The sequence below is a fragment of the Microtus oregoni genome, unplaced genomic scaffold (assembly GCF_018167655.1).
Source record: "Microtus oregoni isolate MIOR12 unplaced genomic scaffold, Mior012 000019F_ref0000042, whole genome shotgun sequence".
Classification (NCBI taxonomy): Eukaryota; Metazoa; Chordata; class Mammalia; order Rodentia; family Cricetidae; genus Microtus; species Microtus oregoni.
This window is the reverse complement of record NW_024543078.1, coordinates 34,600,599-34,738,078: the sequence shown is the minus strand read 5'-3', so window position 1 is coordinate 34,738,078 and position 137,480 is coordinate 34,600,599. Positions and strand designations below refer to the sequence as shown.

The following is a 137,480-nucleotide window of genomic DNA, read 5'->3' as shown; positions in this document are numbered from 1 at the left end:
ACAGGGTGGCTGGAGCCAGTCCACCCACACCCTACCTCTCAGCCTCGTTAAGGAAGATGGCAGTGGGTGCTTTGAAGGGCCAGAGGGGAAGCAGGTATGTGTGCGCTGAGGAACTGTGCACGCCAGTGAGGCTTCCAATGGGGATCCCCAGGAGTTTACATCTATGGAGGGCTGGCTATGCATGTCACACGGTCTGAGGCTCCATCATGGAACCTGGGTGGGAAGGGGAGTCTGGGAAGGGAAGGAAGCCAGGTTTCTGTGGAAAGAGGATAGAGCTTAGCCACAGGGAAGGGGTTTGGGAATGGGGATGGGAGGGGAGGGGAGGGACGCCTGTGCAGTACTAACAAGGGTTGGTTCAGGTTCTCGGGGCTGCTCTGACATGTCCCCCAAGTAAAACAATACTGAGTGTTTCATTCAGAATTCTTTTACTGCCTTGGGCCCTCCTTAGGCTTCCTTGAACCCAAACAGCAAGAATCAGAATGGAGGAGGCCATTACATTTTGTGACAGACAGGCTCAGGGCACGGGCTCTCTGTGAGTTCCGCCCTGAGGTTCAGACACCCCCTGGTCCTTTGCTTGGGTTTGGCGGGGACTGACCCCAACATGCTCTGCACTCTCTGGCATCTCCAAGTCCTGCTAAAATTAGCTGCCATTGGCAAGTAGGTCAGGGTACAGAGGGTGCCTGGCCAGGCTCTGCCACAACCGGCCAGGATGGTCACCCCTGACACGATCGATCTCTTCCCAAAATAGAGCAAAGCTGTCCTCATCAGACCTCATGTGACAAGTCTCTCACCACCCAACCCCTGGTTCTGTGTCCCTTTTCCTGTGGGGAGAGAGCTCATGCCTGAATTTGGGGTGCCAGGCCCAGGAGCAGCTGCCTGGGGATCTTGCTCCCATCTTCTGGGGCAAGCCAGATGAGGAGGAGGCAAATCCTCAAGCTCTGACCTCTGGGAGGTGGGAGATGGGGTGTTGACCAAGGCAAAGTCAGAAACAAACCAACCCACTTTCTGCCTTGGCTAGACTGTACATGAGCAACAAGCATCCTCCCAGAACCTGTTTCCAGGAATGAGCTCTCCATCCACTGGTACTTTTGAAGGAAGAATGGTACCTAACTGGCTAAGTACACAGCACCCACCCTCCTGTGAACCCATCTTGTCCCTGAGCACTGTGGTGAAGCAAGGGTAGTGTAACACAATGTTCTTCCTACACTCGAGAGTTGTGCCTGGATAGCCTGTCCAGAGACAAGGGATCCCGACAGAAGGCTCCTTGGGGACAAGATCTCATGATGCATGCACACCACACAAGAAGCTGCCCAAACACCATGTCTGCTTAGGATTTGGAGAAAACAGTGGAGCTTTGCAGCCATGACTTAGGACATTTCTCCATCTTTTTCTGCTAGAGTGAGGGAAGCGAGCAGACCAAATGGATCGTTTTCTGTTGGTAATATACCTCCTCGTCCTCCTCCTCCTCTTCCTCCCCTCTCTCTGTCTCTCTCTGTCTCTCTCTGTCTCTCTGTCTCTCTGTCTCTCTCTCTCTCTCTGTCTCTCTCTGTGTGTGTGTGTGTGTGTGTGGCATCTGTGTGCAGGTGCATGTACCTAGGCACTACCGTGCAGAAGAGGCCAGAGAAGGCTATTGGGTGTCTTTCTCTATCACTTAGCGTCTTAGTTTTTTTTTGACACAGGGTCTCACAGTGAACACGAGGCTCATGCTTTCAGCTAAGCTGGCTGGTTAGTCGGCTCCTGGGATCCGCCTGTCTCTGCCCTTAAATGCTGGAGTTTCAGTAACGTGTACTCACACCCAGTTTTTACGTGGGTCCTGGGAATTCAAACTCCGGTTCTCTCACTTGCATAGCAGTGCTCGTACCCAGTGAACCCCCCCTTCCCCATTGCTATGCCCTCTTCCCTTCCTTCTCCTCCTTTTTCAGATGCTTGTGAGCCACCATGTGGTTACTGGGAATTGAATTCAGATCTCTGGGAGAGCATCCAGTGCTCCCAACCCTGAGCCATATCTCCAGGGCCCCCCTCCACATTCCTTCTTATTCAAGAAGCTGATTCATATGCAGGCCTGGATTTTCTTTTTCAGTTACCTCGAAGCAATGGCGTGACAAGTGTAGTAAATGATATTCAAGCTTATTCGTCCTAATATCAAAAATGGAGCAAGGCGGTGGTGGCAGAAGCAGGAAGATCTCTGTGAGTTTGAGGCCAGCCTGGTCTATAAGAGTTAGTTCCAGGACAGGCTCCAAAGATACAGAGAAACCCTATCTTGAATCCCCCCCTCCAAAATGGGTCACAACACTGTGTGGTACTTCCATGTAGTGATAACAAAGGTAACACTGAAACCTAACAAGATGGTTCAGTGGGTAAAGTATCTGCCACGGAAGCCTGAGGACATGAGTTTGATTCTGGAACCCATGTGAAGATGAAGGAGTGGGAGCTAGGGAGATGGCTTAGCAGTTAAGAGCACTGGGTGCTCTTCCAAAAGACCCAGGTTCAACTCCTAGCACCCACACGGTAACTCACAACCTCTGAAACTCCAGTTCCCTCTTCTGTCCTCTCTGGGCACCAGGCACACACATGGTACATAGACACACATGCAGGCCAAACATCCAGAAATATAATGACAGAAGAATAGATGGCGAGAACCAACTCCAGGGAGCTGTTATCTGACTTCCACTAGTGTGTGAAGGCACGTGTGACACCCACCCACCCTCATACACAATGCAATAATAAGTTAAAATGTTGAAAATAAAAATATTTTTGAAAAAGTAAGGCTGATCTAGATTATTTTTAAAAATCAATGCGTATGGCTGTTTTGCCTGCATGCGTGTTGTTGGTGTGCTATGTGTGTACAGGGCTAGAGGAGACCAGAGGAGGTCACGGGATCCCGAGACTGGACTTAGGATGGTCGGGAGCCCCTGGGAATGGGACCCAGAAGAGCAGCCAGTGAGTGCTCTGAACTGCTAAGCCTTCTCTCCAGCTCTTAGGTTGATCTTTCCCTGTTAGCATATGTGGTCGTTAACTATGAAATCGTTCCCGCAGGATCGTGTGTTTGAACACTGGGTCCCAGTTGGGGGTGCTATTTTGGAAGGTTCTAGAATCTCTAGGAGAGTAGCTCTGAATGTGTAGGTCATGACCCCTTTGTGGGGGTTGAATGACCCTTTCACAGGGGTCGACTATCAGATATCCTGCGTATCAGATATTTACAGTATGACTCATAACAGTAGCAAAATGACAGTTATGAAGTAGCAATAAGATAATTTTATGGTTGGTGTCAGCACAACCTGAGGACCTGCATTAAAGGGCTGCAGCGTTAGGAAGGCTGAGCACCACTGTTCTAGGAGATGGCGCCTCCCTCGCGGAAGTGAATCCCTTCCATATTATAGCCAGACCCCTCCTGATGCTTTCTCTCCACTTCCTGACTGTGAACTCAGTGTGAGACCAGCTGCCTCACAGTCTACAGGTATTCCTTCTCCGCCACGATGGACCTGTCCCCTAAAACTACCGGCCAAAATAAGGCTTCCCTTATTAGCTGTCCTGAAACTCACTCTGCAGACCAGGCTGTACTCAGACTTACAGACATCCGCCTGCCATTGTCTCCCGAGGGCTGAGACTAAAGGAGCATGCCACCACTGTCCATCACTCAACTTGCTTCTTAGCAGATATTATCACAGCAAAAAGTAACTAATACAGCATGCAAAGACGTCAGTGACATTCTGTCGAAAGGGGTTGGTGGCCACCCTCCTGTAGCTCACTACTGGACACTGCCTCTGGTACACTTTAGGTATATCCCTGTGCTGAGTAGGTCTAGCCTGGGTAACTGCCTCTGGTATACACTTTAGGTATATCCTCGTGCTGTGTAGGTCTAGCCTGGGTAACTGCCTCTGGTATACACTTTAGGTATATCCCCGTGCTGTGTAGGTCTAGCCTGGGTAACTGCCTCTGGTACACTTTAGGTATATCCCTGTGCTGAGTAGGTCTAGCCTGGGTAACTGCCTCTGGTATACACTTTAGGTATATCCCCGTGCTGTGTAGGTCTAGCCTGGGTAACTGCCTCTGGTATACACTTTAGGTATATCCCCGTGCTGTGTAGGTCTAGCCTGGGTAACTGCCTCTGGTACACTTTAGGTATATCCCTGTGCTGAGTAGGTCTAGCCTGGGTAACTGCCTCTGGTATACACTTTAGGTATATCCCCGTGCTGTGTAGGTCTAGCCTGGGTAACTGCCTCTGGTATACACTTTAGGTATATCCCCGTGCTGTGTAGGTCTAGCCTGGGTAACTGCCTCTGGTACACTTTAGGTATATCCCCGTGCTGTGTAGGTCTAGCCTGGGTAACTGCCTCTGGTATACACTTTAGGTATATCCCCGTGCTGTGTAGGTCTAGCCTGGGTAACTGCCTCTGGTACACTTTAGGTATATCCCCGTGCTGTGTAGGTCTAGCCTGGGTAACTGCCTCTGGTATACACTTTAGGTATATCCCCGTGCTGTGTAGGTCTAGCCTGGGTAACTGCCTCTGGTATACACTTTAGGTATATCCCCGTGCTGTGTAGGTCTAGCCTGGGTAACTGCCTCTGGTACACTTTAGGTATATCCCCCCCGTGCTGTGTAGGTCTAGCCTGGGTAACTGCCTCTGATATACATTTTAGGTATATCCCTCCCATGCTGTGTAGGTCTAGCCTGAGTAACTGACAGAATCTTGCAGAAATGATGGCAGCTAGGCCATAAGACACGGTGGCTCTTGTGTCTTTTTCTCTTTTAGTCTGTTCCCTCTGAGGGAGGTCCAGAGCCATCGGTGAGACCATGATACAGGAAGCTGAGTGTCCTCATGACATTGGGAGAAATAAGTAAAGAAACCACTAATTTGCCATATTGGAAGCAGATCTACCAGCCATGGTCAAGCTCCCTGCTGCTGTCCAGACACCCCTTGACCAAATCTCAGGAGAGAACAGAAGGCAGACTGCCTGCTGGACCAGAGACCAAGGCCAGCTTGTCTTGAAAGGGTTTGTTTGTTTTAAACACAGCAGCAGGTTTCTAAAACAGGACAGACGGTTGTTTCTTTTTGATATTATTTGTTAATGACATTTTCCCCATGGATATGTGTAGATAATATTGATAATTTTTACAAGGGAGGAAATACAACAAATGGGCCACCATAAGGGTGTCAATATGAATAATTTTAGTTTTATTTCGTGTGCCCTGGCATTTTGCCTGCATGTGTGTCTATGTGAGGGTGTCGGATCCTCTGGAACTGGAGGTACAATCACTAGCTGCTATGTGTGTGCTGGGAATTGAACCCAGGTTCCCTGGAAGAGCCATCTCTCCAGTCTGAGTAGTTTTATTTTCATATATCTAGTTTTTCTCCACATTTTTGTGATGAATGGAACATTATTTTTACTTTTAAAAAGACTTATTCATTCTTATTTTATGCATGTGGAAGTTCTGCCTATGTGCATGTCCGTGTATCACATATATCCCCAGTGCCCACAGCAGCCAGAAGAGGTTAACGCATCTCCCTGGACCTAGAGTTATTAATGGCTATAAGCCATCATGGGAATAGAATCTGGGTCTTCTACAAGTACCCTTAACTGATGAGCCATCTATTATTATAATATGTTGAGACAGGGTCCCACTGTGTAGCTCTGACTGGCCTGCAACTTCCTGCATAGACCAAGCTGGCCTCAGACTCACAGAGATCCACCTGCCTCCACCTCCCAAGTGCCAGGCTTAAAGGCAGGAGCCACCACTTATGGCTGGCATATTATTTTTAAATTGGGTTTTAAAATAGAACAGAACGAAGGGGCCACACTTACTGATTTTTTTTTTTTTGTACAAAAGCTCCAAGGCCCAGATCCACAGTTATATTGGCCAAATTTCCAGTCCCCTTATGCCAGAGGGAAATAAAGAGGATGCTAGGGGGCCCACAATGCCAGCCCATCCCCCAGTTGGCCTATTCTCTGACTGCCCTCAGCACTAGCCAGGCTCCAGGTACAGGCACCCTGATGCAATCGGGTATGGAGGCCAGTGAGTGTCGCAAGTGTTTGCTTACCACAGAGTAAACTAGAAGTTGGCTGGGCCTTTGTGCGAAGGGGCAGGCCATGGGCCTGGTGAGTGGGAGGTGTCAGACAGTGAGCGGGTAGCGGTTTGTGACTAGGATGCTGGGAACTGAGAGCCAGAGGGAGGTAAAGTGAGAGCCAGCAGAGCGCACCCTGTAAACGCCACAGCTAATCTGAGAGCGGTGACTGCATCTTGTAGGATACTACGGCGGAGTTTTGACACAAATGACAGCTCTGTGCTTTGTGGAGACTGAGGCCCGTGAGAGTTAAGGGATGCAAGGATGCTCCAGCTAGAAACCACTCAATGAGTTCATACCCAGGCCATTCTGATTCCAAGATTGTTAAGATTTAACCTCCTCTTGCTCTCCTTCTTCCTTCAAGACAGGGTCTGGCCATAGCCCATGATGGCCTCGAACTCATGCTTCTCCTGCCTCCACCTCCCACCCAGGTGCTGGGATGACCGTTGCTCAAGACTTCATTCTTCCTGACTAGATGTGGAGGGAGCATTCTAGGACCAAGCACACATGGCTGAGGAAATAACCTCAGAGCTGCTTCCATGGGAAATAAATGTGGAGACTTCGGCTTTAGCTGGCAGGTGAGGGGGTGTTGTAGCCAGTCTGCTTGGCTCCGACAGCCGGAGGGGCTGGAGTTCTGGGGCCCCTGTCACGAGCAATGCTCAGCCCTACAGGGCATGGGGTGGGGACAGGACAGAGCGTGGGGCATGTGATGGGGACAGGACGGAGGGAGGTGCACGCGGTGAGGATGGGGCAGCGCGTGCAGTGAGCTTGTGGTGGGATGGCGTGCAGTGCTGGGGCAGAATGCGGGTGAGGAACGGAGTCCTTTCTGATTCGATACCGAGTTCATCTTTGCTGCTGCTCACTGCTGTTGCCTTCCCTCCCTCACTGATTTCAGAGCCCATCCTTCTCGGGCTTCTGACTGAGGCTCTCCCGGAGCCATCGTTGCCCTCAGCAACAGTCCAGGACCTCTGAGGCATCTAGACTCATGACTCGTGGCTACCACAGTCTTAGCCATTGTTGGACTGCCCGGACCATATGGTGTAAGCCACTCTAATAAATCCCCTTTTATCCCTATTAATTCTATCAGTTATGCTCCGCTAGAGAACTCGAACTGATACAGTCCGCAAGGAAATAGGAATCATAGTGAAGAAAAGGATCCAAAAGAAATATCTAGGGAGCTCAGACATGGAAGTCAGAGGTTAAGTCAACTGTCTTAGACATGCATAGTGGATGGAGAATTGGGGGAAGTCAGGAGAGACCTATAGGAACCGATAAAGATGATAATAAAAGCACTGAAATTATTAAAAAGGAACCCAATAGAAATTTTGGAGTTTAAAAGCAGAATAACTGATGTGGAATATCACTGAAGGGCTCAACGGCAGGTTTTAGGTTATTTATTTTTATTTATGTGTAGGGGTGTTTTAATAGAAAGTATGTCTGTACACAACAGGCATGCCTGGTCCCTTACAGGCCAGAAAGAGGGCGCTCAATCCTCTGGGACTGGATCTACAAACAACCTTGTAAGACACTGTGTGTGTGTGCTGGAAATTGAACCTGGGTCCTCTGGAATAGCAGTCAGTAGTCTTAACCATTGGGCCATCCCTAGACCTCAGTCAGATATCTTAATGGACATAGGATGGAATCAGGGAAGTCGAAAATAAGGCAATGGGAAGTATTCGATCTGCAGAACAGAGTAAGAAAAGCGAGAGGAAGGGAACAAAACCTGAGGGACCGATGAGACCTACCCAACATTATTGTAAAGACCGCGGCTATGGAGAGAGAGGGGTGGCGAGGGGTGGGAGAGTAGCTGAAGAAATAACGGTGACACCGTTTTCCAAGTCTGCTGCAAAATAAAAACACACATACAAACTCCGAGCAGAAGCAACTGTGAGTGATCGAAACTGAGGCAGATTATAGGCATGGTGTCAGCAGGCAGAGACTCTTGAAACCTGCAAGGAGAGTGAACACGGTACACACGGAAGCTGCAGGGAGACTGGGAAGCTGCCTCACATTGGAAGCCACACAGGCCACAAGGCAGCAGCGGCATCCTTAAAACCCAGGAAGAAAAAGCTGTAACTGAGAGCTCCGTGCCTTCAAAACTCGTCTCCAGCAGAAACAGAAAGGAGATGCTGAGATATTTCAGATGAACAGAACCAGGCAGACTTCATCCCCAGTACGCCTGCCCCACAAGAAATGCTCCAGAGAGGTATTCTAGGGAGATAGTTGAGAAACTGTGTGGCTGAGAGGGGACCCAGGGTGGGACAGGACAGAGTTGTGGTTCCTGTAAGCATCCCAACCCATGGCACCTGGGAATATGTCACTTTATGTGACACAGACGGAGACACAGCTGACATTGTACTCAGCAGTGAAAGACTTAACTTTCTTCTCCACTAAGTCAGGAACATGACACTCCTCTTCAACACAGTGCTGACATGTCTAGCCAGAACGATTGTGGAAGGAAAAACAAAAGATACCCAAACTGCAAAGGGCTAAAGTGTTTGAATCTCAAAGTTCGTATTCAAAAACCCCAATTACCAGTGGGACGATCTTAGGGTGAGGTCTATAAGAGGTAGTTAGGGCACAAGGACAGAGGTATCGGCACTGTAATTAATGCCTTTACGTGAGGTTCCAGAGAGCTTCTTGCCCCGTCCACCATGTGATGGTATTGAAAATGACACTTGAGAATGGGCCCTGACCCAGCACAGCTTCATCTCGGACTCCTAGACTCCAGAACTGTGAAAAAGTTTACAAGTGGCTTAATTTATAAAATTTTCTTTAGCAGCCAAATGAACTACAAATCGTCTCCAATTCAGATGACATCATTGTATCTGTAGAAGGGCACAGATAATCCACAAAAATGTTTGCGTCAATTCATAAAAAAGTCATTTGCATTTTTATCCACCTGCAACAAGGCATTAAAAAAAAAAAAGAAAGTGACTCCATTTACAATAGTGCCAAGGAAGGAGCTCCTGGGGAATAAAATCAAGGGATGAAAGACTCATTGACCACTGAAAGACGAGAGAGACACCTTAGCAAACCGAGGCACCAGAGTTTGTGCACTGGAGTCACCGGTGCTGGGAAAACGCTACCCCAGTGACCTGCAGTCTCGACAGGCCCTAACAATATCCAATTATGTTTTTGCGGAAGGAAAAAACTTATTTTAAAATCAACACAGAGTCTCAAGGAACCCTGAATATTCAAAACGATCTTGAAAAAAAAACAATTAGAGGATCCATAGTTCCAGTTTCAAAGTTACTGCAAAATGACCTAGTAACCAAAAGGGCATTATGATCGATGTTGCTTTAATGGCGCACACACAACCCAGTGAGACAGAATAGCATGTCCAGGAACAATCCCCCTTGCATGCCTTGACTTTTGACAAAGGAACCAAGACAATTCAATGGAAGAAAAACGATCCCTTCGGATGGGTAAATTTGGTGTCCGTGTACATAAGAATAAACTGAAATCTTCCCAACACCATAGCAAAAGTGAACTTGAAGGGCCTCAAAGGGCGAGAGGAAGCACACGGTGGTGTCGCGTCTGTGTGAGAATAGCACAGTGGAATCCATCACTTCATATGCCAATCAAAAGTTAGTTAAAGAAGAAATGTAACGAAATGGTGAAGTCAGAACACTCTTAGAAGATACAGGGTGAACCTCAGTGGACTTAACAGTGGCCTCTTTTTAACTTTTTGTAGTGTTGAAGATCAAGTCTAGGCCTTTACGCCAGTGAGCTATGTACCCAGTCCTGGAATAACTTCTTAGGTGTGACACCAAGGACACTGGCACAAGAGGTCACAGATAATCAGATATCAACTTTTAAGCGCTTGTGGTGGCCTGTTCAGTAGCTAAAGCCTCAGGAGCCTTAGACAGGAAGATCATTTGAACTTAGGGGTTCAAGGCTAATCTGGGCAACATAGCAAGAGGCCTATCTCAGAAAACAACCACAAACTTAGCGGGTACACAGACAGGCACTATTCAGAGGGCACTGGATGAAAGAAAATATTGCAAATCTTGTAACAAGTAAGGAAGGGCTTAATTCATATATATCAATAAAGAAAATTCTTACAACTCAACAATAACAAAAAAGTAAATAACGCCATGTATTGGGCAAAGGATTAGAGCAGACCTTTTTCTCAAGAAGATTTAAGAATGGACAAAGAGCACATGAACAGACGCTAGTCACTGGGGAAATGCTAAGCATAACTCTGAGACACCCACCACTAAGACAGGTATGTTAAAAAAAAAAAAGACAGATTTTCTGGGCGGGGGACAGAAAATAATAGGTGTTGTTGCCATGGTGACGTATTGGCAGAGGAGAGAGTTTGGGTCTTTCATACATTGCTGGTAGGGATGTAAATAATTCATTCAGTTGCTGTGCAAAACAACTTGTGCACAAGTTAAACATGGACAATACCATCTGACCCATCGATTGCACCCTTAAGTACACACTCTTAAAGAACGGGAACGGGGACTCAAACAAATTCTTGCATGCAAATGGTCAGTCTTTAGGAGTGATATTCACAGTACCCAAAAGGTCCTGAGTTCAATTCTCAGCAACCACATGGTGGTTTACAAGTATCCATAATGAGGTTTGGTGCCCTCTTCTGGACTGCAGGCATACACGCAGAAAGACTATTATATACATAATTAATATATATATATATAATATTTATAAATATAAAAAAAGAAAGAAGAGACTGCCATTGCATAATATGATCAAAGATAGCAGAAAAGACACAAACAACTCAAGAAAGGGGTTTAGTTATAGATGCAGGGAGTTTGTAAGGCTCATGAGAGTTATACATGACATATATGAAGGCATTTCAAAAATGAGAAGAGATGGAAGATTTTCAAATAATGTAGATTATTTAAAACTTCCCTCAGGCCGGGCGGTGGTGGCGCACGCCTTTAATCCCAGCACTCGGGAGGCAGAGGCAGGTGGATCTCTGTGAGTTCGAGACCAGCCTGGTTTACAAGAGCTAGTTCCAGGACAGGCTCCAAAACCACAGGGAAACCCTGTCTCGAAAAACCAAAAAAAAAAAAAACCTTCCCTCAGGAAGACAAGAAGAGAGGAGCCAATAGTTGAAACACGGAGTCATGTGGAGCCTTTCCAAATGCCAAGCCCAGATGCTAAAAACAGAAACAAAAACAAAAAAATAATATATTAGGGTTAGGGATGTAACTCAGTGGTAGAGCACTTACCTAGCTACCCGAGGGCCTGGGGTTTGATCTCCAGCACAACAAAAATATGCTTATAGAAGTCTTGCCAGTGACTCGGACAAAAATGACCTGTTGAATGAGTGATGACATTCAAGAGGTTTTGGTGAACGAGTGTGAAGGTGTAGAGGTGGGATGCCTCGTGTCTGGCTGTGACAGCAGGGTGGGTGGGGCTTGGGGAACAACGATGCTCTGACTCTTTACTTCTGTCTCTAGGACCTACCCAGAATCAAAGATCTACCTGGAGGGGCAAACAAGCTGGGGCATCATATAGCAGGCATCGGGGTGATGGGTGAGAGAGGCTGGGGTGTATATACAGGCCATGGGAGCAAAGACTGTGGACACGGTTCATAGGAATAGATGTGGGCGTATGCCCCCAGGATCTCTTCAGGGCCACTCACCCCATCAAGCACATACATGTCCAGGACTAGGACATATAAAGAGCCTTGCCTATTCAGTAAGATACAGCACCCCTATTTTACAAGAAAATATCTCCAAAGATTGTTCAGTATAGACACAAAACCATATATGGCATCATCCATCCAAAAGATGAAATGGAAGAGCACCCGGTGCCACTGCATAGTCCCAGGATGGCTCCCACTTAAAACATGGATGCAAGCAGGAACTGGGGAGGATGTGCAGCAACTGGGGCCATCTGACCCTACCCTGGGAAAGGCAAATGCTGCCTCCAGTGTGGAACACAGTTTGGCAGTTTCTTCCAAGGTTTAAATGCCTACTTACACAACGTCATTCTCCCCTCTCGCTGCTCGCCAAATGAGCACTCAGGTCCACACAAAGACTTGTACTAGAATGTTCACAGGAGCTTCACACATGACAGCTTGGGTTGGGAACAACCTAGATGCTGACACTGCTGAGCAGTGGGAAGGGGCAAAGAGCAGCGTGCTGCTGACACAGCACAGCTCATTCCCAGGGAAAGAGCCAGCTACAGCAGATTGCACTCAAGGCTTCTGCTCAAGATATTCTGGAAAGGGAAAATAAAGAAGGAAAAAACAGAACTTAGGTTCCCAAGGACTGGAGTGGGCGAGATGATAGACAGCAAGGAGGCAGGGCCAAGGGGCCTCTTGGAGTGCTGGAAGGAGTCTTTTGTTGTTGTTGTTTTGTTTTTTGAGACAGAATTTTTCTGTGTATCCCTGACTCTCCTGGAACTCACTCTGTAGACCAAACTGGCCTCCATCTTGTTGGGGGATTATCATTTTAAGGTGTGTTACTTTTTTATGTTGAGGAACATTTGTTTTATTGTTGTAAAGATGTGTTGCATTCCTTTATGCTGCATTTGTTTAACTCTGTGAAGCTGTGTTTTTTTGCCTGTCTAAAACACCCGATGGTCTAATAAAGAGCTGAACAGCCAATAGCAAGGCAGGTGCAAGGATAGTTGGGGTTGTCAGGCAGAGAGCATAAATAGGAGAAATGAGGAAGGAGCAACCAGAGAACACGGAGAGGAGAACACCAGGGGTCAGCCACCCACTCACCCAGTCAGCCACGGAGTAAGATATACAGATGTAAGAAAAAGAAAAAAGCTTGGAGGGAAAAGCAGTCAGGATAACTTAAGAAAAGCTGGCAAGAACCAAGCCAAGCTAAGGCCAGATATTAACAAGTAAGAATAAGTTTCTCTGTGTGTGATTTATTTGGGAGCTAGGTGGTGGGCCCCTCAAAAATCCCTAAGAGTTAAACACCAACAACATCAACTCAGAGATCTACCTGCCTCTGCCTTCTGAGTGCTGGGATTAAAAGCATGTGCCACCCTTGCCCAGCTCGATAGGCAACTTGATGGTTACATTTGACCAAATTCTTAAACTTCACCTGAAATGATGGATTTTATGTTTTCTTTGTAAGTTTTTGAGTTTTGGTCTCACTGTGGAGCTGAGGCTGGCCTTGAATTCTTGACCCTCTGGTCTCCGCTTCCCGAGCATTGGGATTACAAGTAGGTGTCACCACACCCGGCTTGCAGAGGTGGATTCCACTGTAGTGATACTACACATTCAGAAGGAAGAGCAGAGGATGATGCTGGAGACAGATACACAGTCTCCTGGAAAACTTTTTGGGTATCTAGGACTATGGAGGTTGTCATTCCTGCTCTGATGGTGGGATGCAGGCAAGGAATGGATGTGTCTGAGCTGGTATAGGGACTCTTTCTAGCTTCCTTCCAGGAGTAATTCACAGCTCCAAAACTGCTGTGTCAATCCTATTCAAATAGGGATCTGACGGCAGAACATTTGACAGAACTGCATAGGGATTAGAAGATAAATCTTGCCATTCTCACAAGAGTCTCTATTTTAATGGGGCCAAGGTGATATGCATCCTAAAAGGTCTCTCTGGTCAAGAGAGCCAGAGCTTTCTGGAACTCAGGCTACCTCTACTAAATGGGAGAGCAAATTCCCCTGAAAACAGCTTCTGGGAGGAGCTCCTCCTCTCCTTCATTTTAGGTCCTAGCCCAAGTATTGGTTAGTGATTATCACTATTAGAGCCCACATCTTGCTGTTTGCTTAGGTTTATAGTCTTTGCGTTCTGTGCAGCAGAGGCAAGAGAGCAGGAGACTGAGCCTCCTGCAGGTCCAAAGGCCCAGGCCTGGCCCATCATGCTCAGTCGGCAATGGCCCTGCGACCTGGAAGTGCTGCCTGCAACTGATCTCTGGTCTCATTTGTCTGGCGTCCTGTGACTTTGAACCACTGTGGCCCCTGGGCTAGCTTCTTGCCTGTGGTACTTCCAACAGTGGAGTAGATCCTTTTGTTGTTGTTGTTTCTTATAAAGCTAGTGTCCCTGCCTGCCTGGCCATAGGGCCTTCATTCTGCCCAGGGTCAGGCAGGAACATGCCCGGCATTGGGCACAGAACTGTCTCCTCGCTGTCCTCATCTGCTGGGCTGCTTTCTAGACCATGAGGCATCCTGGAGGTGTGATGATAGAAGCCTTTCCCTGTAGGGACTGGATGAAGTCCTGCGTGGATGTTTGTCGTTGACATGGTGCAGTCAAGGAGCCCAGCGCTTTGGCCCCACTGCAGTAGTAAAGTCTTCCCTGGGAGAGGCTCAGAGGAAAGGCAAACTCTGCCTCTGGCCCATGCGTGGACACTGACAGTCTGTGCAGAGAATACCCACTGTGGCTTCCCCCTGGGTGTGTGGGATCTGAAGACTGCTCCTACTCGGGTTAGCTACACCCGCCTCCTCGTTCATCTGTATGCAATAACTCCTCTTCCCGGCTTAGCTCCAAATGACACACACACTTAGCTCCTGGTGTGCTGAGGCTTCTCCATCCAAGAGCCCAGTACATCCAGTCCCAGCTTTTCTGTATGTTCACATGCTTGTCTTTTCTTCCGTCTCTCCACTCAGGCCAGTTTCCATGCAAGGACGAGGCGCCATCCATTTTTGCTTCTGGAAGATTGCTTGGTCTGTTTGTGCCCAAGGCCCTTGTGATACATCTGGCAGTGTTCAGAAAAGCTAACCTGAGCCTTTTTGAGACTGAGAACCCCTGGCTTCCAGGCTGCCGGCCAGGTGGCATTTATCATATTACCTTAGATGTACTCAGTTGAATCTGGTGTCTGGACCAGCCCAACATCCCTAATGGACAGGGTGCCACTAACAAGTCGCCCTAGGCTTCAGGCAGTCTAAAGAATTGGAAACAAGGTGAAGTGGGCATAAAAAGTGACCCTGGATGGATCAGGAGAGAGGAGGTCAGGAACTCAAGCAAGTCAGGGAGTGAGATTTCCCTGCAAGGTGAAGGAACCCCAGTGTTATGTAGGAAGAGAGCTAGCAACTGTCTTTCCAGGGGAAAGTCCTAAGTGGCCTTTGCTGTGTTCTCCATTGTAAATACTCCAGTATGCAAGGGAGCCGAGCAGAAACAACACTAGCTCTCAGTTACTTTTCTGTCTGTAAGGCAGAATACCTCGACAAAAGCAGTGTAATGGAGAAAGGGCTTATTTTGGCTTGCGGCTCCAGAAAGATACAGTTCTTCAAGGCGAGAAAGATATAGCAGCAGACATGGATATCATGGAGACGGAAGCAGAAGGCTGGATGGTCACATCGTATCCACACTCAGGAACCAGAGAGTGAAGAAGAAATAGGACAAGGTTGTATCTGCTCAAGGCTCACTCCCAGTGACCCACTTCCTTCACGGAGGCTCCACTTCCTAAACCTTCCATAATCTCTCCAAACAGCGCCACCAGCTGGGGATCAAGTATTTAAACATACGAGCCTATGGAAGACATTTCACACTAAACCACAACAAGCTCCCCCTGAACCCCGAGATCTGCTCATAGAACCCCTTCTCCTAATCTAAGGCTTGCTTTCTCTACCAAGTTGCCTCCAAGCCGAGAATTTTGCTAGACCATCTGATCCTTCAGACTCAAGGAAGAAGCTACTTTGCCCACTTCCAAGAGGCTGAAGTCCTCCGGGATGACTTAATGGAGAAGAGGGTTGGGCCGTGCCTGAATGAGTTGAGGAAGCTATCTGTTCTACCTGCTAACTTTCTCCACATAATCCAAGCCAAGTTGCCCCTCTTAAACTTCCTGGGTGCATGAACTCAGGAGTTTTTGCAGTTTTGCATGGTGCGTGTGCGCGTGTGCGTCTGCATGCGTGTGCGCATGCGCACGCGCCATGGCATTCCTGAAGCAGTCAGATAACAACGTGCAGAGGCCATCTCTCTCCTTCCACCGTGTGGGTCCATCAGGCTTGTCAGCAGGTACCTTTCTCTGCTGAGCATCTTACTGGCCTTGCCACCTTCTTGTTTGAGACACGGCTTCTCGCCGAATCTAGAGCTTGCTGCTTTGGCTAACCTTAGCTGGCCAGCAAGTGCCAGGTAGCTCCTGTCTCTGATTTCCCAGCTCTTGGGATTCCCGGCGTGTGACTCCACGTTCCGCTTTGTTTGAATGCAGGGAACACAGACTCAGGTCCTCGTGCTTTGCTGGAAAGAACTATACTGAGACATCTCTCTTGCCCCCTTTGCAGCCAGTCTGAAAACATGTTGGGGAACTAATTCACAGATGGCAGGATTACTCCACAGGAACCCCTGTACTCCAGGGTTAAAAGTCAGAGGAAGTGTGATACCCACCCAGGAACTGTCATTAAAATGGTCTCCAGGTAAAGCAAGCCACTAAATATTTACACACGATATGAAGCAATTTCAGAATCCCCTACCCAGTTACTGAATGATCAGCTCTGTACTAGGCATATTTACATGTATGAATAACCATCCTGTTCAGTGCAAATATTCCCACCCATACTTTGGCACCTGGTGGGCCATGGTTCCTCCCTGAGGCTCCGAGACAGCAAACTCACAACCAGACTCACTTGAGATTTGCACTCCAGATGGAATCAACTCCCCCAGAAAGTCCGGAGGAGTTACTCTTTTCTTAAATTTCGCAAAGAAAATACAGTGTCTGTGGCCTATTTGGGACAAATAATGAGACACTTATTGTTTATCTGAAGTTCAAACCTGAGTATCCTAATTTTTTATTCACCGAATCTGGAAGCCCTAGCCTCTTTCCAGGGTCCCAGGCACCAGGGAGCATAGGAGCGCAAAGGCTGGGCCCGTCTCAGAGTGGCTTCTAAATCCCGACCCCAGCCTCTGCTTTTATGACCCAAGAAGTCCCTACCAGAGCAGCCCTACAGTCTGTCTCTGAGGACCCTTTGCCTTTCAACAGGAGGCCCCTCGCTGGCCATGGACGGAGCCCTGAAAATCTTTGGCTCCCAGAAGCAGTCAAATACCAAGAGTGTTTATGAGGAGCAGCTGCACAGGTGATGGAGAATTGACTTCTGTCTCCATAGATTCTACATCAGTAGGTTTCTCTTCTGTATCCAGGAGCTGACCGACCCCCCTACCCCATATCCTGAAGGTACTTCCTACTTCAGAACCCTCCCAGGACAAACAACCAAGGGACAGGCAGTATTTATTCTCTCCTGAGCCTTCCGTGCAGGCTGCTCAGAAGGCAACACTGGACTGAAGGCTGAGGACGTGGATCCCATTCGCACCACACTAAAGACCTGTCCATGCCCGGAGCCCCCTCTTCTCACCCCCCCTGCCCCGGGGCTCACTGGGCCATGCAGGAGACTTCAGTATGAAATGCAAAGGCTGTGACCTTGGAAAAATCTGAGCACAACCCACCTCTCTCCTTTATCCTCCTCAATACTGCCCAGAAAGGCAATGGTCACATGTGGTTGCTTTATATTTAAATGTAAGAATTTAATTAAAACTCTGTATAAAATATACTTTTCTTATCCATGATGGGGGTGCAGTCCAAGACTCTCAGTGGATACTTGAAGACTTAGGAGACAAAGAAATATATATATATATATATATATATATATATATATATAGCATTTGGCATGGTAAGAGGCTAGCAGCAATAACTGATAATCAGACTAATTGTAACGATATTGCATGATAAATGTTCTTTCAAAACACACTGCTTTCCTGTATTCCCCTTCTGTGAGGGGAGGTAATGGGGCAGCCGCATAAGGCGATGGACTGAGGAAGCCACACTGCGTCACGAAGCAGTTAGGCTACAGCAGAAATGTTACTGGAACACAGTCTGGGATATTGTCAATCAATCTGATAATGGAGAAAGCTTCCAAATGAAGATTGGGCAGGCAGCAAATATAGCCTTGCTATACATCACTCTAAATACACAGTAAAGAGTGGGTACACTCACAGAGGATGATTTACAGGGAAGCGTGTGAGATGTCTCATCATGCTACACTGAACAACATAAAATTTTAAACTTATGTTGGGGGATTGGAGGGATGACTCGGCACTTAAGAGTACACACTGCTCTTGCAAAGGAATGGAGTTCAGGTCCCAGCACCCATGTTGTAACTCCAGCTCCAGGGGATTCGACACCTTTTCTAGACTCTAAGGGCATTTGGACACACATGTGCACATTCTCACATACAAACATGCATATGTACATAATTAAAAGAAAAAAGTAAATCTTTGAAACTTCTTGTTGGCTTAGTTTTGGAATTTCCTACATAGTATTTTGGACAGCTGTAGGCCACAAGTACATGAAATTATAGTGAAACTGCCGAAGGGTGTGTGGCACCTGCCGAGGAGGTGGGGCATCTGCCGAGGGGGAGTGGCGCCTGCCGAGTGGGTGTGGCATCTGCCGAGGAGGTGGGGCATCTGCTGAGGGAGAGTGGCGCCTGCCGAGTGGGTGTGGCATCTGCCGAGGGGTGTGGCATTTGTTGAGGGGCGTGGCATCTGGCGAGGGGTGTGGCGCCTGCTGAGTAGGTGTGGCATCTGCTGAGGGGTGTGGCATCTGCCGAGGTGGGTGTGGCATGGATTTGACTGCATCTGCTGTCAAACCCAGAGCTGTTAATGTGCAAGGCCGGTGGGATGTGAGGGAGAGTCAAGGAAGAGCTCGTGGGTGAGGGGATATTCATGTGGGAGACAGGACAGTAAAAGAGGCAGAGTCATGGTTCCTACAGATGTCCCAACCCTTGGGACCTGAGAGTATGTCACCTTATGTGGTAAGAAGGACTTGGGAGATGTGATTGAGTTAGTGACTGAGATGACCTTGGGTTACCTGTTTGGATAACACTGGTTATCATAAGGGGGCCAGGGAGGAGAGGCTCTGTGATGATGGAAGCCGAGTGAGAGAGATGCAGCTGCCACCCTTGAATGTGGAAAAAAGGATCGTGAGCCCAGGAATTCGGCTGACCTGTAGAAGCTTGAAGGGAAAAGGAAATGGGTTCCTCTATAGTGCCCAGAAGGAGCCAGGTCTGCCGACACCTTTGTTTTAACCCCAGGAGATTCATTTTAGATCGAGAACTTTAACAGAGCAAGTGTGTGCTGCTGTTTTAAATTCTTATTGGTGGCAACAGGAGACTCCCATTAGGACCTGTGGATCCATTTAGCTAAGCACCCCCATTTCCAGGATGTCTACCCAGCTTGTCACTGAGCTCAGCCCTGCAGCTGACCGTCCTGACAGGCAGAGCTCCGTCCTCTTAGCAGCTGGCAGAGGCAAACATCATTGTTCTAATGAATTAGCTATCAGTCATAGGCCCAAAGAGGCCAAGTGGCGGCCTCCAGACTCAACCTGGCCTGTCTGTCCACTGAGGTCCAGACATCACCTCCCTCAGGGACAAACTCATACTGGGCAGTGAGAGAGAAGCACAGATCTGGCCGTGGATTGCAGAAGATTCCACCTGGCAGGACTCAGATGTATCAAGTCAGTAGCAGAGGCTACAGGGAATTAGAGGTTTGGATACATGCTATGTAGGTAAGAGCAGGAATTAGGGAGCTGATGAGTCTAATGCCTTCTGAATCCAGTAGCTTCTAATGCTACCTTAGCTACTCAGAGCAGCGAATGTGCCTTGCTTGGCCAAGTCAGGGACCCCTATGCACACAGTAGACATAGACAGACACATCCAAGTGTGTGCTTTAAAGACTCTTGGCGGGGGGGGGGGGGAGGCGGCAAAAGAGCTCTGGGAAGTCAGGGCATACACAGTAACTTACGAGGAGAGTTGATGCCCATCTCCCTTCTAGTGGGCAAGGTCCAGACCTCAAATGAACATGAGGCCATTGCCTGCCCGAATCAGGTAAACACGTATACAGACACCCCATAGCTTTTTTCTCATTATGGAAAAATCACCAGCTCTCTAACCCATATATTCACCACCTTCTGTTTCCAGCCACCTTGTGCTCCCCAAGGGTGGTGGAGTGGTTCTCTACTTTGGCACTTCTTAACTAAACCAGAGAGCCAGTGGAAGGCATCTGTGAGATTTTACTGAGGTCCTGGCCCGTCGCTTTCTGCACCATGTGGGCCTCTCACTCAAGCTGGCCCGATGGATGTTTTCTAACATCATCAGCCCTGGCAGAGACAGGCTAGGGGGTGTTTATGCTGACCTTGCCATTTCACACAAAGAGGAGAGAAGCCAGGCAAAACCAAGCCCCGAACGCCTGAAGCCTGCTCACTTGAGAATGGGAACCCTGCCATCTCCAGAATGGGAGACTGAATCCTGCTCACTTGAGAATGGGAACCCTGCCGTCTTCTCCACTCAGGTTTCACGGCAAGCATGTGCTGTCCCTGTCTCTTTCCTTGCTCACTGCTCAGCCCATGGCCAGAGCTGACAACACCTGGAACTCTCTGTCGTTGGGGAAAGGACCGCCCTATGCTCTTCACCACGGAGCAGCTGCCCTCAGGCCCCCTGTGAAGTGCTGTGAGGAGAAGGAGGCCTTTGACTTGTGGTGGTTCAGTACCACTTCAAAATTAGGCAGTAGGTTCGTCCCACTAACACTTCAGGCAGCCAAACGCCCCAATTGGATCTCTGATTCCCCTTCCCCCCACCTCAGAGTCTCCAGCAGATCGCTTCCCAGATCTCGGTGCAGCTCCTCTCCTGGCTCACAAGCCTAGGAAGAAGAAAACTTTCCACCCCACAAGCACCCCCAGCCGCATCTTTCTTAAAGATTCTGTAAAGAAAAGCACATTCTGAGATGCAGACCCTTCTTGGTGGCGCCAACTCTCTGAGTGTCGGGCACACGCAAAGGGATGCTCTTAAAAGGAGGTAGGTACCTTTTCCTTCTTGGTGGCCTCCATCCTGGTTTTGTCATCCAGCATCTGAGCCGCTGCCAGCCCGGGCGAGCTGGGACCCCTCAGTGTTCCCCACCAAATCTTCAAAGCAGAACTAGCCTAGGTTTCTCCCACACAGCCACAACCAGCGCCAGGCCTCAGAGACTACAGTCCACCGCAGCTGGCTGAGGTCACGGTTTCCTCCTTTTCATGTTCTCTTCTGGCCCTCTCCCCGCCCAGGCATCCTCAGGCCCAGTGTGCTCCAGGAGGAGCCATGTGCTCCCAGGGAAATGTCCTCAGTGCTGGTTGACTTTCTTCCAGTTGTGCTTAGCTGCGCCGGCTTGGTGGCCTGAGACAGACTCAGCAGAAAAGGTGTCTCCCTCCTGTGGCCTGGGGGTGGCTTTCGAGTAATGAGGCAACAGGTAACTGTCCCTCCTGGCCCAGCTTTCTTCTCTGGGCTCAGTCACAGTCAGTGCCTCTGTTCCTACCAGGTGTGGAGTAGATTTCTCCTGCAAGGGCCTCTGTGCTCCTGAGAGGCCTGCGGTTTCTATGGTGACCATTCTGTCATTAGAGCTACCATGCAGAAAACTAGGACTGATGGCCAAAGGCTTCTACTCCTGTCACCATGGTGACCACTCTGTCACTCTGTCACCACAGTGACTGCAGGCCTGGTAGACATTACCACCTGCTTAGTCCCCAGGTCAGCACCTCAGTGCCTATCACACTTACTGAGGAGCAGAGGCCTCTTATCTGAGAACTAGAAGAACAGAGAGGGCTTGGCTTCTCTTGGCTGCCAGCCTGGCTGTGTGTAATGGGGACTGCTAGCAACTTCTTGCTGCTTTCCCTTCCTCCTGTTCTAAAACCTGAATTGGATGGTGGGCCTGAGCCACACACGCCCAGCTGAGCCCACACTACTAAAGCAGAGGCCCATGCGACTGTGTGTGTTCATAGCTCAGGAAGCCCCAGCCCAGAGCAGCTCCACCGTCACCAGCCCAGCCCAGCCCAGCCCAGCCCAGTTCATACTAAACTTGGCCTCCGCAGCTGGAAGACCTAGGCGGTAGAATTGGAGAGTTCAGTCCGTGGCAGTGGTCTGGAGCAAAATGCAGTTTCTGACCCAGAACTCTGAGGTCCGTGGGCATTTCACACTTACAGCTTTTCTTAGTTGGGCCCGGCCTTTTTCAAGCAGTCGGTTGTAGCCAGTGGCTGTTTTATTGAATGGGGTGGCTACCAACCCCTGACCTGAGCCACCACTGTTCTGGAACGCTACAGTGGGGTGAGCAGGAATGGTGGGTAGATCTTTCTAGATACTGTATTTTGAAATCAACTTCCACCGACAGTTTCAGGTTTTCAGTTTCCAGGAAAGCTAGGATAGAAATCTTGGCATTTTGCCCAAGTAAATATGTTTGAGTGTTTGTCGATGATGGTTTGTAGAAGCAAACCTCTGGTTCAAAGGGTGTGTGCATCTTAGATCTTCGGCAGCTAGGACCACATGATCTTTTCAATTGGATTTACCCATCTATTAATACTTCTGCCAACATTAGCAGTTTGGCTACAGTGTCATCAATCACTGAGAAGATAAATCTTCATGGTTTTCCTGTCTTCTCATTGTATTTGAACTGTGAAGTGATGCTCTCTTCTTTCGTGTCTATTGATTATGTTTCTTCTTTTTTATTTTTAATTGTGTGTGTGTGTGTGTGTGTGTGTGTGTGTGACTATGTGCAGTGAGAATAGGTGCCTATGAAGGCCAGTGGTATCAGCTACCCTAGAGCTGGGATTCCAGGCAGTCGTGAGATGCCTGATAGGTGCTGGGAACTGAACTCAGGGCCCCACGGAAGAGTGGTCAGTGCTCTTAACCACTGAGCCATTTCTCCAGCCCCGGTATTTGTTCTTCTTCTTTTTCTTTTTTTGGTTTTTTTGTTTGTTTGTTTGTTTGTTTTGTTTTTCGAGACAGGGTTTCTCTGTAGCTTTGGAGCCTGTCCTGGAACTAGCTCTTGTAGACCAGGCTGGCCTCGAACTCCCAGAGATCTGCCTGCCTCTGCCTCCCGAGTGCTGGGATTAAAGACGTGCGCCACCACAGCCCGGCATATGTATGAAGTGTACAAAGTGATGAGTTTCACAATGTCAGGTTCATTCGAGTGCATCTTTTTCACACCCACAAATCATCCTCTCCTCCCCAACTTGCTAGGCCTCTGGACTTCTTCTTTAAAGGATTACTTTTCAATATGTTCAATAACTATGTTTTTATTGACCTGTTTTCTGCCCATCAACTGTGAGAACAATTTTTATATTACACCTAAAATATCTAATAATCTTTTGTTTGCCAAGTGTGTTGTATTTCACAGTTTGCTGCTAAATTTACAACTTAACTAATAGTGTCTTGTATCATACAGTAGTATCCATTTTCATGAATCCCATCCTCTTTCAGGGATTAGTGTTTTGCTAAAGAAAGCCTTTTACATTCCCAAGTTGAAAAACTAAAAATGTTCTTATACCTTTCAATCTAATATTTTATTTGGTTTATGATTTTTTTAAATTAAAAGATAATTGCATAATTTTGCCTTTCTCTCCTCTCTCTCCAACCCCTTTCAGACCTCTGTGCCCCCCCCTTGCTCCTTCTCTAATCCATGGCCTTTTTTTTCTGTTATCGTTATATATGTATATATATGCATAAATATATAACTACAGTCTGTTCAGTTTGGTTAATGTTACTTTGCGTATATGATTTCAGGGCTGACCACTTGGTATTGGATAACCAATTGGGGGCTCATAAAAGGAGACTACTATTTTTCCTGCTCTCAGCATTCCTTGGCTGCTGGCAGTTCTTTATTTCCGGGTCGGGTCCTATGAGATTCCCTCTTCCACGTACGCATATCTATTGGTGTATACTTGCTCAGGTCTTGTTTAGGTAGCCGTAGTGTTGAGGTATCATGGGTAAATCTTCCTCATCATTTCTAAGAGACACAATCTTACAGCAATCCCGCCTCAAACATTTTCCAAACCACCTATTTAACAAGCAATTAGCCTTTCTGTGACTATGTTAGGAGCATCCAGAATTCTGATGGCATCCCTTGTGTTCTGGCTGCTCTTCTAACACGTCTTGCTACTCTCACAATCCCTAGGGTGGCTTTTTGTGTGCAGTGTGAGGCAGGAGCCCTTTGGAGGACCAGTGTTGGTGTGGTGAGGTCTGGTCTGGTGCAGTAGGTGCTTCTTGATAGCTAAGATTGGGCCAGACAGGCCATGAGGATCAGCGGCATCCACAGCCCACGGCAGAGTTTCCTTGTAGGAACTCTTCCTCTGTGACTGTTGCTATGGGTGCCACTAGGCTTGGGTTGGTGTGCCTAGCTCCAAGGGCAATACCTCATTTTCTCACCTTTCCTCTGTATACTCATATCCTCAGGTGGGATCCATGCCCACTGAGGCTAAGGGAAGTCCATGCAGGCTGTGGAGCAGGAGTAACCCCTGCAGGCTCTCCTGCCTGCTCCTCCATTTTCTCTGAAGCTTCCCTTCCACTTCCTCTGCAGGGCTGGCCCACAGCCATCAAGTATCAGGGACAGGATAAGCAAGCTGCCTGAATGACTATGTATTCCCATCTCAAATGCCGGGTGTTTGTCCAGCACAGTTAGTTCCCAGCCGTGGAAGGCTGTCTCTCGGACAAACACAGCTTCGGGAAAGCCCCTGCAGGGAAGGCGGTCTGCAAATCTCTGGCTCACTAACCCAGAAAGCTCTGACACGGTTCACCTGGCCTGTCTTCCTTGGCTGCGATCCCTTCTTCCCCAAGCACTGCATTATCCCCACCCTTCCTTTGTACTGACATAGCCAGTGGCAGAAATAAAATTTTGTGGCAATCCAAGTCTATCTTTGCTGCTGCCTAGAGAACCCAGGGGAAACTGGGACATCCCCATGTCGAGGTATGGGAGTGATGTTCCTAAGGTCAGGGTCTGCTGAGAATTTGTATAGCTTATTAAATCTATGCAAAGAGGGTACAGATTTGGGCAGGGAGGCAGCAAGTTGGGGAGACTTGCTTAGCATGAATGAGGATCTGGGTTCTATCCCTAGCCAGGATACACACACATAAATATACATACGCATATAAATTCATGCACCAACAATTTGATAACTGGTCTCATGGAAGTCTGACCACACAAGTAATCCCTTTCAATGTCTCCTTGGTTTCTTAGGGACTCTGCTGTGTAGCTGGGGTAAGCACCTCTTGTGAATTGGGCAAAGCTTCAGAGGCAGGTGGGTGATTGCCTTTTTCACTGGACAAATGCAAAGGACCTGGGTCTTTGGTCATAGAAACTGTTATTCTAAATATGTTTGCAAAGAGGCCTTTTAAAAATTATGATCTGGGAAGATGGCTCAGTAGTTAAGAGCACTAACTGCTCTTGCCAAGGTCCTGAGTCTGGTTCCCAGCACCTATATGGTAGCTAACAGACATCTGCAATTCTAACTCCAGGGAATCTAATGATGGGATGCCCTCTTCCAGCCTCCGTGGGCACCATACGTATACGTGGCACCTGCACATCTGTGCAAGAATAACATGCCAGGCAGTGGTAGCACAGCTGGGTGGTGGTGGTGCACACTTTTAATCCCAGCTCTTGGGAGGCAGAGGTGTGCAGATCTCAGAGAGTCTACAAAGTGAGTTCAAGGACAACCAGGACTGTTGTACAGAGAAACCCTGTCTCAAAACCAAACAAAGCAAAAAAGAATGACACTCATACATGTAAAAAAAATCTTAAAATTGTATTATAAATATATATATATATTTAATAATATTATTATGTGCTAGTATGCCTACATACATGTGAGTATTCAGGGGTTGGCATGTATGTTACTGTGTGCATATGAAGGTAAGACAGCAACTTGGTTCTCTCCTACCATGGGGGTCCCGGGCATCAAACTTAGGTCAGCAGGCTTGGCAGCAGATGCCTTCTCCACTGAGCTCTCTCTCAGGACTCATGGGGAGACTGGACACCAGAGCCAAACCATCTCACAGCCGTGAGGCTGAGCTTGTCACCTCAGCGAGTCATGCTTGCAAGCTTTTCTCGTCCCACATTCCTGGCTTCCTGAAGGACAAGGACAGCGCAGGACTTTCTGGACACTCTTCAACTGGATCCCTTAAATCTTCTTTAGCACGTTTGCTTTGTCTTTGGCATCATCGTGAATAACCTTGGCTGTGAAATCAACTTCATCTGGAGTCAACTAAAACACAAGCTACTGGGTGCTCCCGTGACAGATTTTCTAGAGCGGATTAAATGAAGCAGGAAGACCCACCCTAAAATCTGTGCAGCACCCCCTGGCGGTAATCCAGATAGAAGGACCTGGAAGAAGGAAATTCCAGGCTGTTGGCTACAGCCCTGTTGCTGTTGTAGTCCTTCGCCTATATCAGAACCAAATTCTTAGGGATTCAAATGTAGGCCGAAGACCAATCTCTCCAGGTTGTACAGGCTGGTTTTATGTGTCATCCTGACACAAGCTAGAGCCATTAGAGAGGAAGGAGCCTCAGCTGAGGAAATGCCTCCATGAGATCCAGACACAAGGCATTTTCTCAGTTAGTGATCAATGGGAGAGGGCCCCAGGCAATGGTGGGTGGTGCTATCCCTTGGCTGGTTGTCCTGGGAAGGTAGGCTGAGGGCTGGAGAGATGGCTCAGAGGTTAAGAGCACTGGCTGCTCTTCCAGAGGTCCAGAGTTCAATTCCCAGGAACCACATGGTGGTTTACAACCATCTATAATGAGATCTGATGTCCTCTTCGGGCCTGCAGGCCGTCATGCAGACAGAACACTGTATACACAGTAAATACACAAATTAAAAAAGGTGGGAGCTGAGCAAGTCAATGAAAAACAGCACCCTTGCATGGCCTCCGCATCAGCTCCTGCCTCTAGACTCCTGCTCTGTTTGAGTTCCTGTCCCTGACTTCCTTCAGTGGTAAACAGCAACTTGCTTTTCAGCCATGGTGTTTCAGTTAGAATTTTCGAAACCCTAACTAAGACACCAGGAATCCTCCAGACTTTCAGCACCAGACTGAGTCCACTGGGACAGCTAGTCTCAAGGACTGAGTAACTACCACATTCTTGGCCTCTCCAGTGTGAGACAGCCATTGTGAGCCTACTTATAGAGCATCCTGAAGTCAAGCTAATAAATCCTGTTTAATATATGCATATTTATTCTGTCAGTTCTGTTCCTTTAGAGAACCCTAATACAGGCTTATATATGTATATGTTCATAATCACATATATACAAACATATACATGTATCTAGATATACATATATGTGATATCCCAACATGTAGGAATACATAAGTATACATGCATATGAACTCTTCACAAGCAAGTTGTATACAAGATATTCATTTATTTCTACTCATAAAACCAGAGAATTTTCTTTTATGACCAAGCAGTGACCGAAAGCTAGAAATAAAAATACAGTGCTATTATCTAATCTATAGACCTTGCTCAGACCTTAGACTGCCTTTAAATCTCTGCTTCCAACAGCCGGTAGGGCACCTTCAGCCTGTCCTGAGCTCGTTTTCTTTCTTCCTTTCTTTCTTTCTTATTGAACATAGATAACGATGCAAATCATCATCATCGTTGTTAAACATCCGCAATGAGTAGGGCTTGGAATCTTATACTTTATCGTTTTTAGCAACATGTCTACAAAAAGGATATTTTCCAAGCTAACAGGGTGAGGGGAGAATCCTCACTTTTGTGGTGTGGAAGTCCTGGGGCTGAATTCAAGTTGGGTAACATCTGGGGAAACGGAGTGGAAGACAAATATCCTTTGCAATAGATTAACAAGCTTGGCTTGGGAGATTTGCATATGATCAGATGAGCCTTCCTGGGACCAAGGGAGGCTGAATACCAAGAGGAGCGTGAACAGGTGCCAAGAATGGAGGTGGGCTGTAAGGGAGTTTGTTGAGCGTTCTAGGGTTCACGGTTGAACCCCAGCTCTGCCTCTTACTATTTTCCTAAATCTCTTTCTGCAAGGTAGTTTGTGCCCACTCACTGTCCTTCTGGTCATTTTGTTTAATTTTAGGTGAAGCGATTTTCTACAGAAATGGTTCTCACCTGCCGCCTGTAGAGTCACTGTATCAGTGCAGGCGAATGGGACCGGATGACAGCATCTGGCCGCTGGGCTTGTCGAACAAGCGTGCCCATATCAGGGGTTACTGGGCCTGGCCACAGCCAGTGACGTTTCTGATGTTTATTACTGCGATGGAAGGGATTGAGGACATTTCTTTTAGTCCTCTGTTTTGGGGATACGCCTGGTGCCTGCTACATGGAAAGCGTACCGAGAAGTCGATCGTGGGGACAGGTATGGGTTGCACGGCACAGCACTGTCTAGGACCGCCAGCCGGGGTCCACGCGACAGCCCGGAAGAGAACACACACCAAAGCACTGCCACGCAGGCAGAGCCCGCCGCTCCTGGCACCGACCTCGGCAGACGAGACGCGTCCCGCCTCTTAGATGTGCGCACGCGTGTACTCTAACTTCCGTCCTCCGTTGAGCATTAAGTGCAACCCTCGACCGGAACCGGAAGTGGACCCCCAAGTCAGGAGGAAGAAGCCGGCGCGGCCCCGTCAGCAGCCGGCCGCGGCTGTTCTGAAGGACGGTGGCCGCGCTCCTGTAAGCGGGTCTGGGGTCCAGCCGGCGGCCGAAGGCGCGGCGCCATGAAGCTGTACAGCCTCAGCGTCCTTTACAAAGGCGACCCCAAAGCGGTGCTGCTCAAAGCCGCATACGACGTGTCTTCCTTCAGTTTCTTCCAGAGGTCCAGGTGAGTGGGCCGGGCCCTGGGGGCTGGGCCGGGAGGGCGGGGAGTCGGGTCTCTCTCAGGGGAGCCCCGCCACGGCCTCGGGCAGCGCGCTGTGCCAGAGGAGCCGTCCCCAGCGTCCCTGCCATCCCACAGTACCGCCCTGTGGTAGAAAGATTGGGAGAATACTCGAAAATCGTGAGGATTACCAGGTTCGCCACCGAATGTCGTGAAGTAGGGTATAGAGACCCAGAAATAAGCATTTTGACTCCCACCTTGCACCCAGTGATTTAATCAGTTTTTGGTATCTTCACAACCTCCTTGGTATTTTGTCAAAGCCAGTGGTTCTTAACCTTCCTAACGCTGTGATCCCTTAATACTGTTCCTCACGTTGTGATGACCCCCCAAACCATAAATTTTTTTCCTTGCTACTTTATATCTGTAATTTTCCTACTGTTGTGAATAGTAATGCAAATATTTTTGGAAATAGAAGGTTGCCACAGGGGTTGTGACCCACATGTTGATAACCGCTGCCCAAAGCCCTTTCCTGCAATCCGTATGAGCTGTATGGAGATATTCTTTTTATGACTGAAGTCACCAGTTCCTCAAGGATTGGGAGTAGGGTGCAGCCATAAGTCAAACTCATATTCTCTTTCTTAGTATTTAGGCCCTGGCCATCAAAAAGGGTCCACAATTTTGATTTGGAAGGAAGCATTGAATTTGTAGGACTTAATGGCTTTTAAAAGGTTCTGGGGTGCTTTAATTGGAAGTGCCACAGACGCCCAGTCCCTTTGTGGGGGCGGGCGTAGTGACTCAGACATAAAAGGAGAAGGCCCCAACAGGATAGGACCTGTGGTCATTTTATGTCAGAGTCTGGGGGAATCTGCCCTTTTGGGCTCTGTCTCTGATCTTGACTCCATATACGTGGAGTCGTGGGTATAGTGGTTGTCTTTTTGTATCCCACTGATTTTACTTACTATGTTGCTGAAGATACCAAAATTTTCTTCCTTTTGAAGTCTATACACTATTGAGTTTTATGTGAATAAAGTTAGCAAGGGGTTGGGAATTATAGCCCATTCAGGACAGTGCTTGCTACATGAGGGCCTGAGTCTGGTCCCAAATAGTCAGGTTAAAAAAATAGCTGGGTGTTGTGGCACACACTTGTGCTTCCAAAGCTGTGGAGGTAGAGACCAGATGATGGGGGTCAGGGCATAGTGACTGGCCCTCTGGCCCAGCCTACTCTGTGAGCGCCAAGCCAGCCTCATCTAAGGTGGATAGCTCCCGAGGATGGTGCCAGTGTGCACACGCGCCTGCCCGTAGGTGTGCACCCATGTGAACACACAGAGACCCAGCTCACAGTCTTCTGGGGTGTCTATTCCCAGGCATGGAATCGTTGTGTCAGCTCTTGGCTCCTTCTAGCTCCTTCCTGCTTCTCTACTTTATGTTCCCTGGCCTCTGTTCTGTGCTTGACGTTGTTTTTCTCTGAGGGAACCTTTTGGTGCCGACTTGGCTCTAGATCTTTCAGCTTTTCCCTATTTATATGCAAGATTCCCGGAGCTTTCAGTGTACCACTGCTGTCTTCCTTGGCATCCTTACGTTAGCTATCTCAGATGACCGGCAGTGACACGGAGAGATACGTGTTCCCATTCATCTTTCATGTTAGCATGGATAGTCTCACAGTTAATGCGCTTCTTCCTAATTACATGACTATACTCCTGCTCTAGATATTGTCTTTTTAGTTTTATTGCAAAGGCTTTCTTGGGAATTTAAGAAAAAAATTAAAGAATTTTTTTTTTGTGATTATTCTGACCATGCCATTCCCTCAGGATAATAATAGTATACTGTGTGCCAGGTAAGGTACCTGGGCTTTTTCTATATGAACTCATTTTAACTATCACCCCGGACTTTCACTACCTAGTCAGCACAGTGACTTTCATGACACGTAGACTTGAAAGCTCAGAGTTAGATCTTCAGATATTGCAGTTTAGAATCCTTACTGCAAGGTATGATGGTGCACACCTTTAATCCCAGCACTCAAGAGGCAGAGGCAGGTGGGTCTCTCAGCTTGGTCTGGGTAAGAGTTCCAGGACAGCCAGGGCTACAAAGACCCTGTCTCAAAAAAAGCCAACAAACAGCCCTGTTCTGACTGCCCTTTATCATGCATCTCCAGTTGAAGGCTTTCGTCTGTTCTGGCTGGACCATCTGCTGAAGCTCTTCCGTTCTGACCAGGTCTACACCTCTGCTTTGGGCCCATGACAAACCTCTGCTGCAGCTTTAGGAGCCACTTTTTACCCTAAGCTGTTCCTTTCCATTCCTCTCACAGTGCTCAGGACATAGAGACCTGACCAGGTGCTCTCTCTCAGGGTGTAGGTCTGTGACATTCCCAGCCAGGGTCTACTCTGTGGCCACAGCCCTTACTGTGCGCTTCTTCTGCCTGACAGATTTTGCCACTTGTGTTTTTCTAGAGCAGTGTGTATTTATGCTGCTTCTTGGGAACCAGTACAAACGCTGCTTTCTGTTTTGCCACTAGATCCCAAGCATGTTGGTTTTCTAAAAATCTCAGTCACATTTTTATTTCCTGTGTGTGTATGTGTGTGGGTGTGGACTTGTGGGAGTCATTTCTCTCCTTTCACCATGTGAGTCCCAGGGATCAAACTCAGGTTGGCAGGCTTGACAGTAGGTGCTTATATCCAAAGAGCCAAATCACTGGACCCCAAATCATGTCTCAATTGCAATGTTAAATTGACTGAAGTCTAAAGAAAATGTCTCAGCTATCTGGAAGCGGTAGGTACACAGATATGACTTGAATAATGGTATATGCATTTGTGTTCATTTATAATGTGCTTATTATTGTTTCTAAGGTTAAGAGGGAATGAAATAAGAGGCAATGAATGTCTCCTTAACTTAGAACCTCAGAGGTCTTGTTCCACTGTGACTTGGAAGAAGGTTATAAATATGTGTTGTATTTCCTAGTGTTCAGGAATTCATGACCTTTACCAGTCAGCTGATTGTGGAACGCTCAACAAAAGGCAGCAGAGCCTCTGTCAAGGAACAAGGTAAGAGGACTCAACCACCTTCTGAGTGCTGGCCTGGCTGTCACACTGTAGACAGCGCACGGTGCTTCCTGTACCATATCATTGCTCCCACGACCAAATCTTTTGCTATCCCTTCTCTTGTTGCTTCTCCTGTTTATACAGAATTCTGAACCCAATGCTCACTATATGAAACTTGCTGTGAGCTGTACTTGCACAGCTTGCCTTCAGTAAAGATTAGACTCTCCCCCACCTGAGCTTGATGGGCTGAGCAGTGACAGGGAGATTCTCTTAGGCCATCAGCAGCCTTCCTATTCTACTTTTGGTTTTTATTTTTTGTTTGTTTGTTTGTTTTGGGGGGGTTTTGAGACATTGTTTCTCTGTGAAACAGTCTTGGTTGTCCTGGAACTCATTCTGTAAGTGAGGCTGGCCTTGAACTCAGAGATCTACCTGCCTCTGCCTCCGCCACCCGAGTGCTGGGATTTTAAAGGCATGCACCACCACCGCCTGGGTTTTTTTTTTTTTTTTTTTTTTTTGCCATTCTACTTTTCCTCCCAGAGTTGCAGGTGCTTCAAAAGAGGATTTCTAGCTGGCACTTGTGAGGTAATACTGTGTTCTGTGCTCCTTAAGTTGGTTTTATTTTGTTTGAGCAGAATCTTTCCTTTTTTTCATAACTCAGGTTTTGGATATCAGTTTGGGGCATTTATTTAGACTCACACACGTCACAAACAAATTGGAAGTTACATGAATTTCATCAGGTATAAACAAAGACGACTGTACTGGCTGGTTTTTTGTGTCAATTTGACACAAGTTATAGAGTCATCAGAGGAAGGAGCCTCAGCTGAGGAAATGCCTCCTTGCGATCCAGCTGTAAGGCATTTTCTCAGTTAGTGATCAGCGGAGGAGGGCCCAGCCCTGAACTGGTGGTCCTAGGTTCTGTAAGAAAGTGTGCTGAGCAAACCAAGGGAAGCAAGCTGGTGAGCATCTCCTCTATGACCTCTGCATCAACTCCTGCCTCCAGGTTCTTGCCCTGCTTGATTTTCTTCCTGTCCTAACTTCCTCCAGTGATGGACTATGATCTAGAAGTATAAGTCAAATAAACCCTTTCCTCCCCACTTGCTTTGGTCATGGTGTTCATTGCAGCAGTAGGAACCCTAACTAAGACAATAGCCTCACATAGACGGTAGCCTGAGGATCGAGTTCCTTAATTGATGACAGAGTCACAGACGTAGGTGCTGTCAGCAATACTGACCATGTATTCTCCATGAAGAATATCTGTGCTGTGTTGATTACAGAAGTGAGAAGGACTTGTGATTGTATCTCTGTGCTCTCTCCTTCATGCTGTCTGCCCTTCCTGGTTTGATCACTTAAGGACTGTTTCTCACACTGACAAGCTTCTCAGTTTCTATGGAAACTGACTCCATGTTTGGTTCATTCTTATTTGGGAGTGTATACAAAATAAGATGATAATTCTCCATCTCACCTCCTCTCTGTTCTTGTTGATCTCTGCCCCACTCTGATTCTTGAGACTTGAAATCCTTTCCTCATTTGTTTTTCCTCTCTGTTTAATATGGGAATCTTCTGCATCAGATCCTTAGGACAAGAGTGTTGTTATTTGTACACTCCTGTCCTTGGTCCTCTTACTCTGGGGATGTGGGTAGCCATTTCATCTCTGAAACAGTCCTGTGGATTATGATTATTTTGCAGAGGCTTTCTGTAAACAGCTTTAGTGTAATATCACTAGAGACCTCAGCCAGGAGTGGCTCATTTTTTTCTGACAGTTCCTCTTGGCCACCCATCACCGGCTGGAGTAGATCAAGCCATGTTGTATTACAGGAGGTTGAAGCCCTAGGAGGCAATTCTCTGCTTCTCGGCCACTCTGAAGAAATTATTTTAAGAAAATAGAATCAGGCCGGGTGGTGGTGGTGCACGCCTTTAATCCCAGCACTCGGGAGGCAGAGGCAGGCGGATCTCTGGGAGTTCGAGACCAGCCTGGTCTACAAGAGCTAGTGCCAGGACAGGCTCCAAAGCTACAGAGAAACCCTGTCTCGAAAAACTAAAAAAAAAAAAAAAAAAAAAAAAAAAAAGAAAGAAAATAGAATCAGCTTGTCTTGCCTGGTATACCCTCAACTTAGGAACAGCATAGAGCCTCAGAAAGCCATAAGTTGCCAAGATTTAGCCAGGCCTGGCCTGAGCTAAAGGCAGTGATCTGGAATTTCTCTGAGGGATATTGCCTCTGGTGTGTTTTCCATCCCTGGCAGCTCATTTCGATCTCATTACACACATAGTCCTTGGGAACTAAGGTATCAGTCAGTGCCTGGGTACGGCCCACAGAACTGTGGTACAGAGCTTTCATTGGTCTCACTCAGAGCAGGTGAGTTCTAGAGGAGTGTCAGAGTGGCTGTGTTTGACCTAGAAAGCAGGAGCCAGCATTATGACGCATTGGCAGATTCAGAGTGTCTGAAGCCCTCATGTCAGCAGCCACAGGTGAGATCTCTTGTCTCCTCAGAGTATCTTTGCCATGTCTACGTCCGGAGTGACAGTCTTGCAGGTGTGGTCATTGCTGACAGTGAATACCCTTCGAGAGTGGCCTTTACCTTGCTGGAGAAGGTGAGTGTGTTGTGGACTGAGCTAGGATGGCAAGTATGAAACATGGTAGACCCAGTACCTGAAGCACAAGGGGTGATTTGTCCAGAGGCCACATTTTCAGCCATCATTTTCCCCAAACCAGGAGACATTTGAAATCCTTGCCTATATATATTTCCTCTTTGGTGCTAACTCTGCCCTCGTGCCACTGGTTTGCTTTACCCCTCCTCCAAATAGGGCACAACTGTCGCCCTGTCCCCTTTGCTCTTGCTGAAGGCTCCTGTAGTCACTGTAGCTCTCTCCCCTGGTGTACATCAGTGACTTCATGGAGTTTATTGTTTCTTTTTTTTTTTTTTTGAGACAGGTCTTACATGTAGTCCTGTTGGCCTGGAACTCATAATGTAGCTCAGGTTGGCCTCAAACTCAGAGTTGTGCCTGTCTCTGTCTCCTGAGTACTGAGGTTAAAGGCATGCCAGCACCACACCCATTCCCACCCACTCTATTTAGTTTTGTACCTAAGAACTTGTAATTATAAACTCTGAGGCAGAAGCTGCCTTGTCCTAGTCCTCTGTTGCATTAAAACACTTATAGGCACGTGGAATCTGGTGGTTGCTTCCATCCAAAGAACCTAGACCACCTTCTGGAAGAACTACTTGGAAAACTAGAGGGCCAGTTTAAAACTAGTGTAAAATGAGAATTCTTTTATCATTCTCCAGGTGCAGTTCAGGCTGGACACTTTACTCTGTTTCTAGACTGCTTAAAATGTGTTTCAGTCATAAACATTGGAGAAGAGGGACTTGAACCTAGACTGCTCTCTTGCCATTAGATGTCCTGGTACCCCGGGGAGCCTAGGAGCCTCATTTGGGATGAGTGTTCTTGGTGAAGCTGTGTCACCGAGGGTGCTGGTGAGCGTGGGTGGGAAATATATTGAGTTTCCTTTGTTTTGCAGGTACTAGATGAATTCTCCAAGCAGGTCGATAGGATAGACTGGCCAGTAGGGTCACCTGATACAATCCAGTACACAGCCCTGGATGGTCACCTTAGCAGATACCAGGTGAGTTTAGAGAAATGTCCTCTAGAGACAGCCTCGACATGCTGTGGCCTGGGCAAGCTCAGTAACCAGGTAGTTCAAGGCTGGTGCACGGTGAACCATCTGTCTGGACAACATGGACTTAGAGTTAGCTCTAGACAGGCTTTTGAGTTCTCTGTTCTGTGCCTTTTTATTGTGACAGTTGGCTCAGCTTCCTTAGTTCAGGTTTGTTTACAGGTAAGGACTCCATTTTTAGTCTTGCTTTTGTTTTGGTTCCTAGAACCCCCGAGAAGCTGATCCCATGAGTAAAGTACAAGCTGAACTGGACGAAACCAAAATCATTCTGGTAAGCAGGGAGGCGGAGAGCACATGTGGGAACCAAAGGATAGAAGGCAGTGCCACAAACAGAGTCCTTCTTAATTCAGCGATAGTCAGCATGCTTCAGGAAATGGTGACTGCCACTCCACCAGCTTCATCAGACTCTCGTGTGCCCCATCTTAGTTCACAGCACCCTCTACTTGGAGGGGACCAGGCTGGGAATCAATGTGATCCTAGTATATACTGCTGGGTGAGCATTCTGCCAGTGAGCTACATTCCCAGCCTTCAGCGAATGCTTCATGCTACATGATTTGCTTAGCTGTGTACAGGAATAAAGGACACTTTGCCTAAGTCCTCAACTGATCCCATTTCACACAAGGGTACAGCTGCCTGGCAGTAGCTGTCTTGGGGAAGGAAATGAGCTACTCTTCGTTATGAGTCAGGTAACAGAAGCACTGCTTTTGTGAGGGCCTCCATCTCTGTCCTCCTATTTCCCCAAGGCGGAGATTGTGGTGCTGACAGAGAAAAGCCTATCTCAGGGTCCAGAGTTGCCTGTCGTGGTGCTACCAGCAGGCATGTAACCTATTGAGTATATGATTTGTATGTGTAATTTTGAATTTTGAAGGAGCCATATTTTTAAATGACAAAATGAAAGTAGTTGAAATTTAATGTTATTTAACCCAGATATCCAAAATCTTTCCTCCATATCTGTAGAATAAAACGCTCACTTTTTATAACTTTTTTATTTTATATGTAAGGGTGTTTTACCTTACATATGCCTGCATGTTACGCCTGGGCACTATATTTGTACAGTGCTCTCGGATGCCAGAAGAAGGCTTAGGATCTCCTGAAACTGGAGTTAGGGGTGGTGGTGAGCTGCCATGTGGGTGCTGGGAATTGAACCCAGGTCCTTGGAAGAGCAGCCATTGCTCTTAGACAGTGAGCCGTCTCGCCAATCCTACTAATGAATGTTTTGCATACTTAGCCTTAGTCTCTGAAATGTGTTATGTTTTTACTTGAAGCACATGCTAGGACTTGTCTCATCTCAAGCTCTCTGGCTCCTGAGTCAGATAGCACAGCTTTTCCACCATATAAGTTTCCATGGCTGCTCAGAAGTAGCCGTAAACTGTATGACTCTGAACCACTCAAGTACTCTCTCCCAGGAGACTGGAAGTTTGAGTCAGGCTGGTGCCTTCTTGGGGCCATGTGAATAATGTCTGCTCTAGGCCTTTCTCTGGCTTCTGATAGCTGCTGGCAGTGCTTGCTGTCCTTAGTTTCTCCTGTGTCATCACACAGTCTTCTGTCTGCGTTTCTGTTTTTATGAAGATGCTAGTTATGGAATTCGGGCCACCCTAATCCAGCATCACCACATCTTAAACTGACAACACTCGCCAAGACCTTATTTCCAAATGAGGTCACATTCAGAGGTTCTGGGTGGATGTGAATTTTGGGTAGCCACTACCCATCCTAGTAGAGTCATGTAGTGCTCATGTATGTCTTCCTCTGCACATGCATGCTTACAGCCCCCAAGTACAAATACAAGCTTTCCTAGGGCAGTTCTTAACTGAATCTGTGCTGGGGAGAATTATGGGAAGGCCCGAGGCCCTGTCCTATCGGCTTGACTGTGTCCAAGTGCTTGTTGGTGTCTGTTGGGGCCCAGCGGAGGTAGTTCTAGCCATTCAGCCTTCGTCAGGGCCTGTCGTCAGCAGCCAGTTAACTTCTCTCTTTTGTCTAGCATAACACCATGGAGTCTTTGTTAGAGCGAGGCGAGAAGCTTGATGACCTGGTATCCAAATCAGAAGTACTGGGAACACAGTCGAAAGCCTTCTATAAAACTGTGAGTAGCGCTGCCTGGCCCCCCAGGGTATCCCCTCCCATAGAGCCATTGCAGCTTGTTCTCTGGCACTCTTTATTTAACCAAGGTTGGATTGGGGTACCAGTCGTTGGCGTTGGAGTGTGGGAGTCTAAAGTACTTAAGCCTCAGTGATTGGCAGCTTACACTCAGGCATTCTGCTTGACTGAGGTTATACCTGGCTGGGTTCAGAGCCAGCACCCATTTCCCATTCTGATTCCTCTGTTGGCAGAGCAGTTAGGCGTTAGTCCTTAAGATGCCAGCGCTCACCTTTCTACATCTGTTAGTTCTCTACCACACTTCCCTCCTAGTGGCAGGGCTCTTCTGTTGACTGAGTTTCTCTCCAGGCATTACTTAAATTCCTAACTGTGAACATCGTGTTTTGTTTAATGCGTATGGATGTTTTGCCTACATGTATGTATGTATACCACATAAATGCCTGGTGCCCTTAGAGACCAGAAGAGGACATAGAATTCCTTGAACCTGATGGTAGAGGTGGTTGTGAGCTGCCATGTGGGTGATGGGAATTGAATCCTGACCCTCTGGAGAGCAGCCAGTGCTCTTAACTGCTGAGCTCTCTCCTCAGCCCAACATTGTACTCTTGGCCCATTGTGGTGTTTACGCTGAGTTGCATATTGGAGGAAGATGACCAGTGAGGTTAGGAGGTGGCCTTTGATGAGTGGGTGAGAACAGGTACAATAGCACCGAGATGCTCAGCCAGTCCAATTTCTATTACTGCCTCTTTTGCTTATACATGGTGTGACATCAGGAACTTTATGAATTTATTGAGAGCGTTAGTGGGGTGTGAAATAAATGTAAGGAGCCCAGACTAGCAATGGAAGCAGTGTCACTGTGGGCAGCTTCTTTCGAAGCCCTGAGGGCCATCCTTGTAGTTGGTTTTGCTTTCTCTTGTCTGCTCACTTCAGTGGAGTTCTGTCCACTGAAGGCCTTCACTCTCCAGCCCTTCTCAGCACCCTGGAGACCTCCGGCCCTCCTTGGCACCCTTCATCCTATTTTTTTTTCTTTTTCTTTCAAGGCCCGGAAACAAAACTCATGCTGTGCAATCATGTGATGTGGCCCACAGAGGCAGGCGCTGGATCGTCGTGTCACATCAGGACTGCAACTCCTGCAGATGAAGCGATACCCTGAAGATCTGGAGCCAGGCAGACTGGCTGTTTTTATTTTGATGTTCTCAAGAGGAATGGAGGGATGACTTAAGGGTGGGAACATTGACGTTCACATGTGTGGCTATGACTTCGGGAAAGAATTTGAGGTCCTCAAAGATGTAATGTTGGGAAAATGAAACCATAAACTCTAAGTGGCTCTTATAGGTGCTGAAGGGCTTATTCTCAGCTAACCCTGAAAGGCTCTGTGGGAGGGAATCTTTTTCCTGATCCTTGATGCGACTTAGGATTTAATTTGTGCATTAACGATATTAACTCTCCAGTGAATGGGGTGGGGGGAGGGGGTCTCGGGTGATAGGGCTGGGTGGGCAGAGTTTGAACACTCCGGAATTCTAGTCTCTTGCACTGTGGGGGCTGGGAGAAGCTCACCATGAGTGAGGACTGTCAAAGTGGTCACTGGATCCCCTCTGTTTGACTTAACTGTCTGCTAGAATTGGCATCTGCCAGGAACAGGGCCCATCCTAAGTACCTTCGTCCAGTGCCACAAACTTGTGGGAGGTACTTAGAATGGGCTAGAAGGGCAAGATGTGTGAGTTGTGGTTTTATCAGCCAGCAGACTGTTCAGACTGGGGATGCTCTGGTGTCAGGAGGGTCAGCTGGGAGTGTCCATCTTCAAGGGAAGACGCAGACACAGGTGCCCTCAGCTGTCCAGTGTGGAGGCACACGCGCCGTGACTTGCGGTTGGACTTTGACATTAAGATTGAAGTAGTGGGTGCTGTCATCTCTCAAAGCTGGTTTTGTTTGTCTCTGTCTACAAGACTGTTTTGGCAACTGCTTGGGGCCTACATGTTTGAGCAAGTCATTTCTGTGGGTACCAGGGACAGGTGCCAGCAGCCCGAAGGGTCCCAGCACCCAACTGTGTTCTGTCCAGCTCTGGCTTACAGCCCCTTCCCAATCAGAGACAGCCGCAGGGTAGAAGATGTTGACAGATTGGTGTGAGCTAGCACCCACTGCCAGCACAGTCTGTGTGGTGAGCCCAGGATGTGCTGGGTCCCACATGGCCTCTTCCTGTTCTGCTGTGCACAGAGTATGTCGTGAGAGCCTGTCTCCCCAGAAGCAACTGCTGGGATGCTAGCCTCCATGAGTTCTGAGCCAGAGTTGTCTTACTCTGATGATCCCTGCCCTGAGCCTGTTGAGCTACCCTCAAGAGTGTCCATATGGGGAGGGGGTGTCTACTATGGCTTTCAAAATCCTTACTTATAGTATATCTGCCTATTGCTCTGGGTACTGCTAGCCAAAGGGCTCAGGCTCCCCCCTGGAGTGGCCTGCCTGTGTCATTTTCCTGCTGTCACAGACCTCCCGTCCCAGGGCCCTGGACAGCACAGGTGGAGTAAATGGCCTGGGTGCGCCTGTTTTCTTGCTCTGGAGGGTGCTGGGGAAGGGTGGTGGAGGCAGACGTTTATTGGAAAGAGGCAACTTTCACCCTTATGGCTGTCCTACCGGGTATCACTCGCCCTTCAATGGAGAATTGCCATGTGTTTCCTGTCCCTCCCCCCATTATATTCTAATGTTAAATCACTTGGCAAAAGTGTATTTTAATAATGCCTAATTTCTCTGTTCTGTTTGAAGGTTTCTGTCTAGATAAAATTGTCTTTTGAAATTCCAGTATTGTCCTGTGTTTACTTTTAGCTTCAGGGAAATCTGTCTCCAACCCAGCCACTGAAGGGTAGGGAGATACCGGGTACTTTGTTCCCGCAGGTACTAGAATCCTGTCCCAGATAAATTTCCAGGCTTTCCTGGTAGGAATCCTATTTCCTTGTTTACTGTAACCAGGTGAGGGAGCTCTGGAGTAGCCTTGCCATCTCAGAACCCAGTTCTCTGCACACTGAAGAATTCGCCTGGGAGAGCTGCCTCTTAGCAATAGAGCTCTAGGAAGGTGGCTTTCCTTTGCCTGAGTTTCTGAGTTGTTAGCTGCCTCTATACCACCTAGCTTTCCAGGGTTTGTGGGGACTCCTGAGCCGAGGGACACAACTAACTTGTGAGGGTCAGGATGGGAATATTCAAATCTGGAGTGTGGTTTTGAGTTTTGGAATGGCCCCAGTGGCTAGCAGTTTGTGGCCTGAGGCATCTGCAGCCTCAGCAAGTCAGCTAGGCCTTGCTTTTAGCCTGTATCTGGTGTCCTGGTTGTCAGAGACTCCTGCCTGACTTGGGCAAGCAGCCCTGGATCCATTGTGCTACCTCTTCCCGATCTGTGGACCCAGTGGAGTTCAGAGTGCCCTGACCCTTCTTGGGTGACAGATGCCTAAGGAGCTCTGCTCAAAGTAAAAACAATGAATGAAACGTACTTCAAGGGAATCCCTTGGCCTGTAGTACTCGGTCCCATATGGGACGGTTAACCCTGGATACTGTACTGCCCTGCTGTCCAACATCCACAGAAAGGCTTCAGGAATAATGCATGGGGGAGGCTCACGCTCTGCAGCTTGTTGCCTTCCTGAGGGAGGCTGGCCTGGAAACGCTCCTCCGATTACAGCTGATAGGTTGTCTGGAACCCTAGATAGAGGGCCCATTGCTGCTGCACCTGTGGACACTGGCCTAGATTCTTTGTATTCGTTCCTGAGACCCACTGCCTGCCTGCCCGTATACCTGAAAGCCCCTCCTAGGTATAGCCCACAGAGAACAGTAGACATCAGTAGCCTCCTTTACAGAGTGGAGTGTTTAGAAACAGATGCTTAAGAGAGAAGAGGCAGGCAGTTGGGAGTGGTGGCCAGTTCTGAACCCCCTGGGCCTCCCTACTCCTAGTGGACCGGGGGTATAGGGGCTCATCTTGGCAGACTTCTGAGCAAAGCTAGAAGACAGGACAGGACCAGCACAGATTACAGAGAAAGATTTGCCCTATGCTCAGGGTGGAGGTGCAGGGGAGAGCCTGGGGAGGGAGTTTGTCTGCTTTGTAGCCATAAAAAGTTGGCCTACAGACCCCACCACCCGGCCATGGTCTTGATTGGCTTTTTTTCTGACTCCTGGATGCCTCTGCTCATGGTTAAGATCTCTGACTTGGACTCCAGGTTAAGCCTCTGCAAAGCCTCAATAACCACCCATGATGGCTACCATGTTACTACACTGCTGTATGCATAGCACATGGGGGCAGAGTTGGGGGGTACTTAACACATGACTTCATGTCTAGAACAGTCAGCATGTCAAACTGGAAGATCATGAGAGGAGCAAGGACACTTGGATCTTGGACCTGGGGTGCTTCCCTTTCTGCAGGCCACCCTTCTGGTGACTGGGATGAGAGGCAAGAACAAGGCTTTGGACCCCATGTCCTTCCACTCTGACCACATCTAGCCTAGGGAGGCAGGGTCTGTACCAAGCAGGGAATTGGCTGGGTCCCAGCATAAACCACTCAGCTGTACTAGAAGCAAGTTGTCCTTTTTTTTTTTATTTGCAGTTTCCCGAGACAGAACAAAATAATAAGTTTTGTACACCTACAAGGCTCAGAAAGAAATGACAATGGAACTCAGCAAAAAGAGAAGAGGGAGGGGCTGCCAGTACTGCAGGCAGCGACACGCTGCAGCACTGGCCAGCGGCCGACGCCACCACCCGCGAACACCTAGCCAGCGGAGCAGGAGTGACCTGCTCTTTAAAGGGTCATGCAAAAGAATTGTCCCCCAGAAAAAAAAATCCCCAAATTATCCCAGACAGGCAGCTTTGTGGAGATAACAAGGAGGGTGGGGAGAGGGAAGGAGACCCCAGGATGCCAGGGTGGCTGGTCACAGGGCCTCACACTGTTCGTGGCAAGCCCTGCCACTCCATGGCCTTGGGCCACTCAAGTGGAGCCTGGCAGATGTTTACCCTGTGTCCATGGGTAGGAGACAGCTGTCCTGGGCACAGTGTGGATGAAAGGTGGTATCCACTGAGTGTCTGTAGGTGGACAGTCCCCTTGGAGTTTAGGATCCTGTGTCCCGTTCCCACTTCATGCCCCTCCCCTGGCTTGATTTGTAGAAGATAAAGAAAATCCTGGTTGAAAATGATGTGAATTTAAAGTGGGCAGCACTGGGTGGAGGCCCTTGGACTTCTGCAATCAAAGCTCCCGACCACCCCCACCCAAACCTGCTTCACACCGCTCTCCCTAGCCTGACTTTGCAATGTTGCCAGCCTCTTCGTGACTCCCTCTCTCACCAAGGGCCAGGGTCACCCACAATAAGCAGTCGGTACCTAGGAGCACCACCAGGCCCAGAAGGTGGCACACCGTCCTAATGGACCCTCCCTCCACCCACTGCTGTCCAGGCCCTACCTCCAGCCTGCCTTCTCTCTGGGCTGCTTCTGGCCCACCGGGAAGGCCTCGCACGACAGTCCTAACCAGTTTTGTCCTTCCATGTGCCCCTGGCTGGCTCATGTTCTGACTTCCGCTCCAGGCCCAGGTTAGGAGGGCATTCCTACTTCACCAAACACCTGTGTGGCCCTGCATTGCCCGGAGCCTAAAACCCATCATCTGGCCCTTCTTTACCACACTCTGCATCATTCGACCAAGACTCGAGCACCCAGACCCCAAGCTCAGTGAGCAAAACATCCCAGATACAGTAAGGCCTACTCCCAGCATTCGTCCAGTATTTCAGGTTCTCAGTCCTTGGAGGGTCTGTCCAGGCCAGGGGTGGGTCACTGTTGCTCTGCTGCTGGTGGCAGGGAAGGGACAAGTGCCCCAAACAGGAAGGAGGCCATCCTCTGGCCAGTCCTCTCTTCAGAGCTAGGTGCCTTCTCAACCAACCCTTGCCAGGCACTCCATGGGGCAAACTCCTTGGCTTAGAAGAGCACCCACCCAGCCCTGCACAGGATGAGGGACGGTAGGGAAAGCAGGGACAGCAGCGACTCTCAGGCACAACTAGCAGGAAAGGAGGCAGCCCCCAGCCCTTCCCAAGACACCTGACACCAGGACAGCCAGGTTAGCATGTGGGGCCCATGCATGGGAGGAAGGATGCAGACGCCCAAGGTGGGGTGAGTGCGGTACCTACAGACTAACACGGTCAGCACGGGCACATTCACGCCCTGAGGGTCCCCAAAGCCAGGAGCGCAACAGACACATGTGGAGCTTGGGTGGGGGTGGCCCCACAAATGCCAGATTTTTACAGCTTTTTCCTTTCTTTCGTTTTTTTTTTTCCATTTCATCCGATGCCAATTTTTTTTCTTTTTTTCTTTTTTTTTCTTTTTTTTTTTTCCTTTTTTTTGCGTGTGGTTGTCGTTGTCATCATCTTATTTTTAAAAACAAATCACATCTGGTCTTGTTTTTCTGCAGACACAGGCACCAGGGGAGGGGACGAGGCAGACACAAACATGCGACAGGCAGGCCGTGCGCCCGAGGGCGACTGGGCTCCAAACACCAACTCTGTCCGGTGAAACCAGGCGCAGCTCTGAAACGGGGGGGCGGGGTGGGGGCGGTGGGTCACCTTCCTCAGGACATCACCCACACCCTGAGGACCCAAGCCTTTGCTATTTGGAAAAGGTCCTGGCAAGAACCATCATGTCTTTTCAGGACGGGGCCTGCCAGGAGAAGCAGTTGCTACTCCACCCTTTAGAGGCAGCCCCTGCCATGGGCGCTAATAGTTCTGACTATCCCTGGCTCCATCTCTGGTTTGACCAGCTCACCTGCCAAGGTCCCCCACACACTATCTGTCCACACCCCGGGCACTCACCTCACTGCAGTGGGGCCACTGGAGCGCCCGAGCAGTGGAAATGTACGTTCTGCCACTTGCCATCACGGCGGTGCCACACACGGGTCTCCTCAGACTGGCTGGTACGGGGCCGGCCCTGGCCATCGATGTACTGTGTGAGGCGGATGTAGGCGATGCAGGCTGCATCCTCACCAATGACGTGCACATGCGGGTTCAAGATGGTGGTGTGGATCGGCTTGCTGTTCTTGGCCAGCACTGCGGACAAGTGGGTGTTCTGCACTGACGGCACCAGACACAAACACCTCCCACCCCTCCACCTTGAATCCCCTTCATGGGGGCTGCCACAGCCCTCTCCTTTGACTGAGGGTGTCTCCCCATCATGCCCACCCTGACTTCCTCACTCACGGTTCTCAAAGTAGAATCTGTGGAAATCCATCCCTTCGACTAGGTTGCCCAGAGCTTCAGGCTCAAATGAGGTCAGGCCTGGGTCACAGATTTTCCTGGGGGGCAAACCCAAGTGAGGAGGGGCCCCATCCTCCATCCTCACCCTCCACAACCCCCCACCCCAACCCCCCCGGAGACTCACGCATAGGCCTCAAAGTCGCCATTGTTGACCGCCTCAATGAGCTGTTCTGTGGTCTTGATGATTTCCTGCTTCCGGGCTGCAGGGAGAGAACAGGGATGACCCCCAGCTCTAGCAGAGCCCAGGTAAACGGCCTTGGGGAATCGAGAGCTGCAAGCAGCATCCACATAGCTGCCCCCACCCTGGCTCAGGTCTGTCCTCTTCAGAAAGGACTTTCAGTCTCTGGCACCTGTACCCAGTGTCTCTATTACCCTGCGCCCTGTGCCGCCAGCACTTTCCTCATTTCCACATGCAATGGTTTCTTATCAAATACAGTGTTTTTTGAGAGGCAAATACTCTATCCAGATTAGAAAATGTCTTCAAAAATGCAGAAAGGAGGAAAAAGCCTGCCCACAATCCACGCCATTGTCACCTCCCAGTATCTGCTAGCCATAACGCCGGACTCCCATTCTGTCTCTCCCCCGGCTTGTTCTGCCTCATCTTCTAACAGTGCCGTGCCCACTTAATAACTCCTTCCCCCAGTAGTTCTTGGGTGGAGAAGAGCCACCATCAGGAGGCATGGTCACAGGCTTCAGGGTTCCTTGGATATGATTAGGGGTGGGAGTGGGAGTGGCTTCTGGGCAAAGGCTGAAGGACAGGATGGCTGGGTACTCTTCAGAACCCTCTCTCACCGCTCTCTTCAGTTTCCCAGCCTCTCATCTGCTTGTAGCCCTGGGCCTTGTGCTGTGCTAGCAAAACCCACCCTTCGTGTCTGCAGCCCTCAGCCCCGTTGCTTCTCCTGAGCACTAGCTCTTGGCTTTGAGGTGATGAACCTTTTATTTTAACCAAGAAGAAAGTAAGACATGAAAGCATCGAGAATAATCCTGCAGCAGGCCTTTCAGTACCAGTGGGTGTCTGGGTGCCCACCCCATCAGGTGTCCTGAAGGAGGACTGAATCCACAACAAAGAGGTGGCCTGCTTCATGGGAATGCCATCCATGTATGTGCCAGCAGAGGACACTAGCCTCTCCTTGTGAACATTGGGATTACTCCGATGTCCTAGACGTTGGCAGCAGAGGTTGTATTGCATGCATACACATTTGTTCAAGAGATGCATGCTAAGTGTCCTTGTGTTGTGTCTATGCATGCTGTGTGAGCGTGTGTGGGTGTATGCTTTGCACCCATGGGATTACCCCAATTTGGAAAAACATCCTGTCCTAACCCAGCTCCCCTTCTGCTATCTTCAGTTTCTGCCCTGTTCTTGAGTCTAAATCATATGGCCATCTGAACTCAGGGTAAGATCATCACCGTCACCCAGCACCTCAAACAGGGATCCTAGAATGCTGAGTCTAGGCGGTGGACTGTGACTTCCAGAGCCCCGTTTCTTCCTGTTCCCATTTCTAACCACACGCCTATGAACCCCACTCTAGGAGAGAACCAAGGCTTCATCCTGAGCATGGAACAGCCCTTCTTGTTCTTACCTTTTGGATCCCAGGGCAGCACCTGATACTCCAGTCCCCAGAGCAGTACCTGCTCTTCCCTGGGCTCATCACTCTGGCACCCACCCCCTCCCATTTGCTCCTTCTGGAGATGTCTCAGGCTTGTGGCCAGCTGTTTCCCCAAACCAGGCTTCCACTCTGCACTTCACATGTCCCAAGTATCCCCTGAGGCTCATTAATCCCTTTCTAATAGGCTCAACTGGCCCATTCCTCTAGAGGAGTCCCTCAGCACACGGCAGAAGTGGCTAGAACTAAATGCCGTTACTGCTTGGTTTCCAGCATTCAAGATTCTGCCTTCCACTGAGGTACGTGGACTAATTTTCCACTTAATAATGAATTAGGGTGTGGGCGCCAATGTTAAATCAACTAATAGGAGATCCATGACACAGCACCAGTCAGAATTCTTGTGAGAGCCACTGGGCCCATCTGACCCTCAGGGAAGCGGAGGCTGCCTATGAACAAGACCTGGACACCTCCTGACCTGCAGAATAACTGCTGCCCAGACACCAGTGGAAATCAGACGTGAGGGAGGGGCCAAGAAGCTCTCAGACGGGGATAACCCAGGTGAAGAAGTCTAGGGAAGAAGCCAAAGAGGCGGGCAGGGTTTGACAGGGGCCCAGAGCGGGAGACTCACTCTGTCCACAGCACTCCTATGCGAAGTCAAGCAGCCCTTAGGCTGAGAGCATCCAGGTGGGACCAGTGAAAGTTTGTGTCCCTCCCCTGGCCCCAAACCCTGCACAGCTGGCAGGCAGAGCAGCTGACTAGGGATCAGCCAGGATCAGCCTGAATCCTGTGTAATCCCTGATTAGGAAGTGAGGCCTGGGGTACGGAGAGCATGGGGTGGGGAGGGGCTTGAGCCTGAAGAGGGTTGATGGGAACCTGTAACCTAGTTGGTGGGTTGTAACCCTCCCAGGAGAGAGGGGGCCCAGTACCATCTGACGTCACCCACGTGTCCCTGTATTTTATTAAATGTCTTTTCCTTCTGCCCAGCCCCTTGCAGAATGACCAGATGCCACCATCCAGTCATTCTCACAGCCCCCTCCTGAAGGACCCCTTTCCCTAGCCAAGCTCAGCATAGACCTTACAAGGGCAGATCAGTGTCTTAGCCTCTAAAGTGACGAGGTCACTTGGTGCTCCCCACAGACCTGGCCTTAGAGTGACCACCTGGCCATTGCAGAGACCCCCAATGCAGATCATGTTTCAGGCTGACCCCCAACAAAAACAGTGTGGCCCTGGAGATCAGACGAGAGAGAGCACCCAAGTGTTGGCCAGAAGCTGTCTTGCACCCACCAGTGGAGAGCATCCCCTCCATGCTTTGTGAGTACTGACTGTTATCCACCCCTGGCCCCGCCCCTCAACCCACCCCCAGAAATAACTAGGCTGAGCACCTCACAACTCACCTCTGATCCCCTCAGCTGACCATGGAGCGCCCTGGGGGTTCACACCCTCCAGAGGCTGCCCCCTTACCCCGCTAAACCTGCAAACTGTGGATGCCCACCCTTGCGGGCCGCTGTGACCGCCTCTCTGCTCTGGCAACCTGCAACATCCCCCAACTCCGGCCTAACAGGTAGAGGTGATGGGGTAGGATACCCCAAGCCCACCGCTCATAGCTACTCACCAAGCCACTGCCCTGCCATGCCGAGGCCCTGGCCCAGCAGCTTGTTCTCTGAGAACATCTCAGCACCACCCCCAGCCCCGTGTCTCCCTGGAGGCGGGGGCAGCGGTGGCTGCAGCCTTGGATGTTATCCATCCCTGAAAGTGATACTGGCGGGCAGTCGACAGACAAGCAGAAAGAGCCACCTGCCTGTGCTTCTCTCCCTAACTCATCCTTAGCCCTGGCTGCACCCCCAACCTCCCTGCCCAACGTCCAGCCTGGCATGTGCCAGAATCCCCAGGAGTTTCTTTCCCTGCCATCTTGTCCGGGAAGGTCTACTCTCACCCGGGCAGCCCTTTCTCAAGGGTTCCTCATGCACTGGTGGAAACCTGCTCACCACCGGCTCCTATCCAAATGCAGTGGCTGCATGGTAGCAACGAGTCCAGGTCAGTAAAGCATGTGGGAAGCCTTCCCACATGCAAGAGCTCACACATAAACGCACACACTTTATGTCCGCTATCTGCATGAACTGAAACCCACCGCTTTCGTCACATACTTTGACATGAATCTTGTGACCTGACAGATGCTGTACCCGCCCTTATATCCACAAGTTGGGTTATTCCCAGAGTCAGGCTAGTCGGCCATGCACCATAATGGGGGCTTGCTCCTCCATGGAGCTGCCAGGGCCACTTGAAGTGCTACTTACATGGGGTGGGCAAGGGGCCAGGGAGAGTCGGAGATGGGCAGGGTGGGGGGCCCACTGGTGGGAGGCCCTCAGCTTCTGGGGTCCCTGAGCCCCGCCTCACTGAGTTCAGGATGTCAGAGATCCTGGGGGCTGGGGCAGAACAGACACATGTGAATACAGGTGGGGGGATCATGCAGGAAGGAGACAAAGAGCGAAGCCAGGTAGTAAGGGAGGCCGGAGGGAGCCGCGAGGGCACCAGGAGTCACAGGGACACAGGGGATGGGAGACATAAACATTTTGGAAGGGGACATCGGGAATGCAGATGCTTTTGTCCATTTTAGTGTGCTAAGCCAGAAGCTGCCATGGGCAGAGGATACCCTCCAAGGAGAGGCAACCTGGCCCCCAAGAAGCCAGAGGCTGTGGCTGCAAGTGACGGACCTTGGAGAAGTCTTGGCAGGTGGGTAGAGGAGTGGGTGGAGGGGAGGAGGGGTGTTCAGAAGAAGGACCTGTTTTGGCCCATGTGGGCAGCCTAGGCCAGTGGAAAGCCAGGCTTCTATTCTGAATGTCTCCTTACCTACAAGCCCCTGGTTAAGGTTCCCATTCTGACACCTTCCTTGACCTCCCCTGCCTCGGTTAGTGAATGATGTTCAGGGACAGGGCACATCAGGAATCAGGGGCTGCTCTGGAGACAGGCTCCGGGGCACTGTGACCAGGGCAGGGTAGGGCGTGAGTGGCTAGAAAACTCTTGGCAGAGATGATCTGGGGACATGCCCCCCCAGGCTAATAGTTACGCAGGGGTGGGTCTGAGATGAAGTGAGGTGAGCAGCGAGCAGGGAGTAGAGGAAGGAGATGAGCCAGAGGTGGGCCCAGGGGAAGCCAGGTAGCTGCCCAGCTGTGTTAATGCGTGTGCCTTGGATAAGGCCAGCCAGACTGGACACCCATCGGGCATCCTGGTCTGGGGGAGCTTGGCCGTGCATGGCAGGTGCAGGAAGCTGAGCACTGGCCATTCTCAGCGAGCCCTTGGTAGCAGAGGCAGCAAGCCCGGGGCTACTACTTACACGGGGTGGGCAGGGGGCCTAGGAGACCCGGAGACAAGCAGGGTGGGGGCCCCACTGATAGGGGTCCCTCGGCTTCTGGGGTTCCACAGCCCCTTCTCACCGAGTTCAGGATGTCAGAGATCCTGGGGGCTGGGGTGGAACAGACACACGTGAACAGAAGGCAGACAGACATATGAGGAGACCCGGGGAGACGACAGAATTGGCAGGACGCAGGCAAGAAGGGGTCCTGTTCTTGCCACAGGGGGATTTGGGACCTGGCTTCCTGTTTGATGCCAGTCTCAGAAGCAAGAAGCCTCCAGAGGTGGTGTAGAGGGAGGTTTGGGTGGGCTCTGGAGGCCTAGAAGTCAAGGCCAAACCCTTCAGGGACCACCTAGTGGCCGTGAGTAGGAAAGGAGGCAATGACAGCACCCCCAGAGACCAATAAAGGCCTTTGGCTGAACAGAGGCAACCATGGAGAGCCCCAGTCTGAGGGCTGTGTGAGGGTACAGTTAGAGCCAGGAATCTAGGCCTGTCCAGTCCTTGGCTCTTAAATGTCCCTTCAGAGAGTTGCCAGGCCCTTCCAAGTCATCCCCACAGCAGCGGGGCCCAGGCTACTTACACGGGGCTGGAAGGGGGCTAATGGGAACTGGAGATGGGCAGGACAGGGGGCCCTCGGCTTCTGGGGCTCCTGAGCCCCTCCTCACCAAGCTCAGGACATCAGGGACCCTGGGGGCTGAGGCAGAACAGAAGCAAGCAGTGGATGGTAGACACTCAAGACAGAAGGTGGCAGAAAGAGCCAAGAGGCACAGGACAGCTGAAAAGGTTACAGTGTAGAACCCCAGGCCACTGCCGGGGACCTAGAGGACAGAGGTGAGGAGGTCACTCTTGGGGGCACCCATAGGTGTTAGAAGGGCTCATTTTGTGGGGCCGTGCAGGCCCTGTAAAGATTAGGCTAGGGTTTTAGAGTGGTCCTCACTGAGCATGGTGACCTTGGGAACCATCCTGGCTCTGTCTCAGCTCTTGTACATGACTGAGGAAGGAGTGTGGAGGACACTCAGGGACAGCATCCTAGCTGGGGAGGAGCAAAGGGGTCAATTCTATCTGGCCATTCTAAGGGCAGGTTAGGGCTCCATGGACAGCCTGAAGTTGTCAGACCTCGTTCTTGGGGAGTGGGGGACAAAGAAAGTGGGAGAGGCTAGGAGGACACTCACTGATAGCAGGCGACCTAGGGACATCATCACTGGCAGGGCTCAGGGTGTGGTACAAAAGCCCACCTCAAGAGGGAGCTCCTGAGTCATCAAAGGAACCAACACTTCTGCTACCTGGCCACTCACTAGCCAGATGGACAGAAGCTTAGGAAATTTAAGTTGTATCTTGATCAAATATCACACACATACTTCATACCCAGTGAGAAGCGAGTTCCTGGCTCCCAGGACGGAGAACTGTGACTTCCTCACGTGTGCACTATGCCTGAGATACCCCCACCACGATGTCCCAAACATGCTTTGACTCACACCAGGCAGACCCTGACAGCAGGGCCCTGAACCTCTGTACCATGGCCTGCGCAGCAGGACCAGAGATGCTGCAAGACCCACCCACCGCCAACACCACGGCCCAGATGACCAGGCGAGGTCTCTGTGCAGGTACCTTTGGCATCTTCATCCTCTATGGTTGTGTTGGTGCTGTCGGAAGACTCCTGAGGAAACAGAGAGACAGGGGTCAAGATGTGGTCAAGGACAGGCAGGACACTTCCATTTGTGGAGTGAGCCTGGGTTCCAGCTTGGACCTATGCCTGGCTACTCCTGAGGATTTCAGGAGACAGACCCTCCCAGTGACTGGGGAGAAAGGTCTAACCGTGTATGTTCTCAGGAGGGCTTCCACCCTGGGGCTCATTCTGTCCCCTGCAGGCCACCATATTTCCAACAGCAAGGGCTTCAACCTCACCTTCCCCAAGAGACAATGAGACACGCGGCCGACTCTGAGAGTAGACCTTTTGAAACCCCAAGATGGAAAAACATGGGACTTAGCTGACTTTAAGTGATGGAAGGCCCCAAAACCTAGGCAGTGGGCAGTCGTGGTTAGCAGCTTTTAAGAGAGGGTCACCTTCCCCGAGAAGAGATGAGGTCCCTAATGTCCAGCCTAGGCCTGGAACTTTAGCAGGGCCCAGCTTCTACCACATTCAAGTGGTGGCTGACTTCTGAGCACCTCTCTACCAACATGTCCCCAGAAAACCAAAGAAACCTCTCATAGCTCTTTGGTACAGATACTGACTGAATATGGCTCTGAGGAAAAACTGGGGGCCTTCAAATATAAGGTTAGGCCTTACCCTGGCCCAAAGGTTGACTCAGAGAGGAGTATGACCTCACCTGACAAGAGGGCCCAAAGGGTACCCATCACTCAGGTGGGAGGAAAACAGACATTTGGCATTTTGAACATATAGCTGCCCTGGGTCCCTGGCATGGAGAAAGGCCAGGTGCAGATTCTGGCCTAAGGAAGTGGGGGTACCCCCCGTGCCACCTTGTCGGACAGTTGGGGAGCCCAAGCCCACATCTGACCTGACAGCCCAGCGCAGGTTCTAAGACCTGCCTGTCTCCCTCACCTCACAGAGAGCCAGCCCCTCCCGGCCCCATGTGATGATGCCAATGGGATGGGAGCAGATGGCAGAGCAGAGAGGAGCAGGAAGCGCTGGGGCCACACTGGGGGGGTGAAGGTGGAGAACAGTCAAGGAGCAGAGACCAGGCTCCTGGGAAGCAGACCGAACCCAAGGCCTGCAGCAGGCGGCACTCCTGAAGCTGTGTGAGCTCCCTTCAGTGGAGTCATTGTGTCCCTGCCATGGCCCCAGGCAGGCAGGCTTGTGGCTATCAGATGGCTACACATCTATCTGCTCTCTACCATAGGCACAAATGCTTCTCCCAAGTCACCGTCCACACCCTCCTCCTGGGCCCATACCTCCTGCCCAAGGAAAGGGCGAGGAGAGAGGTGGCGGCAGTACCTTAATCCCGTCCACTGGGTTATGGATAACGGTGGTTTGAGGCTCCTATAGAGGGCGGCAGACAGAGGAAGGAAAGAAAGAGAGGGAGAGTGAGAAAGAAGGAAGCAGAGGATGGGGAGCCGGGGAGCCAGAGGAGTGGGCAGCGACCAGGGTCTGCCCAGAGAGAGTGGAGAGCAGAGGGACAGGGATGGAGGAGGCAGGCAGTCAGCAAGATGGCCCAGTAGGGATGGAGGCAGCGGGTGGTCAGCAATGGCCCTGGGTGGAGGTAGAGTAGGCTCAACATGGCGGGATCAGCAGATCTGCCAGGCCAGAGGCCAGGGAAGATGGAGCTCACGGGGCCTGAGAGAAACTGTAGGTGTGTGTGGGCTCTGGAAGTTCTCCCCACCTCCTGCCCCGGCATGGGAGTGGGCGCAGGATTAGAGATGCTGTGGGGGGGTTGGGGTGGCACATGGGATGGACGGGGTCCAAGGTGGGGCTGGCTGTGAGGCCGGTGTGAGCCACCCCAGGCACCAGGTGAGCGGACGCCTGGCATTCTCCTGCCGTAGCCCCACTGCTCTGAGCGATTCCCAAACTACAGCCAGGATGGATCTCTTCTATGCTCCCCTAGTTTGACAAAGCCAGATCCTATAGGGAACACCTGCCTGGGGCCTGTGGGGGATACTCAGAGTACTACTTCACACTCCAGACCCATGAGCCACAGCTCAGGAGGTTGGTGCCTGAGACCACAGCTCCACATCCCCAGGAACACGATGTTCACCTGAGCAAGTGACCTCCAGGGCAAGAGGGACAGAGGACAGAGTTGGCCCACTGCCTTCTTAAGGAACAAGAAAGAATAGTAGGGGTAGGTATCATGGACACCCTTTAACCCTCCTCAGCAGGGGTTCCCGAGCTTCCTCCCCTGTAATCCACAGACCAATACGGTATGTGGCTTTGATGAAATAGTCCCAGATGGACGAGCCCACTGTTTCTTCAACCACACGCCTCCCCACCACACCAACATGGCCCTGCTTCTCTTCATTAGACTCCAGGGTATGATCCCTGAAGATTCCAGTCTGAGCCCCTCTAAGCTAGACTAGCCAGCTATACAAACTGAGGGCCTTGAAGAGACAGTGGGGCCCCTGGCCAACCCCCCTCCCCCCCGTGGCATCCTGATGGCCTTTTGCTAGAGCTTCTTGAGGCAGAGTGGTCCAGAAGTCACTCCAGCTGGGAAGCCAGATCTCTCCCCAGCACCGGCTACCTCAAGGTCCCAGGGAAGGGCTCACCAAGCAGTCTTGCACCTGCCTGATTTGGGGCACCCTGACTGTGGCTTCCCCTCTTGGGATTCAAACCCCTATTTATGCCGTTCTGTTCTGTCCCCACGTGGGACTGATTTGGTCAGAGATAGGCAGTCTCACCAGACCCTGCCTGGCAAGGCCTGTCAGTGAGCTGAGGCAGGGGCAGGGGCTCAGTACCAGGGCGGCAGGAGGGAGGGATCCTTTGGGACTGGTGATGGCCGAGCTGTTTTTGGTGCTGTTTGTCTGTGGCTGTGGAGAGAAGGGAGAAGAGTCACTAGGGAAGAAAGGGGACTCTCCCTGCCAGCATCAGTGGAGGAAGGCATGGTCAAGCCTCTCAAACTAGAACCTTGGGGTTAGTGGCAGAGCCGCAGGCTCTGGCATCCTCCCCTGTACCCCACAAAGGGCTTACTTGGTGCCTCACCTTGACTCCATCTGCTTTCTTGTTGAGTAAACTCTTGGCTGCTGCATTGGGAAGGAAGGAGGGATAGTGAGTTCTTAGGGCCTAGGGTCACTGTAGGCCCCTCCCCTCCCCCTGCCCTTCCCCTTTCTTCAGGAGTGAAGCTCAGGACCTGAGGTCCAGTAGCCTGAGGCCAGAAGCAGATGTAGCCTTGACATCTGACCTGGCCCTAGCAGCAGCAGACCTCCAGGGGTGCTGAGCCAGGCTGACTCGGGAGCCTCATCCACGACCACCCCGCCCCCAGCATCTTCAATGATTCTCAAGCTCCTTGCAAGGCACTCAAGAGCCTCTTTGCCCTTGCCTAGGACTCCTGAAAGGCTGGCAGGATTATCTGCCCCCGCCCCCAGCCCCCACTTCCCAGGACGGCGCCAGGTTAGGATTGGTAGGTATTAGGATGCAAAGGGAAAATCATGCTTAACCTGGCCCTGCCCTCTGCAGCCCTGCGTTCCCACTAGAATGGTGGTGGGCCGAAGCTGGCTGTCACACCAAAGAGCTAGTCCCAGCCCCCGCCCCTCCATCTTCTGATGGACAACAAACTTCTGCACCAGGGCTGCACCACTTGGCCTCCCTGTCCCTCCCCTTGAATGGCCCCAGCAACCCTCGCCATGAGACCATTGGTGGCCGTGATTGTAGCCAGCACCGGCCCCTTTGCCCACAAGCCCTGGCAGACACCTGGGCTAAGTAGGTGGAACCCTTGGTTCCAACACTGCCCTCAGAGATCAGGATGCCCTCCTTTTGCCCCCACCCTTCGCTCCCAGCACTTAGGTCCTCTAGAGCAGAGTTTAGCGTCTTAATTACAGATTTAAAACAACACAAAACGGAGACCGAGAGAGGAAGTCAGCTTACCTTACAGAAAAGGAAAGATGAGGAGAGGAGGGAGTGAGGAAGGAAGAGAGGAAGAGAGAGAAAACAAGATTTGTGTTGGTTCAGAAAGGCCCCACACGGGGCAGCAAAGCCAGCCTGTCCTGGCCCAGTGTTCCCCAAGAAGAGTCAAGTAGCCATGTGGCCAACACAGCGGGCTAGAGGCAGCCATGGCTGGCACAACATGGGGGGAGGTACACAGCCCCTTGTCCCCAGGGCCCTTACCCATAACATCCCATACAGCTAGACACTGGCTGACCATACCCAAGCTTGGGCTCTCCTGCCCTCTAGGGGAACCTGTGCTGCCTACAGCAGACTTGGTGGGGACATGGAAGCAGCACATTTAGACCTAGGGCCGTAAATTAAACGCAGTCTTCCGTCACAGCAGCAATGGCACTGATGTGATCAGAAACACAAACTTCTTGGCCACACCTTCTTGAGTGAGAACTCTGAAGGGTGTTGTATTCGCCTGTGGCTCTGCGGGTCATTCTTCCCAGAGACCAGAACCAGGCACCACTGCTGCCTGCTGACCACTGTCCTCACCAGTCAGGTGACACAACTTGATTGGGCCCAGGCTCTGTATGCTGGGACACGGGGACATGGCTACCTGAAGCCGCTGCTGTGGTGCACACTGGTTTCTGGCAGCCTTCCCCTCTCAGAGTTTTAGGTACTTGTCTCAAAAAGTTCTGTTACGAGCAGTCTCTCTGAAATGACCCTGCCCTTCACACGTCGTCTTCAGGCCTGGGGTACCCTAGGCCCTCAATCCCAAGGTATCCCCAAGGGGGCTTCCTAGGGCTAGAAAGGCTGACTTCCCATATCTCTGCAGAGTAGACCCTGAAGCGCCTCTGGTGCTGTGGCTAGACTCTCCCTAGAGTTAGAGACAGGCTGCTGTTTGTTTGCCTGTGGGTGCTGTTCCTTCTCTTCTCCATCTTCCCACACGGCTCATCCCTAGAGACACTGGCACTGCCCCGGCAACATGGGCTTTCTTGGCCTGAGCGCTGGCTCTACAGCTAAGGCTGCAGGCAGACATCTGCTCTCTGCGGGAGACAGACTCGCCCCTGGAGCCCGAGGGAGTAAGACAGTCCTGTCTTGAGGATGCCTGTGACGGCTTTCTGGGCAGCAAGGGAAGAGGAGCATTCCTAAGACGTGGCCATTTCAACAGGCAGTTTGCAGAAAGCAGGCTTGCCCCTCCCCACCCTCCCCGGCAGACCATATAGCCAACCCAGCATTTCCCCTAGTGGATTCTGAGCTGGAACCCGCGAAGGTCAATATTGGCCTGAGAGTCAGTCGTGGTGCCGTGGTACCCCCAGACATCCTTGGAGGGTTCTTGCAGGAAAAGGCCCCCTGGGAAGGTTAGGCCCTGAGAGACCCCAGCACTGCCCTTGATCTTAGAAGGGTTCCATTGAAGTCTTCAAGTCTATCAAAACGACAGTTTTGAGCTGTGCTACTGGAGATTAAGTTATTTGTGGAAAGCAAACAGCGCTGGTTTGCAGGTGGATGCGCTATGCCACAAACTTGGACGGGGGAGGGGGGAAGGGCGGCGGGGGGAGCCATGTTGCTGGCTCGGGCCTAGAGAGCCCAGACGGACATCAGGGTCATCTTGGCATCCTCCCACTCCTTGCACCAGGAGCCCATGTGTGCTCCAGACATGGCATGGGTGCATGGCCCAGCCTCACTGACTACATTAGCCCTCTGCTTCCTGGAGGCTGTCTCTCTCCAGCACTCACATCTGTCCTGGACTAAGTATGGCACCACAGCCAGGAACCTGTGCCCACCACTCACGCCGCAGTTTGAGTAGGTGCAGCCGGAGCCAAAAGTGCACTGAACTACCACGGGATTCCAGACGCCTAGAGCTGCGGCTCTTCTGGCCTGCGCTTCCAACTCAGGAGGGCAGTTTTCAATCCCAGGCCTCAGGTCAAGCAATTACACCCAACCCACAGCCAGCCTGACAGTCACAAGGCACAGATCCGCTCAGTGGGGGAGGGGTGGTGGAAGCCAGACTGCAACACGCTCTACAGCGAGGGTCTTCCTGCTGTCCAAGGGTCTCTGCCACACTGGAACGTCTGACAGAGACACGGAGGAGGGAGACCCCCAGTATGTATCCTTAGTGTGTGGTGGGGCCAACCTAACGGAGTCGATGGGACCTTCATCTCTGTCTCACCCACTGTCTAGTCACTATGGACAGCCATGCTGAGCTGTTTGCATGCACTGACCTCCCTCCAGGACAGAGTGACCCTCAGCACCTGGGGCAGAGCCACAACATGCAGGCAGCCTCATGCAAGGTTGCCCTTGCTCACTTGCAGGCAGGCGAGCATTGCAGCAGGAATCTTGGGCAGAGCATGGCTCAGAGGTGACCTGTCTCACACCACTGTCCCCTGGCAACAGGCCTCCCTGGCAGCCACTAGCGTCAGCTTTTATATTATATATATATAATGAACTTAGCCCCTCCTGGGCTTCAGAAAGGCTATATAAAATGGACTCAGGACCATCCATGCTGGTCCAGGGTGGGCAGAATGGACCCCTCCTAGGATGACCTGAGCATCCCCCAGGAGAAGGACCTGGGAATTGTGAGGTGGATCCAGGTAGGCCCGTGGAAAGGGCTGGACCTCAGGCTGTGAAACCTGCGCCCTGCCCTCTGCTCACACTTGAGGCTGTTGGGGAAACTGAGGCTTGGCTGAGCCTGTGTGCTGCTCTAATGTACTAGCACTTGGTGTGGATGCTGGCTGTGGAGCCCAGGATGAGGCCTCGGGGTTACTTAGTTCTCAGAGGGTCCCACACCATCCAAAGGAACAGGTTGTCAGAGGCCACCTAGTCTCTCAGGGAGTTTGGAATGGAGTAAGAAGGGACTTCAGAAGGGAACCTCCAGCCCCAGACACTGACTGACACTATCCCCACATTCTGGGGAACTCAGGAGCACAGACCACCAGATCCATCTGTCCTAGGGGAAGAACAGACATTGGGCCCTACAGGTCCTTGGGACTTCCTTACCTCCCTAACCCTGATCTAAGGGCTTCCCTTCCAGGACTGAGACCCTCCAGCAGCAGGTAAGTGTCATTCTGAATTGGGTCTCCAGACTCCCAGAGGCCAGGACCTGAGGGTCTCAGCCAAATGCATCTTGGGTTTGATGTGGTCTCTCTTTTTCTAGACATACAGGAGTGCGGGGCAGCCATATTGCCCAGGGTGGGGCCTCTGCTGGGATGTGACTGTGGCAGGAGCAGAGCTCCCGGGGGCTGCCAGCCTCTGGGGAGGCTCTGGGGGCCTGGCCAGTGGCTGCGTGCAGCAGGGGGGCTGCATGCCAACAGGAGGGATGGGCAGGAGCAGGTGGACACTGGGCAAGACACATCTACCTTGTTCCACCAGCCCCATGGTGGTGCCGGAGGCCGCGGTGGACATTGTGGCCGGAGCGGTGGTCTGTCTGCCCACTGTTAGCACCAGGTTAGAGACGAGGGGGAAAAGGGGGCGGACACAGACGGGGTGGGGCGAGGTGAGGAAAGAGAAGAGACAAAGGAAGCAGAAGAAGATTAGAGTTAAAGTTTAGGTGGGGGGTGGCTCCAGAATCCCTTTCTCAGCAGAGTGAAACAAGATTGGGCCGATAGACACGGAAAAGCGTTTGCCTCCTTTCTCCTTAGAACACCCCAGTGGGGCTTCTTGTGCCCGGTGGGGCATGCGGGGCACACAGTAGACAGGACAGTCCCATTAGTGTTGGTGTGACCATGTGCCCATTCCTGGCAGGACAGCATCACAGCAAAGTAACAGGAGGCAGGGTACCAGATGCAGACGGACAAGGAGAGACGATTATGAACGTTCGCACACTCAGTGTCAGACGACGGAGAAGCCACAGACACAGCTGTCCGGGCACTAGGGCCAACACTGTCTCCCCAGGTGGGCCCCATGGGTCTCTAACAGACCCTTGAGACTTCATTTTCCCATCACCCACCCTGAACAACCAGGGCAGGCGGCCTACCCAGAACTGACGAAGTTTCCCCGTGCACAGACCTCAATCTCACCCACCCGCCTTCAGCTATCTCCCACACACAACATGATGCTTCGAGTGCCAAGGACACGAAGGCCACAGGGCTGCCCAACAGACGCTTGGACGGATGCGGGTGGCAGGCCAGGTGTTGGCAGCACAGACACTGGGGTGTCAGGTGAGGGACACAGACCCAACAACACGGAGGAGGCGGGACTGGGGCACAGCAGACCTCAGGAGCTACCCAGTGAGGGAAGCCAAAAGGCCTTCTTGGAAGTGGGTCTTAGAGGTGAGGACAGAAGTTGGGTCCCACCAGCCTGGAGGAATGGGACTGGAGGCTGGTGAGGAAGGAGGGAGCTTTCTGTAGAATGAGGGCAGCATGGAAACACGTCCTTGCTGGAGAAGAATGTCTCACCTGAGAAATTCCGTGTGGCCAACATAGTGGTGAGGATGGCTCCCTAAGGAGAAACAGCCAGAGTCAGGGTCACCCTGTTAGTGTCTGTATCCTGTTGGCTTCTAGTCACAGACACACACACACACACACACACACACACACACAACCAGCTCAGACTTCTAGAGAAGAGTTCTAGAACCTAGCAGCTACACTGAGGTGAGTCACATGTCCACAGTTAAAGCTCACACTATCCACAAATCACAGTGTCAGACTCCTGAGAAGTAGGCACAGCCAGGAATGCCGGCCACCATGACCGCTCCTCTGGTTCAGGGCAGTCAGAGGTATCCTTGGGACCTTGGGGAAACTCCAACAATGGTTCATAGTCCTAGCTCTGGCCTTGACTATCAGCCCTGGACAGCAACTCTCAGGGTCAGCCCTGCTACCTGCCTCCCCAGCCTGCCGGGCCCAGCAGGATGCTTCTTCAGCTCTGCCTTTTACAACACCCACTCTGGGCCAGTACTGTCCTCAGGATGCCAAAGTGGCCAGCCCTGCACCCAGGCAAAACTCTGACCCTCTGAGCTGCCACGGCGTCTGGAACCCTCTGATCTGGACTTGGAAGCAGGCATAGATTTGGGGGATTCTCCTTCCTCCTCGTCTCCAGGTCCCACTGACACTTCCACTTCAGGATGGGGCCCACTGGGACATGCGGACACAGGGATGGGGGGGTGAGCCATGCCTACCTTGAGCTTCCTCCTGGCATTGAACTTCTTCAGGCATTCCACAGTCTCCTGTCTGTGCATCATAGAGGCCACCGTGGAGCGTTGCTGTTGGGAGAAGGGAAGTCGTGGGGCAGTGAGGAGCAGGCTTAGGAGACATGGTCAGGGTAGGGGCATTTTAGGGCCCCACACACTGAGTACTGCTAGCCGCCATGACAACAAGAGACTACTTGTTCCCATCTGCTGTCCCCAATTATTTTCAAGTTCAAGTCTTGCCCGTCACAGACCAGGAGGGTGGCCAGACATGAGGAACAAAACCCCAGAGCCATCTTGGGGGCCCTGGATGTACCCACGAGGAACTAGACCCTAGAGATGGCCAAGGATGACTTACGCAGACCCATGGATGCTTCAGGGCCTCGTGGGCCGTGATGCGTTTGGCAGGGTTGATGGTCAACATCTGGTTGATGAGGTTTTTGGCTTCAGGAGTGACGGTGTCCCACTCAGGGGATGGGAACTACAGGAGGAAGTATACATAGGCAAGGCTGAAGCCCCTCCCCAAGCAGAGGCCACAAAGAGGAAGGGAGACCCGGGGTGTGGCAGTCCCCACCCTCCACATGGGTGCACTCACGTCATAGGCCCCAGCCTTGATCTGCTGGTATAGCTTGTGCTGGTCCTCATCCCAGAAAGGGGGGTAGCCCACCAACAGGATGTACAGGATCACCCCTGTGGATGGGGAGGTGAGCAGCATAGCCCTGGAGGGCACCAGGGTCAGTCCTCAGGGTCCCTTTGCCTGCCCCATGCCATGGGGAGCATGGCACTAACAGCCTGTAGTTCCTGCTCCGTCTCCACCCTACTTCACTAGGGAGCCTGGCTAGTCCCCTCTGTTGTATGCCCACCAGAAAGACAAGGTCCCACCTAAGGAGCCTGTGGTCTGACAGCCCCTGGTCCCTGTATCCTGGTGTCCACTGGCTCTGGACACAGACCTATAACGAGCAGACAAACATAATGGCCTGGGGCAGGCACACTGGTAATTCTAGTCAGGGTGTGAGAGCCCTGCCAAGGCAGCCCAAATGCAGGTGTGACACACACGACTGGTTCATGGCAGGGTAAGCCGGCCACCTGCACACTCTGGGACAGAGGGAGTAAGCCCTGAGATACACGCCACACGGTCATCATGCACCCCGACCACCTCTGACACACAGGTCTTACCACATGCCCAGATGTCCACAGGCTTGCCGTACGCCTCCTTCCGAAGGACCTCAGGGGACAGGTAGCCCGGCGTTCCCGCAAATCCTATCAGAGGGGAAGGGACCATGAAGGGTCATGAGGGGCTGCCAGGACCCCCTGCCCACCCCCTGACACTCACCAAACCACGCCTGCTGGTCTCCCTGCACCTCGATGGCCAGGCCGAAGTCTGCCAGTTTCACTGCGGCCCCTTTGCATTTGCTGGCCAGAAGCAGGTTCTCAGGCTACAGGGAGACAGCCATCAGGGCACAGTGTTCACACCGCAAGCAGTTGTGAGGGGCAGGGGACAAAACAGAGGTAGCGGCAGTTGGCTGGACAGAGAGGCACAGCCTGCCTCCCAACATGGGTATCCTTGGGCACGACTGAGTCCTAGACCTATATGCTATACCCGATTCCTCTCTGGGGACAAGGACAGCCATCTTAGTCATTCAAAGGGAAGTTGGCTCTCAGCTTGCACTTGGGTATCCTGCTTCCTAAAATGGGAACAAAACCTGTAGGTCACCCTCTTGAACAACCACACCAGGTCCCACCTCTGGGCTACAGGGCTACCCCACTGACAAAGGGCTGGTCCTGCCCCTCGCGTTTCAGACATGGTGGAGAGTTCAGGGGTTCACAGCACATGGAAGAACACCCAGGGTCTACAACACCTGGGTCAGCCCAGGGCATCTATCTGCGGGGCACAGCCTGTTCGCAAAGTCCCACCCAGCTCCAGCCAGCATTACCACACAGGACAACATGGGACAGAAAGGGAGCATGGGCCAGTTGGTTGGCTGCATCCACAGGTGGGAAAAGCTTCCTTAAGGAGAACCATCCTTGCTTCAGCTGGAGGGCATTTGTTTTGTCCTAAAGAAGCTACCAGAGAGACTGTTGTCTCTGTGTTGTTGAGTCTGAGAGACTCCTCTGCGATGGCTTTCCCTGGCCTTTCTGGCCAGCCTCTGCTCACAGTAGCATCTGGCTTGTCCCTCCTGTGCCTGCAGCTGCATTAGCCCCCAAGGAGCAGGTCTCTGGCTGTCAGTTCTCAGAGCTCAGCAGGACGTTCCTGGCTCCTGACCACCAGGGGACTCCTTAGCCCTCAGGTTCCCTTGGCAAACTCATAGGAACAGAGGCATGCCAATCTTGGGATCATACTGCAGCCAGACCACACACTGCCACATGGCCTGCTTTTGTTATCTGTCTCAGAGACTTTACATGGCATAATGGTGGCTCTTGGAATCAAAGTGTGTCCACTCTGTACAGAAGGATGTGGGCTTCCTGAGTTGAGTGCTCTGGGCCTATGGGCAGACGGGAGCTCTAGCAGTGGATGCAAAGTTGGCAAACCCAAGGCTACAGTCCCCCTAGAACTCCCTCCCCACTGGTGATAAGCAGGAGTCATGCTCCGCTTTGCACATTTTGATTTTGCCATTGTGAGCATGGAGGAGCCCCAAGCTTCACTCTGGGATCCCACCCCTTCCTGCAGGAAATTATGATGGGGAAGATGGGGGCCTGAGAAGGTACAAGGCCAGGACATTCAGGACCTTGGAGGGAGGCAGCGGTTGAGTCCTAGAGGCTAGGCTGCACTCTGGCTCCTGCACAGCCACCATGGAGACAAAGCAGCTAACCACGCTCTCTCCCACCTTGAGGGACCGCGTAACATCAACCTACTGTGCCATTTGTGGGTCTGCCTCATCAAGACGGTGGGATTTCTCTCTGGGAAAGGAGGGACAGTATATCCTCTCCACAGGAAGATCTTGTCGGTCCAGGACTGGAGACATGAGGGGACACATAGGTCCTCGTCTATGCTTCAGCCTCAGCATTTACTCTCTGGGAAAGGAGTGCCTGCACCTCATGAAATGGGGGACGTGGGCCACCATCTCAGGGGCCTTGTGTCAGTTAAGACAGAGAGGACTCTCAAGGAAGCAAGGACACAGGAAGAGATGCCCGGAACATCGGGAACATCCCAGGTCTACTGTGTGGCATCCTCCCCAGAACAGCTGCAAATGTTGGCCCCTGCCTGCAGCCTAAGGAGTGACCACACCAGTCCACACCAATGCTGAGGGGAAGGCTGGCCTTGAAGACATTCTGGTCAGGACTGGCATCTACACTGTCCCCAAATAGGTGGACTCAGCAAGAGGCTGAACCAGGCCTTGGGAAAAAGAGAGATTCTAGGGAAGAAGTGGGGAGGGAGAAAGAGGGATGTTTCTGAGAGTCTGCAGTCAATTATTTTCTTTTCATAAGGCAGGGACTCATGCAGACCTGGCTGGCCTCAAACTTGCTATGTAGCATAGGCTAGCCTTGAACTCCTGAGCCTCTTGCCTCAATCTTCTGGGCACTGGAATTAAAGGGATGAGCCATGACACCCAGCTACAAATTTTCTTTTGAACAGAGCCTGGAGCCCATAGTCTAGCCATGGACAGTAAGGAACTGGAGAGAAGATCTGAGAGGAGCTGGCTAAGCCGGACTCAGCTACTCTCATCACCTCTCCTGGGTCACCTGTGTCCCCACCCTCAAGAGCTGCATCTTGGTGGAAGAGTAGAAAGTGAGAGTCTGAGTATATGTCTGTTAACAGGATGGTTCGAGAAGGCTGGGTCCTCCAGCAATAGAGGCACTGTGGTGTAAGTGTGCAGCTACTTCTCACATATATGCACACGCTTGCATGCACACACCCAGTTACTGATATACACATGCACCTGTGCCTCGATGCACACACATATGCACGTGGCCCTGTACGGAGACAGACATGCATGTACTCACACTCCTTCATGCCAGCACACAGTATGCACACACATCTTCCCCACCCCACCTCCCTCTTATCCACACCTCCTTTCACACAGTTTGTAGGTGTGGGGGACAGAACCTATCACAGAGCAGGGTGGAGACTCACCTTGAGGTCTCTGTGGACGACCCCCATTTGGTGACAATGGAGAACAGCCTCCAGGATCTGCTGGATGCAGTGACTATGACAAACAGCAGGCAAGTTAGTCGAATGGTCTGGGGGTGGCCAGGAAGGGGGCAGCATGGGGAAAGGCAGGCTGTGGAACACTGGGGTTCAATCCCCAGCCTGGGGGAGCAAGGAGGATGTAGGGAATTGTGGGGAAAGGACGCTAGCCACAAGGGAGTCCTTGCTCAGCCCCAAGGGCAGCCATTCTAGTCCCTGCTCTGCCTCTTCTTCTGGGCCCAAGTCTGCTTAAGTTCGAACCAGATCCACAGAGATAACTCTGAAGGGAAAGTTTCTGGTGTCCAGCTTACCCCTTTAAGGCTGAGATAGGCAAGGCTGACCCTAAGCTGTGGGCAGGGATGCCAGCAGTAAGTGAGCACTGTGGGCTAGAGAGTGCGGAAACTCAGGCGAGGAAGGGTGGAGCTGGCAGGAGCATGGGTGCCATAGTACGGAGATGAGCTTGTCTGCTTCGGGGTAGTGACGATGCATTACTGTGTGCTTCTTCTAACAGATATGGCACCTGGGCATCCGCCAGCCAGCCCGGCTCAGTTCACGCTTCCAGGAGCCATTGTGCAGGATGTGCCTCTCTAGCCAGGGGGCAGCTTGAGTACAGGTGTCCCCGCTATTCCAGCTCTCTCCTAGTTAGTGACATCTTTCAATGTCAGCCTCAGACCCTTCCTGTCTGTTCACACATCGGACTCTGGGCCACCAGTGCATGTACACTCTGTAGCCTGTGCTCAACAGCCCCCAGTCCCCGTAGTCCCTGGAGCTAGGCACAGGTCCCATGGGCTTCTACCCTAGAGACAGCGGAGTGACCAAAGGTTGGCTTCCCTGGGGTATGGAGCGCACCCTTCTCAAACAGCACACCTCCCCACGAGTCTGGCCATATGTAAATGAGGCCAACACTGTGCGGGGAAATTCATTTAAGTTTTCTACGCTGTGCTCACTCCTGACATCCTAATGGGTAGGAACCTGAGGTTTCTGAGTTCAGAAAGAACCATGTCCACTGTGTGGGAGGCAGTCTCTGCAATGTTGTGGGCCAGAGCTAGCACCTTCCTCAGTGAGCTTCCTCTAGCTTGGTCTCTTGAGACATCGTTTAAGTCCAGTCAAGGCTCTAGGCCAGGCCCTGTGGCGTACTGTCCATGATGGTACAACCACTATGTGTGTGGTAGTGCATACTGTCCGACCCTCCTGTCCCCCAAGGCACCCTTCCTGATGGTTCTGAGTCCCCAGGGAAAGCACCAGAGACCTCTTGAGGTGCCCAGAGACACTAGCCCTGCTGCTGGGCTTGTGATCTTCCCTTTCTGGCATAGTCCAGATCTCACACAGGTGGAGGCCCCTGCCAGACTTCACAGTCACTCTGAGAGGGTCACTAGCACCCAGAAACAAGCTGGCCAGCAAGCCAAGGCTCTCTAGGAGAATGTGGTACCAGGATGCATGAGGAAAGTGGCAGGCTACCCATGAACGGCCACACAGGGCACTCTCTTTAGGGACCTTTCCTCAAGTGGCTCTGGCCCAATTGCTACATCCATCACCAAGCAAAGGCAATACTTTCCCTAACATTTTAACCCACTTAGAAGTCACTCTGTGGCCAGAATTCTGGACACTGGCCAGGTTCTGGCCATGGTTCTCAGTCTGGGACCTAGTCAGCAGCACAGAAGCTGGGCCTACAGGTGCATCCCACTGCGTCTGACCTCTGAGGCCTGCAAGAATCAGTCTCAGAATTGGGAACTTTGTTTTCCTTGTTTTGCAAAAAGACTTGGTCACCTCTAAGGTTCCCCTACAAGCTCCAGAATAAAAGCCCTGCGGTACTCGGAAAGGAACCTCCAGCTTCCTTGGATAGAAAGTGTTTCAGAAAAGCCACTCTTGTCTGTTTCCTGTTGGACATCAGGAACCTGCCTCCCCTACATCTGGCCAGAGATGTCGGTCCATCTCCCTGGGGCTCCTTCCCTCAACCTGGGCACAAGTTCTACCCTAGCTGGTGCTGGAATCCACCCTGGGGTGACTCACTGGCTGCAGAGTCACAATCACAGGGCCGGCCTAAGCAGACTCCCTGTTAGGCACCAGAGTCTGAGGCAGAAGCATAAAGGTCAGGCCTAGACCTGAGTTCCAGCTGTGTGTTCTCCCTCGGTGCAGGGAGCAGCCCAGTGAGAAAGAAAAGCCTGGGTTGCAGAGGAACCGCCCTGTAGACACTGGGGCCGTCATATAAGTGGGGTGTAGACTCTCCATGGGGATTCCTTGAGTGCTTGCCTCTCTTCTCGGGACTCAGGTTACCCACCCTTCCTCACAGCCTGTCTACTGAGCGTGTCCCTTCCTTTGGATTCCCACATCCCAGAGAGACAGAGCTCAGTGAAGAGCTGCGTGGTGAGACAGAGTCCATGTCTTCTGGGCCAGGGCTAGGTCCAGGAAACCTTAAATACTGAGACACTCTCCACATAGGGTTTCCCTGGGAAGCAGTAAGAATTCCTATCCTCTGAGGAGGCATGGAGGTGCCTGGCAAGGGCACAGAGCACAACCATCTCCCAGGCCACAGGTGCCTATGACCTGAACAGCCTAAGAACTTGGGAACTCTCAGCCACTCCCAGGCTTGAGCCCTTCTGGACCCAACAGATCTTGGACAGGGTTGTCCCCCATTCCTCCATCCCTCTTTAGCAAGAAGGCTGGGGGTCCGGAAATGAGAGGTGTGGGGTGGGAGTTCTGCTACAGGCCAGGTGCCTTAAAGACACCAGAGGGCGCTGTGGACCAATCAGAGATAGGCTGAGGCTGGGCCTCTGACCTCAATGGTAGAAGCTGGTCCCAGGTTAGAGGACAAGGCTTACAGGGACCCCCCTCCCCCCATGGATGGAGGTGGGCAAGGGCTGGAGAGAAGGAGTACTAGACACCTCAGCAGGTTCTTGGAAGGGCAGGACATCCCAGCTTACTGACACTTCTTACCAGCATTTTAGGTCAGAGAAAAGGGGCTCCCCTGCACCTTCTGTTTCTCTTATAAGCAAAATTTAAGGGAAAATTTTATTTTTCCTCCAGTCCACAGGACAGACCTCTTCTAGGATATTTTTCAAAACACTATGTTTTTTCTGAGGGAGCCTACGGAAGGACCCAGCTGCACCCTTAGTTTCCTGACACTGAGAATTGGGGTCACAGGCCTGTCCCACCCTGCCCTTCTCTGTGGCTTGGCCTGTGCTGCCTGGCTCCGTGGGGAAGACCTAAGAGGTCATGATAACCCAGGATTCTCATGCCTTTCCACAGGGACTCGGGGCCTGGGGTGAAAAGCAAGAATGCCTGCCTGCGCAGAACCGAGTCACAGAAAGCTCCTGTAAAAATAATATTCATTTTTCTCAATTAGAGATGTAATACATATTCATTAAAGACAAGTTTTAAAATAGACAAGATAAAAAATTTAAAACCAGCATAACTCGACTGCTTGGAAAGGACCCTTTTCTGTTTAAAATGCACATCTATCTCCGGGGCCAGGCAAAGGCAGGCAGGGCCCACAGGCAGGGGTGACAATCTGCAGATACCTCGAGGACAGAATACAGTCTGGGGAGCATCTGATGTGGACCCCAGAAACCCATCAACCCATCCAGAGGCCACAGCTGACACCCTGCCTTCTGGACCCCAGCAACCGTGCCATAAACAACCATCTCTGGATCATCACCCTTCTTCATTGTCCCGGCAAAGACTAGCCTCGAGAAAGGCTGTTTCCTCAAATATCCACAAGGAATCCAGGCCTGGGTGGAATCCATGTACCTCCACTCACCTGCACACCAGAGGCCCAAAGGTCCAGGGCTCAATCCTCTGCCTAGCATCCTGGATGGGAGGACACAGGGCCCTGCACTAACACTAAGGCTTCAGGTCTCCCCTGGCCTCTTCCATTGCCCTGGCGTGTGGCGAGTAGGAGACCAGGAGCTCCGAGAGCTTTTCCTGCGGCACCTGTTCCAATGGCACCGCTAGTACTTTCTTAGGATCATGCTGGGAGGAGAGCATATCGTGGATAGAGATCGGGTCCTGGCCTGTCTTTCTCAGAAAACCATGTGGATATGCTTATCTGTGTGAGGCCAGTGGACTGTGGAGGGGATGTCCAAGAGCAAAGCAGGAGGATGTCTAGGGCTCCTCCCCTGTGAGCCACCACAAGGAGAGGACCCCCTAGTGTGCGTGTCCACTGCTCCCCCTAGACCATACCTCTGCGCAGCTGGCCTTGCTCCTGCCTCTTGCTCAGAGAGCTCCCAGTTAGCCCTAGACCTGCTAACACTTCTGCTTAGTTGACCTCTGAGGGCCATGGAGATGACAGCGACTCTGGGGACAAATGTGGGTTACAGGAAGGGCAGGGGTGGGGCTCAGAGAGGACGGAGCTGGAGGTCAGGAGAGGGGAGCGTGGTGTGCAGCTCTGGACGCACCTGGCATCTGCTTCACTGTAGTACTCTCGTGCCACGATGTCCTCAAAGAGTTCCCCACCAGTGACCCTATGAGGAAAGCACATGGTCGTGGACCTGGAGATCCTCATCACCGTGATCCCTGCATCGCTGCCAGCACCATCCTCGCCCACCACCGCCACCATCATCACCACCACCAGCACCACCACCACCATCACCACCACTGTGACCACCGCAACCATCACCACCACCACCGCCAACATCACCACCACCGCCATCATCACCACCACCGCCACCATCACCACCACCGCTACCATCACCACCACTGTGACCACCGCAACCATCACCACCACCACCATCACCACCCCACCACCATCATCACCATTGTGACCATTGTCACCACTGCCATCAGGACCACCATCATTACACCACCATGGCCATCATTGTCACCACCATCCTCACCCATCACCACCACCATTATGACCACTGCCACCATCACCACCACCATTATGACCACTGCCACCATCACCATCGCCGCCACCATCATCACCACCACCACCATCACCACCATTGTGACCAGTGTCACCTCTGCCATCAGGACCACCATCATTACACCACCATGGCCATCCTTGTCACCACCATCCTCACCCATCACCACCACCATTATGACCACTGCCATCACTGCCACCAGGACCACCATCATTTGCTACCATCATGGTCATAACTGTCACCACCATCACTACCACAATCATTACTTCCATCGCCACCACCTCATCATCACTACCACCAATACTACCATCTCCATCACTGCTACCCTCTCATTGCCATCACTCCCGATCACCATCCCCTCCATCCTAGCACACCGACAACTTATCAAGGGCATGCTTGCTCACACCTGATGACATTTAATACTGCCGTCCTCACAGCCATCCCCGGAGAAAACAGTTCCTCAGGTCTAAGTGGTCTCCCCAGAGCAGGCAGCATAGGCGTTTGAGCCAGGCCTGGTTTCTCCACTTCAATACTCTCCCATCCCGGGCCCGATTGGAGGCCTAGCAGTGGTGAAGAGGGTCCAGAGGATCCAGTGCCTGGCTCTGGCCTCCACAGTGGGCTGAGGGCCTGAGGTGCCTGAGTTCCTGACTCTGTGAGACCACAGATGACAGAGGTAGTTTCTGCCCACACACCCTCCTCTCCTTTATCTGTCTCTAGCCAGCAACTGCCCACCCCAAAATGGAAAAAGCAGCACCATAAGCGTGTAGTTTGCACACATGTACAACAGAAGAGTCAGGTTCAGGAGCAGCCCAGGGAAGGGGCTGCTATCCCCAGTCCTGGGTGACAGTGCTTGAGTCTCAGCAAAAAATATTCTCGAACCATTCTCTGCGAAGTCAAGTCTGGGCAGACAAAATGGCATAAGGTCTTGGTGCAGAGCTGTAGCTCAAAAGATGCCCTGCAGGTGCCAGAGCTATGCCAGGCCCAGGCCCCATGAGGTATCTTGAGTGTTCAGGAAGGGCCATTTCCTGGTACAGAGTCTCAGGGCAGGGAGTTGGACCTCTACTGAGCTGGCAGCTGTGGGAGACTTGGAATCACTGCTGGGATCCTTGCCCTGTAGCTTCTGTTCCCAGGCCGGGTGTGTATGTCATCTCCCAGGCCCCATGTACAAAATCATCTCCCAGGCCTGGTGTGCACAGTCACCTCCCAGGCCCATGCACAGTCCACCTCCCAGGCCTGGTGTGCACAGTCATCTCCCAGGCCCCGTGTGCACAGTCACCTCCCAGGCCCATGCACAGTCCACCTCCCAGGCCCCGTGTGCACAGTCATCTCCCAGGCCCCGTGTGCACAGTCACCTCCCAGGCCCCGTGTGCACAGTCACCTCCCAGGCTCCGTGTGCACAGTCACCCCCCAGGCCCCGTGTGCACAGTCACCTCCCAGGCCCCGTGTGCACAGTCACCTCCCAGGCCCCGTGTGCACAGTCACCTCCCAGGCCCCGTGTGCACAGTCACCTCCTAGGCCCCGTGTGCACAGTCACCTCCTAGGCCCCGTGTGTGCACAGTCACCCCCCAGGCCCCGTGTGCACAGTCCACCTCCCAGGCCCCGTGTGCACAGTCACCTCCTAGGCCCCGTGTGCACAGTCACCTCCTAGGCCCCGTGTGTGCACAGTCACCCCCCAGGCCCCGTGTGCACAGTCACCCCCCAGACCCCGTGTGCTCAGTCACCTCCCAGGCCCCGTGTGTACAGTCACCCCCCAGAACCTGCAGAGCACCAAGTTAATAATGCCTGAGGGTCTGCTGGGGTGCTACCAGACCACCTCAGGGCCCACCACACTGGAGGCTCTGGAGGTATGGTAGTTAGGCCTTCTGTCCAGACCCACCATCCTCAGTCTCCCTTCGGCTGCCTGCCTGGCATAGCTTGGGAGGTCTGAGAGATAAATGTGTCACACACATATATATCCCTTCCCCCCATTCTCTTTCCTTCTCAGCTCCTGCAATAATTGTAGCCATCTGTTGGCCATCAGGGGCCCTGGACAGGACCACCTTCCATCCGCAGCCTCTGTCTTTGGAGAAGAGAGGGTGGTAAAAGTGGACCCCGTCCACCTCAGGCCATGGGATTGACGTCTCGGGACACACATTCAGGCAGACTGTAGCATTATCCGGCTGATAATTCTAGGCAGGGTCTTGTGGGACACACAGAGGTATCTGAGTAATAACCAAACTCCACAAAGGGGCAGCCTCGCTGTTTCACCAGAAGACCCTACCAGGACAGAGGACACTAAGGCCTGCATGCCCACCAGCCTGGACATCTGTCACCTGAGGGAGGAAGAGCAGAGGTGGGCCTAGGAAGGCACCTCCTGCTCCCAGTTAGCCTGTTGCTCAAGGGCAGCCAGAGGGCATGCAGTAACCATGGTAACAGTACCAGATCCAGGCTCCCCAGGTGGTACAGTCTGGAGGCCACCAGGGCAGGCCAAAGCCCCTGGGCCCCCACCCAGCCCAGGGTCCCGAAGCAGCCCTGATTCACGGACAGCTAAATATAGTCTGCTTAGCAGAAGCTGTCAAGAGTAAGGGAGATGAGATCATCGCTTCTAAATCCGGCAGGAAGTGAGAGGCGGAGTTGGCCCCAAACGCCTTCTCACTCAGCTACTGCACACTCTCATGCAAACACACTTAACACGCGCACACACACATATGCACGCACATACACACCTGTTATCTCCAAACCACACACAGGCTCACTCGTAAAACAGACATCATGCATGTACACCCATGAACCTTACACAAACCATCTCTGTACTTACACTCTCTCCCAAGTTCACGTATCATCACACATATGTGTATACATACGTACACCCTTTCAGTCATGCTTAAACACACATGCTCGTGCAGCTAGCTGTGCCTGGCATGACAGAACCTGAAGCCTTAAGGCCTCAGAAGGGAGGAAGGGGCGTGGGCACTGACTGCTCTCTGTGGTCTCCCCTCCACTGGCCCCACCTCCCAGCTTTCTGCGTGATGACCTCAGCACGTCAGACACAGACTTGTGGGTAAAAACCTGCGTATAGCCAAGTCAGAGGTGGGCAAGCTGGATATGTCTGGGAATGAGGTAACGCCCTGCAGAGGTGAACTCAAGGAGTGGCCTGATGTGGGGACAGAACTCTTCCTGAATCCGAGGAGGCCGAGGGCCCCACGCTGGAAGTGACAGAGGGCGAGGGTCCTTGGCTCTGGCACTTACAGATCAAAGACCAGGTAGTGGAAGCCTTCTTCAGAGATGCTGTCATGGAGACGGACTGCAAGGACAGAGACGTCATGAGGAGCTGGAAGTAGACCAGGATAGACCCCCGTGCCCACCTCCACCCTGTCTGGGTCCACACCGACGGGGTCTCCCCCAAGACAAGAAGGCTGACTGGGACTTGGGGAGCTACGAGCTGGCCTTGGGTGCTGCAGGCCGAACCTGAAGGAACACCACAGAGCTGTGGGCAGCACCTTGCCCTTTCCCCTGGCTCCTCTCTGCTCTCCTGTTTCCAACCCTCTCAGAGGAAAACACAGGAAAGGCTTGCTGCTGAGCCCCCAACAGAAACCGCACCATCTTAGGAGAGGGTTCCGCAGGAAACAAACCCATTATTCATTCTGGACCCTAAGATTGGCTCAGCAGGACAGGGACTAGGCTTGGCAGAAGGCTTCTTCCGAGTGGGGTAGCATTCAAGGCTCAGAACTAGACTTCTGATTCCCTTTGTCCAGCGGGGTCTAACTGTCTCCTTCCCTCTGGTCCTGTTTCCATGCCCCTTGTAAACTTGTGCTCAGGTTCTTTCCTAGTCCCTGATGGACAGGGGTTGGTGGGCTGTGAGGAATGAGGAACTCAGGAGCACTGAGGAAGGAGTGAGGGAGCTGCCCTCTGCACCAAGCAGGAAGGATTCTCTAGGAAAGAGTCCCTTTGGGCCCTGCTTGCCCATGTGCAGATTCGCCCCTTTGCTAGACCAGCACTGGATGCCAGTGCTTACCTACCACCCCTCCAGGCTGCAGACAAGGGGGCAGGGGCAGAGTCTGGCTAATCACCTGAGGGTACACAGCCCACGGAGGGTGAAGTGGGGCTGTGGGATCAAGGTCTGGTTCCAGTGAGCACATAGTGCCAGCCCTGGTCTGTGTGCTCTTGGGATCTCTAAGTTCCTGCTGTCTCCTGCCACCCAAGACTGGGCCACGAGGCTGAAGGGTGAAGAGCAGCCACCTTCTCCCTGGTCCCACAGGGCTCCAGGACCTCAGGCAAAAACAGCCCACACAATTCCTGCTCCTGGCATCCTCCCCCACTGTCCTAGTTTCTAGCTGGCTGCCAGCACCTTCTTCTGGGTGCTGGTTATCCCAGGCACCATCCTGATAGTGTCCTTATACCTAGAGCTCTGATACTGCCCTGCTCCCCAGCCTGGGCCCAGCGCCTTAGCGCCACGGGACCCGTCACTTTGTGTCTATCTTTGAGAACACACCAGGCCCTCCACAGAGTCAGGAAACAGAGGGACTCTCTCTGTGGCCTGTGTGAATCGACCCCCCCCCCTCCAGTCACCTGAGCCTCAGTCTGCAGCTCTGTAAAGTGGGAGGAAGCCACACCTGCCCGTAGGTTGCTACGAATTATGTGCTTACGTGAAACAGTGGGCGTTCCCTGGGTCTGTCATTATTGCCGCTGTCATATGGGTATGAGAAACCCCAGATGACTGAGACTCCAAGTCTGGGGCCACTTAGGGACCTGGACTGCTTTCTGAAGCCCATGGCAGTGGCCTGGCAGCAGCCACAACAGACATAGGTCTTTCCATTTCTTCCTCCATTTCCTGGCTCTAAGATCGGCAGCAAAGCTTCCCCCACCCCACGCTACCCAACCCATCCACTGGGACCCACATCCTTGTCAGCTCTCTGGGCCATCAGAGCCCCTCAGTGAGGATGGATACATTCTACTTGGCCCCCCTACACCCTGTTTCTAACTGGACCTCCATTCTGTCCAGGCTGACCTGTGTCTCCCTAAGTCAAGATGAGTTCCTGGTACCTGATGGCAGCCTCCTAGGACCTGCCAACAAAATTCCTGAGATTGAGCCAAAAAAGCACATTTATCTGGCTCCTTCCTAGTGAGGGCCATCAGGGTGACCTGTCTGAGATACCCCAGCTGCCTCATTCCGGGACACACTACTCTGAGCAGAGCAGGCTCTGGCAGTCACAGGAGGGCTTCCTTCCCTGTATCCCTGAGGATGCTGCCCTAGAGAAGGTCCAGCGGGGTCCCTGGAGTGTGTAGAGGTTTGAATAGGAATAGCCCCCACAGGGCTGGAGAGATGGCTCAGCGGTTAAGAGCATTGCCTGCTCTTCCAAAGGTCCTGAGTTCAATTCCCAGCAACCACATGGTGGCTCACAACCATCTGTAATGAGATCTGGTGCCCTCTTCTGGCAGGCATATACATAGAAAAAATATTGTATACATAATAAATAAATAAATATTTAAAAGAAAAAAAAAGGAATAGCCCCCACAGATCCACAGGAAGCAGCACTATTGGGAGGTGTGGCCTCATTGGAGTAGGTGTGGCCTGGCTGGAGGAAGCGCCTCACTAGAGGGCGGGCTTTGAGGTCTCAGACACTCAAGCCTGTTCTCTGCCTGCCGCCTAAGGATCCTGATGTAGAACTCAGCTCCTTCTCCAGCACCATGTCTGCCCGCATGCCGCTGTACTTCCTGCCATGACAGTAACAGACTGTAAGCCTGCCCCAATTAAATGTTTTCCTTTGTAAGAGTTGCCATGGTCATGGTGTCTCTTCAGAGCAATAAAACCCTAAGACAGGGTTGCTTCATTGCCCCCTATCCCCCAGGAAAGGCCTGTTGGTGGGGCTGCCTGTCCTCAGCCACCCGCTTGGAGCCTGAAGAGGCTTGGCCGAGTGGGTCCCATCTCCTTTCTAGGACACAGGTTCCTTCAGCAGAAGAAGCTACAGAGCCCTGTGTGCGGAATTAAAGGAGTAGGGGTGTGGACACCATTTTTAAGAACAGGTGTTTATTTTAATAGCTTTTAATAAACCTTAATCAGCACATCAGATCTGTGACTTCACAGGAAAGGCTAAGGAAGAAGTGAACTGTGACAAAATCTCTTCAAGAACAGAAAGTAAATGGTACTCTGCTGGCTGGAACACAGAGCTGGGGATGGGGTAAGCCCACCACGGCTTCTTGCCAAGCCAGCCAGGAGGGTGTGGGTCAGGCAAGCAGCAGCAAAACTCACCCGGAGCTAACACACCCACCTCAGTCTCCCAGGGGAGGGGAATACAGAAGTACAGTGGTCCCTTTGCCTGTTCCACTGTGGGCTTCCTGCTGCTGGGACTCCTTTCCCTTCTGCTGAGGGGAGCTCGAGGGCCCAGACTCCTAAGTGAAGCTGGAGTTGTGGCTTGTGAGGGCAAAGACGTTCTGGGCACCCAAACACTGGAGGACTTGGGGGTCCTTCTGGTCATGTTCCCCTGACCAGCAGAGGCAGGTCAGCATGTGACATTAGCAGTGAGCTAGCTATCAGAAGTCCTGGCTGCAGCTCCTGTAACCTGTGTGGCTTCTCCCTGGGCTCCATCCTTTGTGTGCCCCTTTGCTTAACTCCTCAGTCCTAAAACTAGACAGAAAGGTCTTCCTGACTTCTAAGGCAGGCCTGGAAGAGAGTGAGCAGGTGCACAGAGGGCAAGTCCTCATCCAGGAAAAGGGGCCCTGGACTCCTGACAGGAGCTGTGGAGGCGCCACCTGGTCTCCGTCACTGTTCAAGGGGGAGGATTTGGGACCTGCTCCTTCCCGAGCAGAACCGTCTTCCACACCTGGGAGCTAAGGACAACACCCGCAGTGGCACTGGCTCCCTCTGGCAGGTCAGGCACATGGTGTCAATGGTGGGCTTAGCTGTCAGAAGCCCTGGCTGCAGCTCTCACGAGTGACCTGAGGCAACCTGGGACTGCCTGCCTCTCCTGGCACAAGACAAGCATTTATAAACACTGAATAATGCTGAATAAAGAATCCTGAAGCCTCCCGAGGGATGGCGCTGAGCTCAGGGACACATCCAGGTGAGGCACAGACCATCTGTGCTCAAGGGTAAGTGTCACACAGATACCAATCTGTTCCAACCTAGTCTGCAAGTCCCTTCACCTGGGGACCCTGTCTTGGTGGCACAGGGTCCAAGACCACAAGGGTTCTTCTGTTCATTCCGCTTCTTCCAGAGGAACCTCCTCCCCATATTGGAACCCCCCTACTAAGGCCTGAGGATGTTTCTCCGTTGGTTCTGTTTTGTGGCTCTTCTCTGAGCTTCTGAGGGCCCCTCTGCTGACACCAGGACACCTGGAGTCCAGAGACTGGGGTGACAGACTGAATGAGCTGGGTTGCTTCCCAGAAGGGGACCCAAGCAAAGCTTCTTGCTGTTGCAGACCTCTCCAGTCTTCATCTTTCCTGCAAGGTCAGGCCATATGCAGGGCTGCTGCACCTTCTCAGTCTTCTCTGGGACTGGACCATTCTCGAGCAAGCACATGGCCAAGCCCTGTCTAAAGGCTAGGGAGCTGGCAGATGGGGGTCGATGGATTTACTTTACGGCTGGTACTGGGGTGAGGCCCTGAGCCCCATTCACAGTGAGACAGCTCAGCAGATAGGACCAGGCCCATAACCTCGGGTACTCATCATGGTGGCTACAAAATGCACCCCAAGCTCTATAGAGCATTTCCTCTACAGGAACTGCTTGCCCTGCCTGTGGGCTTCAAACAGAGTACACAGGAGCGATGCCACGCACAGAGGTCAAGAGAAGGCACACGATTCCTCAAAGGGTGAAACGGGGTTCACATGACACCAACACTGCTCTCAGGTGTATACTCGGGACTGAATGCAGGGACCCACATACCTGTCTACCCCATTAGAACAGCGCCATTCACGGTGGTCAAGAGGTAGAAGCTGCCCCAATGTCCATCAAGAGATGGACAGATAACAAAATGTGGGAACTGCCACGCAACGAATATGATTCAGACTTCAAAAGGAAGAAAGGCTAGCTGGGCAGTGGTGGCGCACACCTTTAATCCCAGTACTCAGGAGCCAGAGGTAGACGCATTTCTAAGTTCAAGGTCAGCCCTGTCTACAGAGTGAGTTCCAGGACAGCAGGGAGCTACACAGATGAAGGAGGAGGAGGAGGAGAAATTCTGACAAAGACAACCCTAAAAACCATCCCTCAGTGAAATACGCCAGTCACGGAAGGACAGACCACGGATGGCTCCATCTCTAGGAGGCTTTGCGTCATCAGACACAGACACAGAAGCAAAACGTCAGGTCCAGGGACAGGAGGAAGGGACTGGAGAGTTGTTTAACAAGGGCGAAGCTGATGGGCAAGAGGAGAAAGGTCTGGGTATGGGCGGGAAGGGTGGGCCCCTGCACTGCAGGTGTAGTTAAAGCCACAGGCCTGCATCTATGCGGAACACTGTCATGTATTGCTGTGTCGTAACTTTTAAAGTGCGCATCTCTCTGTGTCTCTCTGTTGTCTCACACCTGCCTCCTTTTCTCTGTTTTGTCTCTGTAGATTGTGTCTGGAAGTGTCCTCCAAAGACCCACATGTTGAAGGCTTGATTCCAGCACAGGCTGCTACTGAGAGATGGCTCCCTTAAAGGGTGGGCCAGGTGAGAGGAAGTTAGATCGGGGGGGATGTGTTCCTGAAGGTGACCTTGAGACCCCCATCTCCTCTACCCATTGTTCCCCTGCTGCCATGTGTGAGGTGAACACTTATCTTCTGACATATTCTTCTTCCACAGGCCCAAAGCAACCAGGCCAAGCAATCATGGGCTGTGACTTTGTGTGTGTGTGTTCATGTACACACATGTGGGGGACACAGGTATGTGTGTGGTTACATATGGAGACCAGAGGTTGACACTTGGTGTCTTCCTCAATTACTCTCAGCCTTAATATGAGGCAGGGTCTCTCACTTGAACCCGGAACTCATGGGTTCATCCAGTCAGCTTGCTCTGGGCATCCCTTGTCCCCACCTCCTGAGCACTGGGATTGCAGGCTGGCCACTCCGCCTGCTTGGCATCAAACAGGACCTGGGGATCTGAACCTAGGCTTCTCTGATAGGTAAGTACTCGACCCTCTGAGCTGCCTGTCAGTTCCTGGACTGACATCCCTGTAACGGTGACCTAAAGCATGCTCCTCTTTGTAAGCTAGTTAGCTCAGGTATGTTGTCACAGCAATGGAGGCTGACGAACACTCTCTCCCTCTGTCATCCCTGGCTTTGGAGGAGCTGGCTGCCATGTCGCAATGATGCTAGCATGGCTCTGGGGAGACAGACACTTATGGAGAGAAACTGAGATCATAAAAGGAGCTATCTTGAAAATTAATTCTGAGGTTCCAGTCAAGCCCTTGGTAGACACAGCCCTGGCTGTATTCACCATACATACGTGCCCTGGGCATTACCTATGCTGGGCCTGTTCACCATACATACGTGCCCTGGGCATTGCCTATGCTGGGCCTGTTCACCATACATACGTGTCCTGGGCATTACCTATGCTAATCTTTTTCTTTTTAAAAAAATATTTTATTTTATGCGTGTTTTGCCTGCATGTAGCTATGTATACCAAGTGTGTACCTGGTATTCACAAAGGCCAGAAAAGGGCATTGGATTCCCTGGAACTGGAATTATAGGTGGTTGTGCACTGCCACAGGGATGCTGGGAGTCCGACTCGGGCCCTCTGCAGGGCAACACATGCTCTTAAGAGCCATCCCTCCAGCCCTGCTGTGGAATTCTTAGTAACTCTTGGACCAAGGACACACAGGGGCACTTTGGAGGGGTCCCACAAGCTCCGTGGAGGCCTGCACCCTACCAGTTGCTCTTGAGAGCAGATGCTGGGACAACTCAGCCTGTCTGCTGCAGGACAGATGGATGCTATGCTTGTGAAGCCACTCTATAAAAGAAGCCCTTCTGCCAATAAGAAGTCTGCTTGAAGCGTGTGGGTGGGCCTTAGTTCAGGCCTGGGGACAGAAGGGGCTTCCCAAGGGGGAGCTTTGTTCTATACTGTTTCTCAGCTCATCCCACCAGGTCCCTGGGAGAGTGGCAGGGGCCATTTCCATTATCTGAGGGGAGACAGAGGTCCCTCCCCTCCTCAGCCTGCCACACACTGCTTCCAGACTTACCCCCAGCCCAGAGTTACCGCCCCACCTGTCCCCAGCACCTGCTCATGGTCTCAGGGTGGCCTGTGAACAGCTTTCTGTTTAGAAGTGGGGATGGGAGTAAGAGAAGGCTGAGGGTAGGCTGGGATTCCCCCTCACCTCGTCAGAGAGCCCCCAGCTCTTCAGAGAGGACTCCACAGGAGCCCCACAGCCTTGGGTCTGTGTCCTGGAATGTTCCGGTTTGTGGTCCTAACCTGACTGGAATAAAGCTGCTGTAAAAGGACTTCTCGAGGTCTCTTCTCCCTAGTCCACAAGGGAAGCTGGAGCCAAGCCACTGCTTGGAACTCACCCAGAAGCACACCAGGCTTCTGGCCAGGTCAGGGAGATGTCTTACTGAAGAACCAAACAAAACAGCAACCTAAAACACACCTGGGGCCCCACTTACCGAAATAAGGAGTCATGCAAACACAGAAAGATTTATAGCTCCTGGTTGCTGCACAGTTAGGTAAGTGTGGGCTTGGAGGTACTGGTGGAGCTGGGCCATCACCCATGATCCCCAAGAAGAGATGCTGTACCCAGTAGTGAGGTAACAGGCTCTTGACACTGAGCCGCAGACACCCAGCAGCCCAGCGGTCCCATGGGCACTGCCGAGATACAGGTTCCCAGGCCTCCCCAGACCCCAGAGTCAGATCTCCAGGGCAGGCCCAGGCACCTTGAGGTCAAGAGGGTGAGGTTCGTGGTGGTGCACACCTCTAATTCCAGCACCTGGGAGGTAGAGGCAGGTAGACTTCCAGGAGTTCAAGGACAGTCTGGTCTACAGAGTGACTTTGGGACCAGCCTAGGCTACATAGTGAGACATTGTCTCAAAAAAACAAACAAAAGAGGGTAAGGTTCTGAAACTAAGAGGCTAAGATGGATCAACTGGTAGCTGAGACCCAGAGGGGCTCAGAAATGGAGGCTGTAGCTCTCCCCAACCAGCTCTTCCCGGGACAGCTCTCGGTGTGGGCAGGTGGCCAGGTGCAGACCTCCAGCACCTGGGAGCAGGACAGCAGCAGGAACTCCCACACTCCCCCAGCAGATTAACCTTCCCTGTCAGCCCCTGGGCTGGAAAGAGATGTAGAAGCCAGGTTCCCAATCCGGCCACTCCTCAAAGTCCCTGAGGATCCCTTTAAAATGTGTTCTTGGGCTGTGTCCCAGTAAAACTGAATCTTTGCGGGGGGAAAAGCCCAGGAATCCACAGATAACTCCCAGGGTCTCTGAGGTCAGCCAGCGCTTCATCTGTAGATGTGGGCAGCCACACCCAAGGTTTCCCCAGTTACTTCCCAGCATGGGTAAGATCCGAGCTCCCAAACTCTTCCTCAACTCCAGAGGGCCCAGAGTTGGGGAGAACAGGCACTTATGGGTGTACATACATAGCAAGGGCCTCCCTATAGCAACGGAAGGACTGGGTGGCCTAGGGAGATCTGAGCCGCCTTTCCAGGTCAGCACAACCTTGGTCCCTGCAGCTCCTTGAACATTTGTCTGGGCTTTAGGAAGGGAACTGACAGGCAGAGCAGCTGTGCTTTCTGGAGACCAAGATTTGGGAGGGGAGCCAGCATCCTGACTGTCCTGTCTTGGCTCCCATCTGTGGAGGCTGTGGGTAAACGGGGCTGAGAGACTTGTCTACCGTCCTGGCAGGACCCCTCACCCCATGTGTGGGGCTTGCATAGGTCACTGGCCCCAGGTTCTGTGTGCTAAATATCTCCGTAGGCATTCTCAGAACCACCCACTCTGCCCCCCTCTGGGCTGCTCACCAATGTTGGAATGCTTCAGCAGGCGGCAGATCCGAGCCTCTCTCTCCAGTTTCTGGTGATCTGGCAACAGAAAAGGGCAAGGCATCACCTCGTTTCTCAGCAGCTGAGGACTCACGGCTGCCACATCAGGATAGGTCCCCAAGTGTGTGTGTATAGCAGCCACCAAACAAGAGGCTACCCAGGGGGTTTGATGAAGGAGTCCACCCATTGCCTGGCCTCTGGGGCACCCACCTGGCTGACTGCAAGGAAGAGGACAGGTGTGGGTACCTAGAGCCATAAAGAACTGGTGTCTGGGACAGAGACACACATAGGAGGCAGTGAGTCACGTAACTCTGGGCCGAGAGTGGTCCCAATAATGTAAAGAACAGGAATTCTGTTAGCGGCACACTGACTGAATCTTTCATTTACTGTTCTGATTCTGCTCCTAGCTAGTTGTGGGGCCTGTCGAACAATGTGTCTGCCAGGTGGCAGCAGGCATGTGTCCTCAGAGGCCAGAGCCCACTGCTTTTGCTTGCCCCGCCAGACATAGATCTGGCTCTGAGACAAGCAGCCATCAGACATCTGGATCATCATTCTCAGAAGGACTGAGAGTTGGTTCACTTGCCGAATACCCATCTCCTCCCAACAGGGCCAGCGGTCCTGACTGCTTCTCTATCACACCTTCCTTAGAGCCCCCAAAGATGGAACAATTTACTAGCCAGAGTTTTACATTCCAAACAAAGGTGCCAGGAGGCTTTTAAGAACAGATCGAGGGGCTGGAGTGGTGGCTTAGTGGTTAAGGGCTCTTCCAGGGGACCAGGATTCGATTCCCAGCACCCGCATGGCAGCTCACAGCAGTTTATAATCTAGTAACATGAGATCCCACACCCTCTTCTGGCCTCTGAGGACACCACAAATGCGTGTGTACATAGACATATATGCAAGTAAAACATTCACACAATAAGATAATAATAAAATGAAATCTTTAAAAAAAAAAGGCAGATCGAGATAGCAATAGCAAAGCCCCAAAAGCCCCCTGTCTCGAAGGGAGGCCTATACCTGGCCACAGCCTCAGCCTCAGCTTCAGAGTGGAATGCCGGGCAGGAAGGAAACCGCAGCTCTCGCTCCAGCTCATGCACACCCTATCTTGCTAACTAGTGCTGTTGCTGTGCAAAACCGCACGCGCGCGCATGTGTGTGTGTGTGTGTGCGTGCGCGCGTGCATGTGTGTGCGTGCGTATGTAGGTGAAGAAGGAAAAAAAAGGCAGGCTTTTCAGCACTAGCACTAAGGACAGCGGCTGCCTCCCTGCCAAGACTGGGAGGGGGTGGACAGGGAGGGGGTGGAGCTGGTATTTTGAACCCTACCTCTTGCTGAGTGTTGAGCCCCTCCCAGAATGGCGAGCCCATAATGAATGTGCCAATCCAGATCTCAGAGGGGTGCCTTCCTCACTATGGGAACTCCCTGGGACTGACAGAAAGGAAGACCGCAGGCACCCGTTACAAAATGCTGTTTGGGAGGTGTGCAAAGGAGTCTTCGGGTCTCTGGTCCCCAGTGCTGGAGAAAGTTGTCCCTGCGGGAACTCAGGCCTGGCTGAGTCTTCTCTGGTTGGATGCCTGAAGTGGGATCCACGTGGTCTAGGGTATGGACTGCTGTGGAAACAGGGCAGCTATGCCTACAACAGGCAGGTCATTGGAACATACTGGGAAGGCTTTCTTCCTCCCCAGAGCCAGGCCTCAGCCCGCTGTCGCCAAAAGCCCTGGCCTCCCCATGCCTTCAAGGAGATCATCCACCCTGTACTCCAGCTCCCTGTGGAGGGCCAACAGAAGAGGAAGGGTGCGTGGGGGTGATGGGGAGCAACCCCATCTTTTTCTCTCGGAGACGGAGTTCCTGGGTCCCATCGCCTATTAGGAGCTCAAACACGAGATGGGAATTTGCACCCCAAACAAGAAAAGGGCACCTAGGGGGGCTGTAGATAAGCTGGCTCATTTCCTTTGGCAGCGGCACACACAGACATGCACACACACACATTACACACCTGCTAACCCAGGGGGCTGATTAGGGAAACTCAGGCAAAAGACGCGCTATTTATTCCTCCTGCCAGAGGAACACCCCTCAGATAGAATGCAGCATTCATCACACTCCCATGAAAGTACTTATCAGAAAATAACAAAACAAAAAATACCCAACACAATTTTACTCAAATTTTTCACTAAAGCGGAGCCTGCAATTATCCACCCGCCTGCTTGAATTCTAATGATAGTGCCGTGTCCCGAGATGCCACCCTCGGGAATGCCGAGGCCTGGAAGCTTTTCTAGGTGATTCTGCCATGATCTCAGTATGCAGGCCTACCTGACTTGCTAGGTTGTCTACTCAGTCAAATACAGACCTCAGGTGTCTCCGAGCTCAGCTCATGTGTGGGGCCCAGGGCTGAGCGTCAGCAAGGCCCAGGCCATCAGGGGACCTGGGAGAAGAAGCAGCTCATAACAGAGCCTGCACACCCATGCTAAGTGACTCACAGCAGGGTGAGGCAGCCCCCTCCCCCACACAGGATGCACCCCTCCTCCCCCGCACCAGCAGAGCAGGTGACCCAGTTCAGCCTCAAAGCCAAGGCCTCTCCTCCATGTTCAAGGGCTGTGACAAAGCCCTGGCCTGCATCCTCTGCAGCCTCCACACACTGAAGAGTCTGTGTCCTTGCGAATGTCGCTACAGAGGCATAAGCAAAGCAGCCAAGAGCCCGGTGACAAAGCTTCCCTCCTCCCTCACCCCGTGGCCCCATGAAAACCACGGTAAGACCCCAGACAGTCTGCATCACCCAGTTGCAGAAACGGGACCAATGCAAACCCCTTTTACTGCCCTTGGAAAGGACAGTGTACGACTTAAAGCTCAAGCTGCCTTCCAGATCCAGGGACTATTCCAACAGCTTTTGGGAGCAGATGCGAATCCCTCAGGGTTCGGGGAGCAGAACGGAGCTATTCTGTGCTGTCACTAGACAGGTGACAGAACTAGTGTCCATTGCCCTAAAGATGACAGAGGCAGGGCCTGCCCCCAGGTGCTGGCAGCCGGGCCACAGCATGTGACGCGTCCTTCTGAAGCACCTGCCACATGACAGGCACCATCTGGGAGCATTACAGGTGACAACCTGTTTAATTCCAAAAATGACTGAGAGGCAGCAGTAGCAAGCTGGAGGCTGGGGACAGGAGGGACAGCCCACCTTTGATCCCAGAGACACTCAGGGTGTGGCTCCAGGGACGCAGCGGGCCCAAAGGACAAGCTGAAGTGACAGTTGTAGTACTCTCTGTAAGTGACTCTCATTTCCTTGCCCTTTCTCTAGAGATAAGGTTGAGATCCTCTGCCCTCTCTGTGCACCTTCCCCTCCCCCAATTCTCCACTTGTGTGCTCCCCTCCCCAACCTGCTCCCTGGCAGAGGTGACTCACAGCAGGGGGGTTGGGGTGGCAAGCAAGAGGAGCCACTAAGCAGGGGACAGGAGAGCGTGGGTGGCACCAGCCCTGCCAGCTGCAGGCTGTCATGGGAGGACACTGGGTGGGACGGAGGAGGGGCAGGGAGAGGGAAATGTGAAGCCCACTCACACAGGAGGGGCTCCCTTCCCTCACTCCCATCTATGGTCCTGGGTCTCTGCACGTCTGGGAACCGGAGCCCATCTGCAGCTGTGCGGGCCTGAATCCCACATGCTGTACGGCTTAGGATAAACGACACTCCTATGCTGGGCCTCGTTTGGATGATGGGAACAGTGACAGGGTCTGGTCCCAAAGGACTGTCCTGGATGCCCGGACTGTCTAGAGGATACACCTACACCCATGTCTAGTGCAGAGCAGGTCCAGGGGGTCACCCTATTATCCCGGGAGGCTGCCAGCGATGCCTGGAGAACCTCTCCATTCTGTGGGGACACTCAGGACCTGTGAGGGACCCTCAGAGAAACACAGGCCAAGAGGGAATGGCCTGGGGACATGGACATTGCCAGTGGGGGCAGCTGTGGGTCCCTGCTCACGCTGCCTTTGCTCAGATACACAGGAGGCTGGGGAAGGGCTGGCCATGGCTTCCTAGGCTGCTTCTTTAGGCTAAATCAGCTGCATTGAGCATGAGCATAAAGTCGCATCAGTGACAGAGTGTCAGCCTGCCTGTGGTGCCTCGGGGGACTGTAGGGACACTGGAGAAAGGAAAGCTCGAGGTTCCTGAGGGCCAGGGCATGTCACCAGATTCTGGCCCTCCCCAGTGAGCAGCAATGGGACACAGACTACCAATAAGGCTTGGGTTGGCCTACTTGCAAGGCCCACTGGGGGGCTCAGTATCTCTCCACTCAAACAGTAGCAAAGATGCCAAATCCATCATTGCTGGTCCTGTTCAAAAGCAGCCAAGGTCACAGCAGAGAAGGGCTCTCCCTCCAGCCTGACGCTCACTCAGCTCATGCATAGCCAGTGTTCCAGACTGAACAAGGATCAAGGCCTGCTCCCACTGTCTTCAGCCTACAGGAAGACCTGTCCCAAGGTAACTGGCACAGCCAGAGGATCCCACTTTCTTTCTCGTCTCTCTCAGCCACGTACATCCTGGACAGCCTGGGGGCCAGTCTTCTCAAGTCCCAGAGGGCTCAGAACAGCCACATCATATGACACCTGGGTATACTGGCCCAGCCTGGTCTGGTAACAACACACTTCAATCCCAAATCACATCCACCTGGGAGTTCTGCATCGGGATTTCACACTCCCAAGGGACAGCATGCTCAGGAAACCAGTTGCCAGTTCTTTGTGGCAGTGAGCCACTGGCCTGGAGACCGTGGGGCAACCTGGACCAGAGACTAAAGACTTCCAGTCAGGCCCACGTACAGGGCTGAAGAATGGCAGGTCAGAAAAGCGGGAAGAGAGGGCTCTCACTGAGGCTTTCTGTACATGCTTTGTTTTGAAGAAAGCATCAAGGCGATTAGGCCGACAGCATCGGTCAGTAGCCATGAGGAGAGATGTCTGTGCCATAAGGCTGCCTGTCAATCCACAAGCATCAAGAAAGGAGGCGGGGCTCTCGAGGGACCTGAGCACCTGCATGCCGCACAGACCTCCACTGGAACTGCCACCCACACGACTGTCATGGGCCTCTGGACTGTTTTCCAATGAGTTAGGGATGGCTGGCATCTGGGGCTGCAGGGCAGGGCCACTGTCTTCCCTCCAACGGGTCATTTGTCATTCCAGCTGATGCTCCCCTCCCAGGACCCGTTTCAGAAATGAGAACCTGCCCTCCGCGTGTGGGTGCGTCTCAGCCTGGAAGCACAGGTGTGGCTTGGCATTCCGGCTCTCTCCTTGCCGAGCTGGCATCCGAAGCAAGGCTGTGGAGTGAGGCCTAAAACTGAGGTCAGTGCTGTGTAACAGTAAGAGAAACTGGGGAGTCCCCCCACACTCAACCATATATCCCCCGACTCAGTCTTTGAGGCAAGGACAGCAACTACTCCCCAACCCAGGACAGGGCATAGCTCCGGTTCATTCTTGCAAGCCACAGAATTATACAAACATCCTCGCGTGGACACCTGGGTTACCTCTCCTGGATATCACACAGCCTGCTTCCCCGAGTGCTGCAGATTCACTGTGTTCCAAGAGCAGCGGGGTCCTGCGAGCATGCTCTTCCCTGGTCTCTGAGTGTACGTGACTGCGGCTTCCAATTCATCTCATCTGACCGGTATCAGCTTTTGTGCTGGTCATTCCCACTGCTGCGGGACAGGACTCCTACATCACTGACTAGGAGCAGGAGGGGACCTAGGTGAGGAGCCTGGACCCCGAGGCGTCAGTTCTATCAGCTGACAAGCTGAGCTGCCCTCCTCCTTACAGCAGGTGTGGTCTGAACAGCTGCCTCCTCTCCCAGTCTGGGGGCCGCCTGGGGTGATGTCTCCCCACATGCAGGTCTCAGACCAGCCTACCTTACCAGGTACCACCAAAATGTCATCCAGACACAGTAGGAGAGCTGTGGTTTATGCTGGAGACTAAGTACTATACACGCATGCGTGGGACAAAGAACCAAAGTTTTTGGGGTCAGTGGCCTCTAGAGTACAAAACGCGCCCACTATGACCCTACACTTAAGTCACGCACAGGCCACCTCAAGATTACAGGCTCCTGGTCATGGTGGCCTTGTGCCTGACCTCTGCCTCTGCCTCCCAACTATCCCTACCTCCTTCTCATCCTGCCCAGAGTCTACAGCTACTGCCCAGGTCTTCATGCGCATTCCAGACTGGCTACCCCGGACCCAGTCTAGCCTGGAGCCTGTTCTCTGAGGCTAGGAAGCACTTCCTCCCTCTAGAGGGACATAGGGGAAAGCAGCAAACGAAGTCAAGGGACTCCAGACCAGCTGACTTACACAATCCACACTCTTCACTGCTGTTCTGGTCTCCAGCCCCTGACACTCTAAACCACCCAGAGAGGTCATTCCTGTCACGTCTGTGTAGCCAGAGAGACCTGAAACATCACCAGCCGGCCTCTCCTGGTGCCCACAAGCTGAGGTTCAAGCACCCAGCCCCAGGCCTGCAAGAAGGTGAGCACCCTGCGTGAGAACTAAGGGACAAATGACCCTAGGAAAGAAGGACTCATGGGTGGACCTTCCCTGATATACAGGGCCCTGGATAAGGACTAACACATAGCCCTCACCTACCACAGGGGGCACTGTGCACAACATGGTGCATTTTCTCCCCAGGGTCAAGGGGCTCCAACCCTTGGCAGCCACTTCTGACCACGCTGACCCCAGGCTTTGGGCGTGTTCACACCAGCAGCCACATGTCAGCCCCAGAGTGCCTTACCTCTCTCCACCTCACAGGTGAGGCTGTCAAGGGCCAGGGTTCCTCAGCCATGGCCTGTCTCTCCACTTCTGACTTCTCTGGATCTAGATTTCAGAAGCTTAAACTAAACCAAGTGAGTCTCTGAACTGCCTTCCACCACCTTGTCCGCTCTACCGGATAAAACAGGATGCCCAGGTAAGTTTGAATTTCAGACATATTTAGTTTAAGAATTCAGTATGGGACAAAGTTAGAATCTTCTTTCATTGTTTATCAGACATTATATCTGGCAACTCCAGTCTGGATCCCTCATTCAGGGTGGCGGGGAGCCCTCCCTTCCAGGGCTCTTCACTTGTCTCCCACAGCCCATAAGCTCAAATCAAGTCAACAGAACAGTTATAGGCTGACCCTGGCACTGGAGAAGACATTCCACATGCCAAGCCCCCAGCATGCTTCCCTGGGCTCCCACTGACAGAGTTGGGAGGATTGTGGTTTTGGCCACGGATGGATAGGAAGAAGGGGAGGGTCTCCAGGAGGAAAGGACACTGCCTATAGCACAAGCTCAAGCTGTTGGGCACTCCAGCGCCTCGTCTCTATTAACCCAGTTCTGTGGATTCTGGGTGCCTATACCTTGGATAGGGGGTGTTTGGGATTTGAGTAGTGAGGTCAAGGAAGGCATGTAGCCAGCTACAGCAAGAACCTCACATGTGGACCCTGGAGTCAAACACACCCCAGGCAGGTTTCTGAGAAGATGTGGACCTTCTTTCCTGCCTTTCCTCTTCTGGGGTATAGCCCCAGCACCCCAGGTCCCTGACACATCAGGACAACTTCTCCCCATTAGCTTTGGGCAGGGTGTGTCTCCTAAACAGAAGGTGCCATGGGAGCCTTTGGGAGACCAGGGGCCAGGCATGCAGCTGGAGATAGCTGGGCATGGACCTGGGGACAAAAGTGCTTGCTGGGCTTGGATCCTCATCTGTTAGATCAGTCCACTAGTGACGGCGGGCCTGCCAAGGATGTGAGCTCCCGCCTGGGACATCTGACCCCTGATCTGCCTTACCTGTGATCCCACTGTGTGCCCCAGCTGGCTTCTTCTACCCACCAGCTGCGGGACTCTATGTTCTCAGTTTCTGTAAGATGTCACCTCCTCTGTACCTGGTGAGTGCGTGTTGTCGTGGGGTATGGGAAGAGTATCTCAACAGCAATGGGGACCATGATGAGGACACATTCAAGTTCTCTCCATTCACACGGTCCATCCAGGTACAGCCGCTAGCCAGCGGCGACCTTTGCACAGGTTTCTGCAGCTGCACCTCCACACGGGGTGTCCACAGAGACAGCAAAACCACCCCCAAAGGAGCAGCTGTTTAGTGTGGCGGTGTGGGAAGGGAATAACAACACAAAATGTTTCTGAGACTCATATGCCTAATCATCTCCCTACCGCAACTCCTTTCCTTTAGCTGCTTTTCTTAAGAGTAGCCGTGTGTGTGTGTGTGTGTGTGTGTGTGTGTGTGTGTTTGTGTGTGTGTGTGTGTAACTGTGAGTTCTGTCATTTACTGGGAGGCCTTGTCTACTCTGCATTCAGTACCAACTTTCTCCTCCCAACAGCTTGAAGGACCAGAGTCATCTCCCTCTGGGTGCACTGGATATGAGGACCACAGTGCTCCCCAGATTCCTGGGGTTATCTGAGGAAAAGTGAGGTCCCATCTCTTCACTGAACTTGAATAACAAATGGAAATGAAAATGGCAGGCAGGTGTCTAGAAATCCCCCAGTGTTTTGGGGGGCCTTTCTCCCTACCTTAAGAAGTCTGAACCCAGTATATAGGAAGGAGGATGCTGGGACAGTTGGGCAGAGAGCCCAGGGAGAGCGGGACACATGAGGAGTATGGTTCTGTAATATTCTCAGCTCGGAGCTGGGAGGCTGCAAGGTGAGCCAGTGGCCCCAGCGCCGGCAGGGCTCAACCAGCTACAGTCAGTAGAGAAGATCGTTGAGTGCACAGAGGACAACAGTGTCCATGTGAAGTCCTGAGAGTCAGGATGCCACTGCTATCTGGTCAGAAGGAGCAGTGGGGAAGGGGCTGCAGGCATGGCTACACTCATGCTTCCAGCACGTTCGTCTGAGTAGGCAGCTCTATCTCCATTTTCACCCGGGGAAACTGAAGTGCGGGGAGGATAAAGCACAGAGCTGATGCCAGGCACCCCCTCCAAGAGGAGTCACCCACCTTGAAGCTGGCAGCTCACCTGACACCTTCTCCCTCACCCCTTCCAAAGGGTGCAAGGGGCTAAGGCTAAGAATGGGGACCTATGGGAAGGCAGTCGGGACAGCGGGGACACAGGTCAGAGAAATGCAGACAAAGGTGAGTGGTGAGGCAGGGCTCTGTCAACCAGAGCCAGGCAGGAGCCTCTGCAGCGCCATCTCCCGGGCACCACTGGCCTCCTAGTACCGTCATCACCATCCTCCTGAGGCTGACTGTGGACACAGGAGGGAAACAGGCAAAGCCCATGTAGCCAAGTCAAGGCCAGCTCCGGGTATTGCTCAGATTCAGATTTGATCCAGGGTCGGTAGGGTCAGCTTCCTTGTAGGCCTCCCTCTTGGCTAAGATTCTAGGGCCATACCACAGTGATGAGTTCCTGGGAGTCACTGCAAAAGTTGCACTGGCTGAGTATTGTGGGTTAAGTAGAAGTTTGTTAGGGTCAAACGGAAAGACATCTTGGGTCCAGCAGGTATGACAAGGCAGACCCAGACCCGGAAATGGTCCCAGCACAAAGATGACGTCAAGGAAGTGCGACACTGCCTCTTCTGCTGAGGATAGATGCTAAAGCATCCTGTGCAGGATGCTGAGCAGTCTGGGGGCTGGGGCACACACACGCAAGAGCCGCCAGGAGCTGATACTTGAGAGAAAGTTCTATGTTAAAAGTTTATCATGAAAAAAAAAATGCTCGTCGGGTGGTGGCGCACACCTTTAATCCCAGCACTCGGGAGGCAGAGGCAGGCGTGTCTCTGTGAGTTTGAGGCCAGAGCGAGGTCCAGGACAGGTTCCAAAGATACACAGGGAAACCCTGTCTCAAAAAAAAATTACTCAAAAAAAGGCTGGGGCTGGGCAGTGAAGAGACCCTCAGTGGAAGCAGGCAGGGCCAGCCTGCCTTCTGAGAGCAGACCAAAGCAGAATAGCCCTAGTGAGAATACTGGGGAAGGCGGTGTGGGGGTGGTGTTTATAGATGTTTGTAAGTTCAGACCCACCTCCTCTGTTGCCGTCCCCACCTCCCACTGTCCGGCCCAGCTGGCAGGGAGCAGGGTGATAAGGGTCCCCCTCCCACACCCATGCCCCCACACACTGGCAATGCATTTCAACAGCCGCCCGACAGCTAAAGGGTTCGTGGGCACTCTGGTCAGAGTCATGGGAAAGAAGCCAGACCAAACCTGGGGGTTCAGATACCCATTCCCCTCGATCCTCCCAGCTTGTGAAGCACTTTGAGGATATAAATAGAGGATTGATTAATCCAAGGAGGTTGCCAAAGTCTATGGAAAAATAGATGGTTTTCTACTCAAGCCTAACAAATTTCTATTTACCCCTCAATACTCAGCCACCAATACAACTTTTGGGGTGACTTTTTCTGACTGCCAGGAACTCATCCCAGCCCCACCCAGCAGGCGGGAAGAATCTGTAGGATGGGTGGGGGTCTAGCTAGACACATCAGGGTCTTGTATGGGCCCCCAGGAAAGATTAAATGTGAAAAGGGGCAGAAAAAGCTTTCGGGGATGAGGTCACAGGAAACAGGGGCCAGCAGCACAGTGCTAGGCTGTTAGTGGTGGGGAGGGGGCACAAGTCGTCCAGCTGTGAAGGAAGGTGCCCAGCGAGTGGCCCTGTGGGGTCATACAGCCTGCAGAGTCCACCACCAGCCCAGGTGGGGCTTGAGCTCTCTGCATCTCCTTGGGACGGGGCCAAGGTCTAGATCAGCAGCGCTTCTGAGGGCCCCCGTGAAGACCAAGGAGGACTGAGGAGTGGCTACTACCTCTCAGTGGTGGGTGAAGGGGCAAAAGGAGACATGAAGCATTAGGAACTTGAGTTGCTTAAGTTAATCCATCTGGATGGCGTTTTTTAGGCAATTAAATTGATTGAGAACACAGCATGGTTTTGCTGAACATAACTCATGCAGCTCTTACCAAGCAACTGGCTTGGCCAAGGCTCCTGTGGGTCTGCTAGCATGGCCAGGAACCAAAATAGAGCAGGGAGAAGAGCAATCTTTGTTCAAAAGCACAGCACACAACAATGGGAAGTAACCTGTCTCCCAGACACCCTTGCATACCAGGCAGCCCTCACGGCAGCGAGGGACATGGGCGGGACAAATCACCAATGTGGCAAAAGCCGGATCAGCCTAGGATGGTGACAAGAGGAAATGGGGTTGACCACAAAACTCAGCATCCTCCTGGGTTCATGAGGCCCATGGTCCACCTGCCTTGCGAGGCCAAAAATCTGTGCAAGCCAACACCGCATCAGTGAGCAGAGTGTCTTGAGTTTTGGCACAGTGTATATTGCAAGCCCTCTGTGGGAGCTGACCCCAGCACGATTACCATCAGTGTGGGGCATTCATACCACACAGAGACAAAGTCACACGTGTGCACACACACCTAATGTGCCTCGAATCGTGACCCTCCTCTGTGTGCTCTCCCCAGGAGTGTGCAGTGGAGTGTGCAGGCTCCGGGATATGGTCTGGAAACCATGGGAACTGATCTCAGACGGGGCCCGGGCTCTCTCTGAGAACGGAGGGCTCCACGCTGGTTCTGTGTCTTGGCAGAGAAGAACCCAGCTCACAGCCCCAGACCCTGAATCACAGCTCAGGACAGAGGGAGGGCCCGCTGACAGCAGGTGACCCGGCACCCATGACTCTACCATCAAAGCTGGCTCCCCATCTAGGGCACAGAAGAGAACTTGCTCCCTGTTCTGGCCAAGGTGCCTGCATACCATCACCTTCCCTGGCCCTCTGGGCTGGAGGTCCACCACGGGGAGGGACTAAGCAGCCCCGGGTATTACCCAGTGATAGGGATAAAGACAGCAGCTGATACAGAAGCACCCCGGGGCCTTGAAGACCTTGAAGACCCTATCTTATGTTCAGAAAATGCTTCCAAGAGGAAACACAGGAGAGCCTTGATGGTCTGGTATACAGCAGGTGCTCAAACATGCTTACACAGATGTTGATAAATTGTAGGTGTGGTATCAGCTACATGACCTGTGGGTTGTCAGATTGGAAACTGGAGACTGCCAATGGTTCACATCCTCAACATGCCCACTAGAGGAGACCCTGCCGATGCCCCAATTCAGCCCAAAGCATCTCCCACTCAGGGTAAGAGAGGTGAGAGGTCAGGGATCCTTGGCCCTCAATTAGCTCAGATTTCAGTCTGGAAGCTCACTCAGGCTGCAGTGTCTGAGGACGGGAGGAGGAGGACGTGGGAAGAGAGGGGTGACGTGGCAATGCCATTTCACATTGGCAGCCACCCACTCGCCACCCCCATGGCCTCACCACACCTTCAGCCCACCCCACTTGGGGATTCTATCCAGATCCCTATGCAATGCCAGGACCCCCCACTCTCTCTGTACCCCATCCCCAGGAAGCTCCAAGAGTGGCTTCTGATAACCCGCCTGAAATAATGTGTCCCCACCCGCAACAGGCCCTGGCTCTGTCTGGGTGATCCACCTGGCCAGTACCATGTAAGACCCCTCCTTGCACACCTGCACGCCTGCAGAGGCCTCCCTGGGGCAGACAATGCCGTACTCAGCTCAGAAGACTCAGTTAAGAAACCATCTGGATACCCAAGATGCACCAGGATGGTACTTCACCAGCAGCGAGACGTCAATAGGAGCTTGCCATCACCCACCCACAGCCTGAAGTCACTGCTTCTCCTTGGCCATAACTTTAGGGAAATACCACCTAGTCCCCCAGTGCCTCACTAGCCTGACAACTTGTCTCTTCAGGTCTGGAGCGGAGATGGAGAAGCTATGTGGGACCCCAGAAAGATTAGATGGCAACCCCCAAACTGCAGAGCGAAAGTTGTGAGCTGAGGGCAAATTCCTCCCATGTCCACTCAGCCAAAGCCATCTTGAAGGCCTTGGCATTCCCTGTCCCCTCACCACAGTCCCAATAGGCAGCCCCTGCCGGATCCTACCTCTGGCTGACAGCTTCTTGGTATTAATGATCTTGGCTGCATATTCATGGCCGGTACAGAGCTTGACACAGCGTCGGACCACAGAGAAAGCCCCCCTGGAGAGGACGCAAGGCAGGAGACAGACACAGAGAGAGGGAGTGAGAGGGAGAGAGAGAGAGAGAACCAATTAATCTCCCAAAGACACTTGGAATCTAGCCACTGCCAGGCCTCAGGCACATGGCCAGTGACCAAAGAAAGCCTGTGCCCCTCCCACACAGTCCCCACCACCCTATTTGGCATCAGCAGGACAGGCCACTGTTGTGGGGACTCTGTGAGGAGGAGACCAGCTGGTCTCCTTGGGAGGGTCCCCACTCCATTCCTGCACAACACCCAGGTCCTGATCCATTGGTCAGCTGGAATGAGTTGATGATACCCTGACATGTCCTTCCAAGAGACAAGGCCAGTCTGGAGCACAGGTGTCTGGGAACCGGTGCAAGCCGGATACAAGGACTCACAGAAAGCTTGAGAGTAGTATTATATCGCTTAACTGCAAAGCGGGAGGCAGGGAGCTCCTGGGATACAACATTGTCCCCATGCCACAGAAGAGGACGTGGGGGTCCAGGGTGGGGCACAAGGAAGTGGCTTACAGTGACAGCATCAGGAAAGGCTCTGAATGCTGCCCGCAGAGCTGACCCGCAGAGCTGCCCCACAGTCGAGGGGAGAGGAGGCTGAACCAGGCCAAGCGCTCCCTGTTCCAGCCCCTCACGTCTACCTCTGCACCCCTAAGGTACTCAGAACACCATGTCTCAGACAGTGACTACCATTTCCTTTTTGGTACAGTCCTTCCAGATGAATCTTTGTAAAAATGTATTAGGAAAAAATAAGTACTAGCTCTCCATCTGATTGGCTCCTGGATGGCTCGGGCCGCTATGGCCAGCGGTTATACTCCACAGCCGCAGGACTCAGTGGCTTTAGTTCCGGGGCAGAGACAAGGTCTCATGCTGCCCACCACAGCCTAGCTGCTGTGACCCTGTGGACAGGGTGCAGGCTGCTCAGGGGCGGGGGTGGCAGGCGTGGCCTGTGTTCTATCAGTAGTTTCTTGTTCCATTTTTCCATTTATGTGAGAGTTACAGTCTCAAAATATTCCTTTGTAAGGAAAATGTAAAGAAAGAGTTATTGGTGGGTTTTTTTCTCTCCCAGTTTTCTTCTTTGGTTTTGTTTCTAGCTGTGTTAGAAGGAACCCAGAGCCTTGCACACTGTAGGGACATACGCCACCTCTGAACCATACCCTACCCTGGACTACTGTTCCCCACAGCCACTATGTCTGCACCAGCTTCCTCCTGTCTGTCACTTCCTGGGGCTCAGTTTCCCCATTTACATTCTGAAGCAGCAGGCCTCACAGAGCAGCTATGTGGCTCTCTGTCTGTCCCAGCCAGCCTCACCTTCCCTTTGCTTGGGTCTGAGCTGCCATCTGTGTTGCTCAAGCCCAGGGGGTGCAACACCCACAGTTTGGCTGTGCAAGCATCTTCTGGGAGGTCCAGACCAGCTCCTGAAGGGAGTGCACAGTCTTGCTTTCCCGCGCCAGGGCCAAACTGTGCACGTCTGCAATGTCAGACCCTGTCTCAGGTGGGGAGCCCATATGTAAAGCAGGGTAGAGGCCCCCTAAATACCGTCTTATCAGAGAACAGGCTCCTGGCTGCTGACCAGACCCAGGGAAGGACATGAGTGTCTGTGAGCCACAGTCCTCCTGCAGCGCGAGTGTGTCCAGACACAAAACTACCAAGAGTCTGTGATTGGTGGACAGCCTACAGACTACTTGGAGAGCTCCCTCCCCTTGTCCAGATGCCCCCTTTTCCTCTGCAGAAGGCTCTGAGCTGTCAGCACAGGCTTGGGCTAGGCACCCAGCAGAGAAGGGAGAAGCCAGGGCTGGACAGCTGCCAGAGGGAAGAAGCAGGGATGAGGCTGTGAGGTGGGGAGGTGCAGGAACAGTCAGGCAGCCAGTGAGTTCTCAGCAGCAGCGGCGAATGGTGAAGGAGGCCTTGGCCTCAATCACAGGCAGGAGACCCCATTCCAGCGACTCAGACACCCTCCTGGGAGAAGGAGGCTGCTACGAAGGGAGAGGAGGAAGGCTGACCCCGGAAGCCGCTGTGTGTGTGCTCAGTGCCTTGGTGTCACCTCTTCCATGGCTTTGAAGCCAGCTCTGAACAGGCTCCTTGCCAGCGCAGCCATTCCCCAGACCGCTGCAGGCCTGGAGATGCAGCTGCAGAACAACTCTCTTCTTCCCCAGTGACACTGCCACCTGCCACATGTCACTGTCCCAGGAATGCCCCCTGCAAGCAGCCACAGACATGTATCACACAGGCAAGGTGGGGGTCCCTGACACCATGGCCATCTCCATGACATCGCTGTCCCCCTCAGGGCTCACAGCCCCTGTCACTCCAGTTAATAATGACTGAGAAACAGTACGGACAAAGACCCTCGGTCTGAACTGTCACCCCATCCTGCCTCATAAGCATCCTTCAAGACACAGTTCAAACAGCTTGGTCTCCTCTGAGGATCGCCCCTCACAGGGTCTCACGATAATCTCTCATGCTCATTTCCATCCCTCACCCCCACCCCACCAAGACTCCCTAACACTGGACCTAGGATTTCCTTCACACGAGGCAAGCGCTCTACCATCTAGCCCCTTTTTTATTCTTTTAAAGACAGACTGCTACCAACTTGCCCAAGCAGACACTGTTTTTTTTGATTAAGAAACTACCATTATGAGCCGGACAGTGGTGGCGCATGCCTTTAATCTCAGCACTTGGGAGGCAGAGGCAGGCAGATCTCTGTGAGTTCAAGGCCAGACTGGTCTACAGAGCTAGTTCCAGGAGAGGCTCCAAAGCTACAGAGAAACCCTGTTTTGAAAAACCAAAAGAAAAAGAAACTACCATTATATTATGATTTTATATCTCCATTTTTTTAAATTGTGACAGAAAAAATACCTATTTTTAATATATTATATTTTAATTTTTTCTTTTGAGAACTTCATGGATGCACACAATGTATTTTGATCATATCCACCCCCACTCCTCTCTCCCAACTCCTCCTGGATTATCCCAACACATCCCTGAACCAACTTCACTTTTCCCAGAGCCCACATAGGCCTTGAACTTTCGATCTTCCTGCTCGTCATCTTGAGAGATGGGGCTTAGTCTTTCCACTTTATTATGACCATTTATCTGCCCATTTCTGTCCTTACCCCCCGGGGCTCTCTACAGACAGGCTGTGTCCTGCCCACCCTGAATTCTGGTGCTAGGCCCCGCCCTGAGTCTATGACATGGAAGTCAGGACAGACGGAAAGCGCCACAGGTGCTTCGGATGCTGGAGCTGCCAGACCTTGGTGCTGGTCCAGCCTGGCAGTACAGGAGCGGCTGCAGGAGAATGATGGCCAGGGAGAGGGGCAGGAAGTAGGAGGGGTTCCCTCAGGTCCTCATGAAGTAGGGAGACCCTATTAGAGTGGCCGAGAAAAAGGGGCCACCTACCAACACTGAGGCCACACGGTCAGACTCAGAACCAGCAGAGCCTGGAGAATAGGGCTTGTAGCCCCTCTGCTTCGTAGTAGCACAGGCAGGCGGGTTGGGCCGTGGCAGTAATCACCTCAGAAATACTACTGACTCCAAAACCAGCCACCTACCCATGGCAACGGGGGCAGAAGCGGAGCCATGGGCAGAAAGACGTCCAGAGGGAGCTGGACACAAAGCAGAGCAGGCCAACACTCCTGCTAGACACTGCGTGAACTTCATCTGAGCACCAAGGTCACCCGTGAGATGCCTGGTGCTAGCTTTTAGAGACTGCTTTAGAGCTGAGGAGAAAGTGATTTGAATAACCTGTTCAGATCACAAGGCCCCAGGGCGCCAAGCACAGTATAGGGCTTTTAAAATCAAATAAACCTAATTAAAACAAGAAAATGCTCTTTGAGCCCTGATTTGCCGAGAGCTCCAAATACTGTCTCATTTACAACAGGACCAACAATACCTGGAGACGGGCCTGAGAAAGGGGAAGGTTTAATTCCATACAGGATTGGCGCTCCAGAGCTGGGCTACCTGGGGCCACTGCTCTCCACACCTGCTTGTCACTGGGGTGCCATCTCCACTGCAGTCCCCCAGGGAGAAGCTCCAGGGGGAAAGCATCTGTCCTGTCAGATGGCCACAGATGACCGGAGGAAGAGTCAGAAGGAGATCCATCTGCCCCCATCTTCTCAACCACTTGGCAATTCCTGCTCTTTGACAGATAGTCTGGCCATCTACTATCCCCTCACCCCCACCCCGCTTCACAGACAGCATCTGGCTTCAGGATTTCCAAAGGTCCTGCCTCTGAGATGCTGCCAAGCCAGCCAACACCAGGAGCCTGCTGCCTGTTGCTGACCGCGGACTTCTGTCAGAACTCCCTTCCCGTTCCCCTCTGCGGCTCTCTGTCCTATTCCAGGCTCTCCCGCTGTCCAGGCTGCCCCCTGCTGCCTGACCACAGTATGGCTACTGCAGGGACCTTAGCTGATGCTCGCAGGAGATGGTAGACCTGTAGTCTCAGGTCCATAGTTACTGCCTCTGCCCAAGATTCCTGGCGGGGAGGACCGAGTCACTGTCACACTGGCAAAGGCCGAGTTACCATGGTTCCCAGATCTCGGAGTATGACATCCTTTCTCCTACAGACCCTGTCGGATGTGCTCTGGGGACTCCAGATGGCAAGTGGATAATGGCTGCTCATCTTCTCCTAGACCATGTCTGGGTGAGATGAGATGACCCCTGCAGATGCCAAACAGCACCATCCAGCACCCAGAAAGCACCAGTCACATGGTTCTGCTTCTAGGATGGTGTAGATAGGGACCAGACCCCTGCCCACCCCTACAGGTCACAGAGCCACTGCAGACCGCACTCAGGAAAGACAAGTCAAAGGGGTGCTCTTAGTCACCCCCCACAAGGTTTGGAGTCTGTGCTCTTAGTAGGCATTTCCCACTCCTTTCTCTGCATCCTCACCCTGTATCCGTGCCCTGTGGCCTCTTCTTGCTACCCTGGGCTTTCCTGCCTCTGTCTTGAGTTTCCACTGGCCTGTGCCTGTGAGGGAAGCTAACTATTTGCATAAGTACACCTGCCACTAGGACTTTGGCCCTGTCCCACAAACGCCTTCGGTTGCCTGACAACCAAGTACAGCGCATTTCACATCCTCCTAGAAGCCAGCTCCAATGGCAGCTCAGAGCTGAGTCAGGGACTTTGCCATCCACAGAAAGGCTTCTGGCAATTCCAGGGGTGCCTACATTTTAGGTGATCGGGAACCTTGAACAAAAATCAAAGCTCCAACCCTCCTGGCCCTGTTGACAGACGGACGGATGTTACCCAGACAGGTTCTTTGTCTAAGGGCCCATGTGGGTCTGGGATATACCCCAGGAGCAAACTCAGTACTCCTAGATGACCCCCAGAAGATCCTCTCAGCAGGTCTACCCCATCAGACCCCTCAGTAGATCTACCCAAGCAGATCTGCACAGGGGATCCTCCTCAGCAGAGCCTGCCCACCAGACACCACCTTCTACCTCCAGCAGAACTTTTTGGAATAAGCTGAGCAGGCAATGGTTTTATTTCCTATTCAAAATTACTGGATGGCTATTTTGAAACCTACTTCGACCATTTGTCTCATCTTCTGACTAGGTCAGTTCCAAGCATGCTCTGATAATCAAATCAGAGTTAAAGATGAACAAGAAGGTGGCCACACCGAGAGCTTTCACAGTTTATTTATCTTTAAGTTGCAATTTATGTGCTAAGGTAAACAAAACACCTTCCTCCCTCTGCTCATAAGGGGTTCTTAAAAGTGAAGATGCAGAAACCTTTTCTATCATCTATCTACCCTTTCATCCGTCTGTCCATCCTTCCATCCATCTCTCCATCTGTTTATTCTAATCTAAGATGGAGTTTTCCAGGCTGATTCTGAAGCACTGGTCTCAAACCGTTCTCCCAACTCAGTCTCCTGAGTGGCTGGGACTACATGCTCACATTGACAAGCCTAGTTCTCTCCTATTTAACAGTGACCTAAGCGATTTGCTGGAAACATTAACCTCTGCTTGGAACAAAGTAACGATGTTACCACAAGATTTTTCTTTGATGTGTTTTTCAACTTCTAAGCAACTATACAAGAACAGAACCCAGCTGGACAGTGGTGGTGTATGCCTTTAATCCCAACACTCAGGAGGCAGAGGCAGGCAGATGGAGGCTAGCCTGGTCTATGAGAGAGAGTTCCAGGACAGGCTCCAAAGCAACACAGAGAAACCCTGTCTCGGGGAGGAAGGGGGAGAACAGAGCCCATCTATCCACCTATCACTAACAGGAAGTGCCTTTGCATTATTGTAATTACGATTACAATGTGTGCAACGCAGTAACCAAGGTCAGTACGAACACACTGGAGTCACTGTGCCCTTCCTGACAGCAGGTGTGGATCTGCACCAGGAGACTTCCCTACACAGGAGCCGTTTGTCTATTGTTCTGCTTCCTGTCCCTGTCAGGACTCCACATGCCTTGGACACATCTTCCACAGCGCTGCTTTGCTGTGTGACACCCTGTGAGTGACCTGCAGTAGTGACCGTCACCTCCACTGCTCCACTGACCCTGGAATCATTCCAGCTGTCTATCCTTCTAGACAGAAGCAAAGTCCTCACGGAGAAACGCTTGCTGTCCACTACCACCACAGATGGCTGGAGGGCAAATTGAGTGCCCAGACTGTCTGTTCAGCCCTGCCCAGCATGCAGACATCCTGGATTCAGAGCACTGGGCTTGAGGCGACCCTTCTGGGGACAAGCATTTGTACAGCCTGAATTCTCTCTGAACGCACACAAGTTCCACATGGTCTCCAAGCACCAAGCGTGGCTTTCTCAGCAAGCCGTTGCTTGGAGCTCGCCTTTTCCATGGAATGGTACTGCACACGCAATGCCCACACTTTGCCAGGAGCCTCTTCTCGAGCTGCGGAGAACATCCCTCATTTGCCAGCTGGGTACTTCTCTGGCAACTGTAGGGCTGTTTCCAGGTTTCCATCCCTTCAACTGCCTGCCGTGAGCAATTTGGTTATTTCCACGGAGTTCATTTTCAAAAGCACAGTCGTAGGGTGATTTTACATTAATTTATGACCCTAGCAACAGCCAGTCATGTTCCAGCTGCCAGACACTCTGGCCCTGGCCTGAGAGCCCCAAAGCTCCCCCTGCTCTGCACTGTGGCATCTGTTTCTTAGCATGTAGATGGATCACCCCAATCTATGTGTGAGTGATCACACAGTGTCCTCTGCAAATCTGTGTAATCTACCCATGACAATACCAGTTACATCTCTGGTGTGGCCCCATTTGAACTTAATGACATATGAAATTACACTCTTCTATTTTTAGTTTAAAATTTCTTATTTGTTTACTTTTTTTGTTTTTCAGACAGAATCTCTCTGTGTAGCCCTGGTTGTCCTGGAACTCTGTAGACCAGGCTGGCCTCGAACTCACAGAGATCCGCCTGTCTCTGCCTCCCTAGTGCTGGGATTAAAGGCATGTGCCACCACTCCCTGATCTATTTTTAGTTTTTTCATCTTATTTATTTTGTGTTTGTGTGGGCATGTGCTTGTATGTTGTGTTTGTGGAGTGGGACATTAATTTTTTTCAATGTAAGGCTTTTCAGGACTGCGAGTCTCCCAGGAGGGCAGCTTTCTCCTAACCCAGTGACTACAGAAATCTTCATTCAAAAAACGCTCCAAGAGAACTGAACATTTTGAGGAGCAAACACTGAATCCTGCTGGATGCTCTGTGTGACCCACAGAAGCCCATAATGGAGGCTTCTGAAGGGTGAATGTGGTCACCCACCAGAATACACCATACACACCCAGATTCCTTGGCCTCACCCCAGGGTCACAGCTGCTGCCCTCAGAGGAACTGCGAGCATATCTCAGATGGGGAGAGCCCTAGCAGGGCACTCATCTTCTCCCTGCAGTCCCTACTGGTAGGGTTGGGCTGAAGGGGACACCCTCGGCTTCCTGTGACCAGGCCTGTTGCCAGGAAAACTCACGTGTGTGCAGATGGCTGTACACGGGGACCCTGTCACTGACACCTCACGAGTTCAGGTGCTGTTGGCACAAGGATGTCTACCCTATTGACGAGCCTCCACAGCCTGCGTTCATCACTCTCTACTAGAGCTCAGCCTCACGGCCACGGCACCTCTCATTCTGACTCCTCCCTGCTGTGGCTGGACTGTCTGGTTACCCTGGGGTCTCAAGGCAGCAGGACTCATGTGTTGGGGTGGTGCTCTGGGGCCAGGTGAGGCCTAACCGGCTCTTGGGGGCTCCTCCCCACTCAGGAGAGCTGTCCCATGTTTTTCTTGCCCAGCACCCCTCCCATTCAGGTCCCTGTCTGAGAGGTGTGACAGGAGAAGAGTCTCTACCACTCTTCCTGGATCCTTCCCATTCCCATCGACGTCCCCGTCCCCAGTGTCACGACTGGCACAGGATGCTTCCGTCTACTGCCCATACAGGGACAGGTCAGGAGGTGGGAGCAGGGCCACGGGCATCCTGGGCAGCTGAGAGGGCATGCTTGGGCAGAACAAGGGTATGGGATGGCTCATCAGTCACCAGCCCTGACTGCTGACTCTCCGATCCCAGCAACAGGCCAAGCATTGGCTGCAAAAGTAACAACTGTGAGGCAGGAATAGAGCTCCGGGCCACAGCTGCCTGCCCGCACAATGGCTGAGCAGCAATGTCCGCCCTGGCACTGTGTATCACATGATATCTGGTCCGCAGGCCGGCCTTTCGCTTTCCAGCGTGAGTGAGTCCCAGCTTCTGGCCCTCTACTCCTCCCTCCATTCTGGCACTGAATGATCTGCTCTTGACTTGGCAACTGGTGTTTCCACAGTAAGGGGCCATACGAGCAGGGTGTGGGGTGGTCTCTGGCAACTCAGACCCGCCCAATATCCTCTTCTGCTGTAAAATCTAGAAGTTGCCCCATCTTGGCCCATTCCTCATTTCCCCAAGCCTCCCCCATAATGTACCAGGAAGCCCATACCAGTCGAAAAGGTCACACGACGCTGGCTTGCTCATCTCCCTGGCACCCCAGCCATGACTCAGCGGAGACTCATAAAGCATATTAATAAATTCCTAAGGTAAGCGTGTAAACCACTGACCCCTCCAGGCTCTACCATGACCATCCTGGACTACAGAAGTGACCTACCCCCACCCCAGCCAGACTCAGCCAGGTGGCAGCAAGGTCAGACGCAGGTGGCAGTGAGAACTTGCCGATAGGCTCAGCAGACGTGGATGATGTATTTACCCTAGTGGATATGCTTGGAACAGGGATGCCAAGGAAGAGGGTCAAGGCTCATCACTCCAAACTCAGAGATACCAAGGAGACGGTAAAGGAGCGTGGCTTTAAATCAGGCAGTCAGGGTAAAGTAAGTTTCAGGTAGGAGCTTGTGTTTTGTTTTGTTTAAAGAACCTACTGTGGAAAGCAAAGCTGAGGCATTTTTTGGTCCAGCATGACAGGCTTCGGAGCGGCCCCTCTCCTTCTCACACACAAATCCGAACATGCTAGAGGTCATTAACTCTTCCTAGGTTCACTAGGCAAACGGCTGCTCATCCTTGCTCCCAGACTGGGAAGACAGAGAACTACAACTTAGCAGAGCTCAGACTTTGGGAGTCAGAGCTGGGGAAGGCATGACCTCACACCTCGTGCCGGAAGTTCAATGAGGACAGGCCAACCTCAGCAGCTCGCACTCCTAACCTCCTAGAGCCCTGCCAGCTCCCACAGTGAACTCAGAGGAACATTCCCTAGGGCTTCGGGCAGTGGGAGGGGGGGACGAGTCATTTTAAAGATACTAGAGTATTCTATTCCTCTTAACAAGGCCTACTGGCCAGAATGCTGGCTAACTAAAGCCAGAAATGAACCCAGCCCTGTCTAGCTGTCCTGTACCATGTATGAGGGGAAAGGAAGGGAAGGAGAGGCAGGCATGACGATCGCTGAGACCTGAGCACGAGTGACAGAGCTTTGTCCCCAGCATGCAATCTTTGGATCTGAAGGTCTGCTCTTCCAGAGTTGTATCCACGATATTATGTCTAAAAACCACAGATAAAACAAAAGGACAAAAAGACACAGAGCAAGCAGGCTCCAGTGTGGCAGGGAGACGCTGGAACTGGCAGATTGGGAGCTGGAAACAGCTACGATCAACATGTTAGAGGCGCTAATGGGAAGACTGGAATACACGCAGAAGCAGATGGGCACTGTGATCCGAGAGTGGAAATTGTGAGAAAGAACCAAAAAAAATTCTGCATATCAAAGACACGAACAGAAATGCAGAATGCCTTGCAGGAGTTCAAAACCTGACTGGGCAGAGCCGAAGAAAGGACTGGAGAAGCAGCAACAACAAACAACAAAACCGAACCGTGAGGGGCAAAATGCCCAGGACCTGCAATATGGGTAGGAATGAAAACAAAAACAAGAACAAAAAAACCAACAGAATATTGGATGATGACTGAGAAGGAGTTCAGACAATGGAAGCAGAGTAAGATTTCCAGCTATCGCATTAGCTACCATCTTCTATTTTTTTTTTCTGCTTCTTTTTGTCTTTCCTTTTCGGTCCATCCTCATGAACATTTTATATACTGATTGCATTTTCTTCTCTCTCCTTTCTTTCATCCCCACCCCTCTCATTTTCCAGTGTATCTTGTTTCTCCAGTAGCTATAACCACCAAATATATTGCTGCTGCTACTGTTTTAATAAACTATTATCCACTAGACCGAGTAATAAATAGCATTATTTATTTGTTTATTTATTTAAAACGTATTTCATGTCACCTTTACTTATTCCTTCTCTTTCTCTTGGTAGATCCCAGTTTTTGATCTATGCCATTTTTTTCTTTTTCAAATTTTAATGTTTCTTAATAGACAAGTTTACTGGGGAACAATTCCTCCCATATATGTTTAAGAACACTTTATTTCACCGGGCAATGGTGGTGCACACCTTCAATCCCAGCTCTTGGGAGGCTGAAACAAGTGGATCTCCATGAATTCAAGGCCAGCCTGGTCTACAAAGAGAGTTCCAGGACAGTCACAGCAGTTACACAGAGAAACTGTATCTCTAGAAACTTAAAAAAAAATACTTTATTTCTCCTTAACAATGGTGGAAACAATGTATTTGGTGATTAAAGCTAACAGGTAAGCCAGGATGAGCAACACAGAGAGGCCTACACAGTGACACACTACTTTACCACCTGAGAGTCAGGGCGGTGTTGCGGGTGCACTAGGAGCAGCTGTAAATGCAAACTGCACACTCCAGGGTGACAACAGGGTCATGGAAAAGAACGATTACTGCCACACGAGACAGGAGAAGGACAAGAGTGAGAGAAGGGGGGGACGGGGAAATGGAATCAGTCTACAAAATGTTCAGTTAGGCCCCAACAAACAGAATAGGGAAAACAAAAAGAAACAGGAAAACAGGAGAGAGAACATAGCAGCTGATGTGATAGCTATTAACCTAAGGATATCAATTCAACTGAGTCTAAAAACACCACTTAAAAGACAGCACTATAGCCAGGCGGTGGTGGTGCACACCTTTAATCTCAGCACTTAGGAGGCAGAGGCAGGCAGATCTCTGAGTTTGAGGCCAACCTGGTCTATAGAGTGAATTCCAGGACAGCCAGGACTACACAGTGAGACTCTAGAAGATAAAACAAGACTCAACTATATACTGTCTACAAGAAACCCACTTTCAAAGTAAAGACACAAACAGGTTAGGAATAAAGACACAGATATCATCCAAAACAATTTAGACTCATTACTATCCTATCAAAATTCCACTAGTTCCCCTACCCACAGAAATATTAAAAACAACTATCCCCAAATTCATATGTCATCCTAAGAGACACCAAAATAGCCAAAACGATCTTTGGTCAGGGGAAGTTGAACAAAGTTAAAAGACTCACGTTTCCTGATCTCAGAACTCATCACAAAGTTAAGGTATGAAAATGACACAGTGCTGGCCCAAGAACAGACAAACAGACACACAACAGACACAGAGACCAGCAGGCTGGAATACAGTCCACCAAGAACAGACAAACACAAACACAACAGACACAGAGACCGCAGGATGGAATACGGTCCACCAAGAGCAGACAAACACAAACACAAACACAACAGACACAGAGACCAGCAGGATGGAATAGGATCCACCAAGAACAGACAGAAACACAACAGACACAGGGACCAGCAGGATGGAATATGGTAGCCAATTCCCAACAACGATGCAAAACCATTCACTATGGAATGGGCAATCTTGTGAACAAATGGTGCTGGGAAAACTGAATAAGCAATGCATAAGAATGAAGCTGCGCCTTGTTATCTACCATAAATAAAAACTAGCTCAATATGGACCAAAGCCTAAAATCTAAGGGATCCAATTATAAAACACTTAGAATAAAACACAGATGGAAATCTTCATGACATTAGGTGTGGCAATGATCTCTTAGATGTGATACCAAAGGACAAGCAAAGGTGGACTTCACAAAAATACAAAACTCTCGAGTATTAAAGCAAACCACCTGAATGGGATGTGACTCAAGGAGCCTACACACATGAGGCGGAACTAAATCCCCAGATCACACACACCATGGATGCGAACACCGACAGAGACGCTACCAAGACAGTGGAAAGACAACCTACCCTATCGGAGAAAATGTTTGCAATTCATATATCCTATAAGAGCCAAATGAAAAGATTCCTAAAGCCAACGACAAAACCCAAAAGCACAATTTAGAAATAAACAAAGCACTTGAACAGACATTTCTCCAAACAAGACACATGGCCACTAAGGACACCGAGAAAGTTGAGCATCCAGTAGCCACAGTCACTTCCTGTTCAATAGGACGACCACTTTTATCAGAAAAATAAACAACAGCAAACTGAACACAAATGGCCGAAGGGAGGCAGAAGACTTGGAGCTCCAGAGTCAATGATGAGGATGTAAGATGATAAGGCAGCCTGTGGCTCCTCAACACAGTTAAACACAGGATCAACATATGATCCAGCCATTCCTGCTGCAGTCAAAGCCTTGAGAGCAGGGACTAAAACAGATGCATGTACACCACACCTGCAACAACACTGCTCATAACCGCCTCAGGCAGAAGCAATCACACACCCATTGAAGGCAGAATGGCTTAAGGTAGAAGCAATAGCACGCCCATTGAAGAAGCGTGGCTGAACAGAGGGCAGCACAGGCCCACACAGGGAAGGTTACTCAGCCTCGGGAGGAAGAAAGTCCTGACTCACATTACAGCATCCACACGCTTTAAAGATATTCACTAAATGAAACAAGCCAGTCCCAGATGATAAGCAAAGCAGAACTCCCCTGGACAGGTGCCTCAGATAGGCAAATCCACAGAAAGTGGATAACAGGGTAACAAGGGCCAGGAGGAAAGGGGAATGGAGGAGGGTTCATGTCACACAGGGCAGGGATTCACCTGGAGCAGGCGAAGTTACACAAGGACAACGTGAGTGACTTAGACTGAGCTCTCTCCTTAAATGGTTAAAATTCTCTAACAGATAAAATAAGATATAAGAAGTATTTTTATTAGTCATTTAGCAATGTAAATAAATTCACAGATATGTAGAGAAACAGCAGTACATAGGCCCGATAACTTACAACAGGTATTTTTATTATTTATTCATTTGTCATTTCTTGACTGCCACATCCTTATTACACATATGATATTGAGATAAATTTTCATTTGTAAGTGAAAATAATACTTTATCTAGAGTTTTATAAAATTAGAAATAGTCATGTGGTATTATAAACAATCAAATGTCACCTATGAGAGCATGTTTTTAATAGTTACAATGGCAAATTTTAAGCTATGTACATTTGACCACGATTTTTTTGTGTTTTTTTCAAGACAGGGTTTCTGTAGCTTTGGAGCCTGTCCTGGAACTAGCTCTTGTAGACCAGGCTGGCCTGAACTCATAGAGATCCGCCTGCCTCTGCCTCCCAAGTGCTAGGATTAAAGGTGTACGCCACTACTGCCCGGCTGGCCACAATTTTTAAAAGTAAGTAGAGAAAGACACACTCCCTAAAATACAGCTTGAGTAGCCACATTAACCTCAGCAAGAGTCATTTCAGAATGAGGGAAACTGAGGCACAAATGGGCCAGGACACAGCAATGGAGCTTTTTTTCAGGACATGGCAATTCCAGACATGGACATGCCCCACAGCAGTGTCGACACGAGCTGCCGGATTAGACAAACCACCACAGCTGGAGCTGCCAAAGTCTGGATCAGAAATGGACAGAGGCAGGGGCTGGGGCGATGGCTACTGAACAGACAGAAAGACCTGAGGCTGAGCCCCAGAACCCACATAAAAAGTGCCAGGAGAGGTGGCACACACTCATAACCCAGCGTTTTGAAGGTGAAGACACCCTCCTGGGGTTTGCTGGCCAGCCAGCTTAACCAGCTTAGCCAAATTTCAGGCCAGTGTGAGACTGGGTGGCACCTGAGGAGCAAACACTGGAAGTTGTTCTCTGGCCTCACATACACACACACGAATGTGTGCCTGCACACACATGAGCATATGCATGCACACATGCCCATACATACAAAAATGGGAAGATCTCACAGGCAGGAAATCAGGAATCACTACAGATCTGGAAATGAAGGAGGTCTAGAGATAGACCACCTCACCCAGCAACCACAGAACCTCCCACCATTCTCCAGTTCACATGGAATGTTCACTGAGATAGCCCATGTGGGCCATAAACACACCTTGGTTTAAAAGAACAGAAATCAAAGTATGCATTTGGGCTGCGATGGAATCAAACTAAAATAAACAGCAGAAAGCTTGAAAAATTCTAATACCCAGTTATTAAATGCCATGTTTCTAAATTTTATAAGGATCAAAGAAAGGGGCTGAAGGAAAAATTTAAAAGCTATTTTGATAAGAAAATGAAAGCAGACCTTATCAAAAACTGCCAGATGCAATTAGAGTGGAACTCAGAGGAAATTTTATATCATAAACTGCATATAATTAGAAAAATATATAGAAAATCAGTAGCCTGGGCCTCTCCTTAAGAAATGAGAAAGAAGGACTGGAGAGATGGCTCGGTGGTTAAGAGCACTCACTGTTCGTGCAGAGGTCCCAGGGTCAGTTCCCGTACCCACACTGTGATACACAGCCAGCCTAACTCCAGTTCGAGGCGATCTGAAGCCCTCTTCCAACTGCTGTGGCCAACAGACGCACGTGTGTTGCACACGTACACACACAGACAAAGCATTCATATACATAGAAATAAATAAGTAAAAATAAACAAGAGAGAGAAAGAAATTGAAAGCAAGCAGAAGAAAAATAAAAACTAGAGCAGAAATCTGTGGAACGGTAGACAGGAAATCAATACAGAAAATCAACAAAGCCAAAAAGATCAATGCCAGTGAAAAACTGCTGGCCACGTTGGAGTGTGAGATCCAGATGAGCTGAAGGAACTCAAGAGCGGGGTGAGGAGAGGACACGTCGCCCACAGACATGAAGGCAGGACCATCACTACTGAGCCGACCGGCTGAAAGGGTGAGTAGGGACAGTGTGGACAGCCCTAGGGCCATAGCGGGACAAACTTAGGTGAGCTGTAACCACTCCTGGAAAGACTGAATCCATGAAAAGTCACACAGTGGTAGCACATACCTGTAGCTCTGGTTGGCAGGCAAGAAGGATCTCAAGGTCAAGGCCAGTGTGGCCTCCACTGGAAGACTGTCTCCAACACCAAAGCAAGAGCGAGGTGTTCTGACCAGGTCTAGATCTCTCAGAGAAGCGCAGAGAGTAACTTACAGCTTTTCCAAGCAGAAAGAACCATGATTAAATTTGTTCAGACATTTAAGAACATATAAACAAGCTGGACATGGTAGCACACATCTCTAATCCCTGCACTTGAGAGGCAGAGGCAGGAGGACCTCTGTGAATTCATGGCCAGTCTGGCCTACATAGAGAGTTCCAGGCCAGCCAAAGCTCTATAGTGAGACCTGTCTCAAAAATAAAACAAAAAAAAAAAGGAAAGTGTGCTAATTCTCTTCTAGAAAATAAAATGAAAAGGAATACTGAACTCATGTTAGCCAGCCGATCTCACTACGACCCAAGTGAAGACCATAGGAGGGAACTCTATGGCAGAGATCTTCCAAAAACTAGCTGCGAAACTCCTTAACAGAGACCTCCAAGTTGAAACCTTGGTATAGGCTGGCTCATATTCAAAATCAATATAATTATGCCACCAACAAATTAAAGATAAAAAATTATGTAACTATGCAGATAGCAGAAAGAGCACTTGATAAAATCCAACACACACACACACACACACACACACACACTCACACACACACACACACACTCACACACAGGTCCCCTCAGCAAACTAGGAAGCTAGTAGAATGTCCACAACTTGATAAAAAGAATTGTCAAAGACCTACAGTTTCTATCGTACTTAAATCTAGATACCGTCCCACAAGATCAGAAGAAAGCAAAGCTGTCTCCTTTCCCACTCTGCCATCATACTGGGAAGTCCCAGCTAAGGCAAGGAAGACAAAGGGAAGGAAATATGGATCATACTGGTGGGGATGGTAAAATATAGCCATCTTTGATTAGAAATGACTCATCTACACAGAAACCCTTCCGACCAACAAAAACCTAATCACAAGTGGCACAGAGGGCTGGAGGTTATTAGGCTGGTGTTTAAGATCAAGCGCCATCTTATAAGCCATTGGAATTTGAAACCCAAAATATAATAGCATTTGCGTCAGCACCACAGAAAGGAAAGTAAGTGGGCATATCTCTGGCAAAACATGCACCAGGTCTAATAGGGAAAGAGGTGAAATTCAGATGAAAAACCGGAAGATGGAACTAATGAGGGGTGTCAAACCATCATGGATATGCTGACCTAGTTCGTGACCTCAGTCAGCTCTTGCCAGCTTCATCTAAAGACAAACTCACTTGAAGGCTGATGTGGGAAGGGAAAAGATCATAGAACAGCCAACACAACACTGAACGGAAAGAACAGTTTCAGGCCCCTGGAGACCCTGCGGGGAAAGGAGGGTCCCGTCCACAACAGCGCTGGAACAAGCGGATGAACGTCCCAAGGGAAAATGGAATCTAGACACAGATCTCTATTTTTAGACAGCAGTTCTGGCTGGCCTAGAACTCACTCTGTAGACCAGGCTGGCCTTGAACTCACAGAGATCCATCTTTCTCTGCCTCCCGAGTGCTGAGATTAAAGGCCCTGATACTTTGGGGCACAGTTTTGTGGTTTCCTACATAATTAAAACTACTCTGCCACCTGAGCCCACAATAACATTCCCAATCATGTGCTCCAACTAGCTGTGGAGTTATAGATCCTGAACACAGATGCCCGAAGCAGCTCTAGTCAGACTGCTGAAGCTCAGAAGCCACCAAAAGTCCCTCCATGGGGAATATAGACATAAATGGTGGTTCGTGAAGACAGCGGAATGCTAGCTAAAGACAAACGAGTATCATGAAAGACATCGAGGAGCCTGATGTGGGCACCAAATGAAAGAATTTCGTCTGAGAGGCTATGCCTGATTGGTTCCCACGCCCTGACATTCAGCGATAGTAAAAAAGTTAGAGGTTGCCAAGGTTTAGGGATCAGGGAAAGGGATGAAGAGGGAGAGGCCAGAGGGCACTTAGAGCAGTGATACCACGAGATGACAATGGTAAACACGGTCGTCCAAACCCAAAGAATATACAAGGTGACCTCTAATGTCAACTGCAAACCTTAGTTAAAAATGACACACGGGGCTGAAGAGGTGGCTGAGCAGAGCGCACGCTGCTCTCACACAGGACGAGAACATGGTTCCCAGCACCCACATCCAGAGGCTCACAAGCTCCTGTAACTCCAACTCCAGTGGATACAGTGCCCTTTCCTGGCCTCCTCAGGCACTGCATACATGTGATGCTTACGTAAATATATGCAAAACATTCATACACACAACATAAAAACAGAAGTCTTTTTATAAAAAATTAGAAGAATACAGGGAGGGTAGGTGTTATGGTTAGAATGTGAAACACTCTCATCGGCTTGTGCATTTGACCACTCAGTCCCCAGGTGTTTGACCACTTGGTTCCCAGGTACCACTCCATCCCCAGGTGCTTGACCACTCGGTCTCCAGGTGTTTGACTGCTCCATCCCCAGGTATTTGACCACTCTGTCCCCAGGTACCACTCCATCCCCAGGTGTTTGACCACTCCATCCCCAGGTGTTTGACCGCTCCATCCCCAGGTATTTGACCACTCTGTCCCCAGGTACCACTCCATCCCCAGGTGTTTGAGGGCTCCATCCCCAGGTATTTGACCACTCAGTCTCCAAGTGCTTGACCACTCAGTCCCCAGGTGTTTGATCACTCTGTCCTAGGTGGTGGTTGTAAAAGCTTCACGAGATGGCTGTAAGACTTAAGGATTTCTTGAGATGGTCTTCTGTTTCCTGACTGGACACGATGTGACCAGCTGCCTCAGCTCCTGCTGCCATGCCTCCTGGCACAGACAGGTTTTCCCCTTAAACCAGGAACCCAAACGAAACCTCCCTCTGTAAGTTTCCTGTCAGTACGTGATCACAGCAGTGTGAAAACTTATGAATACAGGGGTGGGGAAGGGACAGAAGGGAGCCCCATCATTTTGTCTGTGTAAGCATTAAATTACTCTAAAAAGGAAGCCTATTTAATAAAACAAAACATCACTGGTGACAACAGAAAAAAAAAACCTTTCTTTTCTGGGTTGGAGAAGAAAGGACAATTCTGAGTTTGAGGCCAGCCTGAGCTACATAGTAAGAGCCTGCCCCAAAGTGAAGTTATAAAGAGGTGAAAATATTTTTCTAGGATACCAAGATAGAAACAGATTTTAAAAATCAAATGCAGAGGAGTGCCAGCCACAGGACGGCACCGGTCACATAGGGAAATGTCAGTACTTGAGTGACAAGAACCCACACAGCATTAGCCGATGATACCTCAGGGTCCTGGGGGACGGAGTGGGACAAGACATGCCTTACACTGAGCACCTGGGTGAGGGGTTGATTGTGACACCCCTACCACACACACACACACACACACACACACACACACACACACACACCTTGCTCTGCAGGAGGAGGAGACTGTAAGCAAGGGAGGGGAGAGAGGGCAGGGGAAAGAGGAGAGCAGGCAGGAGTAAGAGGGGAAGTGGAGGAAGGGGAAGATGGGGGAAGGGTGAGAGCAGAGGGAGGAGGGCGGTGGGTCTCATTGTTGGAATCCCCATACTGTTAGCACTGTCTGGCTTTCAGCATTAGGGTCAGCCCTCTGGCTGGCCACATCTCTGACATTCTTTAACTGCCCACATGGAGAGGCCTTTAAGCACATTGAAGGCCGACCCACCCCCAGGCCTACAGCCTGAGCCATGGTCCTTGTCCACGGCAGAGTGGAGCCTGTGCCTGGGCAAGGTGGCCTATCGCCACACAGATGGCTGAGGACCTAGGAGACAGACAGCAGCCGGCTCTTGTTTCGTCTCTCGGTTTTACAGACCCAAACCTGTGCTTACTCTGTGGACACAGCCTGCTTCGTCCATGTATCAGCTGGAGTTCGGCTATTTTCTTACTGACCCTTAGGGGTCCTTTATGTGAGCGAACCCCCTTCTTCACCCCATTCAGACCAATGCTGCGTGAACTCGCCATGGTCGCAGTGACAGAGAAAGTGCTTTAGAGGACTTGGTTCAGAGCACATTCTTCTGTCCCCTTTGAGGACAGAACTGTATCTTCTCTGTCTCCAGAGTCCAAATGTGCAGCCATCTCTGCCCATAAGGGGACGCTGACACTGGTCACAGGGTAGCATCATCCTGACTCTAACCTTAGAAAAGGCAGGGACCATCCAGAAGCCAGCAGGCCCAAAGTGATAGTCTTCAGAGGACGGCTGGAACCTCTCCATGTGCTGTGGCCCAGTCCCTGCCCCCCTCACACCCGACTGCCCTCACCACCTGCCCCTGCCCTGCCCTGCCAGGGCCACTGGCGATTCTCCACGTCCTTAGGTTCTTCCCCCAATGCTTACTTTCAGGGCTCTCCTGTTGCTACCCCTTTCGCTGGGATGCCTGGGGGCAGGACAAGGTCACCCCATTTTGCTTAGAGGGGACAAAGGTGGGAGGAAGACTACAGAGACAGGGCTGGGATGTGCCCCAGACATAGCCTGTGTCACGAGGTTCAGTCCTAATCCCGTGCAGAAAACCCAGGTGACCACTGGCACCCAGACCATCTCTGAGATGCTGGCAGGAGGCGCTTCGCCTAGCAACAGGCCTGAACATGCAGCACCCTTCCGGTCTCTCAACACTCCCCACTGTGAAGTCAGGGACGGAGTGGCCATCTCTCCCCAGGCATCTGTCCATGCTGCTCTGTCCTTGCTGCCTGCCAGGCTGGGAAGGGCCAGAAAGGTGTCGCAGGCACGGAGGGCACATGATTATTGATGGTCCTCTACAAAGGGTGGCTTGTGTCCTCAGTCCAGATCCCTGTCTGCTTTGCATGCCAGGCACCCACGACTACCACAATGTCCTCCAAGTGCTACCTTAGCACCAGGCGCTGTCCCGAAGAGCAGCCAGGCACCAGATCAGCTTTGAAAGAAGGGTCTTCTTACAATCAGACGGGGTCTGCCTTTAAGCAGGCTGCCCAGCTGGAGGAGGGCTCTCAGGTCAAGGCAATGCTACTGGTCTGGCAGGGACAACTTCAAAACCACTGCACTAAAACAGTCCAGAACCTAAGCACTGTGGATGTGGGAGCCACGCTGCACCTTGGGGCCTGTCCTGGAAGCTTGAGCCCTGGCTCCATCAATGTGTAAAAGGCCCTGAAGGAACACAAGATATCTCCAAAGGCAGAGGAGTCATCTAAGCACAGGTTGAGAGCACAGACGGGTCAGGACAAAGATGCCAACACAGTCTGGAATGTACGATGACTCCCTGGCCCAGCTTGACAACTTCAGTCTCCCCTCTGTGGCCTAATAAATAGCACAGCAGCAGGAAGGGGTCACCTTGGATGGCAGCTTGTGACATTGAGAGACATCTGTGGGACGTGAGCATCTGAATGTGTGCCAATGAGGAAGAAACTGTCCCAAATCATGAGCTGACGGAGCAGCAACCCAGCAGCAACTTCCACAGAAGGCCACCGGGGCAGCCACATCACCACCTTCAAAGGCCTCACTCCAGAGCCTGCCACATCCTCCTGGCAGAGGCTGCTCGTCGCTGTGCCCGGGAAGGGACAGTGGGAAAGTCACCATGCAGAGACAAGAATTGCATCAAACCCCAGAAGGTCTGAAATTACCTTTGAACAGAGTGACAGCCAAGGCCGTGTTGGCTCACGGAGGACAGGCGAGGAGACATGACATTCCTAGTCTGAGGAGGGTATCTCAAGAACGCTGGCCACTGTCTGCACAGCAGCTACCCTGAGAACACACAGCCTCCCGACTCAGAGCGCAACAATTCCACAGTGTGTGTCTACTCCGTCCTCTCCCTTGCAAGTTTCTCAGGACTAGGGATCTGTGACACTTCAGATCAATCTGATTCACCTAGCTTGTCTTATTGTTTTGTTTTCAAGACAGAGTTTCTCTGTGTAACTCTGGCTGTCTTGGAACTCGCTCTGTAGACCAGGCTGGCCTCAAACTCACAGAGATCTGACTGCCTCTGCCTCCTGAGTGCTGGGATTAAAGGCATGTGCCACCATCACATGGCTTCTTGTTTTATTCTTAAGGACTCTACTGTTACACAGATCTGTGTCTATGTCAACTGCAAGGTACCAGCCCATCCTGCAGGAAAGCACAGCAACAAGTCTCATCTGTAAGAACCAGGTTTCCACAGAAACCACAGAGGGGCCTGAGGGAGGCTCCGCTCCTTGTTTACAGGTGGGAACCTGAAACCCACAGACACAAGGCCGTCCACGGTCAAACAGACCAGCAGCCTGCAGAAGGAAACACATCGCATGTCCATTAAAATGTCCTCTGCACAACGACATTCAAAGCCATGTCATTCCTATGGCGGATGAACCCCAGGTGTCCACCGATGGGTGAACACACGCGTCCTGCACATGCTCCCACGTGAGTGACCCTGGTGGACAGTGTGATGAGTGAGAAGACATGCTATATGCTTCCACTTGTGAAGTACTTAGGAGAGCAGCCACAGAGGCAGAAGGTAGAATGGGGAACGCCAGGACTGGTGGAGGACAGGAAGTTGGTGTGCAAGCACTGTGAACGGGGTGACTGCCATATGGCGGCGAGTGTCGTTGATGCCACCGAACACATCCGTGAGCCATCGAGAGGCTAAATTTCATGTGTATTTTACACAGAAAACAAAGAAATGTTCCAGTGGTATACGTGGCCATGTCTCTGGAAATCTTTAAGAAATAATGAAAGCGGGCTGGAGCGATGGCTCACGGGTTGAGAGCACTGGCTGCTCTTCTAGGGGACCTGGGTTTGATTCCCGCCTCCCACATAGCAGCTCACAACCATCTGTAACTCCACTTCTGGGGGATCCAAAGTCCTCTTCTGCATCACCCCACCCCTCCTCATGCACACAGGCACTGCACAAAGCGGTGCACAGATAGATAGGCAGGCAAAACACATACACATAAATAAATAAAATTAATTCATTATTGAATAAAATATTTTTAACAATCAATGAAAATTAAAAAAATTAGTAAAAGAAATGAAACAAGCTGGCACTTTAAAATGTTCTGTTTTAGTCGTGTGGTGCTGAGGTGGAATCCAGGGCCTCTCACATCAAGAAAGCATCTACCACTGAGCTATATTCCCAGCTCTTAAAATACAGGTCTAAGGAGAACCCCTACAATACTGTGAGACCAGTCAAACCTTAGCCTCTGGCAACAAACACTAAAGATTCAAGGGGGAAAACCTATAATGGTTCCAGGCAGTAAACAGTGAACTAAAAGCCACCAGAGATAGGATAAGCTTCTCCTATAGGCCCTTGAAGCCACACCAAAGCAGGCAGCCTCTGTCCCTCCCTAGCTCTAGCACCTTGGAGGCTACCTTGCCACAGAGAAAGAGACAGATGTCCTTCCAACAAGACAAGTTATCCATCACGTCTGCCATGGTGAAGACGAGTTCCAACCACTGTAAAGATAAAATGAACCCAAGCCTGCAGAGGAACTAGGTGGGGGAAGCACCAGAACCATGGATCTGGGGGGGACTTTGGGGGAAGGATAGTCTCCCCCAGTCTTCAGAGGCTTTTATGACAGGAGATGAAGAAGGAAGGGGAAGAAACAGCGGGTTCCTGGATTGGTGAGGGTCTTCATCTCTGCAGAGAGCAGACAGGCTACACTGGTTTCTGGGGACATGATGAGATCTGTGAGTCGGGTGTATATCCAGCCGATGGTGGCCTCATGACACCACATTCTCACTGACCCGGGCACACAGCTCATAGGACCCACTTCCCATCCTGCCATCCAGCCAGGGTCCTGCAAGGCAGCCAGTGTCCACGGGCTCTGGTCCGCATCTCACTGATCCTCGGCTGACTTTCAGGGCAAGCCAGACATGTGTCCTGGGAGGCATAGTGACAGGTTACAAGGACAAGTGTCAGCTCGAGCTGGAATAGAAAGTGGGGCAACACTTGGGAGGAAGGAGAATGCGGTGAAGCCACGGTGGTGACATTTGGATCCCTGGAAGTAGAACCTCCAGGAAGGGCCGTTCCGGAAGTGAATAGAACCAGCCAGACTCCCCCTCCCCCTCCCCTGTCTCTAGAAAGGACGGGTGTAGTGTGAGTCTTCCATAGTCAGCTTGAGCTTTTCAGTTCCTGGCTTTGCCCCGAGGAGATCCCAGATCCTAGACGCTTCTCACCTAGTGGGAACCTGACTCTGCCGTGCCTCAGGCCTGAGCTCCGGTCTGAGCTCACATTAGGCAGAGACCCAAGGAACGGCTAAGTTTAGAGACGTGGTCACCAGGCACCTGTCAGGTGCTCTGGTGACAACGGTGTTTCTCACTGAGCTGTCTGTGAAGGCTTCACAGGGGAAGCTGGCTTGACAGAGCTGGGCCGTTCTCACCTCCCTTTTGGGAGACCTACATATTAAGGGAGACCCTAGGGCCTCCTGAGATATAATTCATATAAACAATTCACCCAGTGTGTGACCTAATGGCTTGTAATATATTCACATAGCGGGCATCCATTGCCATGATCTAAGTTTCACATTACATTACTCCATGTTCTACCCCGTGGCAGTCAGTCATCTCACACATACAGACACAGACAGACAGACAGATAGACACACACATACCTGCCAACTGAGGATCAGTGACGTGTGGACCACATCCAGTGGGCCCTGGCTGGGAGAGAGGTGGGTCTTTGAGCTGCTTGGGTGTGAAGACAGCATGTGCATGGGGAGCCACAGGAAAACTTTGCATTCCCTCAGGTGCCATCTACTTTTTCTTTCTTTTTTTAAACACAGTCTCTTTTGGTATGGAGCTCACCATGATGGTGAGGCTGTCTCTGCTGAGCCAAGCTCGCAGGCCAGCATATTTCACCAGCTGAGCGGGCCCAGTCCAGCCATTTGAAAAGCTGGGCTATTTATTTTGCTGTGGTGAGGGCTCTTTTAAGCATTCTGCACACAAACTCTTACATACATGGTTTCCCAAATCCGTCCTCCCATCCCATCAGCAGCCTTCTTTGCTCATAGCCTTTGAAACACAGACATTTTAAGGTTGACGAAATCCAGTTTACCTGTTTTTCTTTAGTTGCTCCTATTTTCGTGTTGTATCTGAACAACTGTTGCCTAATTCGAGGCCACACAGACTCACTCCATTTCCACCTGGGCGCTTTATGGTTTTATCCCTGCATTTTAACCTACGGTTTATCTTGAGATCACTTTGTATGGTGTCAGTTTCAGCTTCGTTCTTTTGCATCTGGATACGGTTTGACTTTGTTTCGAAACACAGTCTTGTTCTGCGCATCCTGAGCTCACAATCCTCCTGCCTCAGTCTAGGCAGTTATGGGATTTGCAGACATGTCCCACCACAATGAACAATGACCCAGGTATCCCTTTGTTGAATGGGCCGCGGTTCTTCCTCCACTGGACTGGCTGGGTGTCCCTGCCGAGCATCCGTAGATGGGCAGGAGGTAGCTCAGTGACTGGCTCGAACTCACAAGATAAACTCACAAGATCCCACGTTCAGTTCACAGCACCAGCAAAACCAACACAAACAAAAATTGAGGATAAAGGTACAAATGTATTCCAGGCATTCAGTTTGGATTCACTGATCTTGCGTTATCTTTCTGTCAGTGTTACAATGTCCTGATAGCTCTTGTCAATGTTACAATGTCCCAATAGCTCTTATTTTTGTCGTTCTGAAACCAAGATACTGGAGCCTCCAATTTTCTTCTTTTATAAGACTGTTTTAGTTATTCTGTTTTTTAGTTCATTTGTTTTTTTCAAGAAATGATTTATCTGTATCCCTGGCTGTCCTGAAACTTTCTCTGTAGGCCAGGCTGGCCTTGAGCTCGCAGAAATCCACCTGCCTCTGCCGCCGAGTGCTGGGATTAAAGGCGTGCACCACCACTGCTCGGCCATTTTGGTTATTCTGGATCCCTCAAATCTCCTAAAATTCATGTAAATTTTAGGACAAATTTGTCAAGTTTGGTTGAAAGAAGGACCGTGGACTCTTCTGGGTGTTATATTGAAACTCTGGTTAAACTGGGTATAGCGCTTGCCTTTATTCCCAGCATTCGGGAGGCAGAGGCAGGTGTGACTGAAGGCCAGCCTGGCCTGCAGAGTGTTTCAGGACAGCCAGGGCTACACAGAGAAACCCTGTTTCAAAGATATAAAAAATAAACAACAAAAAGGCTCTGCAGTTAAATTTGGACCATCATGCTGTGATTTGAATCTGAAGGACCCCAAGGCTTGGGGGCGGCTGACAGGCTTTGGGGGCCTGAGGGATTCTGAGGCTCTAACTTATCAATGTGTTAGTCATTGATGGACTCCAAGTGTGAACATATCCCTGGAAAGTGGTAGAAAGTAGAAAGTGGGGTCTAGTTGGAGGTCTCAGGGGCGGGAGGCTGGAAAAGAAGAGGCACTTCTGCCCGCTTCCTGCCTCCTGTGCACACTGAGGTAAAAACCCTTTGTTCCAGCTGCCGCGCCTGTCATGGCTGTCCGCTGCACCACGCATGAGCCCAGAAGCAACCAGGCCAGTGCCCAAGGACTGCAACTTCTGAGGAACTGAGCCGCAGTCAATCTCCCATAAGCCTCCTGCAGTATCGCATTTCAGGAATGGAAAGGTGGCGACACAGCTCTTAATAGTCGTAAGCCCGTAACCCATGACCAGGAGGTGCTGTTCCGTTTATTTTGGTCTTTACAAAATACGTGGTCTGTGGTTTCAATGCACAAATTCTTCTCTTCTTTTGCATTTTTCTTTGTGGTAGTGGGCATTGAACCAGGGCCTTAGGCACCATCGGTCTTACTCCCAACTCCTCTTTTGTAAAACTTAGCACAATATTTCGTTTGATGACTTATGGACGACTTTTGTAGCACTATACTGAAATTAGCTGGTTTTTTTCTCTAACAGTCTTAAATGGATTTCTTGAAATTTTGTACAAGATTGAATCATCTGCAACCAGTTTTATCTATTTTTTCCAATCTGATTAATATTTTTTTCTTACACAAATATCCCTGGCCACCTCACCGCTGTGAACCTCGTCGCTGTGATCTATGAATATGGGTGATGTCACTGAGGATTTTCACAAACACCTTCTGTCAAGTTAAAGACGTTTCCTTCCACTCCAGTTTGCAATATTTTTGTTCTGTTTTTAAGTCAAGAAAGAGTATATGATTTTGTCAAATACTGATACGGCTTGAATGCAGACTTGCATTCAGCATACAGGTCCTGTGTTGAAGGCTTGGTCCTAGCTGGAGGCACCGTCTGTGGCATCCAGTTGGCGGGAGTAAGGTGCTAGGGGCAGGTCTTGGAAATGAAAGCCCAGAGCTGGCTCCTTTAAGCTCTGCTTATGGGTACTGTGCAGAAGTGGGGGTTCTACTCATGCTCCCAACACCACTGCACCACATCCCCCCACATGATGGACTGAAATTCCCTGGATCTGTGGGCCCAAATCAGTCCCCCTCCCTTACAGTACTTCTGCCAGGTATTCTATTACAGAAATGAGAAAAATAACCAACAGAGGGGCCAGGGAAATGCCTTAGGAAAAGTACCTGCCGTGCAAACAGACCTAACTTCAGATCTCAAGCACCCAGTTAAAAGGTGGGCAAGGCTGTGTGTTCATAGCCCTAGCTCTGGGAAGAGGAGGGAGAGTGGGCAGGTGAATTCCTAGAGCTCACTGGCCCACCTGTCTCGAGATACATGGGCTCTAGACTCAGTGAGAGACCCTGTCCCCAAAACTAAGATGGACAGCAACGAAAGAAGGAATCTGATCTCAACCTCTGGCCTCAGCACGTATGTGAATCCACAGCATGCACATATGTACAAACACATACACACCACAGCATGCACACATGTACATACACACACATACACACCACAGTATGCACACATGTACACACACCACAGCGTGCACATGTACACACACATACACACCACAGCATGCACACATGTACACACACGATACACACCACACCATGCACACATGTACACACACACCACAGCATGCACACATGTACAAACACATACACACCACAGCATGCACACATGTACATACACACACATACACACCACAGTATGCACACATGTACACACACCACAGCGTGCACATGTACACACACATACACACCACAGCATGCACACATGTACAAACACATACACACCACAGCATGCACACATGTACATACACACATACACACCACAGTATGCACACATGTACATACACACACATACACACCACAGTATGCACACATGTACACACACCACAGCGTGCACATGTACACACACACACCACAGCATGCACACATGTACACACACGATACACACCACACCGTGCACACATGTACACACACACCACAGCATGCACACATGTACACACACAATACACACCATACCGTGCACACATGTACACACACATACACACTACAGCGTGCACATGTACACACACACATACACACCACAGCATGCACACATGTACACACACATACACACCACAGTGTGCACACATGTACACACACATACACACCACAGCATGCACACATGTACACACACAATACACACCACACCGTGCACACATGTACACACACACACCACAGCATGCACACATGTACACACATACACACACCAATGCACACACCATGCACACATGTACACACACAATACACACCACACCGTGCACACATGTACACACACATACACACCACAGCATGCATACATGTACACACACATACACACCACAGCGTGCACATATACACACACATACACACCACAGCATGCACACATGTACACACACAATGCACACACCATGCACACATGTACACACACAATACACACCACACCGTGCACACATGTACACACACATACACACCACACCATGCACACATGTACACACAATGCACACCACACCATGCACACATGTACACACACAATACACACCACAGCGTGCACACATGTACACACACATACACACACCATGCACACATATACACACACCACACCATGCACACATGTACACACACAATACACACCACACCATGCATACATGTACACACACAATACACACCACAGCATGCACACATGCACACACACACATTACTGCACACACATACACACATAAAATTTTAAGTAGCCAATGCAAATGGTTTCTCTGTATCCACTGGGATGGTCGTAGGGTTTCCTTTTTATTCTATCCACACCATCTAGTAGAGAGATTTCTTTCTGAATGTTAAACCAGCGTTTGCCATTTCTAAAATAAATCCTACTTGTCATATTGTATCATCTATTCATGCGTTGAGAGGTTAGTGTTATTAATTTGTTTAGGAGGTAGCATTTATACTGTAAAGGATACTCATCTGTAGTTTTCTTCTAACATCAGTGTCTAACGAATTCCTTCTAATATTAGGATACTAACATGGTCTAGCATCATTACTGATTGAAGTCAACTGGGACAGCGACCATGGAGGCCATGGTGAATCACTAATACAACCTCTAGTACAGGTCTATTCTGATTTTCTATTCCGTCTTGAGCCAGTAGTCTGTGTCTGTCTAGGCATCTTTCAAGTTCACCTAGGTTATCTAACCGGCGGCACACAACCATTCATATTTTTGTGTACTCCCCTCTGTGGGTAGTAATGCCACCTCTGTCTTTCCTGGTCCAACAGAGGTTAGCCTTCCTTTCTCTTGACCCAACTACTCTGTCTTTAGATGCACCCCTTCCTCCGACCTGATGCTCCCAGATTCCAAGAGGTGCCCATCATGTGTCACCCTAGCAGGTGCCCATCACGTGTTGCCCTAGCAGGTGCCCATCACGTGTTGCCCTAGCAGGTGCCCATCACGTGTCGCCCTAGCAGGTGCCCATCACGTGTTGCCCTAGCAGGTGCCCATCACGTGTTGCCCCAGCAGGTGCCCATCACGTGTTGCCCCAGCAGGTGCCCATCACGTGTTGCCCTAGCAGGTGCCCATCACGTGTTGCCCCAGCAGGTGCCCATCACGTGTTGCCCTAGCAGGTGCCCATCACGTGTTGCCCCAGCAGGTGCCCATCACGTGTTGCCCTAGCAGGTGCCCATCACGTGTTGCCCCAGCAGGTGCCCATCACGTGTCGCCCCAGCAGGTGCCCATCACGTGTCGCCCTAGCAGGTGCCCATCACGTGTTGCCCTAGCAGGTGCCCATCACGTGTTGCCCTAGCAGGTGCCCATCACGTGTTGCCCCAGCAGGTGCCCATCACGTGTTGCCCCAGCAGGTGCCCATCACGTGTTGCCCCAGCAGGTGCCCATCACATGTTGCCCTAGCAGGTGCCCATCACATACTGCCCTAGAAGGTGGTTTGCTAAGCCATATCTTTTTATCCATGTCCCTCCACTGTAGGAGGCAGGCACCCTTGGCTGCTTTGCTCACTATTATTTCCCGAGCAGCCAGAAGAATCCTGGCAGATGGTGAACATGCAATCAGATTTGTACAATGAATGAACAAGTCTACAGTGAGGGGAGAAATCAGGAGCAGACTGTAACTACCACCCTCAAAAGAAGCAACAACCTCCAGTCTGACAACCACTACCATCAGGCTAACACCAGCACCTGACCTATGGCTGCTCCAAGCTGACAGACGCCATGAGTGTACAATCACAGCGGGTTTCAAAGTCATGGTATAAAAAAGGAATGCAAAATATGTAATAATTTTTCATAGATTACATGTTGAAATATATTTGAGAATATATGTTAAATACATTATTAAAATTTGTTTACTGTTTTTCTCTTGATTTTTTTTTAGTATTAGAAAATTGTAAATTACACTAGTAGTGTCCCTGTGTGACTAGGTTTTCTTTCTTCCGGACGGAGCTGTTCTAGACGCATGTATAGGGTAGAGACTCATGTCATTGTGCATCAACAGAAAACACGAAAGCTCCAAATGCAGTTAGTGAGGCTTTCAGAGAACAAGGAGCCACCTGGGAAGTTTGCAGACTTCCTGGCATTCCCCTCTCTTATCTGATGAGGTGACTTTCTGGTGTTCCCCCCCCTTATCTGACGAGGTGGGCTGGGGTGAAGCTGAGACACCCCCTGCCCAGGTGGAAAACTACTCCCCTAGTCTCCTTCCACAGACCTTGCTTCTACTACACCAAGGCGTCTAACAAACAATCTGGACCAAACCCTCCAGACTCTGGGCATCAAAGTCCCTTAATGTGCAGGAAATAATGGGAAGTGTTCCATTGCAAGATAGCGGGAGCTGCAAGTCGCCTACAGGCTGGAAGCCCGTGGATGTGCCTCTCCAGGTCGCGACGGCAGCAGACCACTTGGCCTAGCCACCTGGGTACCCGCGAGGACCCTCATCTGCCCGGGGTGGGAAGCTGTTAAGGTTCTGGGAGGCAGTCACAGAGTAAGGCTTGGGTGGCCCACGGCATTGCTGAGCTACTGCTGCCACCTACTACATGCAAGACATGGTCCTAAGCCGCTGAGTATGTTGGCTCCTTGCTGCAAAAGGCACTGTTGACGCACACTGTTGACGCCGCCGTAACAGTGGCATCTCCCCCAGGGCAGAGCCCACCTCTCTGCTCTAGGCTTAAGGCGCTGCTCACAAAATATGAGAACGATGTCAGAGGGGTTCAAAGTTCAGCCCTGTGCAACCGTGGACCTTGAGCTCTCCTATAATGCAAACTTAAATCACTGCCTGGCTCTTACCAATCTGTTCTAGAACTCAGCAGAAATGTGTGTCTAGTCTGACAAAGAATCCTAATTTCGTTATCTCAGGATCATTATGCCAATACTAAAGCACCCTGTCCAAGGGCAGATGAGCCCTGATCAAGTTTGTGACTCTAACCCAGGAAATAATGCAGCTGGTAACGCCAGCTCTGACAGAAAAAGATGTTTTTATTGTCAATAAATTCAGATTCTCATGTGCCTAAAATATAAGCTTGTATGTACTATGCCCATATGACAATGCTTGAAAACCCACATTGATACATAATGCATCCTGTCTCACCACTAACACAGTGACTTCAGCTGTAAAATATGCTTCCCAAAGCTGGGTGTGGTAGCTCAAGCCTGTAGTCCCAGCGCTCAGGAGGTGGAGACAGGGGGATCAAGAGTTCGAGACCAGCTGAAGCTCAAGGCCAGTCTGGGCTATCTGAGACCCTGTCTCAAAAAGAGAAGAGCAAACCAGATGCTTTATCACGAACACATCAGATCTCTGGTCTGTAAAGGAGCTAGAAAAGCAGAGTTAGGTTTAGAGCTATATCTAAAATTTCCGGAAAGGCCACAGGTCTTGTTGGACCAGGAGATACAAACTGAAGGAGGTTCTCCTAGGGCTGGAAACTGCATTGGGATCTCCATTCAGTCCGTCTACTAAATTAACTCCTTGCTGAGTTCGGGGAGGATCCATGCCGACTCTTAATCTCCCTGCCCTCCACTTTGGGGAAGTCTCAGAAAGAAAAATAATACAAGAATAAGTACTTTGGCTCCTTCAAGAGAGACCCGAGACCCTAGCTCCCTGAGTACCAATGACCTGGACTTTGACAAGGATTTCCCTACTAGAGCTCAAAGCTACACTGAGCACACAGCCCCTCCTTCAGCGCCATCCATGTTCCTAACGACCAACTGGACTCTGACTTCAAATAAAGGGTCTTCTCATTCTCCACCACTTATCACAGGATTGATGCCAAATTTTGGTTTTGAAAAGATGGCTGATGGTTGTACAGCCATCTCTCTTCTATAAAGAGGCACAGTCCATGCCCACCCGAAAGATGTTCTAACATGAGGGGGCTCAGGAGATGGCTCAGGCAGTAAGTACAGCATTTGCCACGCAGGCATGAGAACCCAAGTTCAGCTCCCCGGCCTCCAGGGTAAAAGTTGGGTTTGGTTATGTGTGCTTTAATCCCTGTGCTATGGGGGAGAGACAGGAGGGTCCCCGAGGCTTATGGCCCAATAGTCTAGCCGTAGGGAGAGACCCTGTGTCAGCCCTAGGGTGGAGAATGACCGAGGAAGATACCTCATTTCTGCGCACACATGAACATCAGGGTAGAAGGCTGGCTTTCTGACATGAGGGGCTGTGGAGACATGTCAGGGTAAACAAAGTCATAGAGCTACATACATGGAGAGCCTGCCTGTTTTCAAATTATAAATATGACATAGATGTGTATTACTATGGTTATACATACAAACGTACCCTTACGCTGACAGTCATGCTTTCTCAAAGGGTCACATTCTACTGCACAGATTTCTGTATTACTTGACTTTTTTCATAATGAGACTATATTACCCCAGTTTATTTAACGAATAAAATAAAATTCTAAGTCCTGCTGGTCTCGAATGGGGTCAGAGTGTTAGTGCTTAGGGAGAGGTGAAAAAAGAAGTGACATTTTCACAAAGGAAATATGGACAGGGCCCTGGGTTTGGCAATGCACAAGGACAGCATGACAAGCCACTGGCTGAAAGACGGTCACGGTCCTCAGGAGCCTGGGGTCTGAGGGGCACAGGCTAGCCAAGAGTCTGTCAGCTGGGTGACAATACTTCTGAAGCACAGAACACAGTGGCTTTGTCAGCTGCCGTGAGCAGAACTGGATTTCAGAACAAACCCCTCCGTGCCCCTCGCTGTCTCCCCGTAAACTAGGAAGGACCACAGTACCTGTTCCGCAGATCCAGCATGCTAATATAATAGGCACCGGTGAAGTGCTAGCGACTGTCACAGAGTCCGGTGGCAGGCATGCAGATGTATTCTTAGCTCCCAGCAAAGTAGGTTATGGTATAAAAATACCATTAAATAGTAACTAAACTAGCGTCACCTTAATGCGCATCTTGCCAGCAAAGCCAGCATGTGCGATTTCTTTTTAAATTACCCTATATTAGAGAATCAAGACCAGGGCTCATTCTGAAGAGCAAGCCATTAGGCAAAGGCCAGAGGTCCAATTATCCCATCTCCTCAGATGATGTGAAGCCCACTCTGGCCAAGTCCTGAGACTCAGCTCCCAGGCAGGAGTCCCAGCCTCTGCTTTCATGTGAGCAAGTAGTCCAGGCCCAGGGCACCCAATACAACACAGAATAGTGTAGGTGGCACGGTGGGCACAAGCAGATGGGGGGGCAGCCCTAGCAAAGGCTCTGAGGCAAAGAGGGTGTGGGGTCCTCCAAGGCGGGAGGGAGAAAGCCAACACAAGAGGAAACACAAGATTCCTCCTGTACCCAACCCAGAACAAGGTAGCATCCGACGCTGAGCTGCCCCAGATGTCCTAAGTTTATTAAGTATCCAGCAGGCCACCCAGCGGTCCAGAGCAGGTCAGAAGAACCAGCAACAGCAGGCAGTGCACAGACACCCCAGCCCGCAAGGGATGCTGACTGGGGGCAGGAGACGGAGTCAAGGACACATTAAGGTCAGCTCTGGGCCTAGGGGGTGGGGCCAAGAGTGGTGGCCATTCTCTGGGCTGAAGGTCAAGAGTGGTCTCCAGAGCCCAGGTTCGGTGAGGTAGCGAGTCACCATAGACGCTGTCATAAAAATAACATTAAATAGGAACTAAGCTATAGGCCAAGATCCCAATGCCCTCTCTCCCAAAGTACGTGTGTCTATGAACCCCCAAATTATATCCAAACCTTACAGAAGTGCTTTTCTCCAGGGAGACCACCTATATTTTAATAAGACAACCGTCCTCAAAAAGTGGAAAATTCACATGCATTAATACAGAACTTGATGCCTTTCTATCGTCGGCACTTCCTATCAGTCAAAGCCAGGGCTGGCGCATCGGGCTGGGAGCCAGTGGAAGTGGGCACGGCAAGGCATGGTAAAGCCTCACCAGGAACCCTACCACCGGCAGCCATGTGCACAGAGTTGGTCATGTGACGAGGGAGGAGGAACAGGAAGGAGGCAGCCTTGATTACATGGTGCCCATACCATGATCACCACATGGCAGCCACGGCCACGTCCTGTCAGAGCCACGGATGTCTGCAAGACAATCCTAACAGAGTCAGCTCTGGATTTTCACATCAAGTTATGAGAAACCGGGGAATGATCATATGTTGATAGGGATATGAAGGCAGCGAAGAACGGGAATGCTTGAGCCAAGAGAGGAGAAAGCGGGCTGTTTAATATTTATTTGTAATGCATTACTTGCTATAATTTTAAGACAGGATTTTAAGAAAAAGTGATGAACAATTGTCAGTTCTGGGAAAAAGAGACACCAATGCTTATTGTTCCCAGGGTTTCTGAATTTTTAAAACACATCCAATAAGAAAACAATTTACAGTACCCTAATGCAGCCCCACGTGGACTGGAGGCTCCCCCACTTTGCACAGTCCTTGCTCTGGGTTCATGGAGCTGCACCCCAGCCTATGAATCCCCAGGCAAGAACTAGCTGCAAAGAAAGACACATGCTGAGGTGTCTCACGGGCAGGGCCCCAGAGAGCCATTCCCCTCTGCCAGCCCACCTGCTGCCCAGGCCTGGGGAAGGAGAGAAAGCCCAGAGCTGCCACCAGACAACCAAGAGCAGCTGTGGGACTGGGACCAACCCTTTGGCCAAGCAGGGGACTCAGCATCTCCTGACTGGAAGCCAGGAGCTACAGCTTTAAATAAACTTGGATGTGTCTACCTGGGGCTGTGAAACGGCACCAGCTGTGCCCCAGGCAGGCACCGTCAACAACTAGCCAACATGGCTACTGGGGACGGGTGTTAGGGGGACTGGTGAGCTCCCACAGTTTATCCTGAGGGCAACATCCCCTACATTCCTCTCCTTGCCCATCCCTGGGGCCTGGCATCTAGCAGTCTCCACAAAGGTATGCTGGGCTGAGCTGACCACTCCTGACTAGCTGGCCTCTCCACACCAGGCTTGGGTCTCACCCTGGCACCTGTGTGGCGTCCCCACACTTGGGTGAGTGTTCATTCTTTTGTACCTGAGGAGGAGCTGGCAGTCTCAGCTCTCACCTGTGCCTAATGCAAATGTCACCCTTCAGCCTGCACTCCCCAGCGGGGGTGGCAGGCAGCGACCACTTTACACTGCTGCTCAGCACAGGACAGCTCGCACCAAGGTGGAGACGCAGACCAGCTAGGTGACCTGGAGGTTATGGTCTCTTGACATGGACTGCTAGGAAGATACCAAGAGGCCCAGTGTGGGGATACAGGCTTCTGGGCACACAGAAGGATACAAGTAGGTTCCCTAGGAAGGAGAGACTTCCTGCCCCGCAGCACAAGACAGCTGTTGAGGAAATGGGCAAGTCCCCTCCTCTTAAAGCATCAAGAAGGTCTGAAGGGTTGCCCCCTCCATAACCTCGAGGCTGCCTCACCCCCACCTGAGGACTCCCAGCCATCACCTCTTCCTCGCAGAGTACAGCCCCCACTGGCTACTGGTAGCTTCTTCAGTGACTCCAAGTACGAGAGGAATATGGCCCTGGAGAAGGAGTGCCGGGACGGCTGTTCAGGTCCACCCAGCCTCGGTCCTTGCAATCTGGCATAGGCTTCCTCCTGCCACTCCACTTGGCTCCTCACCGCCACCCCCCCCCCCAAGCCTGACCCAAATCCTCTGGGCACGTGCAGGAAGAAGTGGGGAATGCACACCCCCCACACTCCTCCAGCTGGGCCCTCCACAATTATCAATGATCAGCGTCCCTCGCCCACCCAAGCTTTCAGACGCTTTTTTAGTAAAGGGGGAAAAAAGGATTTGCGGCTGGATGTGTAAGAGGAAATCTCGCCAGCGCCCCCACGGTGCAGGAGGGATGGGGGAGGGGACAGGGAGTGGGAAGGAGGACCCAGCTCTGGAGTTATGCAGCTAGCACCTAAGGATGCCCCTGCAGTCACCTTAAATCCCACATAGAAGCTCCAGGCCTGACACGAGGCTCCTGGGGGACTTTGGTGTTTCAGGTACCCTAGGGGCAAAGGCAGGTCTGGACGCTTTAAACCATAGCTTAACCCCCATATTGCTCGTGCTGCGGAGCAGGTCTTTGCGCCAGGGCACCTGTTCCCCACGAGGCCCTACCCGAAATACGCCTTCAGAGTCCCTCCCCCAGCCCTCCCATCACAGGAGGAAAAAAAATAACATAAAATAAAACGGACCAGAAGCCAACCTCTGTCTGCCTCGATGACCCTGAAATCAGAGGCCCAACTGGTTCCGGGCTCCACTCTCTCACCCACCACCCCATGGCCTGATCCTGGCTCCCTGACCTCGTCCACCCCCTCCAAATTCTTGTTTCCAGAAGAATCTGGGGGAAAAAAAAAACCCTCCAGAACCCAGATTCCCCAAGGGACCCAAGGCAGAAGCTGCTCCCACGCTGCTCCCCCAGAGCAGATGGGGCCACGCGAGGAGCAGGCGCGGAGCGGGTCCGCCACCGCTGCCGCCAGCCGCTAAGGTGGGGGTGAGGACAGGACCGTGGACGACCCCCTGGGGCAATGGCCGACCCCTCGGGCACTCTAGGCCTGGCAGCCGCCCCCGCGTATCGCTTGTCTCTGACCTCCCCGCCGCCAAATGCGTCACGTCTGCCCGGCGCTCAGGGGACACCTGCTGCCGCCCCCGCCACGCCGAGTCCAGATCCCGGAGTCTCGGTCCCAGCCAAGCTTTGGCACTGGGCAGGGCCGAACGTGCTGCGGTGGGGCAGCAGGGGTCCAGAACCCGAGCCTCGGGGGTCCGGGCGGCACAGGGCAGTGAGCTTGGGCCCGCAGCCCTAAGGAGCCGGGGGCGCGCGGGGCCGCAGTGCGCGCGGAGCCGGCGGCGATGGGGTCCCCGCTCCCCGGGGTCTGCGGACAGCCCGAACGCGCTGAGGCTCTTACTTGCCAATATCTTCGTACAGCTGGTACTCGTCGGTGAAACGGGTGCAGGTCACCGTGGTGGCCATGGCGGCGGCGATCGGACTCGGCGTGCGCTCGGCTGCGCTCGGGCGGCGGCGACTCCGGCTCCCGCTCGCGGGCACGGCGGCGACACGGGCGCGGGCGCGGGAGACACCTCGGCTCGCGGCGCCGGGCGGGGGCCGGGCTGGGCTGCGCCGGGCGGCGAGCGCACGCGAGATCTGCTCGCTCTGTCCCCGCCAGGAGCGCGCCGCACACCTACGCGCGCAGAGGCGCGGGCGCCGCTGTCGCCGCCGCGCCCGCCCCGCCCGCGGCCCCTTGCACGCGCCTCACCCGCACCCTACACACGCCTGCACCCGCACACACACTGCACCCGCGCCTTGTACCTGTACTAGCGCCCGCGCCTGCACGCGCACTGCGCCCGCACCCTGCACCCGCACCGCGGCTCCACTCGCACACACGTCGCGCCCGCGCCGGCACCCGCACTGCGCCCGCACCATGCAATCCCACCCGTGCCCGCGCCCTGTCCCAGCACATGGGCTGCACCACGCGGTGCCCACGCACTGCGTCTGCCCCTCTAGGCCCGCGCCCTGCACGGACAAGCCACTGGGCCGGCTTTTCCACTGCTGCAGTTGAACTGTGAACCCAGACTCTCCTTCCCCTAACGGCCCACCTACCCTAAATAGAAAGAGAGAACTACACCCCATTTGGGAAGGGTCATCAGTTGCCCTCCGCTGGGGTCCTCTGTTCCCCGTACCCTCATAAGATGCTGCCCGACTCTCTCTGCCTGGCCTGGCAGAGCTGCCCAAGAGTCTCCTGGAGAAATGGGAGGAGGGGGAAAGGATGAGGTTTGCTGGCAGTGGTCCCAAGCCTCTTCCCTGCTTCTCCTGAGATTGGTGATTAAGGTGCCTTCTGTCCTGGGGTGAACAAGTCCAGATGGGGCCTTGAGCCAGCAAAACAGGGGCTGCTCTGCTCTTGTCGGGGATTCCAGTTGCCCAGATAGCTTGGTCCAGCCCTTTGCCTCTGCTCTGGCCAGAAAGAGAAGCCTCCATTCTTTCTCCTCTTTCCAGTCTCTCTTGAAAGTGGCCCTGAAGAAAGGGGGACACAGGCAGATTCCCACAAAAGCATCCCTTTGGCCAGCATCCCCCAACTAGACTCTTTGTGTCTAGGGCCAGCCCCGACACTCCAGTCAGCTTGGATAGCCTTGGCAGGCACCTTGATTCTTTTCCCTTACTGATTCCCCAAGAGCAGATTTGGTGGACATCCTAGCAAGTGTCTTCTTAGATGAAGGAGCAAATGGTTCTTTGCTGGGCAGCGAGGGGTCTTCCCAAAACGCAGATTTGACAGAGTGCTGCCAGGTGACAACAGGCTTCCTGGAAAGTCCCTATCGTGGGTGACCAGACTCAGCCTGAGAAGTCCAACAGCTAGAGAACAAGAGACACTCATGGGCAAGTACATCCCATTCAGAAGCTGAGAAAACAGGAATCCTTGCCTTGACATCAGCAGGACCCAAGCAGGAAGAGAAACCCCATTGTGCCAAAAGGTGTGAGCTTAGACACAGAGGACCCCACGCCAGCAACAGGCCTGGGGAAGGGTGGGGAGAGGGTGAAGGTCAGACTGAAGCTTGCTCTTGGGACTGCTGCAAGCTCTGTAGCACCTGCTGAGAGCAGCTGCAACAGCTCTCTCTGAGCTGGGGGGGGGGGGGGGGGGAGAGGCAGGCTGCACAATGGAGTACAATTAGCAAAACAAACAAAACAAAATTGCACCCCTGGTGAGTTAGGCTGTCTTCAGGCTACCAAGTCACACACCCTCCCACCAGTGGTCCTGGTGTCTGAATCTTCTTGGTAGCTGCCCTTGACTGTACTTGCCTGAATGTTACCCATATTTTACTGTTCAGTTCTCAATCTATTACCACTTTATCCTAGCCGGGACAACACAGAGACAGTAGATGTAACTTTCCAGACAGTCAAGCAAAATGTCCTGGGGGTCTCGGAGCTGGGGAGAAGGCTCTTGCTGAACAAGCATGGGGACCCAAGTTCGATCCCCAGAAACTATAATGTTTTGTTTTGTTTTCTGAGAAAGGGTTTCTCTGTGGAGCCCAAACTGTTCTGGAACTTGCTCTGTAGACCAGGCTAGCCTCAAACTCGGAGATCCATCTGCCTCTGCCTCCCAAGTGCTGGGATTAAAGGCATGCGCCACCAACCACCCAGCTGTGTGTATGTATTAGTATTTTTGTTTGTGTGAAAATAAAGAGCAAGGGGGGCCTGTAATGCCACTGGAGATGGAGATGGAAGGTCCTGGGGCTTACTGACCAGATTAACTAAATTGGCAAGCCCCAGTGAAAAATTCAGTTAAAAAAAAGTTGGAAAGTGACCAAGGAAAACAGACATTGACCTCTGGCCTACACATGCTTACATGGAACACATACATATACACACATTTATAAAACAACAAATTCATTAAAAAAACAAGAAGTGGCTAAGATTTTCCATAAAGCCTCCCTTGCATCTTATTTTCACACAAACATATTGAACCTAGCCTGGTCTACAGAGCAAGTTACAGAACAGTCTGGGCTACACCGAGGAATCCTGTTTCAGAAAAAAAAAAAAGCACGCACACACATGCACACAGACATGCACATACAAAAACATGCACATAAGCACACATAAGCACCATATATATACACAAAACCACAGAAATGTACACAGCAACACTCTGGGTGCTGTTTTGTTGGGTCACCTTCAAAAGAGGATAGGTGGTGTTGTACGAAAAGTTGCAGTCACTGAAGAGTGCAGTCTGAAGCCCGCTTTGCCCTCAGCCTCTCCCCTCACTCTATTCCTGGGAGCCCCTGACATTCCCCTCCTCCAGACTGAAGCATTAGAGGCAACACTTGGAGCCACCCAATGGGTCAGGAAGGGCAGATAATGCAGCCTTAGACGATGGGGAAGAGGTGGCTGCCAGAGGCACGCAGGCTCTCCTTGCCCAGATGTCAAAGCCCACAGTCTACCTTCAGGCCCAGAGGACTCCTCTCTGGCAAAATGAAAAGGCTGGGAGGGAGACAGGTTTCCAGCTGTGACTTTTTCTGCTCCTGGACCCCAGCAGCCTTCTCATCTGGCTTTAGCTCTGGAGCAGAGGAGCAGACTCCTCCCTCATCCAACCTCTTCCTCCACCTCCCGCCTCCACCCTCTTCCCTTATCCCCGTGTCATCCCCACCTCCCACAGTGTCCCTCTGGGCTCACTTTTGTAAGCTAGGAGGGTTCTCCCTCCCAGGTGGCAGCTGGGGTGGTTGTGGGGAATATCAGTTCTGGAAGGTTATTGTTAGGACAGTCACCATGGCAACAAGCATCACATCTGCAGAGCCACAAGTGATGCACATGGAGCTCGTTCTCCCTAAGAAAACCACTACTTTCTGATGCCTTTACCGCCAAGGTCTGCTGCCGTGAAGGGGTATGCCACCACTCGCACCGTCCACAGGCATGGCAGCCTGCCCAGTAAATCAGCCTGTGTTTTCTGAGCAGCAAGACGAAAGCCCATCAATTCCCAGGCCACGCTGTAGCCAGCGTACGAGGTGGTGGCAGCCATGGTAGGGGTGGTGATGATGATGGTGAGATTAGCAGTGATTGTGGTGGCGGTGGCAGTAATGGATGACAACAGACTGACCGGCTTAGGATTCCAAGCTGGTCCAAGATTGGCATCCAGATCCGTCTTTAGAACTAGATGTTTATCTATGATGCTGTGCTCAAGAGTGACCCTTGTTGCTCTTGGTGCAGTTGCTGTGTGCCAGTGTGTGCATGGACCTGCCCAGGTATGGAGTCACACCAGTGAATGAAAAGGTAGTCGTGCCTATAGGGCGTATACGTCTGACCTGGCAAGAGCACGAAATAGCTTTCCACAATAACACTTGATACATGATAATGCTCGCCCCCATGACTGCTTGACATTTCATGATTTCAGTGGCCCCAACCAGCTACAGTCAAAAAAAAAAAATCCTAAATGGCAGATTGCAGAAAGAAATGATCCTTCCACTTTTCAATTGCATGCAGTCCCAGGTAGAGCGCGGCTACCCTAGGTCCTGTCCTGGCTGTGCAGCATCCTTTGGCACTGCATCTCCACGCTATATTGTATGTATGCATGGGACAAACAGCACATAGGGTCCAGCGCTATCCATGGCCACCGGAGGCCTTGGAATGCCACATGTGTGCATTTGGAACACCACATGTATGCACACGCGCCCTTTATGATGAGGCTGGAGAAGCTAGTCTATACAGATTTAAAGTAAAGTAACCTGCCAAAGGGTGACCGGTAAGAGGGTGACCGGTAGTGCCTTCAAAGTGGGTGTTTGTGGAAGACGGTGACATGTAGCTTGAGGTCTGAATGGCGCGGAGAGGATGGCCTTCAGAGCATGAGAGAAAAAGATGCTGGCAGAAGAGGCAGCTATGCCAAGGCCCTGTAGGTGGAGTGGGCTCATGTGTTTAAGGAAAAGAATAGGGAGAGCGAGCCAGAAAAAGCCCCACTGTGTTTTGCTGGTGGTTCCTCTGTAGTAGAATCTGTCTGGCCTATGGGTTCTCCAAGAGATGTGAGCCTGCCATTACTGCCAACAGCGGCCTGATAGATAGAGCTCTCTAGTCAGCAATGACCCAGAGGCCTGGCTCTAAGGTTCAGCCTGAGGGCACCAGACGGTAACTGCAGACTTGCTCTCCACTAACCAGGCACCAAGCTTAAAGTGGACACTGCCATGTCCAGAAGAAACCAGACCATACCCCTGACTGGGGGAGGGAGGTGAGAGCAGTCCCAGTCAACCCGCTCCCAGACTGCTGCTTGGCATCTCCTGCACGCTGTATGGGCTTCCCCTCTCCTGCACGCTGTACGGGTTTCCCCTCTCCTGCATGCTGTACAGGCTTCCCCCTCCTGCACATTGTATGGGCTTCCCCTCTCCTGTAGGCTGTGTGGACTTCTGGCTATTTGAGATTCCCTGAAGCACTCCTATTACTCCCTGGCCCCTTGGTGAGTGGACTCCTTCAGTGTGACCTCACCATGCCTATTCTGGTTGATGTCACCTTTGCTCTCTTGGAACGGCCTCAGGCCTGGACATAGAACCCAGGAAACTCTTCCCAGCTCAGCACTTCCCAAGCAGTTATACTAGCAAGAATGACCAGACTGACAGGACAGGTGCAAATGGCCAGGTGGAGCCAGGGACAGTGGACACTAGGGGCTTGCCATCATGGGAACTCCCTACTCAGGGAGGGGAGGCAGCAGACTCACACTGAAGCCACATCCCATGCTATCCTAAGCAGCCTGATCCACGGACAAGCCGACTAAACATGAGAGGCCTGGAGCTGGGCTGGGCTGGGACCGGAATCCAACCACAGACAGGCCTGCTACCCCAGTTAGGCTGATCACAGCCAGACAGAAGGAGCCACCATGGTAGTCAGGAAAACACAAAGTCTTGGGCTCCCTGCACAGTCAGCTCTGGGGCTGACAGTAAGCATGTTCGTGTGCTCTCACATCAAGATCCAGCATCCCCTCCCTGCTCCAGGCAGGGTTGGTAGAGGAGGACAGGGGAGCACATGGAAGAGGACTGGGGGCATGGGCAACTCTTTCCCGGTGCCACTTAGTACCAGGAGCTAATGTCTGATGGCGGTCAGCGCTTCTGGGTCAGCCACTCTGAGGAATTGTTTGCCTGCTTTATAAAACTAAACAGATGCCTTCCCTATGGCCCGCCAGTTCCCCTCTCAGGCATTGACCTGGGGGAGATCAAAACAGAAGACAGAAAGAATGGAATGTGTGTAAGAACTGTCATGGTCATGCTGCTCATAGAGCTGAAGCAGAATGAGCGCAGGTGAGCAGACCGACGTGAATCAAAAGGTTCTCGCTGGCACGCTCACAGCACAGACAGATGACACAAACGCACAGGGCAGGATTCCATCCCTACAGAGTTCTACGGGTGTAGACTCAGGACAGCGGTCATCTCTCCAAAAGGTACCAGGAGGAAGTGTTCTGGATGACAGAATTGTTCTTTTTCTTTTCCATGGTTACACAAGTGAATACATTTGCCTAAAATGTTGGAAACTTAAAAT

At 51.5% G+C, this 137,480-nt stretch overlaps 2 protein-coding genes and 1 long non-coding RNA gene across 6 annotated transcripts; 1 reads left to right on the top strand and 2 right to left on the bottom strand.

The window, feature by feature from the left end:
• Positions 1 to 28,332: 28,332 nt before the first annotated feature.
• On the top strand, positions 28,333 to 40,156 carry Ykt6 (YKT6 v-SNARE homolog). The gene is made up of 7 exons (XM_041669754.1): positions 28,333 to 28,573; positions 31,523 to 31,605; positions 34,091 to 34,191; positions 35,117 to 35,221; positions 35,478 to 35,543; positions 37,251 to 37,352; positions 38,404 to 40,156. The coding sequence occupies exons 1-7, from the start codon at positions 28,470 to 28,472 to the stop codon at positions 38,437 to 38,439; spliced, it is 597 nt and encodes a 198-aa protein (XP_041525688.1). The 5' UTR covers positions 28,333 to 28,469; the 3' UTR covers positions 38,440 to 40,156.
• A 1,751-nt stretch (positions 40,157 to 41,907) lies between these two features.
• Positions 41,908 to 131,751, bottom strand: Camk2b (calcium/calmodulin dependent protein kinase II beta). 4 transcript variants are annotated; one of them, XM_041669453.1, is made up of 21 exons: positions 131,389 to 131,750; positions 94,011 to 94,105; positions 81,113 to 81,172; positions 72,441 to 72,495; positions 68,748 to 68,813; positions 64,300 to 64,372; positions 61,561 to 61,663; positions 61,404 to 61,487; positions 60,823 to 60,917; positions 60,586 to 60,708; positions 60,219 to 60,302; positions 59,500 to 59,542; positions 58,462 to 58,536; positions 54,218 to 54,255; positions 53,974 to 54,045; positions 52,523 to 52,567; positions 51,178 to 51,226; positions 44,741 to 44,816; positions 44,560 to 44,654; positions 44,176 to 44,409; positions 41,908 to 43,893 (listed from the first exon to the last, which is right to left on the bottom strand). In XM_041669453.1, exons 1-20 carry the CDS (start codon positions 131,451 to 131,453, stop codon positions 44,177 to 44,179), a joined length of 1,629 nt encoding a protein of 542 aa, XP_041525387.1. In that variant the 5' UTR covers positions 131,454 to 131,750; the 3' UTR covers positions 41,908 to 43,893; position 44,176. The 4 variants fall into 4 exon arrangements, with proteins under 4 accessions (XP_041525387.1, XP_041525389.1, XP_041525388.1 ...); XM_041669455.1 differs by lacking the exon at positions 58,462 to 58,536 and having other exon boundaries at positions 54,218 to 54,258; positions 131,389 to 131,751; XM_041669454.1 differs by lacking the exon at positions 52,523 to 52,567.
• LOC121459566 lies at positions 48,521 to 51,165 on the bottom strand. Its single transcript, XR_005975967.1, has 3 exons — positions 50,150 to 51,165; positions 49,552 to 49,680; positions 48,521 to 48,643 (listed from the first exon to the last, which is right to left on the bottom strand). It is a non-coding gene; the product is annotated as an uncharacterized LOC121459566 (long non-coding RNA).
• Positions 131,752 to 137,480: the final 5,729 nt, after the last annotated feature.

What these genes read in the sequence shown, in the direction of transcription:
- Ykt6 (XM_041669754.1), top strand. Translation starts at nt 28,470, where the DNA reads ATGAAGCTGTACAGCCTCAGCGTCCTTTACAAAGGCGACCCCAAAGCG. An exon ending in CCTTTACCTTGCTGGAGAAG is followed by an intron (nt 34,192 to 35,116) that starts GTGAGTGTGTTG and finishes TTTGTTTTGCAG; the next exon opens with GTACTAGATGAATTCTCCAA. An exon ending in CGAAAGCCTTCTATAAAACT is followed by an intron (nt 37,353 to 38,403) that starts GTGAGTAGCGCT and finishes TTTTCTTTCAAG; the next exon opens with GCCCGGAAACAAAACTCATG.
- Camk2b (XM_041669453.1), bottom strand. Translation starts at nt 131,453, where the DNA reads ATGGCCACCACGGTGACCTGCACCCGTTTCACCGACGAGTACCAGCTG. An exon ending in TGTGGACATCTGGGCATGTG is followed by an intron (nt 60,918 to 61,403) that starts GTAAGACCTGTG and finishes CCCCATCCACAG; the next exon opens with GGGTGATCCTGTACATCCTG. An exon ending in GGCCACACGGAATTTCTCAG is followed by an intron (nt 58,537 to 59,499) that starts GTGAGACATTCT and finishes TGGTGCTAACAG; the next exon opens with TGGGCAGACAGACCACCGCT.